General features: G+C 51.6%; 1 protein-coding gene across 1 annotated transcript; it reads left to right on the top strand.

Annotated features, from left to right (window-relative positions):
• Positions 1 to 67,590: 67,590 nt before the first annotated feature.
• Positions 67,591 to 127,930, top strand: VIPR2 (vasoactive intestinal peptide receptor 2). Its single transcript, XM_080818986.1, has 13 exons — positions 67,591 to 67,740; positions 70,117 to 70,216; positions 90,395 to 90,502; positions 94,831 to 94,928; positions 114,384 to 114,481; positions 116,276 to 116,417; positions 120,247 to 120,397; positions 121,107 to 121,167; positions 122,743 to 122,812; positions 123,321 to 123,412; positions 126,504 to 126,633; positions 126,706 to 126,747; positions 126,913 to 127,930. Exons 1-13 carry the CDS (start codon positions 67,678 to 67,680, stop codon positions 127,084 to 127,086), a joined length of 1,329 nt encoding a protein of 442 aa, XP_080675112.1. The 5' UTR covers positions 67,591 to 67,677; the 3' UTR covers positions 127,087 to 127,930.
• The last annotated feature ends 14,923 nt before the right edge of the window (positions 127,931 to 142,853 follow it).

Here is a 142,853-nt window from a genome sequence, read left to right as displayed (position 1 = left end):
CCAAGCTCAAGTTTCTGAAGAAGGAGATTTATTTCACTAAAATTAGCATCTTTCCAATTTAGATCACAGTCTGTAAAGCATTTACTGTCACAGCCTGGTAAAAAAAAACAGGGCCAGGCTGAATTGGGGCTTAGTGAGAAGTGGTCCAGCTCTTCTCAAAAACCGACCAAAGTTCTCTAGGGTCGTGTGATGTGGATAGACCTTCCTCACATAATATTCTCCTAAAAAAGAAGAATCAGGAAGATCTCAGGCACATCCTTAATGACCTCTGGAGTGTGGTCCCCACCTGATGATTTAATTTTGATTTTAAATCATCCTTTAATTAATGAATTCAAACGCTGGCTGAGTTTGATGTGCCGAGCTGGGAATGCGAAGGTGACTAAGGGCTTCTCTTCTGGGATGCTCACAGTCCAGTGGTCGGCAGAGGAATGCAACTCCGGGGGCAGACCGTGCTTACAGAGGAGGTGCCAGGCAATTTCCTGAGCGTGGTTCCCGTGGCTTTTAGCATAGCACGGAAGACTTAAATCCGTGTTAGGTGCAAACTGCGCAGGAATGAAGCATCTCATTCCTGTCATCTGAGACCCACGGAAATTCCCGGAGTAAACCAAGTTCACCTGACATCAGCACTTTGTTCCAGGTTAGCACAGCAGGAGGACAGTCACTGAGATGAGGCAGAGCTGAACCTCCTGGTGGGGAAGCCAAGGAGGTCCAAGGAGGTCTGACCCAGGTCAGACCCAGTCGCTTCCACAGAGGTGAAGGTTAGATTCCAGGAGCAAGACTGCTAGCATCAAGCAAGGTCCAAGCAGACTCGTTGTAAATATTCCTTGGCTTGATTCTGAGAAAAGTAAGACCCTTGAGTTCTTTAAATTCTCCAAGGCCAGAGGCAACCTTCATCCCAAATCCCACTGAGGGCAGAGGTCAAGTACTCCCTGCTGCGTAGAAAGCATAGCTTTGGCTCAGGAAATGGGGCTGGTCCTGACAGTTTCAGACACGGCTTTCTTTCTAGGAGAGTTCATAGTGTTTTTTGGTTGTTTGGTTTTTATCAGTGCCAACGTCAAAATAGAATTTTGATTACATCCATTCTCGAATGTTGCTCTTAATGAAGTCTTCTGTGATGACATCATAGCAGACAGTTCTGGATAAATTAGACTTGAAAAGAACATTTTAAAGGAGTTTAAAACTTAATTAAATGGTTAAACAGGGATGAGGGATGTTGCCCCCTGGCCATAATTTCCAGAGGAGTTCTCTGGCACTCAGGAACTAGCACATTTGAGTCAAGAGACAGAAGAAACAGAACAGTGCCCTCCATGCAGAAAACCATCAGGCAAAACAAGGGGCCAGGATGAACGCCGTGGCACAGGACACGTTAGATAATGATATTTGTGAGACACAGAAAACAGGATAAAGATGAAAGTAAGAGCAAAGAGGTGGCCACACGTGCGTTAATCACTTATTACCAAACTCTTGAAGAGTCGCTGCGCACCCAGACATCTCTCCTGCCTGTTACCTTGACCAGCTCCTGTGGGGATCACCACTACTCATCGCAGTGCCCAGACCTAATTCCTGACACCGGGATGAAGACTCCCCACTGGCCATCAGGGCCTCCTTCTCCGAGACCTTCATCCTTGAAGATATTTTTGCAGAAACGGTTACCACTCTGCAGTTCTCAAACTCGAGTGTGCCTCAGAATTACCTGGAGGGCGTGGTAAAATGAAATTGCCAGGAAAGCACTCTTTGAGCTTCTGATTCAGTAGGTCTGGGGTGGGGCCTGACGAGGTTAATATCTAGGAAGTTCCCAAGTGAAGCTGGTGCTGCTGCTGGCTCAGAAGCCACCATCTGAGAAAACCCGCACAGCGTGGAGAGAGGACGGAGACGAGCTGCTGCCGAGTGGCGGGGGCCAAGCTCCGTCCAGGCACCAGGGTGAGCAGCCCGGCTGTGCAAGCGTCTCTCTGGAAAACGTGTCTCAGCTCCACAGCCTCCATGGAGGGCTGGGAGGGAAGTGGGGACTTCATTTTCATTCCTCCTCTCATGCCTTCAAGTGGAAAGGGATCCGTTAGGGGAAATTAGGACATAAGGGCCGTTAACGCGTCAAAGATGTTACTTTAAAAGAAATCACGAGCCGAATACACATAGACTCTGAAAACCTGAGTGCGTTCACGAGTGATAGATACCACTAGAACGGTAGAGGGGAGCGGGGTGTTTAACCAACAACCTGGTCTTTACGACTAGTATCGGACTGTTTGTCTGTCTACAGTTTGTCTTACCGGGAAACCAGTGAAAACGAAACACTGAACTGGATGAACCATGGGCCGGACACAGTGCCATCATCGTGCTCTGAGGTCTTGGCAGAACGTGTGGAGAGCACTGGGGCACACGGCACGCGGGCCGCTCGGATGACAAGGGCCGTTTTACCTTTTTGTGTCTCCCATTAGAGCAGGAAATCTGCTCGTCTTGTTCCCTACTTTATCTCAATACCCGGCACATGGAAAGCATTGAACAGATACTTTTGAAAAAACATGGAACAATACCAATAAAAAATACATTCCCAACACCCTAGAGCCCATAATGATGCCAATGAAGTATTTGTAATATGTATTACATTTAAATATGTAATACGGGTTGCAAAGTTATGAAAACTAACCCAAAGCCCTTTACATGATGTTGACAGGACATAGAAATTGCCCTGGTGAAAAATGATCAAAAAATCAGAAGGCTTGTTAGAATCAAGGGAGAATGGCACATAGTAACAATTGCTTAATGGCTTCCCAAACTCACTGTGAAACATTAAAACATACAAAAGATGAAGTGTGGGGTGCCTGGGGGGCTCGGTCAGGTGAGCGGCTGCCTTTGGCTCAGGTCATGACTCCGGGGTCCTGGGATCGAGCCCCACGTCGGGCTCCCTGCTCAGCCTGCTTCTCTCTCTCCCTCTGCCTGCCGCTCTGCCTACTTGTGCCCTCTTTCTGTCAAATAAATAAATACATAGATAAATCTTCCAAAGATGAGGTGTGATACAATAAATGTGTACCCACAGCTTCACATAAAGAATTAAATATTACCAAAAGAGTGGAGGCCCTTAACATCAACATCTTTAATCATTTTCTCTTCTCTCCCCACTAAAGGTAACACTTCACCTTGAATTTTTTATTAATAATTTTTCCGTCTCTTTCTTTATACTTTACCAAGCATGTATACACTTTCACATGTGATAAGCTTATAACTAAATGGTAAACATATTCTCCACGAAGATGCTTGGAAATTCATCCACATTTCTTTGTCTGTAATTTTAACTCTGTCCTTTTTTAACTCCCAGGTGGGTATCATTACCGTTCTTCCAGGTGAGCATTTAGACTTGCTTGGGTGTGAGTCAGCTTCTCTGCTCACCAGTTATTACCGCTTTGTTACTGAACGCTGGTGAAGGGCTAGTTATTGTCGTAAGAGGCTTGCTATGCACTGACTCTAGTCTTCACAACAGCTCGGTCAGGGTGGCTGGGTCGTTACCCTCGATTTGCCAAGAAGGAAATCGCAGCGTGCAGTGGTACAGGACTGACCTCGGTCTGTCGCCTGACCGGGGCCACAGCCAGAATCTGAGCCCTGGCAGCTGGGCGCTGGGGTCTGTGCCCACATGGAGCCTTGCCTTTTGGATGTTTTCCTTCTAGGAGCTTTCTTCTTCCCCTTGAAGCATGTTTTGTTCTTAGTGGAAAACCCCTAAAAATATTTCCGGTCACCCTCATTTTGAATGAGGGTCGTGGATGATCGCAAGGGGACCCTGCTGGCAGGCATGTCCCCTGAGTTCATGGAGCTCCTTTATGCCCGGTCACCCTCCTCAGTCCCCGTGTTGTTGCTGAGGGCTGCCGCTGGCCATGTTTTCACGCCTCTGTGGTGCCCTTCTTTCCTTTAGCCGGTTTTAATGTGGCCGCTTCGTCTCTGGCATTCTTCTCTGACAGCCTTTCCTACAGCGTGTCTCCGTGTGGGCGTCCTCTTCGCTCATTCTGCTGGGGAGCTCCCGCAATCCCCCAAGACGAATCTGAGTCAGTGGTGTGGTTCGGGTACGTCACCAAGTCTGGTGAGTTTTTAGCAACATCTCCTCCTGCTTATTCCCATTAGCTGCATTTTCTTCTTTAGGATTCCTGCTAACTACATGTGGGATCTTCTCGTTCTACTCGCCGTGTCCCCTGAACCTCTTGCTTACACTGTCTTTCCATTTCCTATGCAGTTCTGAGTAATTTCTTCAGAGGCCTCATCGTTTACTGATTCCCTTAAGAGTTCTTCAAAAAACATTCTTCACTGGGTGTGGTACATAAACAATGAATTCTGGAACACTGAAAAGAAATTTTAAAAAATAAATAAAAATTTAAAAACAAACAAACAAAAAGAATGATTTCTTTGAATTGGCAAAAAAAAGAAAAAAAGAAAAATGTTTTGTAATCTTCTCATCACACAAATGGAATGAGGACTTTTCCATAAAAACCCTAAGGGATTCCTTTTTACACAGAGACTGAATACAGCAGTACCATGACTGCTCAACACGACTGGCAAGGTCCTGCTTCTCTCAGGTGTCAAACACACTAGCACGTGGATTTGGCTTGCGTGTCACAGACTGACTGCATAAAACATCCTCTTTTGGGGCTGACCTGGCGTTAGCCCGTCTGAGCTCGTCCCACTTCCTCATTTCCAGTCTGTTATACTGCAAGCGACTGTGACTGTCAGGAAGTCGTCCACACATTGGAAAACCTCTTCTCCAGTTGTACAATTTGTCAAAATTTTGTGGTTGCAAAATGTCCTCACAGTCTTTATTCAGTTCACAGCCAGCAAACACCAGAAGACGAGTTGAGTTCAGAAGTTCAGTGACTTTATCATTTTTCAGGGACTTGTGCTAACTTCGTCCTACTTGGGAAAGCTGCTGCTGGTCATGCTTGTAATTTTCCTGCAAATACGTTACCTGACAGAGGCTCCTTATCAACTGTGTTTTACCCGTCCTGGATCACTGGCCTCGCCGTGGCTCTACCAGTCCTGGATCACTGGCCTCGCCGTGGCTCTACCCGTCCTGGATCACTGGCCTCGCCGTGGCTCTACCCGTCCTGGATCACTGGCCTCGCCATGGCTCTACCCGTCCTGGGTCACTGGCCTCGCCATGGCCGTGGCAGCAGGCTTGCTCAAGGTCCCACGAACTGCCCAGCGGCTCCACCCTTCCCAGTGAAATTCAGCGTCAGGAAAGAGGCCTTCACGGCCCCCACACCTCCATCTCCCGTCCCTCTGCACGTCCATTTCAGGTAGTCATCCACCTTCTTCCATGCTGGAAAAAAGAAAAGTAAGTTCTACGGGGTATTCCTTACGTGTTTCCAAAACAGCTGTTAGGGATGAATGACTTTGTATCAGGACTGGAAGAAGCTTTGTCTTCTCTGCCACCCGCACTCCCGCAGGAATGACAGAGTGTTGGGTGACTGATTTCCACTCCCTCTCTATGCTTTCAACATCCCAAGATTTCAGAACAACCCAGGGAGAAACGACACAGAGAGAAACGACACAGAGAGAAACGACACAGAGCTCAGGCCCTTGATCCGCGTGTGCGTGCTGCTCTCCTTGCAAATCAGTCTCCTCCTCTGGGGCCCTGAGCGGCTGGAACGCTGAGACCAACATGTCCCGTGACTTCGGTCAAACAGAAGTCTGTCTCTCTGGTCCGAACCGTCCAGCCCGGGGGGCAGTTGGGCTCAATACAGTCCCTTGGGGGTCCCTCTCGTGCTCCTTTGGCTCTCGTTCCCGCCTGCCCAGGCCAATCCCAGCCACCCCCGGAGCAGCAGCTGCCCCCACCCCAGGAAGGACCGGAGGGCGGGCAGCACCCCTTGAAACCATGGTGCCCTTCCCAGGGCTCCCCCGCAGCTGTCCTCCCTCATGTCCCTTTCACCTTGCTCTGTCTTGCAGCCAGAGCGAAAATTTTAAATGAAGGTTCACGTCCTCTCTGTGCTTAAGACCCTACCGCACCCACGGTGTGTGTTAGATGAAACTCAAACTTCCTGACGTGAACAACAGAGTCCCGCAGGGTCCATCCACCTCTGCTGGGCTCTACCCTCTGTGCCCTTCTGCCTTTGCTCTCACCGTGTCTGCCCACGTCACCGGCTGAAACCCGCTCTCTCCCCGCTGCGGCCCTCGTCCTGCTCATGTAACACTCACCACGCGTGCGATCGTACGCTTGTTTTATGATATTGCCTTAGTATCTCGGACCTTTTTTGGTTGTCTAGACAACAACAAAAGAAGAAAATTGAGTTATGAAATGTTTTTAAATTTATCAGGACTGGTTCTATGACCCAATATATGTTCTATCTCTGTGAACTTTCCATGTACTTGAGAAGAATGTTTCCCACAGCTGCTAGGTGCCCTGGACTTAATTAGGTTAAAATGATTAAGAGTGTTTTTCAAACTTATTACACCCTTTGAAATCAATTACTAATAGAGTGTGATTATTAATAGAATATGGATTTACATATTTCTCCTTTGAATTCTGTAACATTTTTCTTTAAACAATTTTAAATCTCGATTATTAGGTGCGTGATTTTTATGTCTTATTGGTGAATTGACTCTTTTATCATTATGCAAAATGTCTTTATATTTTATAATATTCCTTATATTGAAGTCTACCCTGTCAGGCCAAGTTTCTTTCTGTTAGTTTTGCATGGTGTGTCTTTTTCTATTCTTCCATTTAAACCGATATTTCTCCTTGTATTTTAAAGTGTGTATCCTTTAAACAGTCAGAACTGGAATTCTTAGAATTTGTAGGTTTACGCAATAGAATGCAGAGATCCCAGGGTAGTCAGTGAGTTTCGATAGCTGTATACACCTACCTAAACACAACAACAATGAAAATGTGTACTGTTTCCAGGAAACTCACCCATGGGGTCTCCCCTCTCAGTAGCTCATTCCTGCTTCCTGCTCAGGAACGTTGTGTGCTGTGACTATACCCCGGGTTTTGTTATCCATTTTTCTGTTGATGGACATTTGAGCTGGTTACAGCTTGGGGCTCTTATGAATAAATGGTGTAAAAGTCTATACAAGTCTTTTTTTAGACGCAGGTTTTCATATCTCTGCTCAGTACCGGGGTGGACTGCCAAAGTCACGGGATAAGTGTGTTTGTAAGAAACTGCCACCCTTCCTCCAAAAGTGACGCGAAGTTCCAGATAGTCATTACTCTTCAACATTAGGTAGTGTTTGACTTTTACATCATTACTTTTTCTAGTGGGAGTGAAATCACATCTCCTGGCAGGTTCCATGTGACTTTCCCCTGATGACTGATGCTGACATGTAAGTTGTCAGGGGCTTAGTGGACATTTATACCTCTTTGGAAAACGTCTGCTCAAATTTTTGCCCATTTTTAATTGGATTGTCCGTCTTTTTCTTAATGATTCATGGAAGTTTCTTGTATATTGTCAGTTACATATACTGAAGATATTTTCTTCAGTCTGCAATTTATTTTTTCATTTTCCTAAAGGTGCATTTTTATAAGCAAAAATCATTGATTTTGATGAAGTTCAGTTTATCAAATTTCACTTTTGTGCTTGGTGGGGGTTTTTTAATCCTTATTTTGTTTTGTTTTTGTTTCATGTCCAGACAACTTGTGTTATTTAAAACTATGTGCCTTGGGAATGTGATGTCTTGATAATACAAATTTCAGTCATTTCTTATTTTATGTAATAATTTCTCTCTGTTATTAAAATATCTGCAGTAGAAGTCTGCAGGACAGGAAAGCAGGTTTTTAGTGGTGCCTGGGAATGAAGGTATATCTTGGAATCATCTTCTCTGAAGACTGCTCCTCATTCCTCTTTCTTAAATCTTTGGGCCCTAATTTGACCTCTTTCCAGGGCACAGATCGAGGAAGAAAGCCAAAAACCAAAATCTGGGTTACACAAGCGTAAGCTTCCAAGGGAGGCAGCACGTTTCCGTCTCACTTGCGTGGAGCAGTGTGACTCTGTGCCGTGAGCTCTCTTTGCACTGTCTCAGCCTCGCCTGACTTGACCAAAAGTCTTACGAGCATTTTCTCTAACGAGTGCACAGTTTCTCTTCTGAGGAGAGCGCTTCCGGCTTCAGACTCTCACCCTTAACTTCACTTATAAGCCGTCATGTGGATTCTAAGCCTTCGTTTTTGTCCTCTGAGCGTGGGGAGGGAGGGAGTAAAACAGACTAACACAGAATTTACCATCTTAGCCGTTTTTAAGTCCCAGTTGTGTTGTGTTACATACATCCACACTGTTGCACAACCATCACTACTGTCATCTCCCACACGATTTTCATTTTGGCCAGCCGGAACTCTGCCTAAAAAAACCCCCCATTTCCGTCCCCCAGCCCCTGTAAGCCACCATTTCTGCGTCTGTGAGCTCCAGGCCTCCAGGAACATGTAAGAGGAACCCTGCCGTGGTTACCCTTTTGTGATGGCTTATTTCATGTAGCCTCAAGTCTTCAAGGGTTATCAAGGTGTCAAACTGTCCTCCCTTCTTAAGGCTCAATAATACCCCACTTCCTGCACGTTTCACACGTCTGTTCTTTGACCCTTGGGTGAGCGCGCGAGTTGCTTTCACCTTCTGGAGATTGTGAATGTGCTTGCACGGACCCCTGCTCACGTCCACTTTCACTTCTGCCGGCCGTGCAGCCGGGAGTGGGATTGCTGAGTCCTGTGGTGGTTCTATGTTTAATTTTTTAGGAATTGCCGTACCACTTCTCACAGAGCCTACCTCATTTTACATTCCCACCGGAGTGTGACTCTCCACATCCCTGCCAACACTTGACTTTTCTAGCTTGTTTGATAGTAGCTATTCTTATAGTGTAAGGTAGTATCTCACTGTGGGGTTTTTTTTTAATATTTTATTTATTATTTGACAGACAGAGATCACAAGTAGGCAGAGAGGGAGGCAGAGAGAGAGGGAGGCAGGCTCCCTGCTGAGCAGAGAGCCCGATGCGGGGCTCGATCCCAGGATCCTGGGATCATGACCTGAGCCGAAGGCAGAGGCTTTAACCTGCTGAGCCACCCAGGCGCCCCTCACTGTGGTTTTGATTTTCATTTCTCTAGAGACTAGAGAGGTTGAGCATCTTTTCTTGTGTTTATTGGACATTTGTTTCTTTTCTCTGGAGAAATTTTTACTCAAATCCTTTGCCTATTTCTTAATCTTTTTGTTTGTTTTTGTTGCTGGGTTGTAAGGGTTCTTTACATACTCTGGACATCAATCTCTTTTTAGGAAATTGTTTTGGACCCATTTTCTCCTATTTTGTGGGTTTTCACTCTGTTGATCGTGTCCTTTGATGCACAAAAGTTTTAATTTTGATGAAGTCTAAATTTTCTGTTTTTTTCTTTTGTTTCTTACGCTTTTTGATACTCGAGAAATCATTAACCAACATCATGAACCCTTCCCCTATGTCTTCATCTAAGAGGTTTATAGTTTTAACTTTTGTGTTAAGTCTTTGATCCATCCTGAGTTAACTTTTTATGTTGTGCGAGGTAGAGACCCAACCTCTTTCTCTGCAGGTGACTATGAAGTCTCCCAGGGTCACTCAATGAGGAGACTGCCCTTTCCCAACCGAATGGTCTTAGCATCTTCGTCGAATAGCTTATATTTTAAAAAAAGTCATTTTCCCACCTTCTTGTGCTGACATGTCACACGAGTTTTAGATTTACTTTTGCTGTTCATTACCTTCCTCACTAGTTACAGATGGGGTACTGAGGGCGACCAGATTCACTGTGGAGAGTCTACAGGATAATGTTCTGTCTGTCTGTCTGTCCACATCTGTATTTATATCTTCATGCCCTGTGTTGTTGGGTCTGAATTTAGCTCCGTATGTTGTGTATTTTCATCAGCTTCAAGCAGACGTTCAAATTTCCCGCCTTCACTCATTGATCCACTTTGCCAAGTTCAACCGTAACAGGTAAACGGAGACTGATGGTAAAGATCCCACTCCCACATCTTTAGTGTTTTGTTATCAGGAAACTCTTTGCAGAGGGAAGTGAGATCAGGCCTAATCTTTTGTTTATAAACAAAGCATTTGGTGGAATACAGCTGTGGCAGAAAGTCGAACTGCTACATTTAGTGTGATGTCAACCCACTTAGTTCACTGAACATGTGTCTATCGAGTGTGTGTTACATGCTGGGAAATGTTCCGAGGATAGAGGAGTGAAACAGCACAGACGAAATCCTTGTTTGCAGGGAAATTATGCTCTAGTGAGGAGCCAATGTTTAATAAAAGGGGAAAATCCCACTCATCTGCAAGAAGACAAACTAAATACCTCAAAAAACCAGGCACTTGATTCTGGCCAGACTTGCCAAAGATTTCCATTCACACTCATTTATTTCAATAGACTAACCCTGCAACTAGCCCTCCTCACCCCAGAAGCAGGTTCCTAGCACAGCAACCACTGAATTGACTAAAAAATTTTATAATCACTACACACAAAATTTTCAATTCTCTAGGTCATACTAGATAAGGTGTGATTGAGCAATGTATAAAGGCAAGACTTTCTGTGAATCTGCATGCAATTTGTTTGACAAAACCTTTTAAAAGCTCAAAAATTGAAAACTTTTCCACCAAATCCTTGAGGAGGATGCACCTTCCTCATCATGGCCTGGGCCCCATGCGTCCTTTCCTTGCTCCTGGCCGTCTACGCGGCAGTCAGAGACATGTACACGTGAAGAGAAAACGATGTACCTCAGTGTCAGGCGAGCCGGCCAGCCAGGATCTGAACTCCAGACGCACTACTTACTCTCTGTCTGTAGAGTATGGACAATGAGGCCTACCTCTTGGGATCATTGTAGGAGTTAAATGAGATCAGGGATGCAGAAAACGGTCATAGCAGCTGGGGGGTATCTAGGGGGGATAGCAAGTGTTCAGTAAATATTACCCATCACTTTTGTGTTATTACTCACAGTAAACAATGGCATGAGTCATGGGAATGTTAATGTCTGTACGAAGTGGGGTTTTCTACGATCTCTTTGGGAGACTATGTAGTTAGACACAGTGGCAGAGAAGCTGAGAGAGAAAAACCTCCTCTTCTCTGACACTTGTTCCAGTTGGAGTTGGAAAATTTTCTTTCACTCTATTTTTACACTTTTATTATTTTTATTATGTTATGTTAGTCACCCTACAGTCCATCATTAGTTTTGTTTTTTTTTAATTTTTTATTTTTTTATAAACATATAATATATTATTAGCCCCAGGGGTACAGGTCTGTGAATCGCCAGGTTTACACACTTCACGGCACTTACCATAACACATACCTTCCCCTGCGTCCCATCATTAGTTTTCGATGTCGTGTTCCATGATTCATTGTTTGTGTGTAGCACCCAGTGCTCCATGCAATCTGTGTCCTCCTTAATACCCACCACCAGACTCACCCACCCCCCGACCCTCTCCCCTCTGACCCTCAGATTGTTTCCTGGAGGCCACAGTCTCTCATGGTTCATGTCCCCCTCTGATTCCCCCCAAGCTTCAGTCTTCCCTTCCTTCTTAATTCCATTATGTTTTCCAATCATCAGCTATTTCCATCCCCTTTTTTTGCCTACCTCTTCCTTTTCTCTCCCCTCAGCCAGCACAGTCACGTTTTATCTCCAGTGACACAGGACACCGTGTGGTGGGACTAACTCAGCTGTGAGAGCTGCGGTCAGCAGCAGCCCTGGGGGAGTCAGTTCCCACTCAGCGGAAACAGGACAGGGTCCCCCCCAGAGGCTAGATGACTCTGCTACTTAGCAGGAAGCCGGAGAGTCTTTTAAGATACCTTCTACTTCGGGGGCTCAGCATCTTCTCTGCCTCTCAGAAACAGGGACAATGGTTCCACTCCTAAACAACACCTCATAAGGGATCTTGGATGGTCTTGCACGTGTGCTGTCATCCTCCTGAGTCTCAGCTGCTCGATCTACTTAAACAATTTGGTTTATAAATTTTTTTCTGTATTCTTAAACATTATTTTGGGAAAAGAAAATCCGCTTTTTTAAGGTAACTTATTCTCGTGTTCCTAGACTTAAATTAATTGTTGGCTATAAACTCAAAGGGTAAATTCTTCTCTTTCGCATAGAATGTGTTTTGTTTATGCACTGTAGAAAATGTAAATTCTCACGTTCCTTCATTAACCTGAATAGTTTGTGAGAAACAAAGAACATAAGAAAAAAGTCAGTGTAGGAATCTATTATTTTAACAGTAAAAAGATATTTCGAGGAGGTGTTTCAGTATTGATCTCACAGTTTCAGTGGGAGACATTCGCCCAACCCCATAACATTCAACTTCAATTAGAACCCACGGGAGGCTGGACCCGGAATTTATAAACTTGGTTCCACTCCCAGGTAGGGCCCTGATGGTGGGTCTTGGGTCAGTTCAAGTCTTTTGTCCTGCCCTTCATCTGAAACGTGGAAAGGGTAATATATCTTCAGCTTACTTTGCAGGTTTGCTATGGGAGTTGTATAACGCAGAAACTTCCCAAATGAGTAAGAGAAAATGTTTTGGGGGAAATAGGGTGCTTTGTTCCCTGCTTTGATTTGTTTTTAGTTACCCAGTTCATTTGGAAAGTTAAAACATTAAGAGAGCTCATAAATTGTGGTGTTTGACAAAGTGGGACACAGTTGCAAATGTTGAGAAACACTGAGTGAAAGTATGTGCTTTGTACAAATGTTCTTACACTAAAAGCATTGTAAGCATTCTTTTCAGTGAATAAAACTACTTTTTGCTCAATAAGCAAACAGAAATTTAGATATATTATACTTTATTAACTAAGATAGAGAAGCAGTCACATAAACTTTTCAAGATTTGGGTTGGACTGAAAATTGTTCTAAGTTCCCTAAATTACACCAAGAGCTCTTTCCAGCCCCTGCTGACTTGGGTGGTGGGTATGACTGCACCAGTGGGCCAGTACTCTGGGTGGCTTGGGGGGTCTCAGAGGTGAAGGAGTGAGTTGGGGTCAGGAGATGTGGTAGGGACTTCTGGCTGTGATCTGAGGAGTCCATGGCCTAGGGAGAGAGAGCACAACACTCATTTCCTAAGGCTGTGGCCTCTGTACATTTGCTTACCATCAGCTCCTGCCCTCCTATACCTCCTAGCCCATCCCCTCAGACCAAAGTTATCCCCTTGACTATTTTATTTAATTTCTTAATTTTTTACTTAAATTGCAGTTAGTTAACATACACTGCAATATTAGTATCAGTGTACAATGTAGTGATTCAACACTCTGTACGACACCTGGCGCTGATCACGACACATGCCCTCCTTCATCCCCGTCACCTGTTTGACTGTCACCCACCCACCTTCCCCCCATCACCACCACTTTGTTCTCTATAGTTAGAGTCTGTTTCCTGGTTGCCTCTCTCTCTCTCTCTCTTTGCTTGTTTGTGTTGTTTCTTCAATTCCACATACGAGTGAAATCATATGACGTCTGTCTCTGACTGACTGACTTCACTCACCATAATCCTCTCCAGCTCCACCCATGTTGTTGCAAATGGCAAGATTTCATCCTTTCTGTGGCTGGGTAATATTCCGTCGTACTATGGACCACATCTTCTTCGTCCATTCATCAGTTGATGGACGTGTGGGTTGCTTCCTTAATTTGACTATTGTAAATAATGCTGTTACAAACACAGAAGGGCAGGTAGCCCTTGGAATGGGTGCTTTTGTATTTGGGAGGTAAATACCCAGAAGTGTGATTGATGGGTCATAGCATGTTCTATCTGTGACTTCCGAGGACCCTCCATACGGTTCTCCAGGTGACTGCGCTAGTTTGCATCCCCACCAACAGTGTACTGAAGTTACCCTTTCTTATTTGAATTGTATTTCCGTAACGTTGTTTGCTCCAGTCCTGCCCCTCTTTAGGAAAGACCCGATTGAAAGAGGACACGAGAAACAGTGTGAGACAATTTCCTGCTTCCTCTTGCCTGTCATAGCAAACTCTTCCATCTGGACGTTGTGGTTTCGGCAGCCCTCGTGTATGTCCAGCCACTCGTTTAAAACATGTTTGTTGAGAGTTATTATATCCCAGAACCTGGGCCAGGCTCTGAGAATACAACACTAACTACAACAAATGGAGTTCATAACTTAGTGGGCGGTACAATCCGTTAAAAAGATCTTTTTAGGGTGTGTTCTATTTACGTGGGGACCAATAAAAGGGAAGAGACTCCTTCTCCCTATTTACCTTGCTGTCTGAAGTGTTATGACCCATGTTTGTTTCTTCAGTCCACTCCCTTCCCCTCCACTTACCACCCCCTAAATCCTAACTTCTCACATACACACTTACTGGCAGCTAAGGAAAGGGCAACATTTTCTAGGGAATAAACAGCTGGTTAACTGGTAAGTGTTGTCCAAGATTACTTTAAAAGTCACATTTATAAGTGAGAATGTGAAACCAGATTCTCTGCCAAATTACCAGTTTTTCAGCTACAGCCTGGACTCTGTCAAATCTGCTTTATTTATTAATAACTCATTTAACATCAGGCAAGATTTGCTTGTTCCAATGAACTTGAGCAAAAGCACCACAAAACCATCTGCCTTCTATGCTCTTCCATTGTCAGTAGTTTTGAGATGGTGCCACCTTGTTGTGTGGGGTGATTCCTCATAAACGTCCCTGACACTTCAAATCACGCTGCTCCTTTTATGATCATCAGAGAATGATGATTCCACACAGATTAACATTTGGGCAAGACCTGAAGCCTGCAGCTTCTCAGCAGTGGGAACCTCCAGACAAATTTCCACCAGATTACTTTGCCCCTCTTTGCACTCATCCTCAATTAAGAATCTGCAATTATTCCTTAAGCCCCAAATTCACATTATTGGCCTACTGATTTCTACATAGAAAAGACAGCAGGTCTCCAAAGAAGCTTGGGCTTGTGTAAGAAAGATGAAACAGGACAAGTGCCCCAGCACCAGCCAGCAGAGTAGGAGCCCAGTCTCCCAAGGTAAATGTCCCTGCAGGGCTGTGGTCAGTGCCTCATATGCTAGTTTTTGTTGCTAAGGTGTTGGTGGCTCAGGGCTTAAAGATTTACCCAGAATATACCACTTTCTAACATGTGAATATCTAAAAACTTTCCAGATGGTTATTCTCCCTCCACCAACAGCAACTCACAAACATTTGTAGAGCATTACAGGGCTTAGGAAGTCATGGGTCTGGCAAAATTGGCCCTTTTTATGCAAATGACATTTTTAAAACATACCCATGTTCTGCTCAAGTCCATCAGTAAAACACTCCAATGATGACACCATAAGTGTTCGAATTAAGAGCAGGCATGATGTATTCTGTTTTTGGAATAAAAGAACGATGATAAATTGAACTATTGGTCCCAAACTGTCACCTCTTCCCACACACAAGCTCTGTGCCATGTAACCTTGCCGTCCCTTCCGTTGCAGGTGGGTTTATTTCCTCCTGCACTGAGGCTGGGCTTGGCCAACGTCTCGCACTGACCAACAGGATGACAGCAGATGTGTTGCTACCGAAGATTTGAAATGGGGCCTTGCCCTCCACGCTTCTGCCACTGCCCGGAGGGGTGTTGACCCGGCTAGGGCACCGGCAGGAGGAGAGACAAGGAAAGGAGGCGTGGACCCACCTGTAACTTGGAACCAACCGAACAGCCCAGACCAACTCTCAGCCAAACCACAAACAGAGGAGCAGGAATGAAGATGAGAACACTTGGGGGTCATTGGTGGTTCTCCATGGAGACTGCTGTTTCCTTCTCTGTATATTCTGTGTTTTCTAAAGTTGTTGCAGTTATCATGCTAATAAATAGGATGACGCTGTGTATCTCCACGAGCCTTAAGTGAACCGTAACTGAGAAGGTCCCTGAAAAATGTTAGACATTTCTCCTGTGCCGTTTGCCACAGGGCCTGCCATATTCCCGGAATACAACAAAGCATCACAATTCTACCTTCATACTCTTTCCTCAGGTTTGAATAACCACAGTCATAATTTAGAGTCACTGTTTTGAGTCTGAATCATGTTCCTACCACCAAAAGTTGGACTTTGATTCAGAGGGATATTTTTAGTGCTTACTTTATGGGGTTGAGAGATGGATTCAGATGGTCTTGTAGAGAAAGGCTAGTAACCTACTAACGATTTTCAAATGCACCCTAGGGTTAAGCTTTATACTTTATATAACTCATTACCTTTCTAAACATCAGAAGCAGTTTAAATGTAATGATAAGCAAGTGCATGGCAATAGGCATATGAGGTATCTAGGAAGAAATCTAACAAATTAGGAGCCAAATTCTTAGGGAAAAATGATATAATCTTATTAAACTTATTTTAAAATATATAAACAGAAAAGAAATCATGGTCATGGATAGGAGAATAATATCATTAAAATTTCCTTCAAAGTGAAATACAAATTGAATGCAATACCAATCAAAATTCCAAGAGGATTTCTTTGATGGACCTTAGCAAGTTGATTCTGAAATGGACCAAGTGCAGCCAAGACCAAAGCCTTTCTAGGTTGGAAATCTCTCCACATGCAATCAAACTATCAAATGCTGATTGCATTTATGTTCCTGGCACAGTCCCAGACGCTGAGGTTACTGTGACTAGTGAGATCAGCCCACAACAGTCAGGTAGTCCTGGGGAATGCTATCAGGGAGAATCACGTGACAGCAAGGGGGCTGCCCTAGCATTCTAGCAGGACTTAAGGTGCTCTGTGGAGCCAATTGTGAGCTGTAATGGAAGGTGCCATGCTTATGATTATGGTCCTACAAACTAGTTTTCCTGAAATCTTACAATCAGGGGTTATTCTTAATTAATACCAAAGCCTGTGGAATTTCTCTAGGCTGCTTCCGCAACAGTTTTTCCTTCTAGGAGTTCATGGATTTGAAACATGAATTTTTGAACACAAAATACCTTAAAGTTAAAAAAGAATGTGTTTATAATAATCTGTAATGGTATAATTTCAGAATGTACATCACCAGAGACCTATTTGGAGAAGGGCCTGGAGATGCTATTCTAAATATAATGCAGCCAGTGGCCTCACCAGGAACACGGTTGAAGCAAAAGTGCCAGCAACACATGTCCTGCTTGTCAGCAGAGCAGGTGGGTGCAACAGGGAGTCCATCACGAAGAAAGGAGGACTTCTCCCAAAGTCACCCTCGGCCGCTGGTTCACGTCCAAGTTCATACTCCAACATACCTCAGTACCTGGGCCCTGAAGGAGGCAGAAAGCATAACCAATGCAAGGAATGTCCACAGAGTGAAAAGTCTGTGAGCAGAAAAAATAATTTTCTTTGTTTCAGGAGATTTTGCCTTTATTTATATTGTCTGGCATATATATGAAATATACCATTCACCTCTTATGTGCATGCTTATAATTAAATAATTAACGAAAGAAAGATAAGCCTGTTGAGGGGGCCAATCTTCTATCTATACTTCTGCACATGCAAATATATAAAAATTGAGTAACAGTTCATGTTTAAAAATTACATATAGGTAATGTGTATGTCTTTTTCAATTCAGCATTTCCTAGATTAACAATGCATTCTCTAGTGACTATGAAAATGCTACCTTACTCTACTTGAATTTTTCTTACTAGTTATTTATAAATCATAATCCATTATGTATTTCAAAATTTAATTTCTAATTCTGCATTTACCTTAATGCTTACTTTAATACCTACAAGGTATTTCCAAAGTAGAAAAATCAACAAAATTAAAGGCCTTTTAGTGCTTTTCTTTATACTACTTTGAATATAGTGTTCAAGGCTGAAAAACATTTGCTACTTGACTGCATTCTCATTTATAGTCTCAGCAAAATATAAGTCAAACTGGGTCTTGCTTTGGATTGGAGGCTTTGGCCTGAGTACAGAGGGTCTTAGAGCTGAAAGATGTGCCCTTCAACCCAGTTACACAGAATCACACAGTTCAACATTATAAGACCACTGTTTAAAAACAAAACTTTGGGAAACTTCCCAGTTATAAATCAGAATATTAACTACATTTAAATTTTTTGAAGAACTACAAGGGTTTTGAAAGGAAGCAGAATATGCTGGATATAATTTAACAGGGTAGGCTCACAGCTAAGGACAATATGTTAATAGCAGAAATAAAAAGTGCCAAAAAACACATTCAGAATTTTCAAAATTTTACCTTGACAGTGTTTGGTCCTGTTCAGATTTGAAGGCCTAGTGAAATCAAAATCAGAGTTCCAAAAATTTTTGATTTTAGTCATTTTTGCCAATTTAGTCACGATTTTGTAGAGGGGTAAATTTTGGATTTCCTTACTTTACCATTTTTGCTTCTCCTTTTTTGAAGGACAGCTTGCTGCATGTAGAAATCAGCTGTCAGTGCTGTTAAGGATACGCTGGCCAGGAGAGGTCCCTCCTCTCTTATTGCTTTCAAGATTGTTTCTTGGTCTTTTGATACTTTGATTCTTCTAGGTGTGTCTCTCCTTGAGTTTTCTTGAAATTTGTTTGAGTTTCTTAGATGTGTAGATTCTAATTTTTTCATCAAATTTGGGAAAGAATATCCTTTCACCCCCTTTCTCTCCTTCCTCTCTGTTGGGACTCCCATAATGCGTATGTTGGTGCGCAAAATGGTGCCTCACAGACCTCGGAGCCCCTGCTGTTTGTCTTTACTTCTTTTTCTTTGTTTCTCAGACTGGATAATCTCAGTTGATTTATCTTCAAATTTTCTGTTTCTTCCTTCTGACAACTCAGTCTGCTCGTAGCTACTACACTGAATTTTTTTCACTTTAGTCATTCAATTTTTCAGTTTCTGAAGTTCTCTTTGGTACTATTTTATAATTTCTATCTGCTTATTCTTATTCTCTTTTTGGTAAAACATCACACTTGTACTTTCCTCTAGTTCTTTGGACCTCAAACCGAGTCTAACGTTGTTCCTAAGACATAGGTACAAGAGCTGACTTAATGTCTATGCCTACAAAGTCCAATGTCTCTGATTCCTCACGAAGAGCTTCTCTTGACTTTTTTTTTCTGTGACGAGCCAAGCTTTCCTGTTTGGGGATATTTCATAATTTTTGTTGAAACCTGGGCATTTTAAATAATAAGGTGTGGCAGCTCTAGGAATCAGACCATTTCCTTGCTCCAAAAGTGTTATGGTTCTTTCTCTTTGTTATTATTATTCTGTTGCTGTTTGTTCTGTGACTTTCCTGAATTAATTCTGTGAAGTCTGTGTTCTCTGCTGTATGTGGTCACTGAAGTCTCTGCTCAGGGAGCGTTGTGGCCAGATAATGACTGAACGGAGACTCCCCTCAAAGTCTGGAGCCACAAGTTCCCTAAGCTTGGCTGTGGGGCTTCGTGTGTGTGCTGGGGTCTCTTGGACGCTCTGGCAGGCACTTTACCACACTGGGTCACGCCTTCCACCCTGCTTGTGGAGACCCTCACAGCAGACACAAAATGAGAGACTGGGGCCCTCACAGGTCTTTCCTGGGCAGCATGGGCATGGCTTTTTATATTCTCGGGAATTTTATGTTCTTGGGAATATGCTGGAATTTCCCAAGGCCCTGTGAGCATGTCACCCGCATATTTTCCTTCTGTTACTTTGGTCAGCATCTTGTTTGTCGACAGTTACTGCTGCCTCAGGCAGCTATTATGTTAAGTGATTGCCACTGGTGTTTTTCAACAAATGCCCCAGGGAAAAGACTGTTTACGTGGAGGAAGCTCTGCACCAGGTCAAATAAAGACAGGTCCTTGAATGGAGGTTTCCCAAGAACTGCCAGACCTGTCCAGTAGCAGCAGTTATCTGGGCACGGACTCGGGTCGGCTTCAAGCCCGTCCTACCCCATCCAGGGGTGTCTGGTCTCTGCTCTGCTACTTCTCACATCCCCATGACTGTGGGGCTGCCTGTTTTCAATGTCACCACAGAATGGGTGCAGAAGGGCTGGAACAGGAAAAGTTAAAATGCCACAGAAGAGCTTACCAAGATTCACTCATTTTTCTTGAATAAAAACTCCTTGCGATGTTGCAAGCCTTTGGTTAAATTCTAGCACATTGAAGAAGTTTATTTTTTTAAAGATTTTACTTATTTATTTGACAGACAGAGATCACAAGTAGGCAGAGAGGCAGGTGGGGTGGGTGGGGGAGCAGGCCCCCCGCCGAGCGAGAACCCCAGGATCACAACCTGAGCGGAAGGCAGAGGCTTTAACCCACTGAGCCACCCAGGTGCCCCTGAAGAAGTTTATTTTGACAATTTTGACAATGTTCTCATTACTTTTACCGAAGAACAGATTTTTCAGGTCCCTACTCCACATTCTGGGAGTGCTGTTTAACCTGCACATGGAAATTTTAAAATAGTGCGTGTTCACCTAGGAAAAGGTGGCTGACATCTAAATTGCAGAGTACTTAGAGACCACTAAATAAGTCGTAAGCACAGAAGGCCTGAAGAATACGAAACAAAGAAATGCCAGTGGAGACGAGCACCCCCGCCCCAAGGGGACACTCGGGTCTACGAGGCGGGCGGTGGCTGACGCACAGGGCGCCAGTCTGAGCAGAGCCTCGGCGGGCAGGGGGGCTCCCTGAAGGGTCACTGTCACACCTGCCCGTGCTCATCCACCGGCGACGGCAGAAGCCACACACCTGCCACTTGCTACACAAACCCCAGCATTGCCGGCTGGCAAAAGGACCCCTAGAGTCCAGGTTTCCTATCCCAGAGCTGGGCCCGGGGAGGGGAAGTGGGGTCAGAGAGGCAGGAGGTCATACCGAGGCCAGAGTCCTCTGAGAGCGGAAAAGTCGCACTCCGTGCTGCACCCAGCTGGAGTCCCTCTGTCGTCCATGCAGAGGCCAAGAACGCCAACCCCGATTGGCGGCTTTTTATTCAAATGACGCCCCAGACGCATCAAAACACAAGGTCGCTTATCTAGGAAGCCTTCCTCTTATTAGCCGACTTCCCCATTTTTCCGTGCACTGCTCTGGTAGGTCCTTCTACTTACCGTAATGCGGCTCATCTCAGGTGTCGGCGGTCCCACCGGGTAGCCGAGAGCCTCCGGCTCAGGAGCACAGCTGGCTCGTGAAGGACTTTGTGAGGCAGTGTCACGAGCTGCCAGGCTGATCCCGACTCACCACACTGAGGTGGTGTGAGTAAGCTCCAAAATGTAAACCGAAAGGGAACAGACTAAAGGGTAGAGTCGGGAGCCACTCAGCAGCAGCGAACAAGACAGAAGCCACGCTCCGGCGGGGGCTTGTCTGCAGCTGGCTCTTAAGATTTCCTGGGGCAAAAACCTCCTGAGGGAGATTTTTAAATAACTCTGAGATGTCACAACAGCTTCCTAGCTGCGTGTCTATTTACAAACCAAAATTGGTTTTGGGGAAGCGTAAAAACTGAGCACAGTTAGCTACAGGACACAATAAAGAGCCACCACAGGAGGAAAGGTTACCTAGCGGGAGTTGAGCTATTTCAGAGAGCATAAAATGCACCAGAACCGATATTTTGTGAATCTCCTTGTCATCCTGAGTATTCCTTTTATTCTCCACCTAAGAATACGATGTGACTCACCCTAGTTCGTCAACATTGGAATTTAAGGGGGAAAATAATGTAAAATGCAATTTTCTGGAATATAAAATGCAGGCAACAGGGTGAAGAAGAAACGGGAATAAACTCCTTTTATTCACAAGTCATTTCAGGGCACCAGCATCCACTCTAGACCGGGAGAAACAAACCGAGAGTTGTGGGAAGGGAGGTAGGCGAGGGGATGGGATAAATGGGGGGTGGGCAATGAGGGAGGCACAGGATGTGATGAGCGCCGGGTGTCACACACAACTAGTGAGTCATTGAACACTACACCAAAAACTGAGGATGTGCTGTAAGGGCCTATTTAGCCAGAGCAATGCCATCCGGTTCAACAGTGATTTTGTTGTTTATACAGTAAAACTTAAATTGACTCTTCGCCCCTCCCAGGGGAACTTACTTTAAAGCAAGTCTGGGAAACCAGTCCCAGGTAACAAAGCCCAAATACAAGGACGGGTCAGGCCAGGTGGAGGCATCCAATCAGTGGGGGCGCATACTGTCTCCCTAGCTACCCGGGAGTATGGGCCCCGCCCTTTGGGCGCCAATTCTGACCAAGGTGATGGGCTTGTTCAAATATCTACCATAGGGTGAATTATAATTCAATTGGTCACTTATGTGTGACCTAGCATGACTGCAGCTTTCTCTGTGTGTTACAATCTCATTGGCCACCTGTGCGTGGCCAGGCCCAATCACATGGCCTTTGCCCTTAAAAGCTAGTCTATAAGGCAGAGAGGGGTCCCCGCCTCTCTCACCCCGACCGGTCTGCTTGATGGTCGGTTTGATTCTTGATGCTTGGCGTGAAATAAAGCTTTGCTTGACCTTCGCTTTGTATCAGTCTTGCTCCTTGGATCACAGACCCATTATTGGGGGACCTAACAGTACTATATGTCGGCTAATTGAATTTAAATTTTAAAAAAAAGAAAAGTAATGGTCAGTTCTGTTAAGATTATAGAGGTAGGACAAGAAGAGAAAGAAAAGATTCAAAATGACAGATCACAAAACTTCTGCTATTGCCAGATGATTTGGTGACCAGAATGTGAGTTATTATGGGGAAAGTACCTCTTCGAAGAATTCTGGGAGATGATCTTCACCCCTGACGTTGGATCAGAAATAGGTTTTATTTCCCAGTGTCAGTCACAGAAAACCGTAACCCCAAACCATGAGGAGCCATGTGCCGGCTTCAGAGGGAGTCCTACCTCCTGCTGCCTTCCCAGCTTCCCGGCAGCTGGTATCACACTCCTGAGAGCCAGTAAACAGCTACCTTAGGGCTCAGAGGACAGCGCACTCAAGGTCCCCCCAGAGCACCTGGCAGGTTTCCCAATGGGCTCAGCCGGCAGGAGTATCAGAGGCCTGGCAGCACGACTGCAAAAACGAGCACGGACCGTGAATTGTTGCAAGGCTTGAAACCACTGATCTCTGTTGCAGCTTTAAGGGTTAGAGTACAGGATATAAAGAGCTGTGGATTCTCGTGTCCTTGTCCGCTCGAAAGAGGACTGTGTGAGGGGTGGGCGAAGGGTCCAGAGGACTGTGTGAGGGGTGGGCGAAGGGTCCAGGCACAGTTGTGCAGGACTAATGCAGCTGGCTCTTCTCCCCAGAAGCTGGTGACCCAGCGCAGCTGTCCCAACAGCAACAGCCCAGCCCAGTTTGGAGCTCAAGGAACAAGACAGGCCTGATATCCCCATGAGCGCTCGCCTCATTTCACTGATGGCTGCATTTAAACAGTCCTCTCTTCGATACTTTTACAGCAGACGGGCCCGATGCCCACCCTTTGGAGCTCCCACCCTTCGGAGCTCCCTCCTAACTGTGGCTCCATCGGTACTGCTGTGCCCTTGGACGGGGAAGACCCGCAGAAAGGTCGGGCTCACAAGTCTCGAGAGGGCAGTCTGCATCTCACCCGCGCTTCCGTCGCACTCCTCACCTTCAAGGAGCAAATGACCAGGGCCGCATCTGGAGAGCCTACACTGGAGTCTTGGTCGACATGGACGTTAAACTTTCTATGCAAAGTATATTCTGCAAAAAACATACCTCCTCACTTTTTTTAAGAGTCACACTTTTAAAAAATATGGAAATATAATTAAGATACAGTGTTATATTAGTTTCAGGTGTACAATATGCCGATTCAACAATGCTATACAGTGCTCAGTGCTCAGCATGGTAAGGATAGTCACCATCTGTCACCATCACAATAGTACTGACTATATTCTCTATGCTGTACTTTTCATCTCTGTGACTTATTTGTTTTATAATTGAAAGTTTGTACCTCTTGATCCCCTTTATCTATTTTGCTCATCCCCTACCCACCTCCCCTCTAGCAACCACCAGTCTATTCTCTGTACTCAAGAGTCTATTTATTTGTTTGTTCATTTGTTTTGTGGGTTTTTTTATTCCATATATAACTGAAATCAAATACCATTTGTCTTTCTCTGTCTGATTTATTTTACTCAGCATAATACACTCTAGGTCCACCCATGTTGTTGCAAAGAGCAAAATCTCCCTCTTTTTTGTGGCTGAGTAACTTTCCTTTGTGTATATGTGTATCTTCTTTATCCATTCATCTATAATTTGACCTTTGGCTAATTCAGGGGTTGAAATTACCCCCTAAGAGGCTAGCTAATTGTTTTTTTGAATCTACACTAGCTTCAAATTGAGCCTATTCTCAGAGGGACATAGGCTTAGTAATAGAAAATGCTTCAAGCTCTTCTACAATCATTGCTCCTGAGCAAACTCAGTCTGTACTTAAGCTGAACTGGCATAGGACTATTGAGTTCACAAGGAAGCATATCTTTTTTAAAAAATTAAAATTAATTCCTTAATTATCAGTAATTACCCTTAGCTTCCTTTAAAGCAAAGACACTTAACACAGAAAGAAAAACTATACTGTAAATTCAAACCATCCTTATACTTGCATTCCTTTATCTGGCTCAAGAAAGTGTTTCAAGGTCTACCTAATTTTTAGATTAGAAAGAGACGTTTTGGGACAAAGTATCACTTCATAAGGTACATATTAGCTCCTGCTGGAGTCCCAAGTTGTAATACCTTAAGGTTATAATTACATCAGCGAGTGATACCCACTGGGATGCTTGCCTCCCACAAACGGATAAAAATTCCATGTTGGACAATTTCTAATCTGCAGCCTGTAAATCTACCTTCAATGTGTTCCCCCCATGACCGCTACCATGGTAGTAGCCCACTGGTTCCCACAGCCCTTCCCACGGCCAAGGTTTCCAGGCCGGGCACCGGCTCTACCATCGGGAACCACTGATTGTCCTGCCGAGGCCTCTTTTTCCTTAAATTTAGCAGGTCTTTCCCAGCACGAGGATTTTAGGATTCTTTCTCTGAGGCTCATGTAAGTTCCAGCTTCCTCAGGAGGCGTGGGGAAGGGACCCATATGGTTCCCCGGTTCTCCACGGCGTCGGTGGGGTCAGGGGCAGAGAGCGGGGCTGCTGTCCCCTCCTGCTCTGTCTGGCACCTGCAGGGCAGTCCTATAGTTAAAGACCGTTTTTGTTCATTATTTCTCAGGACTGACACCTGAGAAAAATGTTTTATTTCCCTCCAGTCCATCTTCTGTCTCCTCAAAGATAGGAGTTTTTGCAAATACACACCATAAACCTGACCTTCTCCCTGAACTTACTGAAAAAGTAAACTAAAAAGAAGTCAAGAACGAGTGTCTCGTCAACATCTGTCTCATGGTCCTTACCGCTGGGCCCGGGCGGAGAGGCTGTCATATGGCAAGTGTCTCCCCGGGAGCTGATGGGAAAGTGACCGGAGGCTGATGAGTAGCGAAATCAGGAAGCAGCGCGCGTGGAACGGCGGGGGGGCGGCCCCGGGACGTCCCGGGACACGGGTGGGCTGCGGGGGCGGCCCAGGAGTCCCCCGAGAGCCACGCCCAGAGCCCCCGGGTCCCGCGCGCGTCCGAGCCCCGCGGTTTTCGGAAGTGCGGGGAGGCCCCCGCCCCAGTCCCGCCCGCAGCCCGGCGCGGGGCGGCTTCCCGCGCTCCTCCGCCCGCGCGCACGAGCCTTCGCGGCGGGCCGGTCGCTGCCCGCAGAGCCAGCCCTTCCCGGGGGCGGGGGTCACTCCCCGGTGACCCGCGCGGCTGCCGCGCGCACGGCGGACCCTCGGGACCGGGAACCCGGAGTCCCGCCCGGGGCTGTGGGCGCGCACGGCTCCGCCCGACCGTCGGGGACCGGGGCCCACGCGGCTCCGAAAGCGGCGTCCCAGGCCCCGCGGTGCGCAGGCCGGCGGCGCCCCGGGCGGAAACGAGGAGAGACCGCAAAACGCGCGCGGAAACCGGGAAGGGCGGCGCTGGGGCTTCGCGGGAGGGGCGCGGCGGGCGGACGCCACGGAGCCCTGCCGCACCCGGGCGGGGAGAAGCGGGGGCCGCGGGGCGAGGAGGAGGCGGCCGTCCCCGTCGGTGCAGCGCCGCGGCGGGGGGAGCCGGGGCGCGACTCCCGCGGCTCAGACGCTGAGAGGGGACACCCGAGAGTCGGGCGCTGGGCACCCCCCCGTGGGCCTGCGGCTCCCCAGCCGCGCGGCACACACGGGAGCCAAGCCTGGCCCGCGCGGGGTTCCCAGGGCGGCCCGAAGGGGCTGCAGCCGGAGGGGCGAGGACGAGCTGCGGCCTTGGGGCGTAGCCAAGGGTGACGTCCGAGGAGCCGGCGGCCAGGGCGGCCGGTGGGACTGGTAAACGAGTGAGACACAAGGTCAGGCACGGAGGCAAGAGCCCAAACCAGGATGTGGAGGCAAGATCCTTTCTGTGACACGATACAGAGTAAACGAAAGCCAGTCTGCAAAATTGGGGTTTTTTCTCACGTAACTGTGAAGTCCCGCAGCCGTAGAGGTTTCACTCCGTATTTCCCTGCCAGTTCACCCCATATCAGAATCCCCGTAACCCTCAAAGAAAAACAATGAGAAAGGTCTTGGATCTGGACCCAAAGTCCTGGGCAACCTGGAGCCCTCTGAAGTGGCCGCTTGACCAGAGGACAGAGACTCTACACTACCTGGGGTTTATGGACAATAAAGGATGCGTTGACGTTGAAGACCTGCCACAGGCTTCCGAAGCGCTGACCCGCTGGGCCGTGCTGAGGAAGGGTCTGCCCGCCTTCCTGGCGCCGATGTGGTCCGTCCAGCCTAGCTTCTGTTCCTGCAGACCCTCGCGGCTTGTGGCTTGCGGCCCTGAAACCGGGAGCCCGATCTGCCTCCAGCACCAGCAGGGGTAAACACAAGGCCCACGAGGTCTGGAGATTCTCCCGTGGGCGAGTGAGGGGGAACAACACCCAAGTAGCCCCCAGTCTCCTTGGTGTCTAAGGGCGTCCGAAGGAGAAATTTGTTGCTAATGAAGACAGCCCCTTGGAGAAACGGCACTGACAAACTCACTGAGATGGATGTGGGGGAATGCTTTAAATAATCACACTTTCAAAGTGTTATTTGTCTAAACCGATATAGTTGAATAGAGAAAACACAGCCTGGATGCTGGTCTCTGCTCTGACAACCTGTGGGATGTTCTAGATGCTTCTCAGCCTCTTTGTGCTTCAAACTCTCAGTAAGGACTGGCTGGGTCACGCTAGAGCCCTTTCCAGCTCTAACAGACTTGAAAGTCTTTTCCATCTCCAGTAGGCTGGATTTCTCCAAACATTCTTTTAAAATCTTCTATTAAATGTGCTTCATTTATTTATTTATTTATTTAATTTATTTTTTTATTGTGTTATGGTAGTCACCATAAAATACACCATTAGTTTTTGATACAGTGTTCCAAGATTCATTGTTTATGCAGCACACCCAGTGCTCCACGCAACCCGTGCCCTCCTTAGTACCCACCGCCAGGCCCTCCCAACCCCCCCAACACCCCTCCCCTCTAAAACCCTCAACTTGTTTCTCAGAATCCACACTCTCATGGTTCGTCTCCCCCTCTGATTCCCCCAACTCACGTTTCCTTTCCTTCTCCTCAATGTGCTTCTTAACATAGTTACCTCAAAGCGCACAAAAAACAAATCTCAGTCCTGACATTACTGAAGTTCTAATTGCATATTCTTTTTTCCAGTTTTGTAGTTCACTGCCAAACAAGCATTTAAGAGGGATAAAATAAACTCTCAAATAAGCTCAACTCCCTCCATCTGTCCAGCACCGCTCCCGGGGTCCAGGGGCAGGAGGGGCCGGCAGCGTCCCAGAGATGACCTCACAGGAATCCCTACCTCTGTGCGGCTGCCTTCTTTTGCAGCAAAGCTGTTCCTTCGTGCCTCTCCTGGTGTACGGGCTTGTGCGTGGGACGAAATGACTGCCAATCCTCTCAGAGGTCAAATGTGTGAGTAAAATTATGTAACGCTTATAAAATGGACACAGTGGTGTAAACTGGAAAATTCTGTGGGATCGCGGTCGGGGCTAAGGGATTTCTTTTCCTTTCAAGTGTCTGTCTGTGTCCCTCCACGCTGCCCACCTCAGCCAGCTTCTCTGGTCCCATAGGCTGTCCCTCCAGTCACACTGCGTCTCCTTCTAGAACTCTTCCATCGTGTCCTTCTGCACCTCGAGGCTGCCCTGCTCCCTCTGATCGCTGGTGACCTCAGGCCCACACTCCTGACACCTCTTCCCAGGCAGGCAGGTGAGTACAGGGGCTCCTCCTCCCGTGTGGATGGGAGGCTGTGGCCCTAGACAGGGGTGTGATCCTGGGTGAGCTACCCAGCCTCTGGCCTCCGTTGTCTGCTGCTTTAATGAGCCTCACGTGGGATGGTCTGAGTCCGTGTGTCCCCCTCTGCTTCCACACAGCTGTCCGCTGACAGCCTCGGGGCTCTGTGGGCGAGTGGAGTCCCCACGGCTTGCACCCGGGGAGCCTCCAACGTGGGAGAGTTTGAGTTCCTTCCTCCCGGAGGAGCCTGTGCCTTCCTCTCGTCCCATTGCCCGGACTCAGCCCGCAGTCATCTCTGGTGGGGGTGGGACCTCCTCACTGGCCTTTCTCCCCACACTCTCACCACTCCGACCCCACCACCGCCCTGCTCCTGGAGCTGTTTTTACGAGTGCAATCTGACCCTGACACTGCCTGACTCAACACTTTTCCACCGTCCCCCCTCCCTGGGGGGCAAGGAGCACGCCCCTGGGCAGGGTGTCCTCTGCTTCGGGGTCACGAGACATGGGTGCCAGGCTGTCCGCTCGGGTGAGGCTCTGCCCAGGGCACTCACCGCCAGCCGGGAAAACACGTCCTCTTCCCGATAGGCATAGCTCAGAGTACCCCCTCCACCCCGTCCACAAACAGACTTGCTCACGTCCTCATTTTTGCCTCCACTAGAGCCTTTCTTATGACACATTTCCTAACAATAGAAGCTGTTGAAACCAAAACCCATAGAACCAAGTCACTGTATTAGCCACAAACTGACTGAAGCCCGGCGTGAGCAGCCAGAGGCCCCACTGACCCTGACCCCCCCCCACTCCAGCGAACTGTGCCTCGGGTCTTCCCAGCACGTGTGCAAGCCCCATACTCTGTAGTGACCCCACCAACTGATAGCACGGAAGCCTGAGGAATACAAGCAGAAACGTGAGAATGGGTTTTTGCTGTTTTATACTGATGTTTTGAATGCTTTTTAAAGAATTAATAAGAGAGGGACACCTGAGTGGCTCAGTCAGTGAAGAGTTTGCCTTTGGCTCAGGTTGTGATCTCAGGGTCCTGGGATCGAGCCCCACATCGGGCTCCCTGCTCAGCAGGGAGCCTGCGTCTCCTTCTGCCTCCCCTTCTGTTTCTCATGAATAAATAAATAAAATCTTAAAAAATTAATAAAAGCAAATTGCTAAAAAATGGCTTAAGTCAGTATGGCAAAATTCTGTAAAAGATTTTTTAAGTCATAAAAATAACAAACTATGTTGTTCTCAAATGGTTTTGCCTCAGTGTCTTTAAGTTCTTACCCCATGCAATCCATGCCCTCCTTGATACCCACCACCAGGCCCTCCCAACCGCCCACCCCCCTCCCCTCTAAAATCCTCAGTTTGTTTCTCAGAGTCCACAGTCTCTCGTGGTTCGTCTCCAACCTCCGATTTCCCCCAACTCACTTCTCTCCATCTCCTCATGTCCTCCGTGTTGTTCCTTATGCTTCACAAATACGTGAAACCATATGTAATTGACTTTCTCTGCTTGACTTATTTCACTCTGCATAATCTCCTCCAGTCCCGTCCATGTTGATACAAAAGTTGGGTATTCATCCTTTCTGATGGAGGCGCAATACTCCATAGTGTATATGGACCACATCTTCCTTATCCATTTGTCTGTTGAAGAACATCTTGGTTCTTTCCACAGTTTGGCGACCGTGGCCATTGCTGCTATGAACATTGGGGTACAGATGGCCCTTCTTTTCACTACATCTGTATCTTTGGGGTAAATACCCAGTAGTGCAATTGCAGGGTCATGGAGAAGCTCTAATTTTAATTTCTTAAGGAATCTCCAAAAATGAAGAGGCAACCCACAGAATGGGAGAAGATATTCCCAAATGACACTACAGACAAAGGGCTGATATCCAAGATCTATAAAGAACTCCTCAAACTCAATACCCAAAAAACAGATAATCATGTCAGAAAATGGGCAGAAGCCATGAACAGACACTTCTTCAAAGAAGACATACAAATGGTTAACAGACACGTGAAAAAGTGTTCATCATCACTAGCCATCAGGGAGATTCAAATCAAAACCACACTGAGATGCCACCTTACGCTAGTTCTAATGGCAAAGATTAACAAGACAGGAAACAATATATGTTGGAGAGGATGTGGAGAAAGGGGAACCCTCTTACACTGTTGGTGGGAAGGCAAGTTGGTGCAGCCACTTTGGCTCTTGATTTTGGCTCAGGTCACGATCTCAGAATCGTGAGATCAAGCACCCTCTCCCCTCCCACGCCCAGTATGAAGCCTGCTTTAGATTCTCTCTCTCCCTCTGCCCCTCCCTGCCACCTCTCTCCCGCTTAAAAAAAAAAGAAAAGCCAAATCGATATTTGCTCGATGTGTTCCTATTAGAACCCCTTTTCAGAGGAGCGCACCCTGAATGCCTCTAGCCACAGTATGTCAACAAAGAAGGAGAAACATTGGAAGATACAGGTATAAACGGTGCTGGAGAGAAAGCCAGCATCTGAATTATAGCCCAGATCCACCTCCTTCTGAATCTGGTTAGGTGAAAAGCCCTTATGGGCTCTCCTAACTCTCCTAACATAGATCTGCCAGGAGGTCTGTTCTCATTTCACTTCAGACCATGTGGTTTAAATACAGATAGAGTTCTGGTTCTCTTCATTTCCATCTGAATATAATTCTATTTTTATCCAAGTGAAAATTCACTGGTGATCAGAGTATGTCCGTTTTAAAGTTGGAGTTCATTGCCAGAGATCTCTCGGGTGGTCTCACCTTCACCCAAAATCTTTAGCTCCTATGAAAGTGTTCTCTGTGCTTTCCAGAGCTATGTTTGAGACTTTGTGGGTTATTTCTTTCGAACAATTGGATAACAAAAGCGCCTGGGTTAACAAAACGGAATATCCCATTAGGACCCATTGCGTCACTGAGTTTATGGTAATTATGTCTCTATTTTCTGTGTTAACCATAGTTTTCCTTCCAGCGAAAACACTTGTTTATTTGTTTGTTTGTTTGTTTTGCTATACAACATTGTACCTATAGTTGACAATATAGTGCGCACTTAAAAATGTGTTGAAGGTAGATCTCACGTTAAGTGTTCTCCCCACATTAAAAAAAAAAAAATTAAATAGTATTTTTTTCAACTCGACAGAAATTTCCCCCTTCTCTGTTTTTAAATTTTTTCAGAGTAAACACAAGAATAAGACATAAATTGGTTTTAGCTTTGTTTTCCTTTTATTCTCAAATCTAAATTTGAACTCTATCCTATGACAGTGAGATGTTGTAGAATAGCTTAAGATGGCAATTTCTTTAGTTAGGAAATGGGCCGCATTATTACCATTCCTGTTAAGTTTCATAGGATTGCTAGGTTTCCTTTACCTTAAGCAAATTCCCATTTGCTTGGGGAGTCAATGATGAGCGCCTTGGGAAGTTCTAGGATTAACAGACCTTAAAGAAAACCAACTGGAATTTTATGCCAAATGGGCAGGAAATAAGAGTTATTTAAAATATTAAATGTGCCTTTTTGGCCCATTATCCTGCACTATTTTCTACTTTACAAACTCATAAAATGCCTAGATGTGAAAGTGGCTAAAATTGGTTACAGCACGCTGAGCGCAAGGACAGTTTTCTCCACATAGTCTCATTCTCACTGTCCTTCAAACCCTGCTGCCCCATCCCCAAGGACACATAAACAGTGCCTCACAGTCACCTGTACACAGAGCAGGTAGTCCTTCCCCCAGTGGACCACATGACGTGTTTAGCTTCTGGGGAAAAATGTATTTGTCATCCCCCCAGATCCCAGAATTACTTTATTAAAATAAATTTTTTTTGGCTAATGACACAGCCTAACCACAACAACTTGCATTTATTCAGCTTACTGTATGCTAGACAGATTAAAATCCCCTTGTAGCTACCACCTGTATTATTCTAATGAGTGGCAAGTCCGAGGTACCGGAGTGCTCAAGTGTGTTGACTGCAGAGGGATAGATGTAGACATGGAGATAAGGAGGCAAGAGCTAAATTGTTCTGTATTAAAAATGAGAGCAATTTGGACCTGAGGGGTTAGGACTGGATCTCGGGGAGATCTGGACCCTAATGGATTGAGGGGCATGTGAAGGATGGAGAACCCCGCAATCTGGTGTCAACCCAAACAAAGCGAAACCAGGAGAAAGTCCACCTGTCATCTGTAAAAACCAGCCCTGTCTGTTTATGCCTGTGAGGTGATTCTGAGTGCGGGAGGCAGTGCTGCTCATGGCCGCAAGAGCGGGAAGGGACACTGTTGTCCAGAGAGGTCCGGGCTGCCAGACAGTTTGGCCTCTTTGACTGTTAATATGTTCTCAGCTCTATGTGCTTTTCTTAAAGATTGAGGTCAATGGGAATAGTGACATTTCAGAGTGAGTGAGAAGACTTTGCACTTTGCACATTTCTTTAATGAAAGTATGAGACTGGTAAGGAGAAACAGACAACAGCTTTTAAGTTCAGGTTGTGATTTGGGGGATCCAAAAGAAATATAATTTAAGGAAGCATTTCAAAATGTGTATTTCTGTTAAAATCTTCCTTTATCCATCGGGAAATATAGACCCATGGATGTGCATGATTTCGCTCTCTCTTCGTTCTCAGGCAAAGTTCGAATGAACCGTTTTGCTTAGATTGAACATTTCCCCAATTGGTCTGCGTAAGCATGAATTATCCTTGGGGAAATAGCACCACTGTAAAGAATAGAGTTGGGCATGCATACATGTAAGAAGCAGGGGTCCTGCCCAGAAGAGGTATGAATTGAGTCTGTGACAACCTGTAAGAAAATGCAATCATTAATAAGAATGTTGTCTGTAACTACATGCTCCTGGAACCAGGGCAACATCCAGTCATCATCAAATGGGGCCAAACCATCATCTCCAGGAAGATAAAACTAAACAAAGCAGACCCGAGGGATATAAACTGAGCTGGCGGAAGGCACTTGTCGGGTTGGGAGGGTGGTCAAGGCTAACTCTGCCCAGAGAATTCCAGTCTGAAAATCCGAACTCACCAGTCCTCGCCCGATCTTCTCAGGCGCATGTCCGTCCTCTTCCTATAGGTGCCCTCTTTGTAGACACACAGGAAAAAGTGACAGGAGGAGAAAGAGACAGTAGTGTTGACTACAGTAATGAAGAGAGTTGAAAATCTGATTGAATGGTGAAAATATTCCTAAGAAGTGAGGCTGTCTCACTCAGCCTTAGTCCAAGACTTATCTCATTGTGGGGCTCATTACTTCTGAGTCAAGGGTATGGGTCATGACATCCAGGGGACTGAGAACTTGAGGATGGCCAAGAGTCAACTCTCCAAAGTACCACAAGACAGCGGGTGATCAAGCCGCAGGGAGTGTATCAGACTCTGCGCAGGGAAGGGAAGCCCCAGCTGGACAGAAGCAGGAGACATTGCTGTGCTTCAGAGGTGGGAAGTCAGAGGAGGGTTCGTGGGTCCGTACTCTGTGGTTTAAGGTGCACCCTGCAATGCTGAGAACTGATTGAGACTGAGGAATTTTATTTTATGCTCCTTTAGGAGTCATGTCCACAGCAAAGCTGGGGCCTTGGAAGGAGTCCTGATATGTGTCTAAGTGAACAACCTATAAACTGGAAAGCTTCCTGCCCAGATGGACACACTGTTCACCAAAATAGAGTTTTAAGGAATTTTTTAAACACCAATCTGTTGTTTCATAGCCTTATATTGTCAGTCAAACACCTTGGAGCAAGCATGTAGGTAAGGCTGACCCAGGGGTCTCAGCATCCCCAGTCCTCCTCGTGTTTCTGCCTCTCCTCAAACTCCCACTCTCCAGAACCCCCCGCCCCCAGCTGTCCCTCACGCTCGATCTTCCTTCCCAACCCATCAGAGATACCAGCTGGAGCTTTTTTTTAGCCAGGCAAGTAAACCCCAAGAGGGGTCAATGACCAATAACTTCATAGTTCTTCTTAGGGTTAGTTATATTTAAACAAAGTATCATGATTAAATACCATTTAATTTTCCTTGTCCACTCGGCAGTCTCTGCCTCTTCACCTCCTGGAGGCCCTTGTTAAAAATCTCAATTCAGCTTTAATTAAACACGATGTTTATCATCTGTTTGTCAGTTTATAACATTTGGCCATACGACATCTCTTTCCTGATTATCTTGGACTATAGTTTAACAGCGCAGAGCAGTAGAACTACAGGACAAAAAATTCACTCCGTTACCTACACTGGAAACCTGCTTGTGCTGACACGCCCGTTACCTGGACTCGCAACACCTTGCACACACATCGCACTACCCTATCGCTACATCCACCATGACCCCAAACTCGGAGCTACCTGGGGACACTCACCTACAGGATGATTACAAATGCTTGCGAAATGAAATCGTATAGGCACATGATGTCTTTCAGCTGACTTTTCTAGCCCTTTGAGGAACTTGCCTGTGTTTCCCCACCTTCAGATTATCCATTTTACATAATCAGCACCCAATAATTACATGCATGTTGAATAATGAACATATCTATGAAAGGATGCGGAAAATATAGAGCTAAACATTACGAGATGATTCCTGAAAGATAGAAATTTAGGAAATTTTAATTTTCTTTGTGTCTACCAAGTTTTCTGCAGTGAATGTTAGTATTTCCATGATTAGGGGGAACAAACAGAATTTAAAGCAACATCAGGGACAACGTATCCGCCGGAAGCAGCGTCAGAGCACGAGGCGAGCCCGGGTGGGGCGGAAGCAGGAGTCGGGAACGCCCGGACGCTGGAGCGCGGGTCGCCGGGGCAACGGGGATCCCGGCGGGAGCTGCCTCTTGGAATGGCAGGGCAGTGACTAGTTGTGTTGGGGCTGATGACTGGTCTTCAGAAATGAGGTCCCTCCACCGAGTCAGATTTCCTGTGTCACAAGGGAAATTGAGATTTTACTGAGACAAAAGAGTTCGTGTAATTACTAACAAGGCCACGTCACCAAATACTAGTGGTACTTCGCTAAGAAGATTCTATCCCATAAAACTACTCAAGCTGCCAGCTGAGGTCTTGTCAGCGGGTCTCTGGCAGTAGTTTCAAATTATTCACAGTGCCTTTGCTCATAAGTTTATGGGATGGGTAGGCCTGGCTTTGTGTTTTACTGGAAGGCCAGTGGCATTTGTGGGTTTCGTTGTATATATGGAGTACAGAAGATGCATCAGTATGGGGCTTTCACGTTTATGTCAAATCAAAATAATAAAAAGGAAACATACAAGAGTGATCTGCTCAACATGTCACCCTCTGGAACCAGGGCCTGGGCTCAGGGACGCCCAAGACCCACAAACTCAAATTTCCAAGATCATCAGCATCTGATCAACATGGGTAGAGGTCGGTTTGTATTTTGGGGTTGGGAGAAGCTAGAGAATGTCTTGAAGGGGAAGGTGAGGACCAGGACCCATGTGGGTCCTGCTCTGCGCTCAAGGCACCTGCCTGAACCACTGAAAAGGACTTAGAAAATCTGGAAGAAGATAGTCAAAGCATGGTGGTCCCTGCAGTGTGACCCCACCGTGTCCCCTGGGGTCCCTTCTTACGCTGCACCAAAGGAACTGAGTCCCTTTCAATTTGACTGCTTAAAATGACAGCTTGAAAATAAATCATTAATGCCCCTTGGATCAGGGTTTTCCAGAGAAACAGAACCAATAGGACATGCATATCCAGAGAAAAAGACTTATTATAAGGAGTTGGGCCATGTGATCATGAGGCTGGCGAACCCAGCTGACTGGATGAGGTCCACCACATTTTGGAGGTCACCCTGTTTTGCTCAGAGTCCACTAATTTGAATGTTAATCTCACTCAAAACACCCTCACAGAAACACCCAAAATAACGTTTGACCAATTGTCTGGGAACCCGGGGGCCCAGGCACGCGGGCACATAAACTTAACCACCACGCCCCCTAACTGAGGCTTCTCTTCTTCCGAGGAACTGACCTGAGCTGTCTCGAGAGTCTGTCCTTGCGGCGAGGTCACCCCGAACGCTGGTCAGCGCGGGTTGGCCAGACACACTCCAACCAGCAACATGGTTTCCCTTCTCTTTGCCCCGGTTTGTTTCTCTTCACTGTCCATCCCCTTGTGGGTCACTCTCCGCTGCTGAATCTGAGGAAGAAAAGTCTGCGTATAAATCACGGGACCATGTAGAGTTTCCACCGTAAGCAGCACGGTTTTTTGGTTTTGTTTTGTTTTTAGTGTTACATTAGTCACCGTCCATCATTACTGTTTGCTGTCGTGTTCCAAGATGCACTGCTTGCGTGTAACTCCCAGAGCTCCACACAATCCGTGCCCTCCCCAATACCCATCACCCCTCTGAAACCCCCCGTTTGCTTCCCCAGAGTCCACAGTCTCTCATGGTTCATCTCCGCCTCTGATTCCCCTCCTCTTTCTTTTTAAATTTAAATTCAATTAGCCAACATAGAGCACATCATTAGCTTCTGGTGTAGTAGTCAGTGATCCCTCAGTCCTATGTGGCACCCAGCGCTCATCACATCACGGGCCCTCCTTCGTGCCCGTCCCCCACTGACCCCAGCCTCCACCCACCTCCCCTCCAGCCACCTTCAATTTGTTTCCCAGAGTCAGGAGTCTCTCATGGTTTGTGTCCCTCTCTGACCTCTTCCCATGCCCTCTCCCGTCCTTCCACCACCAGCTGCCGTCTGTGCCCGGTGTGAGGCTGCCGCGGGCTGCTCACCCCTGAGGGCCGTGGGTGCGTCCCCGCTCCTGCAGAGGGCACAGCAAGCACTACGGCCCCCCATGCGATGGTTCACGGGAACCTCTGGCACGGCAGACACTGGACGGAAGAGGGGATATTTTGAGATTTGTTTGGATTAAAAGAAAAAGTGAGGGGAGTCTGCGTGGCTCAGTGGGTGAAGCACCTGCCTTGGGCTCAGGTCATGGTCCCGGAGTCCTGGGATGGAGCCCGTGGTCGTCGGGGAGTCGGCTCCTCCCTCTCCCCCTCCTCCGCTTGTGTGCGCTCTCTCACCCTGTCTCTCTTCTCCTCCTCTCAAATAAAATCCTTTAAATAAATGCAAAATTCAGAAAAGGATTGTAAAAAAACAACCACGGATGAATCAACTACTTGATCAGTGCCCTTGCCCTGTGTCCAGTTCAGACCAGCATCTGCTTCCTTAACCCAAAGGAAAGTCACCACGTGTGCCTGAAAGACCGCTCTGATCTTCACGCCTCACCAGCGTGCTCTTGAGCCTGGAGCAACGGAAGGGAAGAGGAATCTGAAGCATTTAGGCTTTGACCTGGCGTCTCCAGGCTTCCTCTCCATGCCACCCACCCGAACTGTGGTTTGAAAACCAGTTCTACCTCTTTGGCCTGCTTTTGTCTTTTCTAAAATATCCACAACCAGGGTTGGAAACCCGAGGCCGCAGTGGGGACAAGTTAGTGTGAGACGACTGTTAACACACGTGCATGTAACCCGGAAGGGGCAGAAGGTACCAAGTCTTTCTCCTAGACTTCCCCCATTAGTATGTGGATAGCGTTAACACAGATAACGCCTTGAAATTTTTTTGTGATTTTGTTGTCTCTTTCAATATATCATATTTACCCTAATTACACTAAGGCATTCTTCACGCAATAGTGATTCTGTTAGAATGGTGGGGAGAGTAGTAGAGTTTTTACAAAGAAATATTCAGCTCCTCTAGTTCAAAAAATGAGAATTGCAGATGAATTGGGGGAGGAGATCCAGAGTACATTTACCACAAGGAACAGAGTAACATATAGAATTACTGAACCAATGCACTGTACACCCGAAACTAATATTGCATTGGATGTCACTTACACTGCAAGTAAAGTTTTTAAAAATTAAAAAATAAACAAAAATAAGTAAATCAGAAAAAATGAGAATTGAAGTAAGATAATAGATTTTCAAACTTAGCCACTGTATTAAGAATGTGTTTTCTAATTCTGCCCCCCTTTTAAGCTATGCAGGTTCCAAATGCACTGAAAAAAGATAACCTATTTGGGTCCTCACATGGCCTGAAGTTCTAGCCTCTTCCTCCTCCTGTAAGGGCGCTGATCTCATCTGGGAGGGTCCATCCTCAAAGTTTCATTTAAACCTAATCCCTACCCAAAGCCCTTCCTCCTAATACCATCCCACTGGGAGTTACAGTTTCAACATAGGAATTTGGGGAGGACACAGCATAAGAATTATGCACTCTGTAACAGTGACTAAAAACACCGAACATCATCTCATTCACGGGTTGGCCATTGTATCTTGTACACTTTCGGTGGAAAATGGTCTATTCAGATACGTGGCCTGTTACTACACTGTTTGCTTTTTTATTGCTGGGCTGTGAGAGTTCTTTCCGCGCTCGCAGTACACGGCCCTGAAGGCACGGAGGGGTTGTGCTTTCCCTCTTCTGCAGGCTTTTCGCTCTCTCGGTCGCATCGCGATGGTACCGTTTATAGCACACAAGACATTAGTAGTCTAATTTCTCTTCTTTTTTCTTTGTCACTTATGCTTTTAGTTTTTAAAGAAGCCAGGAGATTTACTGTTCTATTTCCTTCTAAGAGTTTCATAGTTTTAGCTTCCCTTTGGCTATAGGATCCCTTTTGCATTAATCTCTGTGTATACTGGGAAGTAGGATTCCAACTTCATTCTTTTGCATGTGGATATTGTCACAGAACTATTTGTTCAAAAGATTATTCTTCCCCTATTGAATTTTCTTGACATTCTTCTCAAAAGTAAATTGACTATAAATGTGAGGGTTTATTTTTAGACTCTCAATTCTATTTCACTGATACTGGTATGTATCTTTGTGCCAAATTCACAGTCTTGATTACTGTGGCTTTAGTAAGTTTTTGAATTCTCCATTTTGTTCTCCTTTTTAAAAATATTGTTTTGCCTATTCTTGATCTCTTGCATTCCATATGAACTTTAAAATCAGTTTTTCAATTTCTGTAAAAAAAAAAAAAAGCAACTGGAATTTTTATAAGGATTGCCTTAATCTGTAGATCACTTTGTGAAGTATGGTCATCTTAATAATATTAAGTGTTCCAATACATTAACATTACATATCTTCCCATTTATTTAGGTCTTTGAATTTTTTTAAATGTGTTTTACTTCTCAGTGTACAAGTAGTGCACTTTTTTCTTAATCTATTCCTAAGTATTTTATTCTTTTTGATGCAGTACCGATGATGAAGTGGAATTGTTTTCTTAAATTCATTTTTGGATTTTTATTGCCAGAGTATAAAATATTATTGACTTTTTTATATATCAATAGCATACTTGACTAGTATCCTCCAACGTGGCTGAACATGTTTATTAGTTATAATAGTTTTCATGGATTTCCTGGGATGTTATATATTCAAGATCACGTCATCTGCAAATAGGGATGGTTTTACATCTTCCTTTCCACTATGAAGGCGTCTTGTTCCACTTCCTGCCCACCTGCTCCGGTTAGAACCCAACACAATGTTGAATACAAGTGGTAAGACCTTGACTTTCTCCACATCTTTGTTCGTTCTTCGAGCATCTTTAAGAAACTTCTTTTACATTCTGGTTCTGTTGTGCCTGCCATCGGGTACAGGTACGGTGCATTCAGAGAGAGCTGCTGTGGGTTTACTCGTTTTCCTTTGGAGGCGCCGTACTTTTTTGTTTCTCGGTGTGCTTTGTGGTTTTGTTGTTGCTGTTGTCGAAAGCTGTAAATTTGAACCTAATAATCTGGTAATCAGACGTTCCCCCTTCCTGAAGGTTTGCTGCTTTAGTTATTGTTTTGCTTACTGTTTTTGTTTTTCCGATCGCTGTAAGCTGTGTCTGTGCCGAGCATAAGCCTGAGCTCTGGTCAGGTCTTTCTGGAGCCTGCACTGGGCCCTGGGCGCGCACGGCCACGCTCCGATTTTCCCTGTGCGCGCGGTTCTTGAACGTCCTGCTCTTCCATGCCAGGCCCCCAAAAGGGGGAAAAGAGAAAAATGTTCAAGGCTTCAGTAGGCTCCAGAGTTCCCAAATAGTTACACCAGACAAGAGCTGTCAGTGCGGGTGTCCGTGTGGAGAGACAGAGACCCGGGGCGGCCACGGCGGTCCTCCAGAGCCCTCGCTGTGGCAGCCGTGAGCGCTCCTGTCTCTCTGCGAGCTTGGCCTCCTCGGAAGGACCAGGTGCCCGGCCTGCGTTTGCTCACAGCACCTCCTCTGACTACCTTTATTTCTGAGAGGCCGGTGGCATGTCCCCCTTTGAGGAGCCTGAGGCTCTTCCTTTCGTCTCAGTCGGTCCCGCAGAAGGTTTGCCGTGTTGCTGGTCCCCTCAAAGACCTGACTCTCGGGTTTGCTATTTTCTTTGTCGCCGAGCTGCTGTCGATCCCCTGCAGGGCCGGTGCTGCCCTGGTCTCCGTCGCCCTCTCCTTGCTTTGCACTGATTCCCTCTTCTTCTCCCCGTGCCTTCCGGGGCAAGGCCAGGTTAGACCTGTGATCTCTCTTTGTTTTTCCTACCGGCATTTACAGCTATAATTTCCCTCTGAGATGTAGTTTAGCCGTCGTAAGTTTTGGTATCTTGTGTTTTATTTTCATTCATCTCAAAGCATTTCTAACGTCCCTTACGACTTCTTTCCTGACCCACTGGTTGGTTAGAGACGTTCTTTCACTTCTACACATCTCCGTATTTCCCAGATTTCCTTCTGTTATTAATTTCTACTTTAATGCCACTGTGGATGGAAAAGATGTTTTGTATAATTCAACCACTTTAAACTTATCAAGGCTTGTTTTATGGCCTAGTATATGGGCTCACCTGGAGAATGTTCTACGTTCACTTGAGAAGAATATAGATTTCGCTGCAGTTAGATAAAATGTCCCACGGATGACTATCGGAACTAGATGATTGGCAGTGCTGCTCCGATCTTCTATTTCCTTCCTGCTCTCCTGCCTGCATGCTCTGTCCAGTGTTAAGTGTGAAATACTGAAGCCTCTAACTATTATTCTTGAATTGTCTATTTCTTCCTTCAATCCTACCAGTTTTAATATAATGTATATTGAAGATCTGTTGTTAGGTGAATATGCGCTATAATTCCTATGTCTTCCTGGTTGATTGACACTTTAATCATGATACATCTCTCTTTATTTCCAGTAACCTTTTTGTTTGTTTTAAAGTCTGTTTAGGGGACGCCAGGGTGGCTCAGTTGCTAAGCGTCTGCCTTGGCTCAGGTCATGATCCCAGCGTCCTGGGATCGAGTCCCGAATCGGGCTCCCTGCTCAGCGGGGAACCTGCTTCTCCCTCTCCCAGTCCCCCGGCTTATGTTCCCTCTCTCGCTGTGTGTGTCTCTCTCAAATAAGCAAATAAATCTTGGAACACTGGAAAAATAAAGTTAAATTTAAAAAAATATTCTATGGGTAAATGGAATAAAAACACAAATCTAAAGAAAAAACCAAAATCTTTAAAAATAAAATAAAGTCTGTTTTGTCTAATATTGGTAGAGCTACTCTAGTTCTTTTACCTTTCGTGTATGGTTTATTTTCAACCATTCTTTTACTTGTAATCTATTTGTATTTTCCAATCTAATGTGTGTCTCCTATAGGTAACATATGATTGGATCTTGTTTTTTTTTAATCTAATTTGACCAATTCTACCTTTCAAATGGATTATTTAATTTTGATGCTATCAATACTGTTGGATTTACATCTGCCATTTTGTTTTTATGTTTCTCATTTTTTGTTCATATATTCCACCTTTATTTCCTTCTTTTGCATTAAGTGTGTACTCTGTGGTGTAACATTTCAATCCCTTTATTTTTTTATTTACTTTTTGGGGGGAGGGGCAGAGGCAGAGGGAGAAAGAGAATCTCAAGGAGACTCCACACCCAGTGTGGAGCCTGACACGGGGTTCGATCTCACAACCCTGAGATCATGACCTGAGCTGAAATCAAGAGTCAGACGGTTAACCACCTGAGCTACCCAGGCACGCCTCAACTCCTTTATTTTTTAAAACATGATTTTTGTGTTCTTTTCCTAGTGGTTCCTCTAGGGCTTACAGTATACATTGTAACTCATCAAAATCTACTTCCAATTTATCCTAATTTATACTGAATTTATTCTAGTGAAATACAAAAATTTTTTCCGATGCATATCTTCATTCTTTCCTTTTTTGTGATTTTTAGTGTTATATATATTATATACATATGTTACAAGTCAGCAATACATTTTAATAATTACTGCTTTATATAATCTTCTGTCTTTTTGTTGAAGCCAAGAAAAGAAAGAAAGACAAGCACTTTCCTGTAGAGCTGGTCATGTGAACCTTTTCATTTATTCTTTTTGGCTTTCTCAAGTTCTTCCTGCTAACTGGAGCTCTCGTTCAGTGTCATTTCCTTACTGTGATATAACATGGTCCTGCACACTCCTCCACAGTCCAACGTGCAGGTCCTGTCCAGTAGACCACATTTCACTGTGTTGTTGGCTCACAAATACCATAATATATCCATATTATTTTATGCAATTATTTTTAGTCAATAAAGAAGAATAGAGAAGGACTATGCAATGTTACCTTATTTTGTATTTACCTATATAATTATCTTTTTAGTGCTCCTTTTGTGTGTACAGATTTGAAATACTATCCAGCATCGCTCATTTTCAGCCTGAAGAACTTAGTTCTTGTAGGTGGGTCTTCTTGCAACCAGTTCTCTCAGTTTTTGTTGATCCGACAATGTCTTTATCCTGACTTCATTTTTGAAAGGCAGTTTTACTGGACGTTTTTTTAGTTTCCACACTTTGAATATACCACCATGTTTCCTTGCAGCCTCTATGTTTCTGAGAGAAGCCAACTATTAATCTTCCCGGGGTTCCCTTGTTCATGATGAGTCATCTTTCTCTTACTGCTTCAAGACTGTGTTGCCTTCGTGGTCAATATTCTGGCAGTGATGTGTCTAGGTGTGGATCACTTGGCTTTTATTATTCTTTTACTTCTTTTAATGTTTTGGATGGATAGATTAATATTTTCATCATATTTGGAAAGTTGTCAGTTATTATTTCTTTAAATACTTTCTCGTTTCCTTTCTCTTTCTCTTCTCACTGGTAATCTCATTGCACATATGTCGATTCACCTAATGGAGCCCCAATTTCTCGGCCGTGCTGTTTATTTTTCTTCATTCTTCTGCAGTTATATAATCTCTACTGACCTTTATTCTTTTTCCTTTTTTTAATTTAATTTTTTCGGTGTTCCAGAATTCATAGTTTATGCACCACACCCAGTGTTCCATGCAGTACGTGCCCTCCATAATACCCACCACCAGGCTCACCCATCCCCTCACACCTGTCCCCTCCAAAACCCTCAGTTTTTTTCTCAGAGTCCACAGTCTCTCATGGTTCGTCTCCCCCTCCAATTTTCCCCAATTCACTTTTCCTTTCCTGCTCCCCATGTCCTCCATGTTATTCCTTATGCTCCACAAGTAAGTGAAGCCATATGATAGTCAACCTTCTCTGCTTGACTTATTTCACTCAGCATAATCACCTCCAGTCCCATCCACGTTGATGCGAAAGTCGGGTGTTCATCCTTTCTGATGGCTGAGTAATACTCCATAGTGTATATGGACCACATCTTCCTTATCCATTCATCCGTTGAAGGGCATCTTGGTTCTTTCCACAGTTTGGCAACTGTAGCCATTGCTGCTATGAACATTGGGGTACAGATGGCCCTTCTTTTCACTACATCTGTATCTTTGGGGTAAATATCCACTACTGGCCTTTTTTCAAGTGTACTGATTGCTTGTTCTGCCGACTCAGATCCACTATTGAGATTCTCTAGTAAAGTTTTCATTCGGGTTATTGTAATTTCATCTCCAGAATTTTTATTTCATTCTTTCCAGTAATTTCTCTCTTTGTTCATATTCCCTATTTAATAAGACATTGTTGTAATGCTTTCCTTATATTCTTTAGGTATGGTTTCATTAGTTCTTTGAACATCTTTATAATAGCTACATTGAAGTCTTTGCTACCATCTGAGCCCCTTCAAAGGCAGTTTCTATTACCTGTTTTATTACTCTTGTATATGGGTCACACTTCCCTGTTTCTTTGTATATCTCACAATCTTTTTTGTTAAAAATTGAATTTTTGTTTAAAAAAAGTTTTAAATAATATATCATAGCAACACGCATTACTTATTTCCCCCTCCCTGGGGTTATTGGTTGCTAGGTAGTTTATTGTTTAGTGCCTTGGCTGAACTACTTCTCTGAAGTCTCTCAGCCAACCCACACCCAATGTGCAACTTCTGGTATCTCTATCCCACATTGTTTTAATCTTCTAGCCTTGTTACCTAAGTTTCACCTCCAAGTAGATATAAGTCACATTTTTTAAAGGCTGTTTTTAAACCCCCTTAGTGTGTTAGATTTTAGAATATTTGCTTTATAAGATGAGCCAGATCAAGGTTCCGGTAGATTCAGCAGCCCCCTTTGTGATTCAAAAACAAGTTTTCCTGCTGTGTCATCACAGGATGGTAGAGGCAAGGGAGCTCTTGGGGGTCTTTTTTGTAAGAAAAGTAACGCCTTCATGAAAGCTCCACCCTCGTGACCTAATCATCTCCCAAAGTCTCCACCACCTACCACCACCACACTGGGGTAAGGATTTCAACTTTTAAATCATGGGGGAGAACACATTCAGTCTATAGCACTTGCATCTTACACATTCTCAAAAAAAAAAATTGTACAATAAACGCCTAGAGTATTTTAAGATTAATCCTCCTTAAAAAAAAAAGAATATTTGTTTTATGATTCTTTTAAGTTTTTATTTCAGAACTGCTGCATCCCAGACTCTAGGAATCAATGTTTCCATGAGAAATGATGGATGGGATCCTTCCAGGAAATGTAAAATTTTCCCAAATGGTTAAGTTCAAGGATGACTTGTCTACCCATGATTCAAGTTTGGACTTACATTTCAGTTATCTTTTGCTGAGTAAGTATCCCAAGCTTGGTGATATAAAGCAGTTTACTTTGCTCAGCCATTCTGTGGCTCGACTGTGGACAGGGTGCAGCATGTATGACTAGTCTCGGCTCATCCTGTCTGGAGGAGCCTCAATGGGAAGACGCAAGCATTTGGGTTGACTGGAAAGTCTGTAGGCTGAAACCTTTAGAAGCTTTCTTAATTCACATACCTGGCACGGAAGCTGGGCTAACCTGGTGGATTTCCATGTGGTTGGAGCTTCTCACAGCACGGCAGCAGAACCCCAAGAGGACACCTGCTCACAAGGGAACACCTGAAACGGAAACACCATTTTGTTACCCAGCCCTAGAGGTCACCTACAGCACTCCCACGAGCTTCAGTTGGTCAGAGGAGTTACAAGCCTGCTCAGATCAAAGGGGAGGGAACACAGGTCGCACTTCTTCATGGGAAAAAGGTGGAGAATTTCTAGTCACATTTTAAAACAGCCACAGCTTGTTTAATACTAAATTTCCCTGAGAATTATATCTGTATCTATTACTTTTACATCAACACAGTAAGAAAAAAAAAAAAAAGAGGGCCCAGAAATTTTAAATCATCGCGGCCAATGCCTACTGAAGCTTCATCAGAAATTACAGTATTAAGCCGTTATCAGATGTCTTACCTCAGCAACGATTGCTTTTGCAGAGGGTTCACAAGCCGGTCACAATTTTCTGAAAAAATAAGATACAGGACAGATGAGTTTTGACAAGCCACCCAAAGGAGGGAGCGGGAAAGTGTGACGTGCAGTCTGGCTTCCCTCGGGGACAACATGCCTTGCACTGAGGGCCCTCAGGCAGTGAAGCGTGCACTTGGGGGTCCCAGATAGCTCAGAGAGGAGGAAGCAAGGAAAGAAACACAAGAAGTTTCAATTACCTGCTTCAAAATTGTGCCCATGACTGACCCTGGAATCAATGAATATTTTCCTGCATTCTTGAGTGGAAAATCTTCAAATCTTAAGAAACTAGACTTTCTTCTGTCTGGAAAAATAAAATCATAAATCCTGGTTGTGCGTGTCTGTCCACCCACAGGAGATTCAGAGCCATTTTCCTTGGCTTGGTGTACGAGAGTTTCTGGCATAGAGGAGGGATCCGGCGTGACGGTGCTTTCCAGGGACCCTTAGTCGTTCAGGAAGAGGGGACATACCCAGATTCAAGCCCCTCGTTTTATTAACAAGGCCCAGAGAGGCCACGTGACTTGCTGACACTCCCCCAGGCATGAGGGGCAGTTCCAACAAGGTCCTTCCGTCTGCAGAATGAAGGAGGTGGGGAGCGTTGCTTCCAGCCAGGAGCGACAGGGGCCTCTGGGTCTGAGAGCTGAGATGTTTGCTGTTCAGTAGCAGCTGTGTTGGACATAAGTGGGCTGGCTGGGAAGGAAGGTTTGCCAAGATCTAGGTGAACATTTAGAAAACACATTAGCAGCGTAAGGGGGTTAGCCTCCTCTGTCCCTAACTTGCTTTATTCATTCGTTTGTTTGCTTGTTTGACTCACTCCTTTGGGTTGAACAACTTCTTTGGGTTAAACTCACTCCTTGGAGGCTGCTATAAAAAGCCAGAAGTAGAAGGTCACCTGAGTGACCTGCCGCATGAAGCTGTGACCACCCACTGACAGCTTAATGCTTTGTGGGATTGAAGCCTGCCCAGGACAAGGATCTTGGGGGAAGAGGACAGGGACGGTTAAGTGCTCTGAGGGAGGCGGAGAACACCAGGCGGGCTCGCCCACACGAAGAACTGAACAAGCGGCGAGAAAGAGACCAAGAACCCTCAGGGGACACTGAGTCATGCCTGGAGCAGCGGCAGCAGCGAAGACCTACTGAGGCCCGCACCGGGCCCGGACCCTTCTAGGGTTTCCGTGCGAAGACCTACTGAGGCCCGCACCAGGCCCGGACCCTTCTAGAGTTTCCGTGCGAAGACCTACTGAGGCCCGCACCGGGCCCGGACCCTTCTAGGGTTTCCGTGTGCTTCATCTCATTTAATCTTCACGCTAACCTGTTTCGGGGACACTGCTGTTATCTTCATGGTGCTGCTAAGGGCCTCTTCCGCCTTCTAGAGGTTAAGAAACCTCAGCAAGTTGACACACAGGACCAGACAGCGTTGGGGTAACCCTAGGTTCACGCTCTGGGTCAAAGACCATGTTCTACTGCCGATGCAGTGCAAACTGGATGATGTTCCCTACTGCCAACTCTGTAGACTATACTCTCCCAGAGAACGATCTTCATAAGTGACTCTCAGTGACATCCCATGTGACAGCCAATGCCACAAGAAGGGCAAAGCAAAGGGACACATTCGGCATCGTGCAAACCCATCTCCACCGTCAGCAAACCAGGCCGGAGTACCAGGCCTAGCATCCGACTGGTTTCATTTAGCAGATGTTTCCCCAGAATGTGTTCCAGGATGTGACAGTGCCAGGAACGGATGACAGTAAATCTCCCAGGGCCGACAGCCACGTTCCCGCACAGTCCAGCTGCCCAGACATCTTGTGGGTATTGGCTGGACTGATGTAAGTCCGGAACAGTTGCTTCTCCTTCTTGATCTCTTCCCCTCGGCCCCTCTCCCTCGGACGTACCCCAAGGAGCGCCCTGCTCTGCCCACAGCATGGGTTTGGTGTCTGAACTGAGTTTTGGCCGCAAGCTCAAATAGAAAAGAGTAAAAATTTCTTTACAAAATGCCTCTCTCTACCGGAAATAAGTGAAACTTTAGCTTGGGGGAGGGTCTTCACTGAGTCCTAACAGTTGAACCTTGTTGTGTGACACTGAAGCGGCTCTGAAGGGAGGAGGACCCCAAAGAGGGGAGAAAAGGCAGATGCCCCCGTAGGTGAGACGCACAGGAGAGGGTTTCATCTGAACCAAAATCAGTTAAGATTTTACGTCAGGAGTCTGGAGGTCCTGTCCGAAGTGCCTGAGTGATTGTCCCCACTTCGTGTGAGCTCTAAACACCAGATTTGTGGTGAAAGGAGAGGTGCCGACAGGAAAGAAGAATGTATCTTGATTTTCGGGCGCCTGGGTGGCTCAGTGCGTTAAGCCGCTGCCTTCGGCTCAGGTCATGATCTCAGGGTCCTGGGATCGAGTCCCGCATCAGGCTCTCTGCTCAGCAGGGAGCCTGCTTCTCTCTCTCTCTCTCTCTGCCTGCCTCTCTGTCCACTGTGATGTCTCTCTGTCAAATAAATGAATAAAATCTTTAAAAAAAAAAAAAAGAATGTATCTTGATTTTCAAATATAAGGTGGAAACAATTCTGACGTTCTGGGCTCATGCTGGGTAAGAGACACCATCGCGCCCCCCACTCCCTCGGCACTGCCCTCTCCGGGGCATGCCTGCCTCGAGCGATTCCAAGTCTCCACTTGGGACTCTGGTGCGGAGTTCTGCCCCAGGAGCACCAGGGACCCGTGGGACCTGCACGGCGGATGCTTGGCCTTGGATGAGGCACTTCTGAGGCACGTTCTACATCACCTCCCAGGGATGCCAGCGGGACTGAGCCCCAGGTGCCGACAGCGGCAGACTGCTCGTAAATGACCCTTGTCTTCCCTTCTCTGGTCCCCGCGGCCCTACTAGCCCCTCACACGTCCCGATTAAACCCCTTGCCCAGAGTCCGCTGCATCACTATTCGTGATATGGAGAGAAAGCTGTCGCTCCCCACGGACGGAGCCAAGAGCGCTGCTATGAAATGGTGCCTGCTGTTTTCCTCAAAGAGTATTTTCATTGGCTTTCAGTTTTGTCGCGTTTTCACTGACTTCCTTGAAGTCATGAGAAATGTCTAAAATATAAAGGAAAATCCACCAACTGGTTGAAAAGAATCCAAAAAGTTAAATGTTAGCGATCTTAGCCTTTCCCCAGACGCACTTCAGTGCACACCATTATCCGCTTCTGTTCATAAAGAGCTGTCCGGAAACGAAAATATTGAAAGAAATATTTTTTCTTCAAAGGGAAGAGAATATGAAGCAGCAAAAGTACCCTAATAAAGGTCATACTGACCTGTTTTTTAATGGACTTCTTTAATCTCCTAAATCTATCCTTAACTTACTCTGATTCCCTTTCCTGAAATTAAGGGGCTTGCCACAGGCTGGTTCATCCATTTGGGTGCACAGAAAATCAATGGTTCTTTTTAAGAACAGTTATTTTCTTCAAGAAGAGAAAGAAAGAAAGAAAGAAAGAAAGAAAGAAAGAAAGAAGAGAGAGAGAGAGGGAGGGAGGGAGAAGGCAGGAAGGGGAGGGAGGAAGGGGGAGGGAGGAGGGGAAGGGGAGAGGGAAAAAGGAGGGAGACAGGAAAGATAGAAAACAGGTTTAGGGTGTTTGTAGCAGGCTGGGCTGGGCCTTGTCTCTAGATGAGCAAATGACCCGTTTTCTAAAGTCTAACAATGGTCTCTGGATAATTGAGGTTTTCTTCTCTGATGACCAGGCAAGGACTTGAACGTGGAGTCGTGGGATTCTCTCTCCCGAGAACAGGCGAGACCAGGGCCTGGCAGGGAGGCACCCGGGCTTGGCCCTTCCCGGGCAGCTCTCCCCACAGTTAATCCACATTTGTCTGAAAGTGGCTGGACGAGCCTGTGGGCCGCCAGGGTCACCCCGCTCTGGTCTGTCGGAGGGCAGAGGTTCAGCCGGGACCCGTTGGATTGTTCGTTCCTGCCGTTCTGAAACCCGGAAAAGAGACATCTTAAAAGCAGGAGGGAGTGTGAGGTAGACTTTAAGTCATAGCCCCTGACAGGAGGAGACTGGGGCTCTGTACCAGGCCTGACCACGTACTACATCTATGTCCCACTCTCTTCTGTTTCCTTGTCGCTCAAACAGGAATCCTCGTAACATTTACTCAATAGGGTGCGATGGGGTTGAATGAAATACTCGCGCACAGCACCTGGCTTCCTGGCTCTCGGGCGGAGCCTGCGGGAGGCGGCCTGCGAGAGCCAGCAGCTGGCTGGGGAGGACAGTCCCCTCTCGGAAGGGTGCCACCCTGCACTGCCCCTGCCCGGCGCTGAGAAGCTGGACTCAAAAGTCGCCGTGGAGACATCTGTGAGCCCGTATGCCGCCACTTCTTCTGGCCCGGAGCAGAAACTGGTACTTCAGCACGGTCCTGGGACGGGTCTCCGATGCGTTTGACACAGCCTTCCCAGAAGCTGCACCAGCCCGTCTCAGAGGGGACAGCAGAGGAGAGGAAATCTTGGAGAATCGCGACTGTGCTCCGGGCCCTCATGCCCCACGGTCAGGGGAGTGGGCAGCACGGGGTCAGGAAATCAGTCTGGAGCCCTGTGCTCCCCAGAAAGCGCCTCACCCTCCAGCCAGCAGGCGTCTGCCCTGCGTGGCGGGCCCTCGGCCCCTGTGGCTCTTTACCTGGTGGTGCGACTGCGGAGCTCCTGGGGGGACCTGGCACGGGCGACGGCATCGTGGGGTCCACCAAGCTCCTATAATCCAACGCCAGCACCCGCACACACGTCCTCTGGAGCAACGAGATGAGGCCGCTCCCCGGACCGCCTGCCTCCCATGGGCAGCGTGGGAAAAGCGACACAAGGCCCATTTAATCGTGCTCTCCGCATTCTGCTTTTTCAGGAACTCCTCCGGCTTCTCCACGTGCTATTTTTAATCCTGTCAAACACATTCGACGAGCTGGAAGCACAGCACAGTCCGTAAAGAAAATCAAAGCGGCTACGACCTGTTTGAAGGATGGAACATTCTCAGTAATCAGTGAAGTGCTCTCAGTTAAAAGAAGGAACAGTTTTCCGGGGAATTACGGGCCGGTTTGTGGACCAACAAACCTTCCGTTTCTGCAGCCCCGTGGCGCCCAAGTGGGCGCATCAAGGCCTTTGAGTCAAAGCTCAGTACTAACTTCATGTACCGTCTACCCGTCCTCACCGGGTCGCAAATTCCAGCTACTCACCCTGTGTGACAAACAGTCTAGCTGAGGCACGAGAGCGAAGTGTGGTCTTCCCGCAGCTATCGGACGTCTGTCCGCCCCAGCAGACGGTAAGCCCCGTGCGCCGGCAGCAAGTCCCTGGTTCTCGGGGCGTCTTTCACACCCGCTAAGTACTTGCTCACGCTCATATGTGAGAGTCAGGTGGACCGTTAGGTTTCCCATCTTTGTGGTCCTCTGAGGGTGGGCTGGTAGGCGGTGGAGTGGTGCAGATGAATTCACAGCAAATATGGCCAGGTGGAAAACAGGGGCGGCAGAAACGTGGGTCATGGCCTGAACTTGGTGAGTCTATAACCCAGCTGGGAGGTGAAGCCACATAACCAACAGCTCTAGACACATCATCACAGCACAAGGTTCAATGTCCAAACGAGGGACATGGGCTCCAGCCACGGTCTTGGTCCTGGACGGTCCATCAGACCAGGCCCAACCAGTGTTCTACTCATCACCACATTGTAGCTTTGACACGACTGTGCTGGGTGGTGAGATAGGACAGTGATGGGGGTGCCATGAAGCCCCCTGGTTTCTGGAACTGTTCTAGCTCTGGTCCCACCGGGGCACACATACATAAAACACACATTGCGCAACGTTTGACTCAGCTTTAGAGAGTAAGGGAAAATGTGCTTCAAAGAACAGACATGTGCACCATTTAGTTGAATCCAGAAATCTGTGTATTTCTGGCAATAAACCTTGCTGGCACCTGGCAGTACCATCACTAGCTGGAGAAGGCAAGGAGACAGCGGTGGTTCTGGAAAACACACCACCAGTTGCTTCCGGCCTGAAAAGCTTGAAGCTTGCATTTGTCGTCTCTTATCCACCTGGGCAGGGACTTTTTCATCTGGTATTTTTAAGCTCAAAATTTGTCACTAATGGAATAATTACCTGGAAGACAACAAGTCTTGCTTTCTGACACTTTTCTTTGATCCACATTCAGTGAAAACATGTAAATCCCTGTTTCCTACAATTTGGGGCTGAAGGGCATTGTGTCAGCTGGAAAGGGAACGTCCCAAAGTCTTTTGAAAATCTTGGCACTGAAACGAGAGATAAAATCGTCCATCTTCTCTGTGAGGCATGTGGTGTATGCACAAGTGTGTGTGCGCATGTTTTTCCCTAAAAGTCTGAGCTAGCACCACAGTGCCAGCCCTTTGGTGGGCAGAGACAAGCCTGTGGTTGGTCACACTTCCTGGCACCTGGCTCGGTTAATGGCACAGTAGATAGACTAACAAATGCATGAATATTATGAAACTTAATATAGGCAGAAACTACATAAAAAATTAAACCAAGGAAAATGTATTTCTACAGGTATATATTGTTCCATTAAAAACTTCAAAAATAACTTTCATTTTTGTTTATAAAGTAATTGTTTAGAAACTTTAGCAAAAATACACAGAAATAGGGGAAAAAATACGAGACCCAGATTAGAGCTCTGCATCTTAGTGTATAAAATTAGCACAAAACTAGCTCAATGGAGAGAAAATCACAGGAAAATTTTGAAGTCAAAGTTGACAAGTTTATCCTCAGATCGTCTGCCTCCTCGTCTCCCCCCACTCTCCCATGGCTCACTCCCTGTTTTTTTCTTTTTTTTTTTTTTTTAAAGATTTTATTTATTTATTTGACAGACAGAGATCACAAGTAGGCAGAGAAGCAGGCAGAGAGAGAGGAGGGGAAGCAGGCTCCCTGCTGAGCAGACAGCCCGACGCGGGGCTCAATCCCAGGACCCTGGGATCATGACCTGAGCTGAAGGCAGAGGCTTTAACCCACTGAGCCACCCAGGCGCCCCTCCCTGTTTTTTTCTGCACGACCCCCTCACTATCCAATATGTGGCTCCCACTTCCCACCCAGTGTCTCTGTTTCAATGCTGACCTTGGACTAGAAGTCCTGTCCATGGAGCTCCAGGTAGCGGGGTGGGGTCTGCGACAACTGAGCGATGGTGGGTGACTAGGGTCCTGGGGTCACTCCTTGCTGTGTCCCCTAGTAGTTTATTAAGAAGTGCCTCATGTGGCCATCTTTCTAATGATGGAAGAATCAACTAAGTCCAATTATGTTGTCCAAATAGCTCAGAAACTTGGATCTGTGGTTTGATAACTATCAATATGCAGCCGTCGGACACCCGCCTGATGCCCTTGGACCTTGGCAGCCTCACACAGCCCCCCTCAGGCAGGGCCGGTCCAGGCCTCGAGGCTCTACGATGCAGAGTGCACCTGGTAGCAAGACGAGGGGCCCCCACCAAACCAAAATGGCCAAGTTAAGGACCCCCCTAGACTGTGTGAGTCAGCTTTGTCCCCCTCTGGAAATCAAGACAATCAGTCCGACCTCCTTTAGCCAAGGACAAGTGTTGACCGGGCACGCCTGCCGTGAGGCAGCCCGGCCCATCGTGCCCTGATGGAGACCAGCCCTCCGGCTGCCCGGGGGCCCTGCGCGTGCCCGCTCAGAAGGTACTCCAGCCAGTTCATGACTTGTTTGGATAGTAACGCACGAATGTGGCAGCACATCTCCATATATGCACTTTGATGCCAACAGGAGAGTAAAACACACGTATGTCTTAAACAACTCTGACACAGATGTGAGAGGCCCTAGCTGTGCAACCTCTTGCCTTTCAACCCCTCCTGGGTCCTTGGAGTCCTTGCCTTCCCAAACAGGCTCCTTCTGCCCCGCCTGCCTGGCCTTGCCCGTTAGCAGGACGCCGCACAGGAGAAAATCCTTCCTGACCCGCCGAAGCCCACAGTTGGAAGACACCTTAAGCATCTCCTCCCATCTCAGCTTTCTGCACGTGTCACACGTGGATCATATTCTGGGTTCTTCAGCCTTGACTTTGTGGCGATCACGTAATGTCACCTACGTGCAGTGACACACCACCGGCATCATCTTTTAGTCCCTGTGTCATTTTCTTAGATTTAATATCCGCTCCTCTAATTTGTTTTGGTTGTAAGCATGTTTCCAAACTAAGTTTCTCAGCTGCCTTGAACTTAGCCCCCAAGAAACCGACAAGCAAGCTTCAGACGCCGTCACAGCGGAGCAGGCAGACCCGAGCGGGGCCAGCCCGGCTGCGGACAGACCTACGCAGCTCGCCTGCCCTTGGCATTTGCCAAGCAGAGATTCTCCTGGAAAGGTCGTCTCTGGTAACTGAATGGTCACGGTGATGTTTTCCTCTTTCAGATGAACTGACACTGCTTTGCAGGGTAGGACCCGCCAAATAGCAGAGTTTTCACCGGTTCCCGATGTAGACACAGTCCTGCGCTATTGTCTTCTACAGATGCCTAACATAGAAGAAAGGAAGGCATTTCTAGCTTTGACAGCAGAGCGGGTAAAAAGCCTCATTTTGTTCTTTTAAAGACTGCAATAAATATGAAATGCAGTTAACTCTCATTTTTAAATATCAATTTAGCTTGCTTTCAGAGTGTTGGAGGTAGTCAGAGTCGCCGACTAGCCTGCTCACTAACTCATTTTGCAAATGAGCAGACTTATGTCCCAAGATGTAATGATCATGGAGGGTTGAGCGGGAGACCTTCGGCAAAACCGAGGTTCCCCAGGCTCCTGCTCCTCAGTTACCACAGGATGAAAAAAATCCCGGGTGCTTGAGTCCGAGGGAGCAGTGTTCCTTGCCTGCTGTTAGGTGACGTCCAGCCGGCCCGGTGCAGCCCTCGGGAGCGCTCTGTGCTAGGAGCCAGATGCAGACTCTGGGCCCTGGCCCCTCCCCACCTTCCCAAGCAGGCAGGCAGGACCAACAGAATGGATGGAAAGCACTGAAGGACAGAGCTTCTGCAACACTACTGTAATGAAAGGACATCACTACCTCTGGTCTTGTGTTATAGAAGGTGAGCATAGAGGAGCCCTCCTGGGCGGTCCATCCACGGATCCTGGAGGACGTTATCAATTCTCCAAGGGCACTGGAGTAATTACTGATCCTTCCCCTTCATTTTAGAAGAAAACTTTTATTTATTTTTTTAAAGATTTTATTCATCTACTTGACAGACAGAGATCACAAGTAGGCAGAGAGGCAGGCAGAGAGAGAGGGGGAAGCAGGCTCCCCGCTGAGCAGAGAGCCTGACACGGGGCTCGATCCCAGGACCCTGAGATCATGACCTGAGCCGAAGGCAGAGGCTTAACCCACTGAGCCCCCCAGGCGCCCCTAGAAGAAAACTTTCAACCGAGTCTTGTTTACCAGTTTACTTCTTAATTCTCATTTCTGCCCGAATAGGTGGTTAAAAACAGATCTTTACTTCGTGTTCCCTCAAGCTGTTCATTTTCTTCTCTTCTTAAAAAACAGACACAAACCATTCTGAAAGGCAACACAGTCTTTCAGATCCTGACTTTCGCTGATGAGGCAGCCCTCCCTGGCGTTGTGACCTCTTCCCCCCTTTGGCCAGGGCTGCTTTTATAAAAACAGGTCAGACGGGCCTCCAGACCTCCAACTGTGAGCAGGTTGCCCCAAGCCATTTGGCTGACTGTTTTGTCAGGGGGCTTCTTTGTGGTGAGAAGCTGGGGGATGCTCTGGACCTGCTCTCACGGGCGCTTGGGGTCCAGGAGCCGACAGTCGGAAACCCTTCTCCGTCCCATCACCCACGCAGGGCAGCACCACCCGGAGAGGGCACCGGTCGGAGGCACATTCTGCACGCTCCGACAACCCACAGTCAGCTCACAGTCAGCTCGCCAGCCACCGTGGTGGGCGGTGGAACCAGAGCCCGGCCTCAGAGGGCGGAACCTGGAGGGGGGGGAGGGAGCGCCGGGGGAGGGGAAGCACCAGAGCCAGTCTTACCTGTAAGGGGTCCACACATCTGAAAGCCTGGCCCTGCCCCCTGGACCCACCATCCTGGCTATAAATAGCATTAAATCCTTTGTCCTTGGCTTGGGTCCCTTAGAACAGAAGTACATGGAGGTCAGGACACTAGTGCCCTTTGTGAGCCCGGGAAGACACGAAGCGCCGGGAGAGTCTAGCTTCGTGGGGAGGAGCAGAAAAGGACTAGACAAGGAGGGGCCGCGCCTGAGCTCTGGGCTCTGCCCTGCGGTACGCTCCAGGAGCCGTCAGTGCCAGCGGGCACAGGCACCCGGCAGGCAGCGCTTCAGAGCCCTGACCGCACCACTGAGGGATAATCTGTGTCAAGACACAAGAGAAACGCAGAACAGGGTTGCAGAGCGTGGGCTGCAGAAGCCAAATAGAGTTAGAAGGTGTGTTGAGACGTTGGCTCTGTTTTTGCCCTTCTCTCTTGCCGGAAATAATGCACAGCCTGAACTAGTTCCAAGGATTCTAGACCAAACGGAGCGAGTGCAGCAGAAGGAAAAGGCATCGTTCAGGGGCAGTCACTCTGGCCTGCAAGCTGTGAACCTTCAGCCTTTCGGGTGGAATTTATTAGCTCCGTAAAGTCAGCCTGCCATGGAAAATATTAAGGTTATAACTACAGAGGCTTTCCTGGTTTAAAAAAGTAGAGAAAATCTTGTCATTGATTTAACAGCTAACGTGCTGATCAGTAATCAGCTGATTTATTCTACCTGCACTTAACCACATGTTGAGTAAATAGTGGAGTCCACCCAATGTAGACTCTGAAAATACTTTGAAAAATAATCCAGTACATTTATTAAAATATGATACATTCTACCCTACCTCTGTCCACCCTAACCTCTGGTTTGTACTTTTTTTTTTTAAGAAAACAGCTTTCAATAGATTTCTAATTTCTAATTCAGCATGTGAGGAACTTGGAAGGCATCACTCCTGTCCTCTCAAGGAGAAAAAGCTGAAGAAACTGAAAATCAAAAATGTGTCTTAGATTCATCACAGAGTTGAGGTCAGAGAGCAAACCACTGCTCCCAGAACTGGAGGGACAGGCTGATGCAGAGAATTACAGCTTCCACAAGCAGGATCCCAGGAGCAGAAATCTTTGTGGGAACCGGTGCGGGGGCGGGAGACCCCAAGCTGTAACGGATTAACTGATGAATTCACTCTGGACAAATCTGTGAGTTAAAGCCTGCAGGAGAGCCCAGGCCTCGGGGGCCTCACAGTTATGACTTACCTCCAGGTATGGACCAGGTTCTCACAGTGAACATCAGAGAAAAATCCCTTCATGCTTCCAGCAGTGGGGGAAGGAAAGAACCTGTTTTTAAAAACATAAGTCCCCTGTTCTTAGTAAGACCTGCCTCAGGGGGAACCGGCTAACCCCAACTTGCTGGGTTTCTCCGAGCCTAACCTACGCAGAGGAAAGGGAGCTACTTGACTGCAGCCCACTCTACCCATTCTATTCTGTTATGCCCCAATAACGGGTCCGTGATTAAAGGAGCGAGACTGATACAAAGCGAAGGTCAAGCAAAGCTTTATTTCGTGCCAAGCATCAAGAATCTAACCAAACGTTCGGGGCCGCACCTCTTACAAGAGAGGGCGACCCTTGTCTGTTTCACAGTCTAGCTTTTAAGGGCAAAAACCTTGCGGTCGGGTCGGGCCTGGCCACGCACAGGTGGCCAATGAGATTGTAACACACACAGGAAACTCCACAGTGATGTTAGGTGACCAATTGAATTATAATTTACCCTAGTAGACATTTGAATCAGCCTATTACACCTTGATTAGGATTGGCGCCAAAAGGGTACCCAAAGGGTGGGGGCCCATGCTCCTTGGTAGCTAGGGAGACAGTATGCAACCCCCTACTGATCGGATGTCTCCACCTGGCCTGACCCACCTTTGTATCTGGGCATTGTTACCCGGAGCTGGTTTCCGGACCCGCCTTTAAGTGAATCCCCTGGGGGAAGGGGAGCGAGGACAGTTCAAGGGCTAAACAAGGTTTTGTTTAACCTCAATGAAAGCCTCTTGACAAAATATAAACATAAAATAAGTCCTTACAATTCCACTGAAGGGGAAGAAAAACCTGAGAAGTTCTAGTGAAGTTGATGGTCCAGAAGCACAGACTCCCCAAAAGACAGAGACCCAACACTAGGACTACAGCAGCCCTCCCTTCCCCCACCTCACCTCTGTACATCAGTAAGACTCCTGTATAACAACAGGGAAAGACACTGAAAGAACTACACAGCTCAGACCTTATTTAAAAAGTCTCTAAGAAATCCAGAGACAGCAGGGCAGAAAATAACAAGGTACCAGAGAAAACTGTAGCCTGCAATATCCAGTTACAGCAAACAGCAGATACAACCCAACGCCTAGCCAGATAAACATAAAAACTAATACCAAAGGCCCATTCACCTCAGTTCCTTTTACCCAGCACATCGTGTTCAACTTCTAACAAAAAAAATTACAAGGCATACTAAAAGACAAAAATCACAGTTTGAAGAGGCAAAGCAAGCATAAGAAACAGACTCAGATATGGCAGAAATGTTGCAATTATTAGACCTAGAAATTAAAACAACTATGATTAATATGTTAAGGACTTTAAGGGGGAAAGTGAACAACATAAAAGAACCTATAGATAATGTAAACAAAGAGTGGAAATTCCAACACGGAGTCAAAAGGAAATGCTAGAAAATTAAAACACTATTAACAAAAATGAATGCATTGATGAGTTCATCATTAGATTGGCCATTACTGAGGAAAGAATCAGTGAGCTTGAGGAAATGTCCATAGAAACTTCCAGAACTATAATGTAATGAGAAAAAAGAATGAAAAAGATGGAACAAAATGTCCAAGAACTTTCCAGAGCAATTTCCAGAACAAGAAATTTCCAAGAACATTTCTCTGTAACATACACACAGTGGAAGAAAGAAGAAAAGGAAAAAGAGAGGTCAAGAGAAGAAATACTTAAAACAACAACGACTGAGAATTTTCCAAAATTAATGGTGGGAAACAAAAATCCAGGAAGTTTAGAGAATACCAAGCAGAATAAGTATCAAAAAAATCTACACTTAGACACAGGGATGAAACGGGGGCAAGAGAAACATGCAGCCCACACCCCTATTAAACATTCAGTCTTCTTCACAGTAGGGGGTGTGAGGGAGAAAAGCCATGTGAACTACAAGTAACGGGACACATGGAAGGGGGGAGCACCTGGTGGCTCAGTCAGTTTAGCGTTCAACCCTTGATTTTGGCTCAGGTTGTGATCTCAGGGTCCTGAGATCAAAGCCCCGCATTGGTCTCTGCACTGGGTGTGGAGCCTGTTTGAGATGCTCTCTCTCCCTCTGTGCCCCTCTCTCCCTCCCTCCCCCCATGTGGATATATGGAAGGAGGAAGAGGAAGTGTACATCTGGGCAGGTATGGAAGGGTATGAGACGTTTTGACCTCACAAGGAAGGTCAGTGTGTCTTCTATGCTTTCATAGTACACTGAGGAAGCTGACGCTCAGAGACCTTAAATAGTTGATCATGGAACACTCAGCAAGCCAGCAGGAGAGATAAGAGTCTAGCACCTAACTCTGAAGCCCACACTCTCCCCATTGCACCAAACAAGAGGTATTGAAGGTCATGTCCTGAAGAGCCCTAATGTTGTCCTAAGGAGCTTGGGCTTAGTTCTCTAATGGGTGGAAGTACTCATATTCAAATTGCAGAAAATTAAGAACAGAGAAAATATTGAAATAAGCCAGAAAAGGAGATTGGGAGGAGGAACTTTACATATAGAGGAGTAATAAATAAATAATAGAATTGGATTCAACTTCTCTCCAGAAACCATGCAAGCAAAAAGAAAAGGAGTGAAGTGTTTTCGAGTGCTAATGGAAAAGAAACCTTCCAATATAGTATTCTGTATCCATCAAAAGTAACCTTCACAAGTGGAGGAGAAATAAAGACTTTCTTAAGCAAATATAACTGAGGGAATTTACTGCATGTAGCCCTGCCTTGCTGGAAATATTAAAATAAATTCTTCGGAGAAAATGAAGATGGTATATGTTAGAAACTTGAATCCCCATAAAGAAGATTGTTAGAGAAGGAATAACTGAAGGTAAAACTAAATCTTGGGTGTTTTTTTTTTTTTAATCCTAATTGATCTAACAGATATCAATTTGTTCAAAATACTAATAGAAGTGCTTTTTGTTATAGCTTATGGACACATAAATTGAATGACAAATTATAAAGGACAGAAGGATTTATTGGGGATACTCTGTTATAAGGTAGTTGTTCTACCTATAAAGTGGCATAATGTGGGGATTTTTTACACTTTAAGGAAAAACTTACTGAACAGGACATCTCCATGCATTAACAGATTCCTCAAGAGACATATTAAAGTCTCAAAGTGTTAGAACCAGAGGAGGGCTTGAAAGATTATCATAGCCAACTTCTTTATTTCATAAATGGGGACTTTAAGGCCTGAGAGAAAGCGATGACAGTCCCCAGCTAGGATGCAAGCTTGGAGCTGCTGACTTCAGTGTTTTTTCTTCTCCTGCTCTTTGTCACTACATCTATACAGGGATGTGTCCTTTTTCATGGTGTAGTGTTTTTTGAAAATGGATTTGAATCCAACTAATCAAAATCTGTGGGGTACAGGAAAAACAGGGCTTAGAAGGAAGTCTAAAGCATTGAAAGCACACATTAGACAAGATGAAAGATAAAATCAGTTATCTTAATGTTCACTTCAGGAAATTAGAGGGGCAGAAAGTAAATTAAGTCCAAAGTAAACATAAGAAAATAAAGAATTAGAACAAAAATCAATGAAATGGAAAACATTAGTGAAAATCAATGAAACCCAAAGCTAGTTCTTTTGCAAAGTTCGATAAAATTGATAAACTTCTAGGCAAGTTCATCACTACTGATCACTATTAAAAGGATAATAAAAGAATATTAGGAATGATTCTATGTTCATGAATTCAATACCTAGGTAAGATGAAATAATTCCTTAAAGAACAGAATTTACCAAAACTCACATAAAGAGAAATAGAAAATCTGAATAAGCCTATATCTACAAAGTGAATTAAATCAACACGTAATAACCTTCCCAAACAGAAAATAGTGGTCCCAGATGGGTTCACTGGTGAATTTCACCTAACATTTAGGGGAGAAATTGTACAAATTCTCTACAATCTCTCCTAGAAGATAGAAGTAGAGGGACTCTTCCTAATTCACTGTATAAGGCCAGCTTTACCATAATACCAAAACCGGACAAGAACATTGTGAGTAAAGAAAACTACAGACCAATATCTCTCATGATCATGGATACAAAAACACTCAACAAAATATTAGCAAACTAAATCCAACAATTTATAAAAATACTTAACTTGTGGGATTTTTTCCAGGTATATAAAACTGATTCAAAATTTAAAAAATCAATTCATATAATTTATCACATCAACAAGCTAAAGAAGAAAAATCATGTTATTACATAAAATAGATGTGGAAAAAGCATTTGACAAAAACTAACACCTATTCATGATAAAAACTCTCAATAAAGTAGGAATTGAGGGGACCTTCTTCAATTTAAAAAAGATTGGGGGGAAGGAACTCTACAGTTAATATCATACTTAATGGTGAGAAACTAGATACTTCCCTGCTAAAATCAGCCAGGCATGGATATCCCCTCTCACCATTCCTATTCAACATCATAATGGAAGTTCTAGCTAATGAAATAAGACAAGAAAAAGAAATAAAATGTACACAGACAGGAAATGAAGAAATAAAACTACCTTTGTTCACAAATGACATCATTGTCTATGTTGAAAATCCCAAAGAATCAACAACACAAAAAATCTCCTACAACCAATTAGTGATTATAGCAAAGTTGCAGGATACAAGGTTAATATACAAAGGTCAGTTGGGTGCCTGGGTGGCTCAGTGGGTTAAGCCTCTGCCTTCAACTCAGATCATGATCTCAGGGTCCTGGGATCGAGTCCCACATCGGGCTCTCTGCTCAGCGGGGAGCCTGCTTCCTCCTCTCTCTCTGTCTGCTTCTCTGCCTACTTGTGATCTCTCTCTGTCAAATTTAAAAAAAAAAAAAAAAAAAAGGTCAGTTGCTTTCTTATATACCAGTAATGAACAACTGGAGATAGACTTACGGTTTACATTAGCACCAAAAACCTCTGAAGACTTAGCTATAAATCAAACAAAACATGTACAAGATCTATGTGAGAAAAACTACAAAATTCGATGAATGACATCAAAGGAGAAATAAATAAATGGGGAGATAGTCCATGTTCATGGATAAAAATATTCTATGTTGTCAAGAGGTCAGTTCTTCCCCAATTAATCTATAGATTCAATGCAAATCCAATCAAAATGCCAATTTTGTGGATATGGACAACTGATTCTAACATTTATATGGAGGAAAAGATCCAGAAGAGCCACACAGTATTGAAGGAGAACTGAGTCAAAGGACTAATACAAATCTAGTAAGTCTTTAAGACTTAATTTAAAACTACAGTTATCAGGACAGTGTTGAAAGACTGTTAAAAGACAAGACAGTTAAAAGACTAGACAATAGACCAGTGGAATAGAATGAGAACCCAGAAATAGACCCAGACAAATACAATCAACTCATCTTTGACAAAGGAACAGAAGGAATTCATAAGGAAAGCGCAGTCTTTTCATCAAATACTACTGGAACAACAGTACATCCACATGCAGAAGAACTGAATCTAGACATATATCTTACACCTTTCACAAAAACTACCTCAAAATGAATCATAGACCTAAAGGTAAAATGCAGAACTATTAAACTCCTAGAAGATAACAAATGAGAAAATCTAGATGACCTTGGGTTTGGTGATGACTTTTTAGATACAACACCAAAAGCACAATCCAAGAAAGAAAAACTGTCAGTGGGACTTTATTAAAATTAAAGACTTTTGCTCTGTGAAAGACACATTAAGCAACTGAGAAGACAAACCATAGACCAGGAGAAAATGTTTGCAAACCACCTATCTGATAAAGCACGAGAATACAAAAATTTCCAAAAATATTTTAAAACAACAGTAAGAAAACAAACAATACATTTTTTTAACTGGCTAAAGATCTGAAACAGACACTTCACCCCAAAAAGATATACAGATGGCAAATAAGCATATAAAAAGATGCTCTCCCTTATATGTCTTCAGGGAAATAAAAGTAAAATAATAAGATACCATTACACGCCTCCTAGAATGGCCAGAATCTGGAACACTGACAAGGCCAAACACTGGCCAGCAAGTGAAGCGACTGGAACTCACACGGGTTGCTGGCGGGAATGCAACTGTGCAGCCATTTTGGAAGAGGTGAGCAGTTTCTTACAAAACTAAACATACTCTTACCATACGATCCGACAATCATACCCCTAGATATTTACCTGAGTGAGCTGAAAACTTATGTCCACACAAAACATCTATTCATGAATATGGACAGCAGCTTTACTCAGATTGCTAAAACTCGGAAGCAACCAAGACCTCCTTCAACAGGTGAGTGGATAAACTGTGGAACAGATGGACAGTGGAACGTGCTAGAAAGAACTGAGCTGACAAGCCTCAGGAAAACACGGAGGCACCTTAAATGCAGGCTGGCGTGTGAAGGAAGCCTACCTCAAAAGGCCACACACCGTAAGAGTGTGGAAGCGCTCCTCCTTGGATAATGCTGAATTTGTATGTTTCAGGTGACATGTGAAAGCTTTTTAAAGATTTTTCTCAAAAGATATTAGCCAGGATCATGGTTCTGTAAAAAACGTAGATGCGTGTGTAGAGCTAAGAAGCTGCTGTCCGTTTATGATTTAATACAAATAATTTTAAAGGGAAAAAAAGAACATTGGGTGGAAAGGTGACGGGGATATGGGAACCCTGTCCTTCCCACCCAATTGTGCTGTGCGCATGAACTGCTTGAAAGACGAAGCTGTTTACCAAATCACGCTCTCCAGATGCGGCTTACACACACTGCCACGCTTCCCTTACTCTGGGGGCCTCCCCAGGGACACGCCCTCTTCTGAAGGCCTCTGGGCCAGGCTCAGCAGAGAGCTGGAAGGACACTGAGGGTGGCTCAGCCAATTATGTCAGCATTTAAACCCAAAGGCCAGAAAGCTGTGAGGAGCACCCCACATTTCAAAGTCAGTCGCTAGACCATCGACAGGGGGTTGCCAAGGTCTGTTCCAAGCTGAATTGGAGAAGGAGGCCAGCAGGGCAGACTTAGGGGAGAGACCCCAATGTGCTCAACACGGCCCTTCTCCGCCAGGGAGCTAGGGGTGCTTCCTCTCCCCCGACCCAAGCGAAGCACCTCAAGACCCATTGGGGGAGATCGGCCTGCGTCCTCTGAAGGAAGCACCAGTGACTCTGACACCTGGGAAGTCTGAATGGGAGGCTGCCTCTGTCTCGAAAACAAAGGGCGCGTTTTTGTCTCCTTAGCCAGCTGTCGCCTCCCATGGACCATCTTCAGACGGACCTTCAGGATGGTCTGGAGAGGAAAGACGATCCCAGCGGAAGGGAACCCATCCTGGGAGGCACCCTTTGCACCCAGAGGGCAACAGCTGTAGGGTCTCGAGGACGGTGGGGGCACGGGAGGCCTGCAGACCTCCCTGTGCTGGGGAAGGAAGATGGACTCTTCCCATCCTCCCTCTGACCTGGAAGGATGCCCGGGCTGCAGGGGGGAAGGGCGTGCGGGTAAGGCCGGGGAGGGGAGGCTCCTACCCTATGGTGCTGTGCACAGCTCCTGGCCCCGGGTTCCGGCCGGTGCAGGACGGGGCTAGGGCGGGGGAGGGTAGTGAGAATTTTAAATTAAGCAGCTGAGGGTGTTGCTAACCCACAGCACTGGGCCTTTTCTGTCTGGAAAAGAGATCCTCACCAGAAAGGACCGAGGGCTGCCAGGGTCTCACAAAGCCACACGTGTAAGGGCAGTTTACTCAAAGGAATCCATCGCATTGAATAGGTTGGTTGTGGCTGAAAATAGGAAGGGCCAGAAACGGCCCGGGCAGACGAGCAGCCCAGATCCCACTGACCCATCCGGGGCCTGAGTCCGCACGGCATCTGCGCACCCAGGAAACCGGGGCCGGGCTGGGGCTGAGGGGGCACATCTGGAAGGCAGCACTTCCCATCCATATACTTTGAAAAAAGTCTGCGAATGTTCTCCGTGGCTCATGGGTGATTTCTATCTTCATAATCCCTTGACAAGTAGGCCACACGCACCTTGGGGACGGCACTGCACAGCCTGGGGAGCCGACGCGGCCCTCTGATACTAGGCGACGCGGCGGCTGTGCTTCAGGGTTCCCAGGGCGCCGTGTGCCTGGAGGGACTCGGGACACAACCACAGGACACGTGCTCTACCCGTGAGGTGCGGGGCCAGGGTTTGGGTCCGGAAGGGCACTCCTGCGAGCCCGGCTGCTCTCCCCAGCACACCGCTGTGACCGGGTGAATGACGTGAGTTCCCCAAAGCCCCAGGCTTTCCTAGGCGGGGAGAGAAAGTGCGCGTTCTATCGACCTCTAGCATCCAGGCTTCTAAAAAAAAAGCACAGCAAAAGGTGAGTTTCCTCACAGGTCCAAGTTAACGATGGCCTCGTGCAGTGTGGCCATGACCCTCCACCCTAGCAGGTGTGGTCCCCAGAGTTACTCATCTAGTCTTGGCAGAAGGACTGAAAGGACCTCGGAGTTATGTGTATTCAAAGCTTAGTCTTCTCTTTTGGAAAGTATTTCGTTTTGAGCTATTTCACTCTCTTCTGACCACAAAGCCCTAAGGCTTCCCTTCGCTAAATCAATGGGTTTCCGAGCTTCCGACCTGCTCGGCTTCCGCCTCGGCTCGGAGCTGCGCCAGGAACACCCAGGGAAGCCACTGGCAAAAACAGTGCCAGGCAGGGTGTGCCGTGTGGGGGAGGGGGCGCTGGCAGAAGGTGGGGAGGGCAGCTGAAAAGTGTCTCATTGTTACGGCCCCTCCCAGATGCCTCAGAACATAGTCAGGTGTGGGTGCTGAGGGCAGGTGTGGTCAGAAGAGGTCTCGGGGAGCGGGAGGCAATAGTGGGGCCCTTGTGACCAGAGCCCAGGGCAGGGACCAAGGCTTCAGCAAGGTGTGAGCACAGCCGATCTGGGGCTGCCACAGCTCAGCAAGGCCGGTGCCAGATGCCCCGAGACAAGGCCACTGTCTACCATATCAGCCACCTACAGAAGAACCCTCCTCCAGCCCAGAGAACACACAGGCCCCTGCAAGGAAAGTGGGAAAATTCCTGGGAGATTCACCCAAAACAGACAGTACCACCCATCCCGACATCAGTGGGAATTTAACAAGGTACGAACAGTCAGAATCAGACAACATTTTGTCTAATTTGTGCAATCCACCTGCGTGGCGTATAATTCCAACTCGCACACAACACTGATTCTGTCCTCCCTTGGGTCAAGACAGTCTTTCACGTTCTCCAGCCTTCGAAATGGGTCATACTTCTTGATGTCTGCGATGGTCTCAGCACATTCGTTGTTCTTGGTGCTTCTGAGATGTCGCCTCTCTCCATCCTTCATCTCTCACTCGTAACCGTTCTCGGAACCGATCACATGTTCTCCTCCAGGGCCTCCCAGAGGCAGCCAACTCCTCCTTCTCCCATTAGCCTGTGTCTCACTATGGTCACACTTGCTTCCCATCACATGAACTCCTACACATGGCCTCGAACCCAGGGTAGTACTGTTTCGAGTGCGGGCCCTCAACAACAAAACACAGACGCAGTAATGATCTTGATTCCTACAGCCACCCTCCGAGGGGGAAGGCGGGAGTCATTATTCTCATTTACAAATGGGCACATAGCTCAGGAAGTCTGTCGGCTTGTCGCCCGTTGAAGAGTGAGTCAAAGGGATCTTTACCAAGTCGGACCCAGGGTCAGCAAGCTTCTAGACCCCACGCTTTATCCGCCTCGAACGTCTGGTCTTGGCCTCTAAGACTGCTCCCCCACAGAGAGAATGACGGATGACAGACAGATGACTGATAGATACTAATTGATACATGGGGGCGGGGGGTTTGGGTGGTCAGAGAGGACACAAATGATAAAAAGCCAGCGCCCTAAGACTTCACAGCTGAATCCAGGTAGAGCGTGAGAGGGCTCCCTTCCTGTTCCAGGGTTCGTGTAAGCAGTTACCTTCGCACGGGAAGTCCAAACCACAACAAAATTCCCTGTTTCATTTTCCATTTCTAGGCGCTTTTCTATCTGCTGGATAGCAGCCAGCTCTAACGCTGAAATAATCCTTTGGGGTGTTCAGAGCTGAGGGGATGCTTCCGGATACGCCCATTTCCCTCTCGGGCCCCTTTCCTGGCTTGGCTTGGGCAGGACCCGCCGACATGGGGAGTCCGCCCACACCCAAACGCACCCCAATTTTCTTCTTACGTTTCAGTTGCCCCCCCCGACCCCACTGGCTTCCACGGCAACACAGCCACCCTAACTGGGTTTCTTGACATTTTGGGGGGCGCCTTCAGCTTATTATTTAACGAGGAGGACGCGGGTAGGTGCAAACCCGTGGCGGTTCACGACCGACCGGAGCCCTGTTTCCTTGTTCCCAAAGAGGGTCACTCCCAAGTCGCTTTCCCGCTGACCTCTCCACGTGCAGTCTGGAGGCCGCGGCAAGCCCCGCGCCTGCCTGCGCTCCTCTCTCCGCTCCTCCAGCCGCCGGGCGCGCGGGGCGAGGCTGGAGGACGTGGTGTGCGGTGGGAGCGGGCGCGGGGCGGGGACGCGGGGCGGAGGGGGGCAGCGCGCGGGGCCAAGCGGAGAGCGCGCGGGGCTGGGAGGGGAGGAGCTGGGGACGCCGGGAGCAAGGCCGAGGGAGAGTGGGGGGCCGCGGGGAGGTAGGGGCGCGGGGCGGGGCCGCGGGCGCCGGGGGCGGAGTCGCCGGGCGCGGGGTGCAGCCAGGCCGGCGGCCCGCGGGGAACCAGGCGGCCCGCCCACGCGCTCCGGCGGCCCCGCGGCAGCTGCAGGGCGCGCGGAGCCCCGACCGCCGGAGCCCGGGCCGGAGCGGGGCCGGAGCGCGGCCGGAGCGCGGCCGGAGCGGGGGTGCGCGCTCGGCCCATGCGGGCGTCCGCCGCGCCGGGATGAGGGCGCCCGCGCTGCTGCCGCCCGCGCTGCTGACCTGCTGCGGCTGGCTGCTCGCCCCCGTGAGTGCGTCCGCGGCCCCCGCCCTCCCGCACCCCACGCGCGTCCTCCCTCCGGGGCTGGGGCGCGGCTCCCGCCCGCGGCGCCCCCCTCCCGCGTCCGGGCGCGGGGCACGGGGTCGGCCCAGGACCCTCGCTCGCCGGGGTCCGGGTCGGGGGTCCGGGAAGGGAACGGGGTGGTCTTTGGAGCCCCGGGACCCTCCCCCTCGGGTCAGACGAGGGCTCGGGCGGGGACGGGGCGGCTGTTGGTCCCCGGTTTGCTGGAAGCGGGACCCGGTCAAGGAGGCGCTTTGGGCCGCGGCTTACCGGGGGGCGTGAGGCTGGGCGCGCGGGGCGGTCACGGCGTCGCCCCGAGCGAGGGACGGGGGACAGGGCCGTGTCCCCCCGAGGGAGACCGGAGCTGGCCGGATCACGGGCGCCGCTCCGTCCCCTCCCGGGTCTCGGCGCTGCTTTGTGTTTGTTTCGTGTTTCGGCCAAGTTCCCTTTGGACGCGCTCCGCTTCCTCCGTCGCGGATCCTTGCGGGGCGCGGGGCGCGGGGCGTGCGGGTCGCGGGGGCGCAGGGGGCGCGGGGGGCGCCCGAGCACCGGGTGGTTCGCGACCGCGCGACCCGCTTCTCCGGCTCCCGGGAGCGCTTCCTTGTGTCGGGGAGAAACGGTCAGCCCGGTTCTTGCTGTCCCCCGGCGCCGAGGCCGGGCTTGCGCGTCCGTCCGTGTGTCCGTCTTGCCTCCGGGTCGCGGGGCTGGGGCCGCAGCCGGGAAGCCGCGGACGCAGCTGTGCGGGGACGTTGTGTCGCGTCTCGTCGTTGAGGGCATGAGAACCGACGAAAGTCCCTCGTCTGGGCTGAAGGCCGCCGGGCCCGTCCTGCGGAGGAACGGGTTTGGGGAGACCCGGTCAGGGGCCAGTGGGTCGGGCGGCCGCCCCCGGCTCGGGTCAGGGTCTCAGGGTCCGGGGGTCCCGCCGCGCCCCGCGGGAGCCCGCTTCCTCCTCTCCCTCTGCCTGCCGCTCCGCCCGCTTGTCCTCCGTCTCTCTGTCAAGTAAATAAATAAAATCTTTCTTTAAAGAAGAGGAAGACGACCCTCGTTAGTCGTTAATGCTTTGAAAGAGCCGGTTTCTTACAAGCACCAGGATTATTCTGGCTAACGCAGGCTTGATCCCAAAGTCGGTCGTTGCTCTGCGTGTTCAAGAATGTCAGGGACCATCGTGTCTTTTTATACCTTGACAAACATTTCGTAAAGTGAACATAATTTTCCCAATTCTAAAATGTAAAGACCACGGACTTGTTCGTACAGGAGAAGTCCGGTCTGTCCGAAACTAGGAGGATCTACAGTGGGTGGTTGTCCAGTAGGAATGGGCGGGGGGAGGACACTTTGTGTCTTTTTAAAAGTGAAGGTAATTGTGGCAAAAGGGTCAGCATTTACTTCTTTTAATTCTGTTTAGAAACGTTATACCTGGTGAGGGTCCCAGCCGAGCGTTTGGATAGTAGGGTCAGTGCGTCCAGGCGGCCGTCACCTACCCAGAGTACGACTGCCTCCCAGGAAAAGTAAGATTTTCTTCAGACAGAGCAGGGCTGTGCAGCTCCAGCCTGCAGTACGAGTACTTGGGATGAGGAGAAATAAAAAAGAGAGAACGTTGGATTTTCATAAAAGCAGAGCTCAGAGACTATTTTCTTCCAAGACTGAAACGTGCGGCTCTGTCTGTTGCCCACGCTCGCGGGCGATATCCCTCTCCCCCGGGTCCGCAGCTTGAGTTCCCCCGACAGGTCGCTATGGGAAATCACCCACCTCTTGTTCGGGCGGCACAACACTCTTCCCTCTCTGCCTCTCCCTACTAACCCCTCTAACCTTTTTGAAAATCTTCTTCACACCAAACTCTAAAGTTTCAGATGTGACCTCAGGCTCTGCAAACAAAGTTATCCTATTAGAGGTCTGTCCAGCGAGCGCAGAGGCTGTCCTTAGATGAGGCGGGCTGGCGTCTGGGGCTAGCGTGTGGTCATTAAGAATAGTCTTAAGAGTACACATGTATGTACTTTAATTAAATCAAGGGCTATGAATGGAGGACTCAAATATTGAAAGATCATTGGATTAAAAAACTCTATTGCTGCCAAATGAGTACCAACAAAATACAATGTGTTATGTTAGTAAGTTGTTTTCCTGCTCAGAAAAAAATTCTATTAGGTTTATATTTGTGTTATAAGTCTTTTACAAAGTAATTTTTTTAATAATGATGTCAGAAATATGAAGGTGATTGCTTTTAAGTGAGTGTTATTTGGGGAGCAGTTTAGAACCGTGAGCAGTTTGTTTTGTTTTGTAGAAGTGTTGTTTGACTTTCCTCTTATGGTGAAATTTTTAGTTACTTCCGTTTTTTTAAACCTTGACCAGGTGAACAGTGTTCACCCAGAATGTCGATTTCATCTGGAAATACAGGAGGAAGAGACGAAATGCACAGAGCTTCTAAGGACTCAAACAGGAAAATACAAAGGTAAGACAGCCGCTGGGTGAGTACAGGGGCTCAGCTGGATAACCGGGCAGGCTGATAGCTCCCCCTCACTCTGAAAACTGATGTTTTAAAGTCACCTGCATCTTCAAAAAAAAAAAAAAAGGTCTGTTTCCACTGCCGGGGGCCAGGGAATCCTTCCCATAATAAACTTTTTTTAAGTTATTGTTATTAATATGTAATGTATTATTAGCCCCAGGGGTACAGGCGTGTGAATCGTCAGAGTTACACATTTCACAACACTCACTATAGCACACACTCCCCACTGTCCATCCCCAGCCACCCTCTCCCTACCCAACTCTTAATCCTTAACAGTAACAGTATCCATGGTTTGACATAAGAGCAAGTTACTAAAATAATTTCATGGGCATTGTTATGCTTTGCAAAAGCAACTCCATGATCCATGGAGTGAGTATTTTTATCTGTTTTCTCACATTTAAACATTTTAGTCACATCCCAGATGATTTTAGTCCAGCTAGGAATGTGGAAACACCAGAAATCAAACAGGGAAATGAGACTTTTGTTTTCCTGAAGACAGACCTATTGTGAATACAGCAGACGTGCTCACTTACCTTCTCCAGGCCAGACTGCCCGCGCTGGGGCCGTATGGACTCTGGCTGGGCACACCTACAGTCTGTAACTCAGAAGGCTCTGTGGTAACACCCACATTGTAACAGAAGCAAAACCTTTTGTCTTTCATCTTCATTCATTTTCAAGACAAACACTGAAATCAAAGACTACGTGTTAAAACAGGCTGGTGTCCTTCAGGGGGACTTGAGAGCAGAAGTTACGCACGTGGGCTTTGTTCTGGACCAGTGCCTCCCAGAAGAAATAGTAGGTGAACCACATAGGTAATTTTTAATATTCTAGTTACCCCATTAAAATGTGAAAAAAGGGAGATTAATTTTAATACACTTTATCCAAAAATATCCAAACCATCATCAACTTATAATCAATATAAAATATCGATAAGAAACTCTGAATTTGTTTGTACTAAGTCTTAGGAACTGAGTGTTGGATTCGCACAGACACTGTGGACCCACCTCATTTCGGGTCCTCACAGCAGCCAGGGGCCCCCACGAGGGACAGGACGGCTTCGGACCACTGCTAAAATGGGCATCCTGTGCCCTTTCTAGCCCCCTGGGGAGCCTCTACTTCCTCAGCTGAAAAATGAGGTCTCTGACCCCAGGATTCCTGCAGCCTTAAAGATCTGTGACTTTGGCAGTGTGTACACGGTCCCAAGGCCACATCTTCCAAATGATCTGGGGGAGTTCTGAGCAGGAAGAGGCAGATGATGCGGCTCTCCCCACGGCTAAGGTGGGCTGAACGTCCACCCTGCGCAAAGCCGTGAGCTGACCAATTAGCCAGCTCTGAGGATAGATGAGACCCAGGTCCTGTCAGCCAGCACCTCAAGACAAATCTATCATTGTGGCCACTGAGGTCCATTCCCTTCAGTGAACATTAAAAGACTTAGGAAAAATCAATGCAGATAGGAGCCAGAATTTAGAATCCTCTGGTGAGCGTCTGGTGAGCCCAGGTCCCAGCAGCGCCATCCATGAGACCTCTGGCTCAGAGACAGGTGGGCCCGCCCGCTGTCTGCTGCATTCTCAGTAGGTGACGCTCGGCCACCCGAAGATGCCTGGGGAGTGAGAACCCTACCCCTCACGCCATCTCTGTGCTGTCCGGTCACTGATGTGCTCTGAGGCTGCCTACAATGGCATTCACTCACTGGTACTAACTGTCCTCCTGGAGCAGCGGTGAACAGAACCACGTCTTCGCGGGAGTTCATCTTCCAGCGTTCACGGGGCGTCATAGGCTCTGTGGGGCCGAATGCTGCCATTTCCTGCTGCCTTCCTAAGGCCATACTTCCCAGGCCCTCTGCCACAAGCCATGGACACACACAGACTGTCCCAAATGGGGAAGGGAGGAAGATTGCTGTCGACACTGCTGGCATGGGGCCATCATGAAATTGCAGACCAAGCTGTACTCAGTTTTATTACTGTTGACAGATCCTTGCAGACGGCACACCTGTCCCCAGCCTGCATCTGGGCGACAGCTCGCCTTCCCTCGCTGCTCTCACAGCTGATGTTTTAGGGAAAAGCTCTGAGAATACTTCATGCTTCTTTCTTGTCGCTCTTTATTTCCCACATTCATCAAGAACATTTTGTTAACAAGTAGAACACTGGCACTATTTCAGTGGGCAACAAGGAACATTTAACATTTAAAAAATAGCGTACGGCTCATGACTTTCCCTCCGCGGAATCTCCTCACGGTTGGCCTGGGGTTGGCCAGCTAGTGGACAGAGCCGCGTGGAGGCATCTGTAAGTCTGTGCCTGTGGCCCACCCAACAGGTGCCGTGTGATAAGAAATGGGACTGGTTCAGGAAGCTAAGTTTTCTGCCATTATGAAATAGGCCACAATCAGGGGCTTTTATATGTATAGGAAAGATTCTTCATTACTGGTTATCTCACATAGATGGAGTGTGGCATCCGTTCACTCAAAGCAATGTCCTTTTGGTTTTACTCTGTTCCAAAGACACAGGCCTCACCCCTAGTCCCTGACCAACCCTTCATGAGGATAAGGTGTTGGCCCAGGGCGAGCTGATGGCCTTGTGACTGGGCAGAGCCGACGCGTGGGGCCGTGGGGATACTGGGGGCGACTGGCAGCTGCTCCTTGCAACCGTCGGTTGTCACTGTGAGGAAATGCAGGTGCCAAATTGCCCAGCTTCCTATTTTCAGAAAATATCAGAAATGTAGACTTTACCTAAAATATTCCAGTTTATTAAAAGTTTACAACTAGTTCTTTAAAAAAAAAAAAGTTTTGCAGGAGACAGGCAGACCTCCTGTGGGGCAGGCAGACACCGCCCGGGAGCTGTCGGGTTGCTCTCTCCGGGGCGTCTGGGCCCCTCAGGCCTCTCTCCACCATCGGACGCACCTCTGGGGGGTCAGGACACCCTAAATGCTCAGCAAGGTCTCCTTCGCAGGCACCTGCTGCCTGGGTTCAGAGTGGCTCAGGGGTGATCTGTACGTGACCCACATCAGACAGTGGGACGGCAACATCTAAGGGCAGAGTCTCTGAAAATCTCTTGTTCGCCGTGACATCAGCTGGAGCAGAAAGAACGTGGTCGTTTGGGATGAAGGTTGTAAACGGTCTTCCTTGTTCGGAGCGGTCCAGAAAGACGTCACTCAGTTTTCTTGCAGTGACAAGCATCAGTCTTGGACGTTTTCTCTTATGGAAGTCTCTTATTATTAATATTAGCTCTACAGCAAAAACACCTGCGTGTGACTCATTTCCCCTTCGGACTTACAGGGAGAGCCTGCCAGCCGGCCACCTGCCCTGCGGGAGGCGAGCAGTCGTGTGACTGTCTTGGGCCTGGCCTCCCTTCGGCTCTCTGTGAAGGAGGACAACTTGTGTGCTAACGGCCTTTTTCTCTTTTTGCTCGTTGAGATATGCGTGGCTCAAATGCCAGAGGTATAAATAGTACTAAGTTACCAGAATAAAGATACTGCGCATGAGGGAAACCAGAGGCGGAAAGCGAAGGCATTCTGACCGGTGAGAAGAGAGTGTACGTTTGCCTCATGGAGTTAAAAGTGAGAAGGTCTGTGGTGTCTGCTTTTAAACCCCATAGGATTAAGAAGTTGGTGTGAAAACAGAAACAAGGAAAAACTAGGTCTCATTTTAGTGCGGTCACGCGGGTAAACCTGACAGGAGGTCTTTTTCCTGCGCGCCGGGTCTAAAGCAAACGCAAACACGCGAATCCAGACAGAAGACAATTTCAGTTCTAAACCCTTTTAAAGGGTCCACTGTATAAGAAAAGCTTAGGAGCTATTTAGAGCTTTGTCGTTTAATATTGACTCATCGATAAGACTAACTTAATCCTCCTAATAGATGTATGAGGTGCTCTGAGGCCACCAGTGCCGAAAACTATAGGGAAAATCCAGCCCTGTTCCCGGCGGTGGCCTGTGCTGGCCTGCGGCGGGCAGGGATGAGTCGGCCGCTCAGGCTTTGCCCAGTTTCCCTGCCTGTGCACAGGGTGGAGAGGAACTGTAGTGCGACTTTGTGTTTTTACACCTAGATCTGGAGGGCCTGTGGCCTGGGCCTGGGGGCCTGGTCCCCCACGTAGGTGGGACCCGTGTTTTCTCGACAGCCCCACACCTGGAGCTGTCCCATTCGGGCGCACGGCTGAAGCGGGTAGGTGGCGAATGTTAGCTTAGGACCAGGGCCATGGGAGGTGCTGGACTAAAGAACTTCCTTTTCTTTGACTTTGATCTACTTGTCAAGAGCAGTGAGGGGTTGAGGGGTTTGGAGTTCCCTACGTGCAAGCTGGCGGGTTAGCAAAGGGGCCTGCCAAAGGCTCGGGACTCTGGGCCCCAGACAGACGCGGTGGCCCCTGGCACTCGGGCAGCTTGGGAGCCACGTTCGCATGGTTCCCTTCTCCCGAGTCCCCCGGGAGCGACGCAGGACAGCCATGCGACACAGTGCCCACAGCAGCCTGTGTCACGGCTGAGGAGCCCCCAGTGGCACTCCTGCCCAGCCTTTGCTCCAGAAAAAGATGCTGTCTCATCACCGTGCTCCGTCCAGAGGGAAGCGCGCTCTGTCCAGCAGCCTCTGTGACAGGCGTCCCCAGATAGTCTGCAACAAAGCCGGTGCGCCAGGGAGAAGCGTCTCCGGCTCCGGGACAGTGGCTCCTCGGCGGGGCTGAGTTCCTGCAGATTCCCCGCAGCACGGCTGTGTGACCGCGGCTCGCTGTCCTGTGCTGTGCTGGCCCTGCGCCACGCTGTCCTCAAGGGGGAGACGACATTTTGTTCCCATCACAGCCCGAGTCTTACGCAGTGCTTGGCATTTAAAAAGATATTGAAGAAGGGTTTGCTGAACACATTAATGAGAATCTTCACATTAAAAACTAAGTGAGGAAAAAAAAAATGAAACTAAGTGAGGTACCCCGGGGCAAATAATACATTATATGTTAATTAAAAAACTAAGTGAACAAGCACCTGGAAAAAACCTGTTCAGAAACACATCAATGGCGGCTTCTCCCGCTGCGGACGTGCAGTTCCGCTCCCTGGAGGCAGCCCCTCCCCCGGTGAGGCACAGGGGAGGGGGACACGGCCCCTCGCTCTCTCCTGCTGACGGAAGTGTCGTACCCTGTGCCCTTATGCCCATCTGGACTTTGTCTTCCTTTTTTGTTTTTGACTTCAGCAGTGTACTTGCTGACGATTCTTTGCTGGTGTAATTACTCTGCTAAGAGCTGTGTAGTATCTCGTTAGTCTGTCCCAGGCTCCTGGCCTCCTAGGGTAGCTTACGAGCCACGCTCTAGCGACCTCGTTTGTTCCTGTGAGTAAAACCTTCCACCAGCATTTGATGGTGGGCTTCAAGCCACGGATCATGAAATCGTATGACCAAGTAACATCGTTTTCACAGCTTTATTTCTGTGATGTTTGTGTCCCATAGCACAGAAGCGATTACGTCCCATTTTACACCCAGTCTTTCCCCGCACCTGTTCATCACAAAGGAAATGAGACCGTTTCATGAATGGGTTCCCTCCCAGAAAATCAAGGAGGAGGATGTCACCTCCTCTTGGATGCCCGCTCGTTGGGGTGCCTGTTTCTGCCGAGGGGCCCAGGTAGAGCCCTGCCGTCGCGCGCACCGTCGGCTCGGAGATGGTCCTCCTCCCTGCAGAGTGTGCGTCCTTGAAGAGCCCACCCCGTGCTGATGACTTGCTAGTCCCGGTCCTCGGCAGACACACAGGCCGGGGCGCACACAGAGCACCCACCGTCGTCTGTCCACGTGGGTCTGATGGGAACCGCTCGGGACATCGGCGGGCAGCCCAGCCAAGGAGAAGGCAGCAGCCTTTCTGGGGTCAGGATGGTGCCAAAGCCCGTTTCTTCGCTTTCTCTCTCCCTCTGATGTAATCTGGCCCTTGTTCTGGCCCAGGCTTCTCTGTGGGCCGGTAAGTTAAAGAGCCTGATCTGGTTTTCCCCTTAGCACTGGGTCTTTTCTTTTCTTTTCTCTTTTTCAACTAGATTTCTCCTAATTCTAAACTCCTTAAAATCAGCTAGTAGCCTTAGAGAGTTAAATAACAAATAACTATTTATCGAGTTTTCTGAAAATAATGACCTGAAATTTACTTTTTATAGGAAATGAATCTCACTGAAATAAATTCTAACCTGAATTAAATTTTGTGTTCAGACTCCTGTCAGGAATCATAAACCAGAAACCCATTTCTAGCAGATAGGGCTTCTGCACACCTAGCAGCACGGTGATCACTGATCTTGCTTGGAAGGAGAGAGCTATAACCTGATGCCCATTAAGTCACAGGAAGGAACTCCAAGTGGATTCACGCTGCCCTGGTTGGACCACGTTAGCTTCTGCGTCCTTCCTTCTAAGACCGGCCGAGTCTTGGCCCAGCGGCCGGCCGGCTGTCTCCGCTGTTTCTGCCTCTTTGCTTTGTGGGCCCCCCTGAGCTCAGATTGCCTCCTCCTCCCGATTCTCACGGCAGCAGGGGCGAGTTCTGCTGCTTTTCTGGTCAGTGGAAGTTGGGTTTCTCCCCTGATGAGCCCTGGCAGCCTGGGTTCTAAGTCCACCGATGTTTGGGATCTCCTGTGTTTTGTTCACAGCCCGAGTTTGTCCAGCTTTTCATCTCCGGAGCCCACCCCACCCCGCCACCCCCGCCAGCATGGGAGCACTTGCGAGGCAGACACAGCCCCGGTCTCTTCCTGGCAGACACAGCCCCGGTCTCCTCCTGGGCCCCTCGGCCACCAGGACCCACAACCACGAGCACAGGGCTGCTGCTCCTGCGTGGAGGACGGGTTCCGCTCCCACACGACCCCCTCGCCTTCATGCTGGCTTTCGGTCTCGCCTGTTTTTGATTATTCCCGCAGATTGCCGTCCTTCCTGACCAGGACTTGGAGATAGGAGCTGTTCTGTTGCAAGGCTTTCTAGAGTTTTCTGGGTCAAGCACCCGCGCAGGGACCGCCTCGGAATGCTCCACAACCAGGGCCTCTGGTTCTGAGTGTTTGCTTGTGGCACAGACCGAGCGAGAACGAGGCTGTCCTTTCCCGACGCACCTGCAAATTCGTCCGTCATCAGCTGCCGCAGCGTGTTCTTATTCAGTGTCTCCCAGGACAGAAGGCGTGAAGAGGGTTGGTCAGGGCGTGGTCCTCCCCAGGGAGCCCCGAATCACGTCCCCAGTGGCAGCACTGTGGGTGAGCAGGGCTTGGAGTCGAGAGACAGTAGGATTTCTGAGGGGGAACCAGAGTGTGAACACGCGGTAACATCAGTTTACTTGCAACAAAAAACCGTGATAGCAAGACGCCTGAGGACTTGGGTTATCTTTCCTCGGAGTGAAGGCAGAAACAGAATGGACTGGAAAGTGACCCAGGATAATGGGTGCTTTTTGCTCATGAGCTAACCGGTGATCAGCACCGCGGTCACTCGCCGTAAACTTCGTATGCGCAGCGGTCCTGCCCCGTCACCTTGGTCCTGGTTTCCCTTGGGCCTCCTGTGTCCTGTGCGCAGCCCTGGGATGGATTCGGTCCCACCCAGCCCAGCCCCGCGGTCTCCCTTCCAACTCCCGTTGCCTTGGTATCGCTCCGGTCATGACGGCGAACGCAGGCCCCGTTCACGTGAGGCGTGGGGTCCCGTCTCAGGGTTCCTCAGCTTCTTGGCACACAGGCACCTGCCGGGGGGGCCTTTCCTGTCGGGCACAGACTGCAAACCTCACTCAGTGCTGAGGGCCGAGGGAGGGCGCCCAGCATGCTGTGCCCCTGAGACGTGGTGCAGGGCCCTGTCTTGGGACAAGGCAGGGAGATGTGCACAGAGCCCTTGGCAGGGGAGCCGAGTCTTAATCGGGAAAGCAATCGTCAGCCACCGTGTCGAGACGCATCCAAGTACAGAAATCCGAGAGCCTTCCGAGCACGGCATCCAGGCTCGCGGCAGGCAGAGCCCCGGTCCCTGGTCCCACTCCGATGCTCTTTTTACAAAGCGACGTGTGGCCTCTTAGAGAGAAGGTGCTTTAGGAAAGATCTTCTCTCCTCTTTAAAGTCTGCTGCAAAGGGAAGGGAAGTTCCTTGACACCATCTGTTAGCCGAGACGGAGCCTAACCTCTCCCGCATGCTCGTCGTTAACCGTCAGCACTTCCGGCCTAAGCCACCTCTTTGGATGAGGGTTTCCGTTGGCCCACTACAGCCCTCGTGGAACCAGTGTTTCCTTTCTTCCGGCCGACAGCAGTGGTTTTGAAGTCTCAGGGCAGGACCATCTTTCACTCCTGGTGCCTCTGGCCTGAGTTTCGTCATCCTGGCCCTGCTGGGGCCGAGTCCGTTCTCTGCTTCTCTGTGTGTGAGTGCGGACCCGCCGCACGAGCCGTGGTTTGTCCACAGGTGCAGACCTCGTGGCGGGGCTGATGGGTGGCTGGCACAGTGGCCGACATCTGCACCCTGGCCCCTGGGGCATCAGGCTGACTGTGGCCGCAGTCCAGCCCCTGGACGGCTACTGGAAGAGGCGCCTTTCCCGTTCCGCAGCTTGCAGATCTGTGACTTCGGGCAGCTCTGCCCTTCCCTGCGACCAGAGGAGAGGCTGTTTGCGAGGACAGTGGGGGTGAGGCCTGGCAGCGTAGCTACTAGGCACAAGGGCAGTATGTTTGTCCTACTGTCCCCCCAGCGCTTCCGCTCTGTCCTGTGAGACCCTGGGCTCCGTGCTCTGGGGCACGAAAAGATCCTCGCAAGACTGTCTCCTGGCTCCTAAACACACACGGGGATTCGGAGGAGGGAGTCTTTTTCCGGGGGCCAGAACTTGGAGAGGCAGGATTTGGACATGCGGCAAAGGGGGAGACGCACGTGTCAGGGGCGCCGAGCCTTAGCCTGGGGTGGGGGGCCGGGAACAGGGAAGGGAGAGCAGAGCCGACCCACAGCCCGGACTGCTGAGAGTGAGGGGCCAATGGAGGAACTCTGAGCAGTGGGGTGTGGGGTTCGAGCCATGCTTAGGACAGCTCAAGAGGCAGATGCTTCTGAGAGGAACAAGGAGGATGGCCCCGGGAGTGGAGAAGCCGCTGGTAACATCCGGGTGGGAGATGCTGATGTGGGCTGCGGAGGGCGATGGGAAGAGCCGTTTGCACGGACTGGGGCAGCCAGCTGCCCACTGCGGAGCGATGGTGACCGAGCAGGTCCCCACGGCTGGGCAGAGGCAGCAAACTGCCCTGGAGAGACACGGGAAAAGCAGGAGGCCCAGGAGAGGGCAGAGGAAGAGGCGCCTTAGGGTGGGAGCCCTGAAGGCGTGTGGAAGCAGAAGGGAGGAGTGGGGAGAAGGAGAGGCCCTAGGGCAGGAGGAGGCAAACCCAAGGGCAGACCTAAAGGTGGAGGTGGGCGGGGAGGGCAGAATAAGGGTGGCTAGGCTCTGTGCTCGGGACCCACAGGAGGCTGCCCTCCTGGCTGGCTGGGGGCTGGAGGGCTCACTAGAACCGGGGCCCAGGGCGCTGGCTGGTGGACACCCCGGGCCCTGGGTGACTTGCACACCCGTCCTCTCGTCCTGCAGACCTCGCTCAGAGCCGTGCCTCCCACCAAGCCCAGGAGGGCCTCCCACAGGGGCCGGCCATAGAGCGGCTTGAGACCCTGTTGGCGTGGGGCCACGGGGCCCAGCGTTTCTGTGCCTGGGCGGGTCCTCGCACACGTGGTCACACCCAGCCGGGCGTCTGCCAGGCTGCGTACGAGTGTGATTTGTCTCACTCATCATAACACCGTAGATCTACGTCCTGGAGTGACCCCAAGTCACCCAAGAATCCATGGAAGATTATCCGGGGGCGGCGCGGCAGGATTCCCTGAGCCCCAAGTCTCCGCGTATCTGCCTGTGCCCCTCTGGCCCACGCAGATGTTCCCGCGGCCCCACATTGTCACAGACGTTGGGAGGAAGGCTTTTGAAAGTCTGAACATTTAAGGAAAGAGAGGAAAGACGGACACCTAGGCGGCTCCGTCCGCGGACCGTCCAACTTGGTTTCCACTTGGGTCGTGATCTCAGGGTCCTGAGATCCAGCCGCACATCTGGCTCTGTGCTCAGCAGGGAGTCTGCTTGGGGTTCTCTCTCTCTTTCCCCCTCTGACCCTCCCCCGGCCCATGTGCCCCCCCCAAAAATACAGAAATAAAATCTTTAGAAAAAAGAGGAAATAGAGGCTGTTTACGAAAGGTCACGGCAGCAAACATCGTAGTGGGGGAAGGGCGTCAGCATGCTGCACACGATGTAGCACGCTCAGCGGCGTTCCTAACAAACGCCGTTTTAGGGCCTACGTGAGCTGCCCGAGGTCGGCCGTGCCCGGCTGCCTGAGGAGGGGTATGGGTGCTGCTCCCGCCACGGAGGGACTGGCAGCCCGTCCCCGAGCAGCAGAGCCGGCACAGAGTCCCACTCGCAGGCGCCAGATCGGCTCAGCCTCAACTTGGAAGACAGTTCCGTGTTTGGGATTTATTGGATTTGGTGTTTTTTTGAATGTACAGGTTCGAACTGGGCCTCTTCTTTGAAAAATGCTTTTGTTCATTTCACAGCCTTGGTTAATTCTGGACTTGGAGTGTTGGTTTGGGGTGAGCTCAGGTCCCAGAACAGGACTCCCTCCGACGGAATCCACCTGTGCTGCCAACCCCAAACACAGCTCTCTTGCTCCAGACATAGACTTTCGAAGTGATCCGTCTTCACAGGGCAACCCCGCGGCAAGGTCCCAGCAGATGGCATTTGCAGACCTGAGCTGTGGTTCTCGTCCCGGCTCCCGAGGCAGGGAACAACACCCTAATTGGGCAGAATATGGGCGTTCCCTGGCATCGTCTGTGAGATACTCCTTGTACACCCTAAGCGTCTTCCGCAGACCCACCTTGCCCCTACCCGGGGGCCCCGCAGAAGCCCTGAGGGAGCGGCATGGCCCCGGCCGCGGTCCAGGCCTCCCTAGTGGTTTCCCTCAGGGACCACGGCTTGACCTGCCCCGTGGCCCGTGTGCGAGTCAGGAACGCGGTAGAGCCAGCCCCAGCTGATGTCTCTGCGGGCACACTTAGTCCCCTGCGGTGCTTGCTAGTGGAGGGAGCCCTCGGTCACGGCCCTCCTGGTGCGGGGAACCACTCGGGGCCTAGCAGGTGCGCAGTCTACACTTGCTGAGGAAATGAGTACTTGCCCCTGTGGTCGCTGGGAGGGCCTGGCTCCTCTCAGCTACAAGCCGTGCTGCATCAGGAAGGAAGTTTACGTGGGACCCGGCCCTGTCCGGTGTCTGCCCCGCGGACGCCCCACGCGGTGCCGGCTGCTTGTTTCGCAGACCCCTCCAGCAGCTCCCTCTGGCATGGGCTTGTCTCTCACCCACACCGATGTCTCTGAGACGAGCACATGCGTTAGTTCTGACGTATCATCGTTTTGGGGGGTCTCCCCTCGAAAGGCTCCTTCCCGCTCTGCTTCTGCCTTCAGCCGTCAGGGTCGTCCTTCCCGATGGCAGCACCATGCCTGGCTCAGCAAAGGCACGGAGGCAGCGCGCCGTGTCCCACCGGTGGGCGTTTTACGGGCACACGATGTGAATGATCATCCTTAAAACAACAGGAAGAAGGAATCCCTCGTCTGGTGGGACTCGGCCGTCGCTGCTCGTGCTCAGATTAACTGGGTTCCGTGGGGCTTAGAGTAACAGGCCACCTGCACAGGTAGCGTGCAGAGATATCCCAAGAGGAAACCCGAAACCGAGGAAACCGAGGGAGGGGCTGGCGGGAAAGTTTAGGAGCGTGAGTGTGTTTTGGAGGCTTCAGGTCCAGCGGAGGGTTTCCCGGGATCGTGGTCGCAGGGTGGGGACGCGGGACCCTGCTCGTCGTCAGCAGGCAGCGTCTTGGACAGCCTTGTTGGCTTCTGTGGGGCGGCCTGGTGATGGTAAATGCCGGGGCCACCGGGAAACCGCACCCTGAGTGCCCACGAGTGGTAGTACTGGGGGCTGGTCTCTGAGAGAAAGTCACAGCAAGGGAGGGATGAGACGGTTGTTAAGTCGCCCCCAGTTGTAACTGCAGCTGCTCCCCAAAAGCTCCAAAGGCAGCCTTCGGCCAAGAGCCGAAATCACAAGTAGCCCCGCCGACCACAGTGACCTGAGGCCTCGACGTCAGAGGTCACTTCGGGTGGCTGACCAGCACTGGGGGATCAGAGGGTCCGCATCTGGCCTCTCGAATCCTGGATGCTCCCTGTGTCTGGCCTCTTAAGTGAGGGGAGAGCTCCGGTCACAGAGTCTCTGGGATCTGGGGCCCTCGAAGCCGGCCCCTGTGCCCCCCTCCCTGTGTGCTCCCCTGCTTGTGAGCACCTGGTGAACGAGGACAAGCCGCTGTCCTCTCAGGAGGCCATCTGCAGCACAACCCTGCAGCCGGCTCCGTGGGGCCAGCGGGCCGGGGCGGGCAGGGGTCAGCTTGCCTGGGGCTTTGGGTCCAAACAAACAGCTGGGTTCACAGACAAAGCTCTTGTAAAAAGGGTCTTTTCCAGCTCGGTTGGTGAGTCATGCCGTTGAGCTTCTAGTTCTTTCATTTGGTAACAGGCACGGAGGGGGCTGGAAATGGGAAACAGATCAATGGCTTTGATGACCAAAAAGAAGATAATTCATTTTTTAAAAGACCATTAAATTAGAACTTTGGAGCTCCGAGGATCCATGGCCAAGCCCTAGTGGTTGTAGAGCTGTGCCTGTCGGGGTCCCTCCGGTTCTCAGTTCAGTGGGAGGGACTGAGAATGCAGTCCACACCGCCCAGGCCTCCCTGGTGGCCCACAGCGTGGTGAGAACACCTGCTCCGTGCCGTTCCTGTCTCGGTCCTCTTCGGTTCATCCTTCTCCTGCAGGAACACGGGGCACCAAGCGGAGTCCTTGTCTTCAAGGAATAAAAATGACTGAGCCATAAGCAGTTCCTGTCAGGGCACCGGCCGAGGCCTCATCCCGCTTTCTGACTTGGTGCCTGCCCTCTGCCCAGGAGCCGCCGCAGAGCAGGGGTGCACGGGATGGGGGCTGTGACTGGAGGCAGAGACCCCATCCGACTGCCCAGAGAAGTGGGTGGAGGTCGCGGCCAGGAGCGCCTACAGGAAAACCAGCCGTGCCTTCGAGGAGGTCGGCTCTGAGCCTCCCGAGCCCCAGAGGCGGTGCGGGCAGGCCCCCACCCGAGCCGCTGAGGCAGGCCCCTGCCCACCCTGCCCTCCCATCCTCCATGGGCGCAGGCCGCCAGCTTGGTGTGAGCCCACCTGGAGTGAGAAAAGTGGGACAGCGGATCTGGGAGGCTTGGGACGTGTTTCCGAGGGTCTCGCGACCTGGGACAACCTGGCAGCTTCGAGGCAGGAGCTCCCATCCGGAGAGCAGAGGTTTTCACAGATGAGCTGTGACTTTCTTCCCGGCTCCGGCACCCCACTGTCTTTTGGACTGATCGCCCCCGACCCTGTGGGTCCTTGGACTTCCCACTTCCCCTTCTCCCTGGCCGAGCCCTGGCACGTATCTAAAGGGACTGAAAAGGCAAAGGGACTGACGGGGCGGGGCACTTCGTGTTGCTCCTCCCCATTCAGAGACGGCCGCTGACCCCGGACCAAAGCACGGGCCACGGGACAGCTGCGCCGCCGGGGCCCCACCCTCACCTGGCGTGGGCTTGAGCCCGGAGCGCAGCCCCACAGCGGGCTGCCCCTGTGGAGCCCCAGTGTGATCGGAGGCCGAGCCCGCCTGCCGGCCCTTCAGGGGACCCCAGCCACCGCAGGTAAGTCGCCTCGGAGGCTGTGTGGGCCAGGGCTTGGGGCGACACACAGGCCATGGAATCGGGCTCTCGGGCCGCCTCGTCCTCTGTGGGATGCGCACCGGTGGCCTTCAGCGTTCTGGGACGTGAACGAGTTCTTGTGCCCGCAGAGCCGAGGGCGTGCGCAGCCCGGAGGACGCAGTGTTTCCGTCCACTCGACCACGATCAGCGTCCACGCTGTGACGCCACCTGCTTCTCTTTTAATGGTCACATCTGTCGGCCCGGCTGGGCTCAGCTCCTAGGGTCCTGGGGGGTAGAGGAGAGCGTCAAGGGAGGGTCCCGGAGCTCCAGTCTGTGCTGAGCGGCCCGGCGCCATGGCAGCCTTGGGAGAACGTGAAGCGCCTGTCACAGGGTCACTGTGTCCGGGTTCTCAGCGTTTCCTGGTCTGCCGCTGACAGGACCACCCACATTGAGAACCGGGAGAAGATGCGTGTTAGGGAGGGCAGGCGCAGGCTCGTGGGCAGAGCCAGATGTGAGGTTTTCTGGTCTTTCTTGAGCAAGGTTTAAAAGAAATGAGAAGTAAATTAGGTCTCTTGTCTATAATGAAGATCCTTGGACGTGACGGCTCGTTCTCACCGGGGACTGAGGGAGGCCCGCTGAGCCGAGCGGATCCAAGTTGGAGGCCTCGATGTGTTCTCCTCCTGCCGCTAAACAGCAGTTACTTCCCAGCGCCTCCCGCCCACCCACTCCCGTCCCCTTGTTCAGGCCGCCTGCACGACAGAAACAGGGAGCCAGAGGGAGGACAGGCATGCGCATAGGCTCTCCTCTCCCGGCTGGTCTCTGTCTCGCTGCAGCCAGCCGTGTCTCGGCGTCCTCACTCGCACAGACGTGGCGGATCTGTGTGGGCTCGTGGAAGCCAGTATGGGGGTATCTGGCAGACACCCCTCCACACCCAAGCAATGGAAATTCCTCTTGCGCGGCTGTCCGCCTGGCTTTCTTCGGGATCCTGGCCGCCATCGTCCTGCGGGAGCTGCCCTTGGACAGGCACTGACCTCCCACAAAGCCTGGGGCTCGTGGAAGCCAGTACGGGGGTATCTGGCAGACACCCCTCCACACCCAAGCAATGGAAATTCCTCTTGCGCGGCTGTCCGCCTGGCTTTCTTCGGGATCCTGGCCGCCATCGTCCTGCGGGAGCTGCCCTTGGACAGGCACTGACCTCCCACAAAGCCTGGCAGAGAGGGCCTCACTTGCGGGCTGGGAGGAAGAAAGGTGCCCTTGTGGGCAGCCATCCTGCACACTCAGGCCGCTCTGGGCAGGACCTCTGAGCACTGTCTCGGCCTCCCTGCCATGTCTGATTCTGGAAGAAGCTTTGCCACTTGGGACTGTAAACTCAGATGAAGCTTTTGAATGTTCGGTAGTGTTTGCTCATCGATGGCGGGGGGACACCCCGCCAAATACTGCCCAGCCCGACACCTCCATGCCAGAAACATTGTTCCAGCGATCCTCTTCCCACTCCACACACTCCACACACTCGGCGGGAGCCAGGAGATCTGGTGTGAGGCCCCCGACACAGCCCTCCCTGCCCCTCCTCCGCAGGCGGGGCTGCTCCTGCCGCGTCCCCTCCCTCCTTGTCACTGCTCTCTGCTTCGTGGTGCACGCTAGGGAGACGCAGCTCTGTCGCTTGACGCATGTGGGAACCACGAAGCCGGTCCCTCAGGGCCAGGCCACCAGCGCTCCCTGAGCTGTCTCTCCGACCCGGTGTTTGTAGGGCCTGGATTTCTCTCAGGGCAGGAAGGTGCCCGCAGCACCCCAGGACCCTCACACAGAGAGGGCAGCATCCGTGTGTCTGACCGTGGTCACAGCCTCATCTGGAACCTAAGGCGGGACGTTTGCTACACAAACCCTGAGAGTCCACACGCAGGAGGGGAGACTGTCTCTGTCCCACTTGAGGCTTCAGGAGGAACCTGGCCTCGGGCCGTGCCTTGGGCTCCGTGCAGCGCTCTCAACACAGTATCTCGAACATGGAAGGCCGAAGCGTGGGGAGCACATGCCCTCAGGTCTTGGGAGGGCTGGTGGGGACATCGGCCTTCGAGGGTGAGAGCAGTGACAAGCAGAGATGAGAATGTGTGGCTCTGGTGAACGTTTGTGAGCGCTCGCGAATCCCTTCCCTACAGAAAGTGTAACGTGAAAGGAATAAGGTTCATGTTGTGCTTTGCGTGAGAATTAGTGGATGTTCATGTCATTGAGATAATGAGAACAAAGTCCCAAATTCGAAACAATGCACGCAGCCTCCTCGGTGAGAGTTCCGACTTGGAGACAGAACTGGGTTTGAGGGGATTCGTTTCCTTTCAATTACGGCAGATTCCTCCCCGCTTGGTGAGGCTTCCCCCTCGGACAAGATGGTCTCAAGTCGGTCGAGTTCCAGCGGCCTCCCTCAGAGTTTGTCCTCTGTGCCCGTGTTTATGGGACCTTCCTGGAGCACGTTCCAAAAGCAGCCTGTCCTGAACCGTATCCATCGGCATCATGTATGGGCTCGCCGACAATGCTGCGAGGTTTAAGAAAGCTCCGCGGGTTTTCTGAGCCGCTTAGGCTAGAGTATTGTTCACACTGGGAGACCGTACCTGCTTTTCCCTTGAAATGGGCAGATCCCCTCCAGGTGGCATGGCCAGGCTCCCGGGGAGGGCTCTCCCTGCCCGCCTGTCACCTCCTCCGACGCCCCCTCAGTCCTTTGCTCGGACAGCTGCTCGGACAGCACGCGAGGCGCGGACTCCCCGCAAGGCACTCGGTCTGAGAAGACTGGTGTGTGTGCTTTGGGAAAACTAGGAAAGGCACGTTCCTGCCAAGCCGCTGTCGGGCTGAGGTGAGAATGACGGCCGGGGTCAGCTCGGGAACTCGAGCCGGGCAGGACTCTGCAAGCCCAGACGCTCGGAGTGGTAAGGCCGGACGAGGCTTCGGGTGTGTCCGCACAGGAGGGACACCGAGAGGCCCAGCAGACAAGTCCGTACTCAAGGGAAAGCCTCTGGCTGGATGCTCCCAGTTTAAGTAACAAACACACACTTTTGTGTTTTAAATTAATAGATGTTTAAGGCATTTTTTCTGGCTTTTCAATTCACGAAGCTACTAACCGTCATTCGACGAAGAGGGTTTTTCCTCCATCCTCTTGGCGGGTTTGAAAGGCAGAAAATATTTGTGTGATAAGTGAAAAACACATTTTTTACCAGAAAGTTCTCACTTATATTTATTCATAAAGTTTCTTAGGTAGTTCATACAGACTCGTTTAGCTGATAAACCACCGCATGGAGAGAGTCTCCGGACCCCTTTACCCTCCACGTCGCTATCGGTGCAGCAACGACGGGTGCCAGGGTGTTCTCTTTGCTCTCAGTTTCTTCACGATTTGCAAGAATGGCTCGTTAGTCGGTTGTCTGTGGGCCTCAGCTGCAGCGCGGGGTCGGTGCTGTCCGTGAGAGCCTCCCGTGACGACTGGGGTTGTGTGTGGAGGGGGCTGTGCTGTCGTCGCCACTGACCACGCGTGGCCGCTGCAGCCGGGGAGCTGGTCTGTTACTGTGTTTAATCTGAACTAATTTAGATTTCAATTGAAAGGGTCACACGCAGCTAGTGGTTGCCATGCCGGAAAGTGCGGTTGTAGGATTTTTCTCAGCTTCATACCGACGTACGTGGTCCACTGGGTTCTTCTTCCATTACCTGCTGCGTCAGCCAGAGTCCCGGTTGGCGCTGAAGGACAGCAGTGATAGCGAGGGTCCCGTCCGGTCCCTGACTTTGGGTGCACGCAGCGTTTAACCACCTCTAATCATACCGCTCTGTAAACAAGTGGTCTTCGTCATGCTAAAGCAGTCTCATCACATTACCTTCTTCTTAGAGTTTTGGAGAATTAGGAGAGGCTGCAGACGTTTGCCAGGGCAGGACACAAGCAGAGTCCTCGTGCGGCCTGATGGCCTCCGCGGGGCCTCACCATTTCCACACCAGCCTTTTCTCCCGACTGTAACGTCTCTGCTCTCTCACCAGGCACGCCCGGGCGGCCACACTTCTGTCCCCCTCCAACCTGCCCTCAGCACAGTCACGTCACAGTCGTTGCCTTATATTATCAGGGTCGCAGCTGACCACGTAACCGTCGTTTCTTGTACAACTTTGGGCTTTTCTGGGAACACTAAGTGGCTAATTCTTCTGCTCCTTCATTGTCTATTCATCAGTAATTAAGCATCACAGTTTGCACCAGAACAACCAGTGACTCTCAAGACAACTGGACACGTAAGGTCCTCACAATGTGCTATTTCCTTCTTAGAGCACCTCCTCCTGGGTGCTCCGGCCTCCGGCCTCAGCCGGCCCGGCTGGTCCGGGGCCTCCCACGGGCTCTGCTGCGGTTGGGTGACATCAGCTCAGGCCTCAGAAGAACCCGGCACGGGCAGGAAGAATGCAGGTCTCACTGCTCAGAGTGCAGACTTGACGTGACACTCCCGAGTTCTGCCCCCACGCCAAGCTCGGAGTCCTGTGTCCAGAGCCGTCCGGTGGCCGCGCCGCCTGCCTCTTGCTCCTCACCCGCCGCAGGCCTGGCGGCCTCTCCCTCGTTACTCAGCACAGGAGTGTGCTTTCTGTGCTCCAAGCTTACCGACATCTCTGAGCGCTGCCCTTTCAAACTTGACGTCATTTTGTGGGATTTGGGAAGTGGAAGAGAGGAGTCCTGGACTCCACTGACTGCCTCCTGCCTTCCGACTCCTCACCTGTGTGAACGCCTCAATACCAGCCTCCTGCCCTAGCCGCACGCACCCCTGGGCTGGGCCTACCGCTCTCCCTGCTGGGCCGCCAGCCGGAAGGCTGGTTACTCCCAGGGAACCTCCCGGGTAACGTCCTGCACAGCCGCAGCGTGGGGCCCGGTAAACCCACAAAGGGAAGGCTTGCCGGCGCCTGAAAGGATGACCCGTCGGACTCCCGCACTTGAATCAAATCCTGCTGTGACGTGAACGTTGACTGAGATGAACCCGTGGGTCTAATGTGTGTCCCTCGAGGTTCTGTTATTAAAGCAGAAATTGTGGTCTTCGTGGTGAGGATGGTCAGACCTTCGCGATAACCAGGGGCCAGTGGTCAGATGCGCTGCTTTCCCGTCGGTGGGGGCTCGGCCTCTGCTTGTGTTTCATGGGACAGCTGGACACCTTCACCGGCCCCCCGGGGGCTCTCTGCTGGGAGCCCTGGCCCTGGCCGGGCTCCTCGGAGCCTCAGCCGCCATGTGTCTCCTGCGCTGACGTCGAACAGTGTCACGGGGGTGTCATTGCAGGGCCTGTCCCCGGCCTGGTCTCTGCCGCGAGGCGCACACCTGAACTCGCTCGCCCTTCCTGGTCCTTCACTCGTGACTTCTGCGTATTTCTTCCAAAGCAGTATTTCTTTAAATATGTGAGAATGTTTAACACGCTATGAATTTTGCACTCATTTAATCATTGGCATATAATTAAATTTTTAGAATAAATATATTTTCACTCTTGTTTTAAAATCTTTAGAAAGTACTTTCAAGTCAAGTCAAAGCTTGGCTTGCAGCCACTCTATGGGAGGTATCTGCGTCCTTAAAGTGAACACTCGCGGGCTGCGGCGAGGACCGTGGAGACCCGCCGGTGCCGGCCGCACAGGACCCGGTGGCTTGTGCAGCCGCTGGTTGTCGTCTCCTCCTAGGCTAGAACGTTGCTCCTGCAACACTGATGTTTACGTGAAATACAGCACTTTAAGTGTCGTAAGATATCGTAGAAACACCTGGGGCTTGGGGTAAAAAGCCCTGGGTTCAGGTGTGGATTCTGTCCCAGTTTGCGAGACGTTTCCTCTGGGACGACGGGTGCGTGTTTGCAGGCCTCGCACAGGGTGGGTGTTTGCCGAGACCCAGTAAGAGATCTGCAAAATGATGTAAGTGTCACGTTACACAAATTAGGTTATCTGATACCTGCAGGAGAGTGACTTAGGACTTCACCACTCAGATGCCGTCTTAACTGTTAAAATCAAGTGAGCTTATCAAATATTTACATTTGCATATTACCCTTGAAGTCAGACACCCTAGAAGCACACGTGTACATTCATCCCGGGACCCTAAGCCTTCAGGACTCACACAAACCCCTACGGGGGTAGGACCCGTGTGGTCATACTGGGGGACGCGCCTCAGCCGGAGAAAAGTAACTGACCATCCTCGGAACAGTCAGCCGCGTGCAGGACGCCTGGGGATGCTCAGTTACCTTCTGCCACACGTCCGGCGACCCTCCAGCCTGGACACAATGAATGCAGAAGCTAAGAATTTCCTCCATCATATTGCTGGGGCAAGCTTCTTTCACAAACAAGCAATTTGCCAGATAATTACCTGAGTAACGGGCTATCTCCTTGCCAAGCTTTAAAACCCACGACTTGCTGCGAGCGGCCTGGGCGTCCCCAGGAGCAGTGGCGCCTCTGCTTCCCTAGCGCTACCTTACTCCTTCTCCCTCTGTCTCTCCCTCCAGCCTGCACTGGCGTCTGGGACAACATTACCTGCTGGCGCCCCGCGGACATCGGCGAGACCGTCACTGTGCCCTGTCCCAAAGTGTTCAGCAACTTTTACAGCAAACCAGGTACGGTCTGCCCACACTGTGGACACCCAGGCAGAGGCTGTGGCTGGCTTCCCCGTCGAGGCCCCAGGAAGCAGCTCGCCGGTCTCCTCTACGAAGGGAGTCAGGACAGCTGTGCCTCATGGGCTGAGCTGGTTTTAGGACCAGGGGAACCGAAAAGGTCCTTGCTGGGTCAGCCACCTGAAAGCAAACCCGGGGGAGAGCAGGTCTCAGGCAAGCGTGGACCCATGAGCCCCATACAGGACAGACGGGGCCTGGGCACCAAAATGGGGGGAGGCGGCAGTGCCCACGAGGGCCAGTGGGCTTTGGGCACTGAGAACACGCATGTGGTTCCGTGCTTTCCTCTGTGTGTGGCTGCCCCCAAGCCCACAGGGAGCCTCCCCCAGAGGTTCTGAGGAGCCCTGACGCTCAGGGACGGTGGCCGGCCTCTCCTGGAGCCCAGATGGCTCCTTGCCCACAGGGAACGTCTTGCTCATCGCACTGACTCCTCAAGTCTCACGGTCTCTGTTCCCGGGTCCGAGGGGGCCGGCCACGTGGGGTTGCCACCTGTCCTAGGCCAGCTTTCTGCACAACGGTGCAGCCTCTCTTGGCTTGCTCCCAAGAAGGGGGTTCTGTTGCGTTGTGCTCTGTTTTGTTGTACACGATCCAGATTTCCATAATATGAGAAAATCTGTCTGGAAAAATAGGAAAGAGAAGATACATCTGGAAATTGGAAAGGCCTGATACTTGGCTTTCTCTAGAGAACTGTTTTCACCTCGAGCAAACATTACAGGGTAAAGACACTGAGAACTAGAATTGTTGAAGCGCTTTAAGTAGAATGTCGTGGCACGGGTTGGGATGGAGAAAAAGGAGGTTGGAAAGAAAAAGGGTTTGTTTCATCTCTGTGACTTGCAAGGTGAGACCTTTCCTTGGTGAGTCCGTCAGTGGTGCGGGAAGAGCAGACAGAAGTCATGCTCCGTCACTGGTCGTCTTCAGCTCAGAATCACTACAACACCTTGGAGAAGCTGAAGTTTAGAAAATATCCTGTGCATCAATAACGTTTCTACCAAATGGTTTGGGCTATAATATTCTCCCAGAAACCCTAAGCGAACTAGCCTAGACCCAAGCCTCCCCTCATCAGATGGCTTGGCTCTGGCTGCTTCTGCGGGCAGCCAGGGGTTTCACGCTGACAAACACAGGAGCTCTGGCTCCTGGGCCGTCAGGTGTGAGCACCCAGCCTCTGCGAGACAGGAGCCGTCGAGGCGTCCGGTGCCCGGGTCCACTCAGAGCCTGTCTCTGTGCGGAACCCCTGGGCATCCTCTCCTTTGGGGAATGAGAATTCCCAGGCTGTCTTGGGTTAAATGCTTGAGGCTCTTTTCTTGTCCAAGCGAGAGCAGGACACGGCCTCACTATCGTGAGGGACATCTCTCCCACCAGAGATTTGCAGGCGTTTCCCTAAGTCACAGCTGAACAGTCTGAGACGTGTACGCCTACTCGTTCAGCTGATCACAGAGATGTGATGCAGGAGGTGCTCACACAGGCTGTTGACAAGTTGCTGCCCGCGTGGAAGGCTTGGAGTGTTCGTGCGATCACTTGGAGGAACATGGGCGTGATGCAGAGCCGGGGGCTGAGCAGGGCCGGGGCCGGGGCCGACAGGCATCAGGTGACAGTAGGCTGAGGCCCCAGAGATGAAATTCGGCAGAGATAAAAGTCTTGAAATCCAGCGAGGACCCAGTGGGTGTGACTCTGTGCAGTACTTCCCAGTCCACAGAAGGTGTTCCCAGAAACTCGGTCACTCCTCGGAGACCCATGGGGAGCGCCGGGTCGCAGGGCGACTTGCAACGGCTTCAGGCCACAGACCCAGATGTTCAAGAAATAGATCTGTGTTTGTATGAGAAGTGGTTTTCTTTTCTGAGTTCTCACACCTCCAGGGGATGGGCAGTGGAGGGCTCTCCCGACAGCCGTGCGAGGGCTCACGGCCTCTGCTGTCTTCGTCTGGCGAGGCCCCGTGGAGCTGTGCCAGCGCTGGGCTGCCAGTCCACTCCCACAGCAGGAAGGACTCTGCCTCCAGGGCGATGGCAGCGCTGGAGGGACCTGGTGCAGCACCAGAAGGAGTCTCTAAAGGGGACGGCGGCAAGCCGTGGAGTGAAGGGGCGGGGGGCAGGCTCGGAGAGGAGCGGGGCTTGTTCTGAAGGGCCGAGACCTCGAGGTGCCGCGGGGGCAGAGAGGGTGGGTGTGCCCCGCGTCGGGGACAGAAGGGGCCGGAGCACGCGCCCACCTGTCCTGAAAGGACGCATGCAAGTCCCGAGATGAGCCGGGCGTTGGAGTCCGACCCCCACGCAGGCGGTAGGGCTTGCCTAATGCAATGCCTGCGGCTCGGAGCTCACGCGGGGAGCTGCTCTCACGCGGGCGGGCTGTCTGGAGAGCGGGGACCTCCACACCCCGTAGACACGGTGCTCCGGGCAGTGCGGACGCACCCACCCCTCCCGCCTTGGTAGAAGACCAAGGACCCTCCCAATAGCGCCCGCAGACGTACGCTCCGTGAGCGAAGCACCGGGCGCGGGGGATCAGCCTTGGGGAGCAGGGACGGAGGCATCCGTCACGACTCTGCTGGGGCCCCTAGGCAGTGCAGCTGAGCTGAGAGGTCCCCCAGTGCGGTGAGGCTCCCGTAGGGCAGATGGTCGCACAGATAGAGGAGGGCCCCCGAGGTCAGGGTGAAGAGGTCCACCCGCAGAGGACAGAGAAGAGGGTCCTGGAGGTGCGTCCTCCGCACCTCTCCTTCCCTGCTTTCACCTCCCAGGTCCCCCCTCCACTCACCTCCCAGTCTCCCCCTCACCTCCCGAGAACCCACTTACCTCCCCAGGTGCCCCCCACCTCCCAGCACCCCCCCGGGCCCCCCTCACGTTACAGGACTCTGTCTTGCCTCCACTATCCACTGTGGTCCCTGCCCTCCAGCTGCCCCCAGACGCCCCTGGGACGAGAGCAGGCGGAGGTTTGGGGCCTGGACTCAGAGAAACACAGTGTTGGAGAGTGAGCGAGCAAACCCACGTGACCCTGTGAGGGGCTTCGCCGAGGTCCCCTCGCCCACTTTCTTGCCAGAGGTCAGGGTCTGGGCTCTCCTGCTTGCCTGCACGCAGTGGGCCAGGACTCGCTTATGCATATTATCACCTCAACGTGAGTGTGCTTGGCTCTGGGTTTTGTCTGGTTAATCAATCACACAGGCCACCCTGGTGTTGAAAGCAAAGGGTTTTTGAGTGAGTAAACCTATTTCCACCATTTAGTCACCACAGAACGTTGGGTGTGTTACTGAACCACAGTCTCATCTAGAAAATGGGGACAGTAACGCCTGCCAAGTCTGCGTCACGGTGCCGGCCCAAGACAGACAGGGATGACGTGAGTTAGGGTATCTGCTCTTCTGAGAGCCCCGGGGGCCGTGAGTCAGGGAGGAAGTTGGTGGCTGGTCGGCCGCGGAGCCTCCTAGCGCCAAGGGCAGGAAGCACCTTCCCAGGCCTGAGCGTCCCACTGCCCGCCCTGCGAGCCCCCTCCGTCACCAGGGGTCCGTGCCCGGCCCTCAGGTCACTCAGCGCCACTTGGTGCCCACGTGGTCGTCCACCTCTTCTTTTTTAAATTTTATTCATTTATTTATCAGAGAGCGTCTGCAGCTGAGCGCGGAGCCCAACACCCGGCTCTGCCCCAGGACCCTGAGGTCATGGCCTGAGCAGAAGCCGACAGTCCGAGGCTCAACCTACTAAGCCACCCGGGATCTGACACTTTCTTTTAGACAGAGGGAACATTACATTCCTGAGTTTAACGTACATGTTTCTGTTAATTAAGACCAAAAGAAGGTGGTGCCACCAGACGAACACTGCCTTCATTCCCGCGGTCTGCATCTCATCCCCACAGTCTGCGGGTCCACATCAGGGATGGCGCCGCCTGTCACGCCCCGGGCAGCTGAGCGAGGGAGCCGGCAGGGGCAGGTGCAAGGGAATGGCCGGCTCCGGAACAGCTGGGGGTTGGCGATCACGCTCTTTCTGGACAGAATATGAGTCTGTTAACTTTCCTCGTGCTCCTAAATAATCAGAAACCAGCCGCTACAGCCACCTCACTGAGCCCCATGACCAAAAGCTCACCCACGAGCCACTGAGGCCCCGCCAAACCCCACTTCCGTGGGTGGGGAGCCGGGGGGGCAGGGCTGAAGGTGCACACCGTGAAGTGGCGGAACAGGGTGAGGCTGAGCTCCTCGCTGGCCGGAGAGAGGAAGCATATGGGGCCGTGCCCCGGCAAGCCCGCCGTCACCCCTCAGGCCAGCTGTCGGGGACCTGCAGGCCTGATGTCCGCACTCTGTCTTCCAGGAAACATAAGCAAAAACTGCACGAGTCACGGCTGGTCAGAGATGTTTCCCGACTTCGTGGATGCGTGCGGCTACAGTGACGCCGAGGACGATAGCAAGGTAGGGGCCCGTGCGGTTCCCATGCTTCCCAGTCCCTTTTCTGGAAGCGACCACGGAACAGTGTCTGTGAGCTGCCCCACACGAATTCCTCCAAAGGGCACTGCTGCTGCTTCGTGGCCAGTGTGGGCCGCGTCCCTGTTTCAGTCCTGGGCCTGGCATCTGGCCTCGGTCTGTGGTTCTGTCGTTTCGGAGGCTGGAGAGCCTGACTCTCTTCGCTGGCCTCCAGTGAGGCTAAATGGCTCCGAGGGCCTGCCATGAGCTTTAATGAGCACCCGTCCTGCCGACGGGTTTCTTTGGTCTGTTTAGGACTCTGCCCCAAAGCGGGCTCTGCAGAAGCCGTGCAGTAGGGTTTCTAGCCGCGGGCCAGCAGCAGGAGGGGCGCCCGGCTCTGGAGGGTGCTTGCGGCCGTTCCCGGCCAGCGGTGCCCAGGGCGTGCTGATGGTCAGCGTGCCGTAGGCGGCCCCAGAGGTGTGCGCAGGGGGAGCCTTTTCTCTGGGAACGCGACCGTTCAAATGGTGCATCGACCGGAGCCCGCTCAGCTCTGCTCAGCCCCAGGGCCGGTCTGGGGCAGCTTTCTTTCCCGCACGTTCAGCCAGCAACACTGTGTGATTGTGGTTTTACTGGGTCTGCCGCCAGGAAACCAGGTCACCGTCCTCCCCTCGGGCCACCTCCCTTCATCCCCAACGCCGCATTAACGACAGGCGAACGTGAAGGCCTGGTGTCTCGTTCCCCGTCCCCTGCAGCCCCCACTGTGCTGGAGGCCCTTGTAAGAGCCTCAGGGAACAGCGGCTACTCCCGCGCCTCGCTCTCCCTTCCCTCCAGCCCTGCACCCGCCTCCCCACCTTGGAGACTGCTACTAAGGTCACGGTCAGATCCGTTTCTTGGGGGATTAACACATCCCTCCTGTTCCTCTTCTACAGCAGGACTGTCTTTGCTCGCCTCACTAAGATTCATGGTTTAAAGCCAATTCTTTTACAAACAAATTATTAAACCTAGAGAAGGAGGTACCTCACGCTTCAGCCAGTGTCTCACTAAGCGAAGGTTAAGTTTCCTGACACGGGGCCCGCGGTCAGTGGGGACGATGCTGGCGTCGTTGGCGTGGCCGAGCACATGCTGTGGGCCTCGTCACTTACCCGTGTCATCACGGGTGCTCTTTCCCCGTTGAGGCGGGACCGACGCACGGACGCGGACGCACTTGCAGAACGGGCGTCCCTCAATGCTGTGTTTCCGCAGACTGAACGGCGGGGCAACGCCGCCCTGGCTGTGGGGGCATTTTTCCAAAGATATTTGCTCACTTCGTCTCTCTGTGTCACGTGGTGCTAGTTCTGACAGTATTTCTGACACTTTCCTGGGGTTATCCTTGTTACCGTGATCTGTGACCACTGATTAGCACTCACTGCAAGCTCGGAGGATAATTAGCATTTTTTAACAATAAAGTAGTTCTTTTTATAATTTCTTTTCCGCGTAACAGAATTCATTGTTTTTGCACCACACCCAGTGCTCCACGCAATCCGTGCCCTCCATAATACCCACCACCTGGCTCCCCCAACCTCCCACCCCCCGCCCCTTCAAAACCCTCGGGTTGTTTTTCAGAGTCCACAGTCTCTCATGGTTCGTCTCCCCCTCTGATATCTCCCAACTCCCTTCTCCTCTCCATCTCCCCATGTCCTCCGTGTTATTCCTTATGCTCCATAAATAAGTGAAACCATATGATACTTGACTCTCTCTGCTTGACCTAGTTCACTCAGCATAATCTCTTCCAGTCCTGTCCATGTTGCTACAAAAGTTGGGTATTCGTCCTTTCTGATGGAGGCATAATACTCCATAGTGTATATGGACCACATCTTCCTTATCCATTCGTCCGTTGAAGGGCATCTTGGTTCTTTCCACGGTTTGGCTACCGTGGCCATTGCTGCTATGAACATTGGGGTACAGATGGCCCTTCTTTTCACTACCTCTGTATCTTTGGGGTAAATACCCAGCAGTGCAATTGCAGGGTCATAGGGAAGCTCTATCTTCAATTTCTTTTTTTTTTAGAGATTTTATTTATTTATTTGACAGATAGAGATCACAAGTAGGCAGAGAGGCAGGCAGAGAGAGGGGGAGAAGCAGTCTCTCCGTGGAGCAGAGAGCCCGATGCGGCTCCATGCCCAGACCCTGGGATCATGACCCGAGCTGAAGGCAGAGGCTTAACCCACTGAGCCACCCAGGTGCCCCATCTATTTTTAATTTCTTGAGGAATCTCCACACTGTTCTCCAAAGTGGCTGCACCAACTCGCATTCCCACCAACAGTGTAAGAGGGTTCCCCTTTCTCCACATCCTCTCCAACACACGTTGTTTCCTGTCTTGCTAATTTTGGCCATTCTAACTGGTGTAAGGTGGTATCTCAATGTGGTTTTGATTTGAATCTCCTTGATGGCTAGTGATGATGAACATTTTTTCATGTGTCTGTTAGCCATATGTATGTCTTCATTGGAGAAGTGTCTGTTCATGTCTTCTGCCCATTTTTTGACATGATTATCTGTTTTGTGTGTGTTGAGTTTGGGAAGTTCTTTATAGATCCTGGATATCAACTTTTTTTTTTTAATTTTATTTTTTTTACTTTTTTTTTTAATTAAATTTTTTATTTATTTTCAGCGTAACAGTATTCATTGTTTTTTCACCACACCCAGTGCTCCATGCAATCTGTGCCCTCCCCAATACCCACCACCTGTTTCCCCCACCCTCCCACCCCCCGCCCCTTCAAAGCCCTCAGGTTGTTTTTCAGAGTCCATAGTCTCTCATGGTTCACCTCCCCTTCCAATTTCCCTCAACTCCCTTCTCCTCTCCATCTACCCTTGTCCTCTGTATTATTTGTTATGCTCCACAAATAAGTGAAACCATATGATACTTGACTCTCTCTGTTTGACTTATTTCACTCAGCATAATCTCTTCCAGTCCCGTCCATGTTGCTACAAAAGTTGGGTATTCGTCCTTTCTGATGGAGGCATAATACTCCATAGTGTATATGGACCACATCTTCCTTATCCATTCGTCCGTTGAAGGGCATCTTGGTTCTTTCCACAGTTTGGCGACCGTGGCCATTGCTGCTATAAACATTGGGGTACAGATGGCCCTTCTTTTCACTACCTCTGTATCTTTGGGGTAAATACCCAGCAGTGCAATTGCAGGGTCATAGGGAAGCTCTATTTTTAATTTCCTGAGGAATCTCCACACTGTTCTCCAAAGTGGCTGCACCAGTTTGCATTCCCACCAACAGTGTAAGAGGGTTCCCCTTTCTCCACATCCTCTCCAACACACGTTGTTTCCTGTCTTGCTAATTTTGGCCATTCTAACTGGTGTAAGGTGGTATCTCAATGTGATTTTGATTTGAATCTCCCTGATGGCTAATGATGATGAACATTTTTTCATGTTTCTGGTAGCCATTTGTATGTCTTCATTGGAGAAGTGTCTGTTCATATCTTCTGCCCATTTTTTAATATGATCGTCTGTTTTGTGTGTATTGAGTTTGAGGAGTTCTTTATAGATCCTGGATATCAACTTTTTGTCTGTATTGTCATTTGCAAATATCTTCTCCCATTCCGTGGGTTGCCTCTTTGTTTTGTTGACTGTTTGCTTTGCTGTGCAGAAGCTTTTGATCTTGATGAAGTCCCAAAAAAAGTTCATTTTCGCTAATAAAGTAGTTTTTAACTAAGTACATATGTTGTTTTCTTAGACACGATGCTGTCGCACGTTCAGAAGCGATGGTCTCTGTAAGACTTACAGGCGTCAGGACACCAACCAGTTTGCTTGACTCCCTCCATCGCAGCTCCTGCGCTCGGCTCTGGCCCAGAGCAGACCTGCCCCCACAGCACATGTGACAGCCCAGTGCTTCAGTGCGTGTATATGAGCGCACTGTGAAATGATCTCTCAGTCAAACAATCACCCGTCACCTCACATATTTATTTATTTATTTATTTTTTATTTTTTATTTATGGTGAGACACGGACCTTATTCCCTTAGAGCTGAGAGTCTACAGTTTGACTAACATCCCTCACAACCCCCACCCTGGTCTTCCGTCTTGGTGACCACCCGCCTTACAGATGGAAACACTGAGCTTCGGTTGTGACACGACGTGGTCAGGGCCCAGCTCAGTTTCTGTCATGCGATCACAGACGTTTCTGGGTCAGATCTACCCACCTGAGCCTCCGGTGAAGCCTTTGTTGGTGCTTTTGCTCTCCGGCCGGCAGGCAGCCACCATGGGTCCCGCGTGCCCCTGCTGTCCGGGGGACGTGTGCCGGACATGAGGATACGAGGGTTGGCTCACACCCTTGGCCGGGCTTGTGACCAGGGAGGCCTAGACGCAGAGCAGCTCCCGGGTGTCACTCAAAGGACACGTACTCAGCATCTAAGGCCACAACGCACCCTCTCAGCTCCTCTGCCTTCTCACTGGCTCTGGACTCCCGTCTCCAGCTCCGAGCCTCAGCCTGCTGGTCGGGGAGTCTCCCCACGTCGGGCGTGGCACACCAGTCACGGGCGTCCTACACGGCAGAGTGAGAGTTCACGTCCTTCTTCTCATAGTGACTGGACTCTGCAAGAAGCCCCAGTGGGATGTCAGCTCGTGGGTCACCCGTGGGGTAGGCAGCACGAGGTGGCAGACAGCGCTGGGGCCGGGCAGACGCTGAGCTGGAAGACGGAGGGTGGCGCCTCGATCGTGCCTGCAGAGCCTCCAGGGTGTAGCCCAAAGCCAGTGACCTGTTCACATCGAATCGGGATTCCCAGCACGTTTTCATAGGAAGACGCCTGTGGATTTCAGGTCCTAGACTAGTCCCAAACTGCTTTCAGCTGTTCCATGGGACCAAACCAGGAGACCATCCTGTTGGCTTTCTGAGAATAAGTCTTGAACGGGTACAGAGTCGACCCCCAGCCTCAGGACTCTTCTGGAGCAGGACGAGTTCACAGGCCCTGTCCTGCGGTTCCTGCATTATGACCAGGAATGGAGATTGCCCTTCCTCACAATGACCAGGGCTCCAGGAGTGGCTTCAGGGCAGCTGCCACATGACACCCGCTCCCAGGTGACCCTAATGGATGCCGTCAGACCGTTTCAGGGGCAAGAGGACAGGCCCCGGTGACGAGGACGGCCTTGGACCTCTGGCCAGGAGTCGGGGGTTACTCCGACACAACTCTCGTTCCTCTCTCTGCCGGTGTCCCAGACCCCTGGCTGGTGGACGCAGAACACCCCAGTCTCTGCCGGTGTCCCGGACCCCTGGCTGGTGGACGCAGAACACCCCAGTCCGCCCAGCAGCACTTCTTCAGGCCGGTGGGTCCCGGTACGAGGCTGGGCACATCCTCATTCAGTCGTTTCTTGGGAATCCCGGTGCTGTGAGTCTGTCCCATTATCACGAGCCCAGGATGATTGTGGGCAGGGGCTGAGAGCTGGTGTCCGAGGCCACATGGGCACAGGTGACCCACCAGGCTCCGCTGTAGGAGACCTTTCCAGGAAAACCGACAGAAGACGCTTCCCTCCCCCAGAAGCATGCGGCCGGGCCCCGCCTGCGTGAAGCACGGCGTCGCTGCTTCTCCTGCTTTTCCGTCCAGTCTGAAGAGCCATTTTTCTTCTTGATTAAACATTTCAGAGATTCTACAAATATCATGAATGCATGTTCCCTACTAATGGGTGAGAAAGTCAAAATATTTTAACATGGGGACGCGAAGACAATGATGGCACAAAACCAAAGCGAGTAACTGTAACTTTCCTTCCTGATGGCGGTTTCCACCGTTCGCACGCTTTGAATACTTGCTTGTTTAAGGGATCCTGCGGACGACGAGAACCACGCGGTGTGCCGAGGGCCCGGCGGGGCGGGGCCCCCAGCTGGGTCTCCTCGGGCGGCCGAGGGGAGGGGCGGCCCTGGCCATGAGCCCGGCAAACTCTGCTTCCAATGTCGTTCCTCATCTCATCAGCGGCTCACTAGCCTCCCGGTTTTATGATTTTAATTGGATTTCCTGCTGTCACACAGCCAGACTGTGCTCTGGGTGTTGTGTGTGCAAACTTTGCTGGTTTCTGAATTAATTAAATTCAAGAAAAAAATTAGCCTCCACAAAAGCCACAGGCTTGGCTCCATGTGGTGCGGGAATCGAAAGATAAAATAAAGTCAGGAACGGGGAGGCCCGTGAAGGGAGACAGGATCCGAAGCCCCCAGAGGGCCGCTCAGACGGTTGCGGGACCTCCTGCAGAAGCTGCTTCTCACCCCGCAGCAAGGCAGCCCTCGAGTCCCAGGGGGCTTGGCTGGCCTGGGCCTCACAAGCCTTGGTGAGACCGTGAAGCCCGCCAGGCTTGGCTCAGCCTCTCTCTGTCACCAGCTCCTGGTTTCCGTGTCCAGGCTTCCTTGTCTCTCACCCTTTCCCCCCAAAACCACCTTCAGGAGCAGTTTCCTCTCAGGCCTTTGATTTTCGAATCTTTGCACGAAGTGCTTCCTCCCAGTAAGGGGATTTGAGGAGCACTCCCGGGGGCCCGCGGGGGTCACACCAGGAGCTGCCCTCTGTCCTTTCCCAAGCCTCCCCCTTCCTGGGGGCCTGCAGGATCCCTGCTCGTGGGAGCTGGGGGTCTCCTGGGCTGAAGAAGCTGTCCTGGGGTCCTGCCCTGCGCCTCAGGGGGACTGCCAGCGAGGGTTCTCCACCTGGAGTTACCAGCCTGGTCGTCCATCCCTGCAGGCCCGGCCCTCTGCCCTGGGGCTCCCCAACCATGGCAGTGTCTTGGCGTTTTTCCTGCAGCAAAGGCTGTCCTGAGGCTCCAGCCCCGGGACACTCCCTCAGGCCAGGCTCCCTGCCTCAGTTTCCCATCCCATCTCCAGGCATGCTGAGAGCTGGCGAAACATGGAAACACCTAGAAATTCAGCAACCACAAGTGTCTGTGGGGTCGGAGGTGCCTCCTTTCTCCTGAGTAGCAGGAATCTTCCAGACGAACACAGAAGGACCCAGAGCAGCCCCTGCCCCCTCGGCTCTGTGCTGGTTGGCATGCATGACTCTCCCCTCCAGCGCACGCCCTGCCCTTTCGAGGGACAGCCCCCCTGATGACATCCTGGCGTCCTGTGTGCCAAAGACACGCAAGGCAGAACCCTCCATGTGCCTCCTATATTGTATATTTGCTAACACGGCTCTTAAAGAAAGAGCACTTCAGCTAAATTTAGCCGACAGAGCTGTCTGGCATGTCAGCCTCCCCATGCATCAAGCGGATACATTTCTTCCATATTATGCCATATTCCTAAAAATATTTTTGCTCCCTCCTCTCAGCTTCCAGACACACCAGTAACTCTTGCTGCCTAACCGCTGGTGCGGCCTCCCAGGGCTCCCCACTCTGACAACAGAGACCCCAGGGCTGGGTGTCTGCGGTGCACCGTTTCGCTCAGCCCTCGCGAGGGAGTGTGCTGCTCTCCCACTGCTTGGCGGTGGGTGGGGAGGAGGGCGGCACGGGGGGCTTGTCGCTCAGGGATGTGCTGAGCAGCTGCCTGGGAGACGCGGGGCCAGGAGGAGCCCTGGAAATGGCAACAGGTGTGCCCGCAGCTACGCCAACTGACCCGAGATCTGGGCCCCTCCGGCCCGCGCTGGCTCTGGTTCCAGGTGCCCGTTTAATCTGGCTTCTGACCCAGCTCCGGCGGCTGCGTCTGCTCCGCCTCCCGTCGCTCGGCAGGAGCGAGCTTCCCACTGTGGCTTTGGGGGGCACGTGAGTCCCGCACAGGTGGACTGCTCCGGGGACCCCGGGAGCCAGGCCACCAGGCAGGCGCTGGTGACACTGGGCTCGGAGATCCAGCGAGGACCCAGAGCGGCGACATCCTCGGGAAGCCTGGGTCAGAACGCTAGAAGCAGCGGCGGGACCCCGAGCCGCAGCCCACAGTGACAGGGCCTGAGCTCACGAGAGCCGGCTGACTCCGGTCTGGGCAGAAATCCCACCGTGAGCAGGGCCGGGTTCGGAAGAGTCACGAGACAGGCACCATTATGGGCTATTTTCACGCTACTTTTAACTGAACCTGAGACAATGATGTGTAATACTTGCTGAATAAAGGAATGAGTCTTTCCAAGGCCAAAGAAGAATGTGGATGAGAAGATAAGAAGGAAATATAAAGAAAAACTGTCACAGGGAGGGAGACCCGTGCAGTCTCCCAGGAGAGGGAAGGCTCCGCCACAAGCCCAGGGCCCTGCCCTGGGGAACACAAGGCCTCCGTTTGTCGTCAAACAATGGCGAGGACTGGCTGTATCCACGGACCTGGGTGTATCGGGCCAGACTCGGGGCGGCAGGCTGGGGCCCTGGCAGCGGGTCGAATGGCACCAGACTGGTCTCGACCCAGAACGGTGCTCTCGAAAAGGGTCTGACCTCCTGGCCCCTGCTTCCCTGGGTTTGTCCGTGAGCAGCCTTGCCCGGACAGACAGGCGAGGCAGCCGGCAGTCTGCAGGGCCGGGGATGCCAGCTGCCTTGGCCGGGCCGCAGGTGGGAGCAGGAGGGAGGGTCCCCTGGCAGTCGGGGAACAACCGGCTCTTCACCAAGTAGTCCGACTGGTCTCTCCATTCAATGTTCGTGTTTTAGGACTAACTGAAATAATGGGAGAAAGGATGGGGTCCAGTGGGATTTCTTTACTGGGTACAAGCGAGCTCTGCAGAGGCCTAGTGAGAGGAAGATGAGGTTTTGATGGAGCTCCCTGTTGACGTACTGTCACCTGGGTGTGCTCTGCGGGGTCTGCAGCTGGGCATGGTCTGAGAGCCACGAGAGCCACTGACGAAGGACAGAAGCTCCTCGGGTCCAGGAGGTCCTTGTAAGAGCTCTGTTCTCCCTTTAAAAGTCTCTTTGTTATATTTATGACTTTCTCAGAAGTAAGAATATATTACTTTTGTACTCAAATAAAATCTAATTTTAGTCCAAAAAAAAAAAAACCTCTTAAAAGTATGCCAGGTCTGTCAGATCATTCCTCAGTTACATTTGCCTTTTAACTTGGGGTTTTGTCGGGAGGCGAGGAAACCCAACTGTCCCACTGCATCCTTGTGGTGCCGTTCGTGCACGGAGGGTGCGGGGGCCCCACACGTGTCCCCGATTCTCCAGGCAGAGCCTCGCCACCACTGCGGTGCTGCCCACGAACAAGCGAGCTGTGTGGGCGACGGCCACTGGCCGCCGGCTGGGCGGGCTCCCTTTCACCCCCTAAAACGTGATAAAAGTGAGGATACTCTCTAACCTCAGCACTGTTACCCCGTTTGGAAAATGTGCGTTTTTTGCTGCCACCCATCTGCCGTCTGGGCCCCAGTGCTGGCAGGGTCCCGGCACAAGCCCGTCGTGACGTGTGAGCGGTTTCCAGTCTGGAGCATTCCTCACTCTTTCTCTCGTATGGCGTTGCGCTTCTGAAGAATACAGTGAACGGCCTGGTTTGGAAGCGGCCACCGGCTGGGCTTAGTCTGACGTTTCTGACGATGACACGGGTGTCAGGGGGATAAAATGCTCGGTGTCTGTGGCTCTTTACCTCAGAAATGTCGTATTTGGATTTTGAAAGAAAGTCATTTCTCTCCTCTGAGCCCTCCACACCAACGAAGGAACGCTCCGCGCAGCGACTCAAACTAAGGGGCGGCCCGGCGAGCTGAGTGACCTGAGCCTCTCCAGATGTCACCTGCAGCCGCGCAGGGAGAAGCTGCAAAGTCACGTCGCCGTTGTCCCCGCGGGCTCTGAGTGAAATAACAAAGCCGAGTTTCTCTGGGAAAGCAGCGTTTATTCAGAGCAGGAGTCTGGGGCAGTCTTGGACGTCACCGTCCCCTCCACGGGGCATCTGAGCTCTCAAGGGACATCTTCCAGGTGTCTGCTCCTTCCTCAGGGGAGCTGGTGCCCTCCCAGAGGAGAGGAGGGCGTGGGGTCTTGGCCGCAGGCTTGCGCGCACACACATGCGCACACGTGCACACACGCACACACCCATGCACACATATGCACGTGTGCACACGTGTGCACACGCACACTCACACATATGCACACATGCCCACGTGCACACGTACACCCATGCACACATATACACATGCGTGCACACATGTGCGTGTGTGTGCATGCACACATATGCACACATGCACACGTGTGCCCATGCACACATGTGCCCACCTGCACACTTACACACGTACACCCATGCATACATACGCACACACGCATATGCACACATGCACACATGCACACATATGCCCACATGCACACATACACCCATGCATGTGTGCATGTGTGCATATGTGCCCATACACACTTATGCACACATGCACACATATGCGCATGTGCACAGATTCACACACGCGCCCATGCACACATATGCGCACATGCATATGCATGCATGCACACGCACACCCGTGCACACATAAGCGCACACGCACACACACACCTCAGCTCCTAGATCATTAGCACTGAGCTCTCCGTAGTGCCTTCCTGTGCACGCTGACCGGTGGAACCCAGGTCCCACGTGGAGGCAACACATGTCCCAAATGCCCAGATATCTCTGATGGCTACAGGCGGGACCCGTGCCTGTTTCCTCGTGACTCTGCAAGTGCATCCACGACTAGAAAAGGCCCTGATTTACGGCTCAGAAGCAGCCACTGGGAGGCTGTGGCTGCGGGCCCCTGCCTTTCCCCTGCAGGGCCAGTCTGGACTGGACGGGAAAGAGAAGACCCTTCTCCAGCCTGTTCTGACCTTTTCTGTGAATGCAGCCCATGGACAGAGGAGGCTTGAGAAGTATTTCCTCACCTCAATAAGGAGGACTTGGATCATTGGATTAATAATCTTTAAAACCTCTTTCGTTATAACGATGGTTTGCATTATAAAATCAGACCAAGTAACAAATCACTTACTAAGGGCATTTACGAAGCCCTGTGTGGACGGTCTCATTTAATCCCCAACAAGCCGTGGGATGAAGCACGGTTGTTACCATTTCTGGCTGGGAGAAGCAGACGTGGAAGGGAGTAAACCCCCGTCTTGTGTGTTCATGGAATGTAGGTCTGAGCTGGGAGGCGCCCGCCGTCCTGTGTGCCGTGTTGATCCCAGGAGCACAAGCCCAGGTCGACGGGCACCACACTCTGTGCTTTGTGGGGAGCGTGTCTCCGTGACTTACTTACCATCTGTACATGTTCTCTGGTGGGGGCTCTAGTTTTTCCAAAATGTTGTTTTGTTTTGTTTTTTTAATGGGGTTGTTTCTCTTCTTCCGGTTGGGTTTTGAGAGTTCTTTGTGTGTTTTCTGCGCCCGTCCTTCATCGGGGCGTCCCCAGCTTGTGCGCGTCTTCCCACTCTCCAGCACGGCTGATCGTGGAGTGGGAGTCTGGCTTTAATGTGTCCGCATATTAGCTACTCCCTTCTCGGACTGTGTCTCTGCTGCCACAGCCAGGGTGGTCTCGTTCTCCCCTCGGACGTCCAACAGCAGTTCCTAGGTTCATGTTTCACGTTAGGATCTCTGACCCGTTCTGCATTAATTCCGGTGCCGCTGTGAGGTCTGAACCTCCAGTTCTGGTGGGCACACGATGGCCACAGGTCCCGGCAGCATGTGACGAGGACACTGGATCGCTTCTGCTCCTTTGTCACATGCCAGGGTGGTTCTTACATGGGTCTCTTTCTGGGCTCCGTTCTGTCCCCCTAACCCACTCGCCCACGCCCGCCAGTGCCAGGCTGTCTCGATTGCCACAGTGGAAGCAGTTGTCAGTCTCGTGACTCTGCCCCGGCGAGCAGGGACTCCCGTGACAGCCCATCGGTTCCCCAGTTGTGGGGCAGCCACTGGTCCTGCGTCCTCCCCTCTCTTGCTGATCCAAGAAAAGTGGTTGGTTTTTCAATTTGATTCGTTCGTTATCAGCATGAAGTAGCAACTTCCATGCCGCTTACAGGCAACACTAATTCCTCTTAAGGAAAAAACACAAAACAAAAGAGTAACTGTGGCCCTCATGGGGGGCTGACATTGTGGGGTTCTGGCCGGCAGCTTGAGGGCCCCGTGTCCTTAAACGAGCTTCTCCCCTCCTGGAGTTCATGTCCCTCATCTGTTAATGGGAACTTGCTTCCGTCCCAAGGTTCTTGGGAGAACTGAATGAATTTCGTGTCACATTTTATTGAGTGGGGAGCCCTCCACCAAGGTTTTGAGTATTGCCACAGTCCCCTGAGCAGAACGGCTTTAGTGGACAAGGTGGGGCTCAAAAGACACTTTTCCCGGAAATATCAAGAAGAAAACCTCAGCTTGCTACGTTTCACAACAGGTGGTTGTGAGCTTTGCCCGGAACCTCGAGATGGGGCGCGTGTCTTGGGAGTGGGGCTTTGATGTCTTGCCGTGCACTAGGGGTTAAATGGATCCTTGGACCACGTTCCCCATAAATCGGGAGTGGTTTCTAGTGATCTCTAACACACTTGTTTCAAAGAAAGCCTTGGGGCACCGAGGTTAGGCCCCTGACCCTTAGTTTTGGCTCAGGTTGTGATCTTGGGGTCGTGACTTCAAGTCGGCGGGAGTCTGCTCGGGATTCTCTCCTCTCTCCCTCTGCCCCTCCCCCCCAAACAAATAAATAAGTCAAAAATAAATAAATAAATAAAACAAAGCCTCAGGTTTCCACTTTTTATGGCAAGATCAGGCACGTCCTTGTCATCTGACAGAGGGCTGCTGGTCCCCAGGCTCCTGAAATCCTGCCGCAGCCCCAGAAGCCACGCCCCCAGGTGACGTGCCCTGGACTGGCCATCACATTCCAGCATGTCCTGCAGCGTGAAGCAAGCACAACCCTTAAGCCTCGCTGGCCGCCCCACGGGGGGTCGGACTGCGTGAGCCCTGGAGTCAGGAAGGGGCAGAGCCAGTGTCACCAGTGGTGGTCTTGTCTCTCAGGGGGCCCGATGCCCCTGCTCCACCTGGCCGGCCGCCCCCACTCCCTCCCCTCCATCCTGGAGCCTCAGGCTTCTCCTCCCTGCCGAGCGCTCCCCCCCGCAGCTCCCACCGCCCATGTCCTCCTGCCCCTTCAGTCTGAATTCGGAGCGAGACACGCAGGCTAGCCCTCGCTCGCTCGTTTCCCAGCTGTGTTTGGGTGTCGTTCACCCAACAGGACTTGAGGCACCCTGAGGACGGGAACTTCCAGTCCAAGTGGGACCCGTCCTAAGAAGAAGGGTCTGCGTGTCCGTGGCGTTTTCTCTGCCCCTGATGCAAAGGTACTTGCTGATGAGCAGGTAAATCATTCTGCGAGGGTTCTGGGGGAAACCATTGTTTTCCCAACAGGGTTGTGTGTGATGAAGGCATCCGTAGGTTCCGGAGAGAACACCGCTGAGCACCTGTGTCTTGAGTTTGCTGAGGGCAGAGGTGACAGGCGGCGCAGCTTTTACCAGAAAGCTTCCGAGACTGTTTCGGGGTGAGTCAGAGGTCTCTGGTCTGGCCAGCAGTCTCAGCGCCTTCGGGCAAAGCGCTCAGCTGGGAGGCGGCTCGCCCTGCAGGCCGGCACAAACATTTCACAGAACCGCATTCTCCAGGCTACTCTTCTTCAAATGTGGGTCGCTGCCCACTAAATTGATTGCACACCCTATGAACGGGTTGTAATAGGGTGACTGTATTGTATGTCCGCCAACCCTGGCCTCTTGAGGGAGAAAGGAGGCGCTAGTAATGAGGGCTCTGGACGCCAGATGCAAGCCAGGCCTGGGCCAACCGTAGTCTGTGGTCACCCTAGTTATGACTCACTGTTTGGGCAACACTGGCTGGGCCCTCCGCGTTCCCTGAGAGGAGCTCTGTCTGCTGGCAACACCCGCACAGACCTACACTCGTGGACAGTGAGAAGAGGACATCACTTTGTCCACACACTTGCTGGGCGGCTCAGGAAGCAGGTCCCCGGAATGGGCTGGCAGGGAAGGACCAGCCTGGCCGCCTTCTGGGACATCGCCCCCTCCCAGGCAGGACTGCCAAGCAAAAGCTGGGCGGGAGTTTGCTGGCCCAGCCCGAAGTGACTCAGGGCAGAGGGTCCCCACCACCTGCCCGTCCACCCTTGCTGGCTTCTCGGAAGTACTGACGTGTTGAAAAGGGGAAGTTTCCTGGACTTGTGTTCCTTCCTGATTTGCGATGATGGTGGTGAGAGACTTTTCCAAGGAAATCAGCCTCAATGTGTGATCACAACACGTGGCTGTGCATCTGCAGGGGACCCAGGGTGGTCCTCCTGCTCAAGGATGTGGAACTCGGCCACCGGGTCACATGTGCTGTGGCTCTCAGGACCCGAGCGGTACTGACAGCCGTTTCTGTGTAAGGAAGCATCACGACAGCATTGCCTGGGAGCGAATGCCTCCAGCGGCCAGGCCGCCCCTCCCAGACTTCCCCTCCGGCCCTGCCGAGGATGTGCATCGCAGGGACTGTCCAAGGCGGAAGGAAGACCACATTAAAGATATCGAATGACACACAAAGCGAATGTTGGCTGGTGATGGAAAACGAAATCCCAGGTTCCTGACACATCCAACATCCAGGCCCCCTTCCCCTGAGATCTCTTTAAATGGAGCTGCCTCCTTGCCCCAACCACCTGGCCCTCCCGGGGTGGCAGCCCAGGCCCTGCGCCCTCAGCTCCCCCAGCTTCCTGGCACAGCCACCTCGGACGCGGTCGCGGCCCTCACGAGGTCCCCTGAGCCCCGGCTCGCGCTCCGCACCAGGCTGGGCTCCTCTGTCCCGCACCGAGCTTGCGGCTGAGAGAGGAAAACCATTACATCTGTCAGCGGAGAACACAGCCAAGGCCGTTAACCCTCTCGATCGGCCCGCGGTGGCTAGATCCACGCGCCGACTGGGCTTTCAGGTCTCACCCTTGGCTGGGGATGGCGGGGACTTAATAGTCTAGAGGCTGTTTCCCTGGAGCAGCACCGTGTCGTCCCCACACAGAAGCAGAAGCCCCCCTCCCGTTCCTGCCGGTGCCCTGCGAACCGAGGCCTGCAGAGGGCACAGCCGCAGCTGAGCGGGCCGGAGCCCTCTGTGGTCTCAGGAGAACTGGGAAGAGGAGCCAGAGGCAGGTCACAGCCCCCGAGGGACGGAGCCTTGTTCCGGAGGAAGCCGTGTCCGCCAGGCAAGGAGAAGCCGGCCCCGTCCTCCGCCCTGGGGTCCCCACGCTGAGTCCTTCCCACCCAGCTGCCTGCGGTGTTTCATGACTTCCCCGTCCGCCCTGACATTGCCCCAGACGCTCCTGTGAGAAGCCTCGGGCAAGCCCCGGAGGGCAGGGCCGTCTGCGTCAGCTTCTGGACGAGCGTGAAGTGAGAGTCCTTACCAAAAAGGGAGTGGGGTCGCTGCTGTCTTTCCCGCCTTATGGGCCAAGGACAGAGCCGTGACGCGGCCCAGGGGTCCAAACCCAGATCCGTCCGGCACGTGGATGTGACCACAACCCGCTCAGTACCCACGTGCCCCCGAACCCACTGCCCGTGAGCTGTGGCTCTCCTTCCTGCTGGGCAGAGGTCGTCACCCTAGCCTCCAGGTTCACCTCCGTCTGAACATCCGACGACATGGTGAGGGGAGATCTGAAACCGTAAACTTTTGCGATCTCTGGTTCCCAGCGACCCTCGGGGGGTGGGTGAAGGGGGCAGGATGGGTGCTTGCGCTCACAGAGCTCCATCCACCGCCGTGTGACCTGGCGAGGGCAGGACAGAGGCTGGGAGAGCGGCTCCCCGAGGAGGGGCCCCTGATTAGAATGCGGGGTGCCGGGTGGGAGAAGAAGCATGGGACCGCGGAGACGCAACGCGCCGGCGGCAGTGAGGGAGCAGGTAGAGGCCGCCGTCTGGTTAGAGGGGCCTCAAGCATGAGGAGGGGTCTCCAGCCGCCTCGGTGTGGCCCACGGCTCTGCCCACAGAGGGGCTTTGCAGAGGGTTTTAAGCGGGCCCCAGAAGGGTCACGTGTACATTTTAACCCTGCCTGTGGTGTAGACCCAAGGTTCGGAAAGGAGCCACATCGGAATCACCGCAGGGTCTGGTTCTGGGGCAGGCAGGGGTTGACGGGATCTGGGCGTTTGCTTTTGGACACGTTCCTGAGGGATGATGTCACTGCTGCTCTGGGGGTCACACCGGGAGAACCACTGGTACGCAGCACCGCATCGTGACCCCACGTGGACCAGAGCGCCCGTGTCTGCAGGTGGGGGGACCAAGGCAGGAAGCCAGACTGGGGATCCGAGGCTGGGAAGACCCTGGAGCCTAGACCCAGACGCCCCGTGTAGACCCTCCATGCAGTTCCGGAAGCCACTTCTAATGAAAATGAATTTATTTTTTAAAGATTTTATTTATTTATTTGAGAGAGAATGAGTGAGAGAGAGCGTGAGAGAGGAGAAGGTCGGCAGGAGAAGCAGCCTCCCCGAGGAGCCGGGAGCCCGATGCGGGACTCAATCCTGGAAGTCTGGGATCATGACCTGAGCCGAAGGCAGTCGCTCAACCAACTGAGCCACCCAGGGGCCCATGAATTTATTTTTTAAAGATTTTATTTATTTATTAGAGAGATGGAGAGAGAGCACAAGTAGGCAGAGATGCAGGCAGAGACAGAGGGAGAAGCAGACTCTCCCCTGATCGGGGAGCCCGATGCAGCGCTCGATCCCAGGACCCCGGGATCATGACCTAAGCCGAAGGCAGAGGCTTCACCCACTGAGCCACCCAGGCGCCCCTAATGAAAATCAATTTAAACTTGCATCAAAGATGGAAAGTTCCACACAGTTCTAGGGTCCATGTTCTAAACATGAATTCTTACTCTTCAGTTCTATCCCCACCAGCAGCGACACAGGTCGGCTGTACACAGAAACCCCAGAAGTTGTTCATCCATGTCCTCGAGCACAGCCCCAGACTGTGTCCTTGTGACTCGCCTCGTTCTCTTAGAAGTTGGCTGGGAGAAGTGTCCTGCCTGTTCCGCACAGCACGTCACCCTGTGGCCGTTAGCCTTGGTTCTGGGTTGCTCAGCCCTGGGGCTGTCCTGCGTTCTGTTCTGGTGAGACTCCCCCAGAGCTGCGCGCCTCTGAGGCCTCGAGCTTATCCCAGAGTGTGCTCAGGCGAGAAGCCCTTAACAGAGGCAATTGGCAAATAACCAGACCAAACCTTCTAAATGATGAGCACATGAGAAATGTGAAATCTAAACCACTTTAAGCAAAGTAATGCAAATTAAAATGTGGATATTCTGTTTTTTTAAGTGGACACAGAAAAAATGTCTTAATTCATACCTCTCTCAATTTCCAGTTCACGCGTTGTGTCCTGGGGTAGTCAGTCCAGGGGTGAAAATGTACCTGTGAGCTCCTCGTGGGTGGGACCTTTCTCTCACTCACTGTGTTCCCAAGGCACCTCGCTCCGTGTCTGGTTCCCAGTAAATGCCCGGTACATGTGCCGAGCAGGGTGAATTAAATTAATGGTAATGCCAACTGTGTTCAGCAAGAAATAAAAATCTTCTGTAAGAAATTGGAGGTAAAACAATTTCCAGCACAAATCACTCGAAAATGCTAAATCAAGTGTAACTGTGTTGCTTGAAAATGCACAGCTGAGATTTCAAGAAAGTAAAGAATGGCAGGCACATTGCCGAGCCCCCGGTGCAGCCTGCAGGGGCGGCTGGTTCCCGGGGCAGCAGCTGGAGCATCTGGAAGAGCTGGGGTGAGCCGCGCGCGGGAGTTGGGGGCGGCTGGAGCGGAGAGATGGACCGAACATCTGACCGTGGAAGTGACAGGGAACGTCTTCGTACCCGCCTTTGCTTTCCAGGAGGACAATCTGAAGATCAGTCTCAGGAGCGCGCCCTCCTGCAGGCCGGGTTCCCCATCTGGGTCTTTGAGAGGCTGTACCAATTTCATTTTCTCGTTAAATATTAACGAGAAACTCATTTTTTCCAAACTTTGCAGGTTACTTCTGAAATACGTCATTACCCACATTGAGTCTTCAATAATAAGGGTAACAAGGAGGCAGAAACTCTCCTCCAAGCGCATCACCTTGGTGTAAAGAACAACACTGGGGCTGGACAGGGTGTGCGGACTGTTAGGGTCCATGATCAAAGGAGCGAGACTGATACAAAGCGAAGGTCAAGCAAAGCTTTATTTCACGCCAAGCATCGAGAATCAAACTGACTGGTAGGGGCCGTCTCTTACGAAGAGACGATGACGGCCCGACAGGGCCACTCCCAAGAAGGCTGCTCTGGACAAGGCCGCTCTGGACGAGGTCGCTCTGGACGAGGCCGTTGCCGACGAGGCCGCTCTGGACGAGGCCGCTGCCGACGAGGCCGCTCCCCGGACAGGGCCACTCCCCGGAAGGAGGCTGCTCCGGTGAGGCCGCTCTGGACGAGGTCGCTGGCTGGCGCCGGGGCCCGGCTCGGGGCGGCGAGGCCGCTCGCGGCAGTGAGGCTGCTGGCGGTGAGGCCGTCGTCACGGCGCCGCTGCCGACGACTGTGACGACCAGGACGACGACCATGACGCTCCCGCCGACCATGACGACGCTCCGAGGACTACCCCAGGACGGCTACCCTAACGGCTCTCCCTGACTAACTCCCCCTACTCCTCGCAAACTAACCTTTATAGAGGCACGTTAGCCGGGCTCTCCACAGGTGGCCCACGAGATTGCAATACACAGAGGAAACTGCACAGTCATGCTAGGTCTGCCACACACACAAAAACTGCTCGGTGACACACGGGCGGCCAATTGAATTTCAACTTACCCCAGTAGATGTACGCGCGCCCCACTGATTGGACGTCTCCACCTGGCCGGACCCGCCCTTGTATCTGGGCTTTGCGAGGACGTTCCTCTGGGAGGGGCGGGGTCAATCTAAGTTCAGGGCAACGAAATGGCTCCCTCTGATTAAGTAGCCCTTACACGGCCCAGCCTGCAGGGTACTGGCCTGCGGGTGCCCCACGAAGCTCCAGGAGCAGGCCTGTCCCTCCTACCTCAGCCTGGACCTGGGTTTGCTTGCTGACCCCAGGGCAGGGGATCAGCTCGGTGCCTCCCTAGTGGGCACTCTCCCCTCTGTAGGGTTTATACTAAGCTGGTGTGAACAGGGCTATGGGGAAATCAGGGCCAGTGTGGTACGTCGACTGGGTCCACACTCCTCTCGGGGCCGGTGCAGCATAAACCAGGACATACTTCCAAAACCAGCCCCCTGTGGTTTCTGGGACTCTCTCATGGGAAGCACCCCCCCAACCCCTGTCTGGTATCAGCTTATTTTTAGAAAATATTTTTTAGAACAATTTCAGCTTATTTTTAAAGAGCCCCCCATAATGAACAACCCATAATCTTGACATCGGCAGTTTCTCTCAGATTTGTGATGTGTGATCAGACGGCAAAGTCGGGGACCCTCAGAGCATCCCTCTCCCTGCTCCACAAAGAGTCACTCAGAATGAATTTTAAGGAAATAAGTGGGCATTTAAAGAGGTGAATAAAGTGTTTGGGTTCCGAGTGGAGGTGGGCTGGTTCTGTCTGGCGTGCCCCGGGCCGGGCAGCGAGGGCCCCGTGGGGAGGCAGCATCACTCCGGCCGAGGCTGACCGCCAACATCTCTTCCGTGCCTCTTCGCAGATCACGTTCTACGTTCTGGTGAAAGCCATTTACACGCTGGGCTACAGTGTCTCTCTGATTTCCCTCACCACCGGAAGCCTCATTCTTTGCCTCTTCCGGTAAGTATCAGAAGTGAGCAGTTCTGCTGTTGAGACCAGCAATTGCAGGTTTAAGCCAGGTGGGCCCATCAGAGGAGGAAAGAGAGTCACTGTCTCCAAGCCGGCTCTCTCTCTGTTGCACCAGGAAATCTCCCGTGGAGAATCCCGTGCGAAACACCAAAACACGATGCTAATATTGACATTTCTGTTTACATAGTCCGCATTTCTTATATAAAGAGGCAATGCCGACTTGGACAGAATTCAGTTCAACTGCTGCTAACTGAATACCTGGCCGATCTGCAAATCCTTTGAAAACACAGAAGCGCGGGAGCCTGCCCTTGCCATCCAGCGGGTGGGGAAATGCTCCTGCGTCTTGGCATCATTTCCTGATGGCTCTGAAGGAAAAGCCAAAGTCAAAACAAATACCAGTTAGGTTTTCTGCAGAGCAGAATTTAAGTGGAACAAGGGAATTAGAAACAAAATGTTCTGAGCACTTTTTAGAGAAGCAAGATATCACATGAAGTGAAGTTCAAAGGCAGGTCATTTGCATGGGTCTGCCGGGAAATTTGCTGCAAAGATGTTCAGTCTTCACATCTGTGGAGTGGGCACAGGCCGTCGCAGCCCCGTTTGCTTACACTCTTGTTCTGAAATCCTGCTCCGGGACTCCAGCCTCAGGAGGTGGAAATAAAGGAACGAGCTTTACCTACAGAAATAGTTACCATGATACAAAACTGAAAACATCCCAAACATTCAGTAAGGAATAGTAACTGCCATAAAAACGGAAGAAGCCTTAAGATTAAATCTGGTTATTAAAGTGTTCATTGCTCCCTCCACCCCACCCCCCTCACCCCCTCCCTTCCCTCACTCCTCACCCCTGCCTCCCACACCCCCACCCCCCTCACCCCATCCCTTCCCTCACCCCGCACCCCTGCCTCCCCCACCCCCACCCCCCTCACCCCATCCCTTCCCTCACCCCTCACCCCTGCTTCCCCCACCCCCACTCCCTCACCCCATCCCTTCCCTCACCCCGCACCCCTGCCTCCCCCACCCCCACCCCCTCACCCCATCCCTTCCCTCACCCCGCACCCCTGCCTCCCCCACCCCCACCCCTTCCCTCACCCCTCACCCCTGCCTCCCCCACCCCCACCCCCTCACCCCATCCCTTCCCTCACCCCTCACCCCTGCCTCCCCCACCCCCACCCCCCTCACCCCATCCCTTCCCTCACCCCGCACCCCTGCCTCCCCCACCCCCACCCCCTCACCCCATCCCTTCCCTCACCCCTCACCCCTGCCTCCCCCACCCCCACCCCCTCACCCCATCCCTTCCCTCACCCCGCACCCCTGCCTCCCCCACCCCCACCCCCCTCACCCCATCCCTTCCCTCACCCCTCACCCCTGCCTCCCCCACCCCCACCCCCTCACCCCATCCCTTCCCTCACCCCGCACCCCTGCCTCCCCCACCCCCACCCCCTCACCCCATCCCTTCCCTCACCCCTCACCCCTGCCTCCCCCGCCCCCACCCCCTCACCCCATCCCTTCCCTCACCCCTCACCCCTGCCTCCCCCGCCCCCACCCCCTCACCCCATCCCTTCCCTCACCCCTCACCCCTGCCTCCCCCACCCCCACCCCCTCACCCCATCCCTTCCCTCACCCCTCACCCCTGCCTCCCCCACCCCCACCCCCCACCCCATCCCTTCCCTCACCCCTCACCCCTGCCTCCCCCACCCCTACCACCCCTCACCCCTGCCTCCCCCACCCCCACCCCCCCACCCCATCCCTTCCCTCACCCCGCACCCCTGCCCGTCTCCACCACAGGAAGCTGCACTGCACCCGGAACTACATCCACCTGAACCTGTTTGTCTCCTTCATCCTCCGAGCCGTCTCCGTGCTGGTCAAGGACGGTGTGCTGTACTCCAGCTCGGGCACAGGGCACTGCCCCGACCAGCCGTCCTCCTGGGTAAGGCTGCCCCTGGGAGCAGGGTCCTCGCACCGAGGGGACGGTGGCCGGTGTGAACTGCAGCCCCACAGACCTCCGTCCTCGCCACCCCAGCCCTTTGTCTCTCCCCACCTGACACTGGGATGAAGTCCCACAGCTCGTGCTCAGGGCTAACGGCAAGGGTCAGGCTGAGCAGCATAGGGGCTGCCCGAGGGGCTGGGCCTCAGAGCAGGCCCAGGTTGGCAGGGGAGACTGGGATGTGTCCCAGGCACCTTCCTGGGCTGGGAGGTCACGGGCCACGAACGCTCACCCCTAAGCAGAGCCGGAACAACACGAGGGTGCTACCCCCAAAGGATCCGCGGCAGCAGCTCTGAGCTGGGAAACCTGACGTGGGTGGAGAGGCACAGTGTCATTGTCTCCACCCCGCATCTCCCAGATGACGAGAAAGAGAAGCACCCGTGGACTGCTGGGGGGAAAGTTCCCATGGGGGGCATGAGCCCCCGCAGCCCCCACCGGGAGCCCCGTGGCCTGTCTGTGACCACACTGGGCCCAGCTGTCTGCCATGAGGAGAAACAAGCTAGTTACTTCTACGGCTGTGCACTCCTGTGCCAGGCTCCCGCCCAGGCTGAGCTGGTGCTGTGCATGGGCCTGTGGTGCTGGGCTGCGCTGCACGCTGACCGCGCCCCTCTGATACGGGGGTCCATCCGAGTCCTTCCTAGGGCTGCCTCGGGACCTCTGGCAGGCACCCGGGCTCCGGGCCATCCGGCAGTCGGTGTGACTGCAGCTTCCCGGGCACCCCTCTCTGCACAAGGAGCCAGGACGCTGGCCACTGTCCTCTCGGGCTCTGGGCGGCTGGATCTGTCTGCTGGCGCTGTTGCCCGGGACGGAACAGACTTGAGTTAATTCAGTTTTCAGATAGGAAAGCCTTCTAGAACACTGCAGAACACCAGCGTTCCGTAGGCCTGCCAGTAAATAGATTTCTGGGGACAATCTGCTCATGACATACTTGGACTGAGTCCATCAGCAGAGTTTGTCGTAATGAAATAACACAAGACCCTTCACCCGGCAGACCCCCAGCCCCACGTGGGAGTCAGAGCCCCTGGGGTTCTTGCCCCACAACGGAGTCTCCGACGTGGGCGACAGGGGGTGAGCCCCAGTGCCACTCTGGGTTCTTCTTTTGTTGAGAAGCCTCCTTTCCCTTCTCCGGGGATCTCAAGTCTCCGCTCAAAGGAGCCCCCTTCCTGGGCTTCTTATTAAGGGGCTGGTGAGCCTAGTGGGCCACAGACCCCCGCCATCCAACCCAGGCCTGTGCTCCCAGCCACGCAGACGAGACTCGGCAGGCTCCTCCCTGAGGGGCAGGGAAGCGACAGCGGCCCAAGGGAACCAGAACCCCGCCACGGCCACCCCGCCCCACCAGCCCCTATACTGAAGATCACTGACCCCCCTGCCTACCTGGGGTTGGGGCTTCACCTCCCCACTTCTTGACGCTACTGGGGAGGCCTGTGACCTTCAGAGCAGCCGCGGCCCATTTGTCCGTGAGGACGCAGGGCTCCTGGGCCGGACGGGGCTGCGGTCAGCGTGCAGACAGCACATGTACCGCACACCCTGGCACTGAAGTCGTCCAAGGACTCAGGGCTAAGGACTGAGGTCTGAGAAGCAGGGAGCAGGTGCAGAGTCCCCCTGCCCAGTTCCCAGAGGGGTGCCCAGAGGGCTGCACCCCTCCGTCAGGATGTCACCAAGATGTGTACCAACAGAGGAAGGAAGGGTGGGGGACAGAAGGCAGGAGAAAAGGAAGGAGGAAAAGAGGAAGACTGGGTTTTCCCTCTTCTTGTCCCCAGAGAAGGCAAGGTTTGGAGTGAGTTAGTCAGAGATACAGGCAGACCTCAGCATGAGGACCAGAGAAAACCTCTTTTCTTGCAGTTGCATTTTTTGGACATTTTGGTTCTCAGCTGGGTACCAAACCAACATTACTCTCACAAGCAGAACCCTGGGGGCATCTCCCCCAAGTAGGCCGAAGGGTCTGTTTCTCAAGACATTTGGAGGAGCCGAGAACTCGGCAGAGTCTGTTTCCTTCCAAGAGAAGGCTTCTCCCCCCACTGGCTCACTCTCCCCACACACCCTGAACACAGCGCCGAGCCCTGGGCTCAGTGTGTCTCCTCCTGGCTGCCCCGGGGGGCTGCAACCCCGGCAGCTGATTCTCACGGAGACCAGAACGGACGACATGTGGGGTCGATGGGGACTCTCAGAAACCTAGCTTCGGGCTTTCCGAGGTGCTCCCCGTGAGCCTGAGCCCCCGAGAGGGGTCAGGTGGGGTGTCCATGGTGGCGGCCGTGGCCCAGCACGTGGCTCTGATGTCACGTGTGGAACCATCGGGCACCACGACATCCCTGCACACGTGTCTCGGTGCATGTGGTTCTTGCTTCTGTCCGAGGGACTCCGCAGCGCAGGCTGCCTCGAAAGGCTCTGTGCTCTACAGTTGCGATGCAGGTGGCTGCGTGGCTCTCCTGAAAGTCGGAACAGCTGTGGGCTGTGTGCCTGCCGTGGCTCCCCTGGCGCCCCAGGGTCGGTGGGCTCCGAGCACCTCCCCCCGCACCCCGAGCACACGCCCACGTCCCAGGGAGTGGCCGTGAGTCCCGGGCTCTCCGCAGCTGGTTTTCCTGTTCCCACGGTGCGTCGTTAGTGTGTCTCTCCACTTAGGGTGCCGGGGCACGACGTTCGGGGGGACCTCCGTGCCAGGCCCGCTCCCGGCCCCTCGGGCCTCAGGAAGCAGGACCTGGTAGCTGCAGCCCCTGAGGACAGGGAGTGCTGGGATGAGGTCGGGGGGGGAGCGCGGTGAGCACGGGAGGGGCGGGGCAGGTGCCACGGGTCGCCAGGCAGAAGCTCCTAGCGGCCCCGGGCGCCAGCTTGGAAGGGCTGCCGTGACGTTCCCGTCAGCACCAGCACCCCCAGACACGCATGTCGGTATAGCCACACACGCGTGCATAAAAGCCCACGTGCATACACACATGTGTGCAGCGTGCCTACACGTGTGTCCGTGTGGTCTGTGTATCAGGACAGACACCACATACAAGGTACCCGCCTGTGCAGACAGGACTCCTCCACGTGTGGAAGTGTGTCCGCGGACACGCTCACGTGTCCATATGAAGAGACCCACGTACGTGAAGGTGCCTCTCTCCGCGAGGGAGTGTGTGTGGACGTCTGCCTGTACACATATGTAGTTTATATGTACACGTATGCAGTGTCGGGGGGCAGCCAAGCTACAGGAGAGAAATGAAGTTCTGTTCTTCAGCACACGTACGCAAACTTGCTGACTAAAAGCCTCAATTTCATGTTTTTTCAAGAGGCTACAACAGCCGTGGGGCTCTGAAGGTCTGAGGGGTCTGTCCCACAGACCGCCTGGTTTCTCCCAGTGAAAACTCTCAAGGTGCCTGGGGAACACAACGTGCTTGAGGGATCCTCTCATTTTGCCCTTTGTTGTTCTGCCTCTTGCTGAGTGGGTGACAAGGACAAACACAGAAGGGCAAGGGGGTGGGCAGAGGACGAGGACACGGACGTGCAGCGGCAGGGGGAGGGCAGGCGGGCCGGCGAACCGCCGCCACCCCACAGCCCACTGCTGTCCGAGCGGCCGTGTGCGTCTCCTTCCGCTCGTGTTTCTCTTCCAGTGAATTCTGCCCCAAGGCTGTGACGGCCAAGGGCCTCGCGTGAGCACAGTGCCCGACAGCCCTGTGTCGGTGCCCTCGGGTCCTTCCACAGACACACGCGTGCCTTCCATCCTGGAGCTCCTCCGCCCGCCGTGAACTGTTCTGTCCGACGGGACCCAAGTTCTCTGTCTCCGTCTCTGACATTCCAGGTCGGCTGCAAGCTGAGCCTGGTCTTCTTCCAGTACAGCATCATGGCGAACTTCTACTGGCTCCTGGTGGAGGGACTGTACCTCCACACCCTCCTGGTGGCCATATTCTCCCCCAGCCGGCGTTTCGTGGCCTACCTCCTGATTGGATGGGGTAAGGACTGTTTCCCCCGTGCATGCCGGATGCCCCATCAGCCACCTGCCAATGCTCCAGGTGCCTGGTTTCCACTGCTCTCACCTAGAAACGCAGACCTTTTAGCTCAGAAAAACCCTTTGCTACCCCTGTAGGATGCCCTTCTGGTTAGACTAGGAAGAGCCTTCCTAGCACGACTAGTTTCCTGGAGGCAGCACCCTCATAGTTCTAGGAACCAGGAACCTAGTTTAAAACTGCTATAAACTTCCCGGGGCATAGCCTGTGCTGGAAAGTCAGAAAGAGGTGCCGTGGAGAAGGGCAGGGAGCCCTTCTCACAGGAGGTCCTGGTAACCCACCAGTTAGCAGGACCTTCATTGGCCAGAATTGGACGGGGCGTAAGCAGTGGTCCCCCCAGGCGCACGGTGAGGGGCACCCTTGCTGTCACTGCCACGCTCCCACACTCCAGCAGCAACACTTAGGGTGCGCGGCGAAGCCTTGCCGGCCTGTGGAGCTCCAGCTTGCAAACCCACATGTATGTATCATCACTGCTTTGTAAGGCACGAGCATAAACTTCTGTGCATTTATGAAGCATTTCCACTTGACCCTTCCATCAGAAAGCCCTCGTTCTCGCTGTCCCTGGTGGATGAGGGTGCACACTTCTGTCCCTGTGGACGGTCCCTGTTAACTCTCGTGGGCTTGTGGATAACCAGGTGACTTTGGTTTATGGCAGGCATCCCCACCATCTGCATAGCTGCGTGGACGGCAGCCAGGCTCTCCTTAGAAGACACAGGGTGAGTGCTCTGTCCAACCTCTGCCCGTAAAATGAGATGGGCCAGTCCTGGCCAAGTTGCCGGCATCGTTAAGTCTTCGGAAACTAGAAAGAAGCTCACTATCTGGGTGGAAGGAAGATTTGCATTTGTGGCTGCAGCCGAGCAAAGAGCTACACAGGCAGCATTTAAGCACCCCGTGTACGAGAAGACCTCGGACCTCGTGACGGTTCGCTGGGGCGACCGTACTTGGAGAAGATCCACGTGAGGGATGGGCCTTGAACCAGGTCCTGCAGTGGAGCTGGGATTGGGATGAGCCAGGCAGAGTCGGGAGCAGCACCTTAGATGGAGGAAGCAGTGTTCACAAAAGGGAACCGAGCAGAACGCACGCATTGTCTGCCTGGGGCCAAGTGTGGAGAGGTGACCGCTGAAGACAAGGTTAAAATGGCCAGCAGGAGTGCAGCTCCCTGAGATAGTTCTCTAAAATGCAACAGAGCAGGGTCTGAAGTTCTTCTGTTTCGTGTGTACAGCTGGGTCAGGGCCCCAGACACAGGCACCACGATCAGGGCCCCAGAATCAGGCACCAGGCTCCTACCATGAATGTTGTGCCTCGTGAAGGGCTCTCGGGTTTACCAGTTCTCTATTAGTGGTAACAAACCACCCTGAAACTCAGCGGCTTACATAACTGCAGTTTCTAGGGTGTGTTCCTGCGCACTAGCAGCTTGGGCAGACTCACGTGGCCGCCTTCTGGCCGCTGCCCGGCTTGCTCACACACTGGGCACCTGCTGGGTTGGCCGGGGGCGGGCGGGGCTGGGACAGCACCCGCTGGCAGGCTCCCTTCTGTCCTGCAGGTTCCAAGCGCTCCACATCCTATTGCCAAGACCTGCTAGGATTCTGAGGCGAGGGCTGGTCTCTGCCCTTGCTGGGAGGGGCTGCAGAGCCCCACTGGGGGTGGGGGTAACGGAGGGAACGATGGAGACGTTGCAAGCACCCTCTCCCTGCTTGCTACTGGAGACAGCCCTTACGCTGGAAACCGGAGTGAAAACATTGCTGGACAGACCTTCCTAGCTGTGCCTGCCTCAGTTACTCCAAAGACATTTTAAACCTTCATTCAAGATACAAACACAAACCATTCAGGAGGGGAGAAGAAGTTAATTTTCAGGAGAAAAACTCCCCTTTGTCGGATGCTGGCCAGAGTGAGCATGAGATCCCCCAGCTCCCTAGTTAGAGACCCTCCGTGGGGCTTGGTCTCCCCGTTGTCCTGCCTCCGGGAGTTCTGCTCTGGCTTCACGTCTCCGTCAGCAGACTTCCGCGTCAGGAGGAGTGAAGTCACTGGCCAGGGACGGATTGCAGCCAGGTCTGTAAGTGCGGAGCAGCTCTGCTCTCACAGCGGCCACGTGCCCATCCCAGTCCCACATGCGCCATCCCGCAGAGGGGCCTCGGAACACACCAGGCCCAGAGGCTCGCGTGGCTGGAGGGCCAGCCCAGTTTGGCCAGCACTGCATAAGGGGCGCGTCCACAGGCAGTGCATGGACCCTCCTACCCTTGCTTTGTGCACGAATCGGAGGTGACATGATTTCCCTTCTCTCTTTTCACTAGTTGCTGGGATACCAATGACCACAGTGTTCCCTGGTGGGTTATACGAACACCAATTTTGATATCTATTATAGTAAGTAATTTCTGTATGGAAACGTGAGCTATCCATCGGGTTGCGTGCTTGGGCAGAGAGGGAGCCCACGTCGCTGTTTTACATACAAATAGCCTCGGTCCACTCGGCCTCCTGAGAAACACAGCGGCCCAGCTCCTTCCGTCTGCCCTGGACGCAGTCCCCCTCCAGGAGGAAGGCTCAGTGAAGGGGGAGGGAGTGGGGGGAGAGAGGCAAGGCCTCCAGAGGGGGGGTGGGAAGGAACCCTGCAGGGAAGTCGGGGCCAGCCCCGCACCGATCTGCAGCCGAGTCACGTTGTCATTGTCCACCTCCCCTCTCAGGACTGACGCCCCTACAGCCGGGGTCCTGAGATACGGGACGCTGTCGGGAGACCCCGTCCGCTCCAGTGCTGAGGGCGGCTGCCGCCACCAGCTGCGCAGCGCAGAGGGGAGGAGAGCGGGTTCTGCGGGGCTAAGCCACACCCACCTCCCCACAGGGAGCTCACACACACACGTGGTCTCTCTTTGTGCAGGTCAACTTTGTCCTTTTTGTTAGTATCATACGAATTTTACTACAGAAGCTGACGTCCCCAGATGTCGGCGGCAGTGACCAGTCACAGTACAAGTGAGTATGTGTGTGGGTCCCAGAGCCCAGCTGCCCTCACCGCCTCCCGTGGCCTGGAAACCCAGAGTCAGGGAGGACGTGCCTCTGTGCACTCGGCGAAGGCCCGAGCTCGCCCCTGTGGGTGCGGGACTGTGCTCACGGCTAGGGTGGCGGTGTCTTCTCCAAGGCAGGTGACGGTGGTTCTGGTCAAGCCCTTTCCCCTTGTTTCAGCACGGACACCCTCTAGGGAGCCTGCTTACGGAAGCCCTCGGCCCACTTTCCTGTTGTGTAATCTGAATTTTTCTCCTTGACATTCTCTGTGTTTCATGCTTCGTTCTTTGTTCCCCATCAGTCCACATGGTTCATGCTGGTGTCTAAGGCCAGGCCTCCTACTGAGTAATAATTCGTGGTTTATTGGCCAAATGATTACATGAAGATGGTTTTCATCATATCCATTCAGTGGGAAAGAGATCAGAGATCAAGTACACACCGCAATCATCCGGCTAATTGATGAGGACCTGGAGACGCGATAAAAGGACATAAAGATTCTACAAATTTCTGTCCAGATCTTACAAAGAAAATGCCCGCAACGTACTATCAAGTAGAACTAGCTCAGCACGGGGTGGTTGGTCCAGCCAGTGGGGGCCTCAGATTCAGACAGGCAGGCCTGGAATCACAGCCGCCTGGAGCTGTGGGACCCTGGGCCGGTGACCTGACCACAGCCGGGGTGGGCCTGGCAGCGGGACAGGCAGCATCGTTGGTGGCCAGGGGCCCTGTGCTGGGCTGACACACCAGCTGCAGGCAGGGGGAATGTGATCTCACTGCTCTGGGCCTCAGTGTCCTCATCTATAAAATGGAAATAATGATCATCATCTCTAAGTTAGGAGGGTAAATACAGTTAGTACTGGAAAGACATTTAGTGCCGGCCCCAGTAAGTATTGTGGGGAAATCTGTGCACAGATCCTTCTGACCGTGCCCTAGGCTACATACAACCCAAGGCATCCCTTTCTCTGCCCAGTCGACTCAAGGAAGCTACACAAAAGGCCAGACCTAGAGATGGGATTCCACATCAGACCACAAAGGACAAAGCCATGTCGTCCCATGCAAGCAGCACCTGTCCTGGCCCCTGAGCCCGCCCGCACCCGCGGCAGGGACAGGACGGCACCTGTCCTGGCCCCTGAGCCCGCCCGCACCCGCGGCAGGGACAGGACGGCTCTCAGTTGCTCTTCAAACTCAGTTTTGATTTCAGCTGGTCTTGTTTAGCTTCTGTGCTGACCTTTTCTTTGGGGTCTCTGGGAGTGTCCGTTCAGTACGTCTTAGAGATATATGTTTTTATTTTAGAAACAAAATTAAGTAGGAAAATATAATCTGTTCTTTTCCCAGGATGACAAAAGAAACAGAGCATGTCTGCGATGTTGCCCTCTGGTTGTATCTTGATGTCTTTTCTCTGAAACTATCTTTATAACAGTAACAAACGCCCCCGAACAGGGTCCCAGAGGTCCAGCCTTGCTAGAAATGTCTCCAGAAATGAGCATGATAGTGATTCCAGATGTACCTAAGGGAATTCAGGCAGACTCTGTGTCTCACACTGAACTAAAGGGCACAGCTCCCTACACAACCACCTCCTGCTCACCAGGCCAGTGCTGAAACAGGATGAAATGCAGCGACCTTGTGAGGTTAGAGGTTTGGATCTGCGAGGAGACCGCGGTGTGACGCCCACCGATGGGCCTCCCTTGCCGACGGGGCTGGACCACGTCCTGCTGCACAGCGACCCGGGTTTCTGGGGTTTGCATGGACGGCCTGAAGCAGGGACATCCCACTTGTGAACACCCCAGGACATGGTTGGTTTGTGAGGGAAATCAGGAGAAATGAGCACATTTCTAGAACTTACATCCCAGGCTCTGAGTTGCTAGGTTCGAGGTCAGTGCCTCAAAAATATGTTAAGGAGTTCGTGACTTTTTCTAAGCATTGGGTTAGGACCACGGAAGAGGAGAAGGTGGGGGAGGGGCAGAGTGGCGCCTTCTCGCTGGGTTCCTTTGGGATCAGGCCGCCCGGGTCCCTGCAGAGGCTACCGGGTGTTCACCTAGGGGCCTTGATGCACACACACAGCACCGGGTGGCCTGACTTGGCTTGGGGCCAAGATCCTCCCTGATGTGCTCCCAGGGGACCCCAGTGCCCCTGGCGAGCCCCCGGGGACCCCAGTGCCCCTGGCGAGCCCCCGGGGACCCCAGTGCTCCTGTCCATGCTGGATCTGCAAGGATAAAATCTGGCCACAGGCCAGAACGATCCGGGAGGCTGTTAGAGCGACCAGCACCGGTCCTGCCGCGAGGACCTGGTTCAGTTGCAGTGAGGAGGCAGGCTGGACTGAGGACTCTAGAAAGTTCCACGGATGACTCTCACACACAGCAAGGAGAGGCCCCAGCTCAGAGCAGTGACTCTCCAGGTGGGATCCAGACAGCAGAGGCAGCATCTCTAGGAACCTGAGAGCCAACAGTGCGAAGGTGGGGCCAGCGACCGGCCTTCGAACGTGACCCCCAGGCAGTCCTGGTGCCACTCTGGCGTAGAGAACGGAGACCGGGTTTGCCGGGACATGGGGAGAGCAGCTCCAGGAAAGGGGGACGCGAGCTCGGCGGTCTTTCTTCCAGGCATAGAACCCAGCGAGCGGGAAGCCGCGTTTCAATCAGGGAGGGCAGTGACTCCCCGATGGACAGAACAGTTACATCTGGTCCAGGCCAACCAACCCCACGGAGCTCGGGGCACCCAGACCCCGGGGCGCCTGTCCCGCGGCCACACTGTGCTCGGGGTGCTGCCCCCCTGCTGAGTCTGCTCCTGTGAACACAGAGTCAGACTCGACTGCCAGTGCTGGGAGGCCGCGCTCAGAAGGACGTCCTCGCTGGGGGCCCGGCAGGAGGTCTCGGAGGAGCCTTGCGGGGTTAGGAGGTCCTGTTTGTCACCAGGCTGGCACGTTCTGCCCTCGGCTGGGCGGGGGAGGCTAGTTGTACTTGGTCTGTGAGCAGCAGGGCTCCATGGGTGAGGCCCTGGCCCTGGGCCAGCAAGCAGGACCCCTCGAGCCCAGGGGCTGGCCCCCGCTCAGCGTCTGTCTGTCCCACAGGAGGCTCGCCAAGTCCACACTGCTGCTCATCCCCCTGTTCGGAGCCCACTACATGGTGTTTGCCGTGTTTCCTATCGGCATCTCCTCCAAGTATCAGATTCTGTTCGAACTGTGCATGGGATCATTTCAGGTGCGTGTGGGAAGGGAGGGTTCCTCCTCCCCGAGTCGGTGAGTGGCTCTGACGGTCCTTTCTCACTTGCAGGGCCTGGTGGTGGCTGTTCTGTACTGCTTTCTCAACAGCGAAGTAAGTGCTCGTCACACCTCAGGGGACGCGGTGTGGGTACGCATCTTCCGTACCGCGGCTCCCCTGGAGCAGGGCCGTGGCGGCGCTGGCTGCCCCCGGGCGTGTGTTGGTTCCCACCTGACGTCCACCTGACCCCCACTTCCTCGTTGCCTCATCCTCACCCAGGTGCAGAGTGAGCTGAAAAGGAAGTGGCGCGGCCTGTGCCCTGGAAGGCCCTGCGGCCTGGACCACAGGCTCCGCCGTGTGTCTGTCTCGAGGAACGACTCAGAGAGCGCCCTGCAGTCCCACCGTGGCTCCCGTGCCCCATCCTTCCTGCAGACGGAGACCTCGGTCATCTAGAGGGGCGCCCCATTGCAGACGGGTGGACGCGGGCAGCCGCAGGCCGGCCTCCCCCGGCGGGAGAGCCCTGGCGGGTGACGCGGGTGACTCAGCAGTGACTCCGCAGAGCTGGTCTCTGCCTGTCCCCTCCGTGGAGCTGGGATTCCGTGGGCACCAGCTGGGACTTCGGTCTGATCCCCGTTAAACGTCAGTATGTAGGCAGTTTTGCTCGTAATGCTGTTTGGCCAAGTCGAGGGACCTGTTTTCAGAGCGAGCAGGGAGCCAGGAGCCGTCTCTGAAGTGGGGCCCAGCGGCCCAGAACTCGGCTCCGTCCACTCTGCCCTGGAAGGAAAACGAGGCGGTTTCTAGCGGAGCTGGTTCTGGGCGGGGGGCAAAGGGCTGAGCTGGGGGCTGGAGCTTCCCCTGCACGGCCCCCAGCTCTGGCCTCCCTGCCCGGCCCTCAGTAGGGCAGCGTTCTCATCTGCCAGACACAGGCGCAGCGCAGCAGAACCTGCCCCTGCTGGGGGCCCCTGCTTGTCCCCGCCTGCCCCAGGGCCGCCCTGACCCGCTGGACCACCAGGAAAAGTGCAGAGAAGGGTGTCAGTTGACAACGGCAGCGAGTGGCGTGTCACCCCGCAAGGGCACCAGAGCCTAATGAGACTCCCCGTGAGACCACGTCAGGCCTCCTCCCCCCGCGGGCGTGAGAAGGTTGGGTAACCACGGCCCAGCTTGTAGGTTCTGGTCACCAGGGCGACTACGACACCAGGCATTTTATCTGGAGCAGAAAGCTATTCTCCTTTTAATGAAATAATCTTTTGATGAAAATAATCTTAAATTCCATTTCTGCTTAAATGGAGGTTATTCTAACAAAATATAAAAATGTGCTGAGCGCTTCTGTCCAACCGCGGCAAGCAGCAGCCCCGGTTTCCAGTTCCCCCGATGTCTGCAGACTCGGGGGCCGGTCCGAGTGCTGAGCCGCTGCAGGGGAGCCGGCAGCCCGCGAGGAGAGGGAGTCCGCCCCCGTGCCGGGCCGGCCTCGCAGCACCGGACAGACGGACGATCTGCCCAAACCCCGTCCGGCCGCCTCAGCTGCCGCACTCGGCACTTCGACCCCGTTTATGTCCCCGGCGCCCCCAAACCTGAGGCCGTGAAGTCTTCTCCCTGAGGCCTGGACAAGCAGGGGCGGCAGAGTGGCTGCGCGCAGAGGTCACCTGAGCCGGGGCCCCCACCTCAGATGAGTCACTGTCACCAGATCCCCATGACCAGCCGAGAGCCGGACCCGGGTTTACGGGGGGCCATGGGCTGTGCTCAGCCCCGGACGTGCCTCTTCCTTGCTGGCCTGCGCCAAGGCCCCGCAGGCATGGGCCGGTCTGTCTTGCCCGGGAAAGGGGGGGAGGCCGGGAGAGCGAATGTTTCCTAAGAGCGGAGCGGGGGTCCAAGAGTCGGCGTCCTGGTCCTAACCTGCCGTACCGTGTGTGGGACGTCCACGATCCCTGTGTGCGGCACTTCAGTAAAACCTAAGTTCCTGTCCAGAGGCTCGAGACTGACCGGTCTGCAGGTCCCTGGTCCCCGGCTCTCGCGCAGGGGGCAGACTCACCGTGCTCAGCGGAGGGCCGTCCCCGTCCCCGGAGCTCTCCCTGCAGGCCCAGCGAGCTGCGTGGAGGAGGGAGAGCGGGAGGCACGTGGCGCCTTCAAGGCCCAGGAAGCAGCCACCTCTCCCAGGGCGCAGAGGCCGCCCGCCAGGTTGCCCTCCTCAGGGCACCGAGGGCAGCGGGAAGTGGCCGCCCGGCGTCCGGCGGCTCTGGCGGCCACCCTAGCCGCAGAGCCCAAGAAGCAAGGGCAGGGCTGACACACGTGTGCACGCCCGTGTGTGTCTGCGAGCGCCCCGACCCCGTGCGCCTCAGGCCCGTAAGATCTGCGTCAGCACCGGCCGTGCTCAGCCCGTGCTCCCCTCCGGAGGAGCAGGGCGCGCCGCGGAAAGCAGACTCGCAGAGCCGGGATGGAGGTCCGCCGGGGAGGAGGGCAGCCTCGGCGCAGCCCCGGGTTGCGGGGGGGAAGGTGCCCCCGGGCAGGGCGGGTGGAGACACCAGGGAGGACCACGGTCCCGACGCTCAAGGAGGGCAGTGGTGTCCCTGCCACGCTGAAGGGGACCCTCTCCACGGCGGGCCTGCTCCTTTCTTAGCAAAAAAGGCAGCTTTTAAGGGGCTTTTTTTCAGGTTTTCAGGTAACAGATTATACAGAGGCGTTACAGAAGTTCGAGTATCATAGGGAAATATCACCGACAGTACCTGTCGAAAAGTCTCTGAACCCCGTCTTCCGTCCGCTCCTCTCCCTCCTGCGGTAACTGGCCTTCGCGGTGTTCTCCTCTACGCGCGTGTGAACCTCTCCCTCCGCTTTTGCCTACCTTCGTCTCCACGGAAACGAGGCCGAACTGTGCAGAAGCCTCTGCAACTTGCTTCTTAGGTGAAGACCGGTCACGTGACTCTGGCCTGTCCACCCACGGACGCGCTCCTCACAGCAGGACAGTCCCTGGCACGGGCTCCCCTGTCCCTCCCTCCCGATACACGTCGAGGTGTCGCACGAGCGCTTGTGCACACGCCCAGGGATTCCCCCAGAACAGGGTCTCCCACGTGCTGGGCACAGCCAGGCGCAGTGGGCCAGCGGCGGCAGGTGCGGCTCCCTCCGTGGCCGCTGGGACGGTCCCCGCCCACCAAGCCCAGCATCACTGACATTTCCTCTCTTCCCGGCCCCAATCTGCCTGCCTCCAGGCATGAGCTACAGGAGCACCTTCCCCTTGGTTCTGCATTAATGCGGAGCCTGACCTCCCATGAGACGGCCGCCCCCAACCCCCGGCCCTCCCGGCAGGCGCCCCCCAATGCAGGTTCACTGCTCTTTTACAAACCGACTTCTTTGTTCCTGGGAAACGGGGGACGAGACTCAGCAGAGGCCGTGGGTGGTTTGTGTCACAACTGACAAGCACTTAAAGAGGCACCCCTTGGCTTGTGGACCTTACAAAGGATTTAGGGCATCTTTTATACAGAAAAGTGTCCTTTGACAGATGGAAAGAAAGACGCTCGCTTCCTTCATCGTCTCTAAAGGTTTCCTAGGGAAGTAAAGCAGGCAGAGGAGGTCTGCAGATTATCTCCTCAAAACGAAAACCAGTCCCACCTCCTCCTGTCTCCAGATGCCCTAGACCGAGGCCTGAGTGGAAGGTCAGCAGGTCGTAGCCTGAACACTGACCCCTGAGCTAGCGCAGGACCTTTGCTAAAGCTGCTTATGTTCAACGCCCAGAACTGAAGAAACAATAGGGGGAAGTAAACAAAACAATGGGATCACGTAGGACCAGCTCTCTGTGTAAGATTCCGGGTTATGCGTACCCTCTCCTGTGCTGAAGGTTGTAGGTGATCAAGTCAAAGACAGTAGTCTGTGAACTCGACACCTTCGAAACACGAGATTTTATAGTTTAAATAATTATAATTATGAATCTAGAATATGCACATTTTGTTATTTTTCAAATCACAACATAAATAACTACAATTCCTTTCTGATTTGAAAACACACTCCACTAAAGCCTCATTTCAAGGTCACTCATAATTCTGCAGAGTTTCACGCAGCATGAGTAGATTATGGTCTCCCAAGTCTGTCAACCTGCAGTGAGAAAACCCTTATCTATTATTAGCTCTATGGAAGCTGGAGGTACATAGGACATGATCTCTGTACACTCAATTCCAGTTTTCGTGTATGAAGCGCGTGCACACACACACACACACACACGCTTGGATAGGACGCATTCCCATGGGCGCACTCCTGCCTGCCGCCCTGCTGCTGTCTGGGTAGGATTTTGTCTGGCTTCACACACGCTTCTCTTCTCTCCCTCCTAAGATAGTCCCTCCTTGTCAGACAGCCTCTGGGGCTTTGAGATGGGGGACCTACGCTGCAGGCCTTCCCCTGGGCGGCGTTGATGACACAGCCCAGGCACAGCTCCATGCTGAGAGCGAAAACTGAAGGGAGAAAGGACACCGGGAGCTGCCACCACGCACGAGGGGCCTCTGTGGTGTAAGAAAATGGGTGAACTGCTCAAATTCCTTGGGATGCACGGATCGTGCTTTTGATCACATGTCGCACTTCCCTGGGAATGAGACCACGGACCGTGGATCGATACGTGTGTCTGGTCTGCACCGTGTCCTAACCCCCATGTCCACTGTCCGCCTGTCCGTCTGGCCACGTGACTGCTCATGGCTCCGCAAGACAAGAGTTCAAGGCAAAGAGGGTTTTGAGGAAAAGACGGGCATTAAATGAGGTTACGGGGGACATGTGGAATTTATAAAAGGGAACAACTTAAAAATAGGGTGATGTGGCTAATGCGGCTTGCCAAGGGGCTCCGCTCTGCTGTGTCCAGGAAGGCAGCAGGAGGTCCAGTCAGACGGACAGGCTCCAGACGCCCCTAGTAGATGAAATGGGCTTTCTTCCAAAGACTGGGAGCTTCCCAAGGCTTTTGAGCTGGGGAATGACGCGGCTGAGGCTGTGTTTCAGAGGCAAACGGAGGCTGGGAAGGAGGTAGTGTCGTGGAGCATCTGCGAGCTTGGTCTGCACAGGACGGGAAGGCAGGCACTGGCTATCGAGGCCGGGAGCGGGGGAGCCACACCCGTGGTGGGACAGTTTGCTAAGAGGCGACACCGGGACCACAGGAGAGTCCCCAGACGCCCACATGACAGTGAAGCACGCTGTGGGCCAGAGGTCGCCACGTTCACGCCGTTTACTCTGACGCTTTCAGAATAAAATCAATGCGAGGCTTTCTCAAATAGTGTCTGGCTGACAGAACTGGCGGTTCCTCCTGTCCTGCTGGAGTTTTTCTTAGAAAGGAGGGTGTCCGAGGGCCGGGAGGGAGGGAGGCTCTCCCTCTGTTCTCTGCTGTTGACACAACAGCATCTCGAAGCCACTCCCATCATAAAAGACATGGAGGACAGACACTGGGGATCGCGTGGGTTTGTACAACCCCAGCCAAGCTGATTCTGATGTGCTTTTGGTGATGTAAGAAACCACAAAGAAAGAGCTCTACGCATCGAAATCTGCTCAACTAGATTCAGGCCGAAACAAAGAAAGAGCATCCAGAACGAATCTGAGTCAAACCCAGCGAGCAATTCTGGGCACCACGGGCTCTCCAGCTCAACAGACCATAGCTCGAACCCGGGACCCCGACGCGACCACCCTCCCTGACCTACGCTCGCTGTCAAGCTAGATACACAATAGGATCCCGTAAGCAACGTCAAAATGTGTGTTTATGGAAGTTAAACCCCAGAACCATATTTGGGGCATTAGGGGTATGTGGGGCTGTGAGGGAAGGGGTCTGTCAGTGAGAATTACCCTCCAGATTCAGTAGATAAAGTTAAGGTCAGATTGCCAGGCCGATGTCAGGAATCCGAAGTCAAGACAGAGGCAGCCAGGGGTAGAGGGGGGGTGGGTCACGGCCCACAGGAAGGGGGACGTTTGTTAAAGGTCTGACCTGTAAAAGGTCAGTTAGCAGGACAGTTATGCCCCAGACACAGGCAGGCTGGGTGGGTTCCGACCCGTCTCAGACGGCACCATGCAGGTGGGGCAGCACTTTGCTCCCCTGTGCCGAGCAGGATGCTGTTGAGGAAAAGCACGAGGCTGGGTCCAGGGGTGCCTCGAGGACTGTGTGATCAGGGATTCCCAGTCGATCCCACAAGGTGTGTCCATATTCCAGCCCATTTCCCAGCTGGGCCAAAGCGGATTACTGAGGATGGCAGGGAAAGCCACTCCACACCCCTGTGGCACCCCCTTAACCTTGGCTCGCCAGCCTCACTGGTCAGCATCTCACCCAGATGATGTCCCTGCAACAGAGAGACAGCGTCCACCCAGGTCGACACAGCCCACAGACATTGCTCGGGCCCCAAGGTGAACACGTCCCCGGAGCCGGCCCCGCAGTGCCCTGCTCTCGGCCACCCACTGTCTGCTTGCTACTATGAGCTGCCTTGAATTTGGGGATGGAGGCCAACAAAGCAATACATAAAAACGCCAGCCGTCCTGCGGCCACCCAGCCTGTCCTGCACTGGCCAGTCATGCTAAGGTCTTCCTCCCCAGGCCAGGATGACTTCCTTCCATGAAAGACAGTTCTCCAGACGTGAGTGCCCAGCAGAGGAAATCAGGAAAGGGCACTGGCTTCAGCCTCTTCAGAGTCTATGCTGGGGACCTTTGAGCAAAGCGAGATCCAGATGACACTTCTGCTCCCAAAATGTCAGGGCTGCTCTAGAGGAACACCAGGGCTCGTGGTGGTTTGGGGTGAACTTCTTGAATAGTCTGCCTCAGCCACCTTCCCTGCAAGACTGTGGCCTCCTCACTGCCCTCCTGCCCATTTCAAGGGCCCTCAGCTGCCCACAAGCGTAGTCCACAGCCCCTCCAGCACCCCCTTGCCCCGTGTAGATAGAACTCCCTGTGAATACATGTGAATGGGCTGGTTTGCCAGAGGTAACCAAGGACACGTCACTGCACGTTACTGTGGAGCTCCTGCCCGCCTGAGGGTGGTCTAGGTCTGGGTCAGCTGGGATGCCCAGGAACCCTCTGTGAGCAGGGCAGCAGGCTCCTGCTCCCAAAAGCACACCTGTCTGGAGTGGCTGGCAGACCTGAGAGAGAGCTCCCTGGGGGCAGCCACAGAAGGGAGCCCATCACTCCAGGAAGGTGCTGAGCCCTGGGGGAGAGCTCGGAAGGAAGCCCCAGCATGCTTTCCTGGTGGAGAGATGACTTGCACCAGACGGCCCGTTGGGAGGGCTTTGGATCATGCAAAAGGAACTGAGAGAGAAAATAACCTCCAGATGCCCCGGGGCCTGGAGCACACAGGGAAGCATCTCGTGACAAACTTTTTAAAAATATATGTAAGAGAGAGCAGATACTGCTGGGAAGATGGCAGAATAGGAGGACTCTGGGCTTACCTCTTGCCATGTGGCCACCTAGAGAGTTCCTACATCGACATAAAAAACCCAGAAAGCGACCCAAAGCCTGGCAGCATGGACTCTCCATAGCCAAGTGTAGGCAAGAGGCCACCATGATGCAAATCTAGCCCCTCCGATCACTTTTGGCAAGGTCCCATCAAAGCAGTGCCACCAGCGGGCGGTGTGCAAGCAGCCCAGATGAGGGCCAGCATCACTCCAAATTGACTCCTGCCCCCAGGAAAGGGGAGGACGACAACAAACACTAGTCTGACTGCGGCCTCAGTGGTGGGCTGGGGGCAGGCAGCTGGTATGACTGCAGGCCCCATCCAGCAGCAAACTCTTCTCAGGGACCACACAGGGGAAGTGCCACAGTTCAGTGCTACTGCATCTCTGCAAAACATATACTCTGACTCAACTCAAGCCCAAAGCAGCCCCTGACCAGCCCACTAACACCACGGGCACCAGACTCTGCCCACAACAGGCAGAGAGCCATCACAGCCTAGAGTGAAGGCAAGCAGAGCTACACCACAATGGCAGGACACCCCTATAGTAACACACATAGGAGACACCCCTGAAGTACCATTTTCTGGTTAAAAGGAGACATTGCCCTGTGGGGCACTGCAGGGCCCCTTCCTCACAAAACCACTACTTCCACGTGTGGGAGATGTCGCTGACTCTCCTAAAACAGAGAAACAGACACAGAAATAGACAAAATGAGGAGACAGAGGACTATGTCCCAAACGAATAAGCAAAACAAAATCATAGCAAGGAATTTAAATGAAATGGAGGGAAGTGATACATCTGGTAGCGAATTTAAAGTAATGCTGATAAAGGTACTCACTAGAATTGAGAAAGGAGTGTAGGACTTCCCTGACACCCTTCACAAAGGGATAGAAGACCGAAAAAAAAACCAATTAGAGAAAATGAACACTTAATGAAAATTAAAATAGACCACCTGGAATAAGTAACAAACAAGAGGAAGGAGAAGGATGGATGAGCAACCTGGAGGACAGTGTCATGGAAAGTAATCAAGGTGAGCAGATAAGGGGGCAGGGGATACACAAAATGAGAAGAGATCCAGGGAACACAGCAACACTGTCAAGCATAACAGTTGCATTATAGGGATCCCAGAACGCGAAGAGCAAGGAACGGTGGCAAAGGTTTATTTGAAGAAATAATAGCTAAAAACTTCCTGAATCTGGGGAAGGAAAGAGAAATCCAGATCCAGGAGGCACAGAGAGCCCCCAACAAAACCAATCCAAAGAGGTCTGCACCAAGATACAAAGTAAATAAGATGGCCGAAAGCAGTGGTAAAGAGAATTTTAAAAGCAGCAAGAGAAAGGAAAGCAGGTACATACATGGGAAACCCCATAAGGCTATCAGTAGATTTTTCAGCAGAAACTTTGCAGTCCAGAAGGGAGCAGCATGAGATACTCAAAGTGCTAAAAGGAAAATATCTGCAACCAAGAATCCTCTATGCAGCAAGGTTTTCATTTAGAATAGAAGGAGAGATAGAGTTTCCCAGAAAAACAAAAGTTAAAGGAATTCATGACCAGGAGCAAAGCCAGCCACGTCCCCATCACAATGATGCCATCAGCCTGTGAGTCTGAAATCCACAGTCTGGCCTCCCTCCTCCCCAAGTCACCATGCACAGCCTGCTCAATGCCAACTCAACACGCCTTCACCACAGATTGAGGACTGAAACTGACACCCTTCCCCTCAAATTCCAGCCCCTGTGCTCAAGTTTGTGCACAAAAGTGGACATAATTATAACAGCAGAATGAAGCAACCCAAATAGTGACACCAATTCTGTGGACTATATCATGGATAAAAGGAGTGTGCTGGGCTAAGAACATCTCCAACACACACATCAAAGATACACATAGCACAATTCGGTCACTAAAAGAAACAAACCCGGGAAGAATAAAAGAAGATGAAATCACAGAGGGAGACAAACCATACGAGACTCTTAGGCATAGGAAACAAACTGAGGGTTGTTGAGGGAAAGGGGTTAACTGGTGAAGACACTAAGGAGGGCACATGATGGGATGAGCACCGGGTGTTCTATAAGACTGATGAATCCCTGAACTCTAACTCCGGAGCTAATAATACACTATATGTTAATTAACTAAATTTAAATTTTAAAAAAGAAACCCCAAAATACATGTACGAACAAGCTGAAAGATTGCTTGATTTATAAAATGAACTGGAGAAGCAAAGCATTTGACTCTTAGTTCACCTAAATAAAGTTTCTGAGAATTCATCCAAGCCCCATTCCCCTCTCCTTCCCTCTGGAAGGGTCCAGGTCCAGGAAGGGTCCAGTTGACATTCACTGCCCCCATTCCAGCATGGGGCCTCAGCATCAGGAGCTGTTGGTGCTGCCTTCTGGAGATAAAGTGGAGGCACATTCTCTTGTGGGGTTGGGCAAACCTATCCTGCAGCTCCCTCTGTCCTTCCGACCCTTCCAGAAAGGCCCTCAAGCAGTCTGTGCCAGCCAAATGAACCTTGCAGGATGTGCACTCCAGAGAACAGGAGTCATTCTGAAGCAGAAAGGAAACGGTTTGACTGGGAGCTCTGGGATTTTCTCAGGTGGGCTCCACGCACAGCTTATCCCTCAAATGAATGGGAATCTAACAGGTTCCCAAAGCCTAGTCACTCCCCCAATATCAGAGAAGCTCCCACAGCCTCCCTGACTCTCAGCCCTCCCCAACGCCCACCCCCCTCCAGGGGCAGCTGATCAGAGAGGGGCTTAATGACTTTCCAGCAGACACTATTGCTAGATGTCCCAGCAGTCCTCACAAGGGATGAACAGGCCCTACCAGTGTGCCCTGTGAGCAGACAGCCTGGGTCCAGAGCATCCAGATGTAAACCCCAAACCCCCTCCCAACTGCCAGACCTGTGAGCAGCTCGTGACTTCCGAGAAGACGGGCTTGTTAACCCCAGGGAGCTCTAGCATCAGGCCCAACCCTTAGTAAGGGCTAACTGAGGGTTAGCGGTTTCTCATTTCTTAATCGAAGGAATGTCAATCTCCCCATGAGAAAAAGTCCAACACTTAGAAAACTGACTAAAAGAAACAACACAGATAATCAAAGAACAAAAAATTATAAAAACAAGAATAAGGAAAAAGTTATACACCCCCATAAGTAGAATGAAAAACTGGATACCTTAATTTCCCAAAAGAATGGCACTATTCAGTGATGATGATGTGAGGTTAGAGTTTTACTATGTAGTATAATATTATAAATTTCATATTTGGTGGCTTTATTATATATCATAGTTTTACCATAAGGCAATATACCTATTATACCATATAAGCATATTACTATCCTGTATTTATTTCCTCTATAAACATTAAACCTGTTAGAACTTTTTTTTTAAGACTTTATTTATTTATTTATTTATTTGACAGAGGCAGAGCAAGAGAGGAAACGTAAGCAAGGAGAGCGGGAGAGGGAGAAGCAGGCTTTCTGCTGAGTAGGGAGCCCGACGCGGGGCTCAATCCCAGGACCGTGAGATCTCGACCTGAGCCGAAGGCAGATGCTTAGCTACTGAGCCACCCAGGTGCCCTATAAACCTGTTATAACTTTAAAATGTTCATTCCAGTTAGTAGGTTTATCTCTAAGGGTTTTCCCTAATTAAATATTCAGAGTTGTGCACAATGATTCATGTACAAAAATGGTCATTATGATGTTATTTATAATATCGATGTCAGAGAACTGAAAACAATAAAAATGGTGGGTCACTTAAGGGTGGTTAAATAAGCTGTGATTTAGACTAGCGGATGAAGACTCTAACATGGAAGGTCCACACTGGGCCAGGGTGCCACGAGGAATGTGGGTGCCATGTGCCAATGCATCTTTCGCAAAGTACACTGAGTCAGCCACATACAGGCTGAACATTCCTGAATAAGATCAAAATTAGGGGAAAGAGTCACCATAAGTAAGCAGGAGGAACAAGTCGCTGCCCTGTGTAATCTGAAAGGCATTTACTGCCTGAGACAGCCCTCTTGGGTGGTTCAACCGCAAACATTCACCATTGTGCCTCCCTGTAATGATTAACTCTAACAAGCAAACCATTAAGAGTGCAACGCAAATTATCTGATCCAAATACTCACCTGCCAAGGCTATTCAAGGATGAAATGTAGACAACCACCTTTGATCAGATGGACTGGAGAAGGAAAAGCTCACCTAACCCAGGGTCTCGATTACGACGAGGATGGAACCCATCTTCACACACAGCTTGGTGTCTCTTCCTGACGTCCTGACCCATATCTCCACTTGTACATCAGATATCCTCCCTGATAGCCCGTCCCACACTCAGCGTCTTCTTCCCGTTTCACAATGATGAAGAGTTGATTTGTCAAGAAGATATAAACAACCCTAAATGTGCAGGCAGCTAATGACCATCACGGTGCACAAAGCAGAATGGACAAAATTTTAAAAAAATAAAAAATAAGCAGAACAGACAAATCCACACACATAACTGGAGATTTTAACCCACTTCTCTAAAAATCAATAAGGATATAGAAAATTTGAACAGTATCAACCAACTTGGCCTAGTGAACACAGGCAGAGGACTTCACCCAACAACTGCAGAACGTGTGTCTTTCCAAGAGCACACGGATACTCGACCATGTGTTAAGCCATGGAGCAAATCTCGATAGATTTCAAATGAACAAAACCATACACAGTAGATCCTCTGACCACAGTGGAATTAAACTAGAAATCAGTAACAAAAACAAGTAGAAAACACTGAACATTAAGTTAAGCAACACATCTGTCTAAATAAATAAAGGAGAAATCACAAGGAAAGTTATAAAATATTTTGAACTAAATGAAAACAAAAACGCAGTGTATCAAAATTTGTGGAATGCAACTAAAGAAATCCTTGGTGGAAATTTTAAAACTTAAAATATGGATATAGTGAGTGCTGTGAAGTGTAAACCTGGCGATTCACAGACCTGTACCCCCGGGGCTAATAATACATTATATGTTAATTTAAAAATTTTAAAAATAAAAAAATATATTAGCAAAAGTATATATATATATATTAGCAAAGAAAATGAGAAAAATCAATGATCTTTCTTCCACTTCATGAGAAGAACAAATCAAGGGGTACCTGGGTGGCTCAGTGGGTTAAAGCCTCTGCCTTCGGCTGGGGTCATGATCCCAGGGTCCTGGGATCGAACCCCACATCGGGCTCTCTGCTCAGCGGGGAGCCTGCTTCCTCCCTTCTCTCTCTGCTTGCCTCTCTGCCTACTTGTGATCTCTGCCTGTCAAATAAATAAATAAAACCTTTAAAAAGAAGAAGAAGAAGAAGAAGAAGAAGAAGAAGAAGAAGAAATAATCAACAGCTTCTTCCCTAGTCTGTTGTCTCTCTTGTTCTGTGGAGCCGGAAGCCTTGGAGGCACCCTAAATTCTTCCTCATCCAGCCGGTACACCCAAAGGTCTTGTCATCACTACCGCACCGCCATCTCCCTGTTGGCTCTTTAACGTGGTTCCGCATTCCCCTCTTTGTAGCCTCGCTACTTTGCAAGTGGCTAAACCAGCAGTCTCCTAACTGGCCTCAGCCAAACTTGACCACCCCAGCCCTTCCCCAGATCAGCCACAGAAGCTGCTGTCCAGCATGCCATTGACATCATGCTGTCCCTCCAGTGACACGTACCTTGGAGTTCTTGTCGCCTTCCGCAGCCCTCCACCACCATAAACGTGGGAGTCTTGCAAATGACTCACACAGGTCCTTGGCTCCCACCACCCCAACCAGCTGATGCTGCCCGAGTCGTCACAGCTGGTGCGCACCCCCCCCCAGCACGCCCTCCTCTGCCGGCTCCACAAGGAGATACCAGGTATTCCGTCCTGGGAAGCCTTTCTTCACATCTCCCGGTTGTTGTTATCCCCATTCTGTGCCTCTCTTGCTCCTAATGTCCCCGTGTACCTCCTTCATACCCGACAACAAGTTTCCCTGTGGATGTTCTAGTCTCCCTATACTCTTGAGTTCTTAAGACAGGAACGACATCTCCGTCACCTCCGCCTCCCCAGCCCGAGAAGCCGCTGCAGGCAGCTGGTCCCCGCTACCTTCCCCGTAATACGTTGCAGGGGAGTGTTGAGGTCGGCGAGCTGGTTCCAGAAGGACGCAGGGGTCTGGCCCAAGCTGGGAGGCAGCATCTGGGCTGCGCTCCCCCGGGACACTTAAACTCCGGCGGCGGATATTTCAGAATACACCAAAACCGACCGCCCCGGGCCTCCTGCTCTCTTCTTTCGAGGCAGTGCGGTGTGGATGGACACTTCCCTCTACTCAGAGAAAACCTTTACCTGGTAACAGGGTTCCTAAAGACTAAGCCATGAGAGCTTTCCAGAGAATGTTTCCCAGTGAATTTTGAGCCAGTTCTTCAAGAATGTTTCGAGGGGCGGCGCCCGCGGGTCCTGCTCGTCCTGCAGCCGGTGGTGGGCGGATGCGCCTGTCCCCGAAGGCGAGTCCGCCAAGGTGCCCCCAGGGCTGCGGGGGGAGGCTCAGCACCTGCGACTCTGCCGGCTGCGCCGCTGCGCCTGGCAGAAGGACAGACGTCCTCCTCGGGAGCTCGGACTGTCGGAGAGGCCAGCAGGCCCTGTCCAAGCCCCAGGGGGACCCGAGTCGCTGGCCATCCTTCCTCAAGGCAGCCAGGCGAACGAGCTGCAGGGCCGGGGCGTGGCGACCTCCGGCCCGCGCTGCTCGGGAACGGTGGCCGCAGCCAGGAGCCTCCGCGTCCGCCCTTGGATCCCGAGGGGGCCACGGTCCTCAGGGAAGTGTCCCCTCAGGGCGGCTCTCGGTGGGCAGCTCGCACTTGATTAGGTCACGACTACGGGAGCCTGGGGCCTATTTTCTTGGAAATACGTTTGAAAATATTTAATTCTGTGAGCGGAGAAAAGGCCCCATTTAAAGTAAAGTGCCTCGTTCTCTTCAAGCGGGTCACTTTGGCTCCTTCCCTCTGCCTCAGCGCAAGATGCCCGTTGCCATAGCAACCCGCACGGAATGGAAAATGGTCCGGAAATTTCAGAGAAAGGGTTTCTGGGTTTGTTCTGATGGGACCGTCCGGATCGTTCCGTTCTCGAAGCGCAGACGGTGTGGTTCGCGCGGGGCAGGCAGGGCGCGCGATGGGCCGCGCTGTCCGGCCGAAAGGTGCCCCCGCGGGGCTCACCGGGAAATCAAAATCAAAGTTCACTTCTAAAACCAAAAAAGGAAAACTAAACATGGGCTAGGGCTTCACATTGTGGATAAATAGGAATCCCAGGTGGAGGAAGGGGTTAATGTGCTAAAAATCAAAACCAAAAAGTGCTAAAAGAATATGTAGGTGAATTTCTCCACCATTGGTTGAGAAAGTTCTTCCTAATGTCAAAGAAAATTCCTGCATTTTACCGCACAAAAGTTCTTATGTTGTACCACATTTTAAAGTTCTGCTTACCAAATAAAAAACACCAATGCACTGAATTAAAAGGCAAGTAATAATATAGAAAAATATTTGCAAAAGTTATGAAAAGGAATCAATATTCCTAAGGCTCAGTCAGTAAGCAAGCTGCCAAGACTCCATGAATAAGTGGGCAGATCACTTAAAAAGCTAAGCCACAGAGTATAAATAAAAATACCTCATAAATACATGAAAATTGTTCAATGTCACAAGAAAGTAAAGTGATGCATTTTTATTTCCCACTACTTAAAATAATTTGTAAAGTTAAATAATTATTTAATGTTCCACATAGACTGTTCCTAATAGAACTAAACTGGTCCAAAATTTCACCAAAAAAGCATTTCAGCAAATACAGCATTAACTTAAAAATCTTTGTGAACTTCAACCAAATAGTTTCACTTCTTAACCTAGGGAAATAAATCCGATTCTAGGCAAATATTTATGTACAAAGATGCACACATAGCGAGAACTGGGAGAACGGGCTGGAACTGGGCGGAAAGGCTAGATCCCAGTGTGCCCGTTTACTGGGGCATCCTGTGACCAGGCACATACATGAAATTTTAATGATAAAAAATAATGTTTAGGAAGCTAAGTGGAAAAGAAAACCAGCCCTTAAATTGTATATAGAATCTTTCATTCATATAAAAACACACTAAAGATACTAAAATACACAAGATATTAAGGTGGCTACTCTTGGAGGCACTATTCATTCATTTTCAGAAATTCACGCTTCCTTACTTTCAGCTAACATGTGCAAAGTACCTTCTATTTACCGGGCAGAGTTCTTAGGGCGCTAGGAGCTCAGATGTGGACAGAACAAAGCACCCGCATTCCAGTTGGGGAAGATGGCAGCCAAGAGGCAGGTCAGAACAGACCACAGCAGGTACAGTCCACATCTGCTCTACAAATCAGGGGCACAAGAAGGTGAGGTCCTTTAGCACCGATACTGTGATGACAAGGCAAAAATACAAAGAGCACAATGGAAATAAAGTTTCTAAAAGTCTGGCTTACAGGCAATTCCTTCTTGTGTAACACACACACTGTCCAGAAGTGATTGTCCTTGCCATTTGCAATGGAATAATGTTGCCACGAATCACCACCTACCTTGTCTGACGTATGGCTTTGATGATTAGAGACAATGAATGTAAAATACTGAGGACAGTTTATTAACCAAAATGTACGCTTGGTAAGTTACAGTCATCATCATACTTTTTTATTTTATTGTGTTATGTCAGTCACCACACAGTACGCACTAGTTTGGGATGCAGTGTTCCACGATTCATTGTTTGCGAGTAAGACCCAGGACTCCGAGCAATCTGTGCCATCATCATACTTTTAAGTGGAAATGAAATCTTTTCATTTCGTTCAAAATAATTTGTTTCTTATGAAGTTACTCCCAA

Source organism: Martes martes (genome assembly GCF_963455335.1).
Source record: "Martes martes genome assembly, chromosome: 11".
NCBI lineage: Eukaryota > Metazoa > Chordata > Mammalia > Carnivora > Mustelidae > Martes > Martes martes.
Note: the sequence above shows the minus strand (reverse complement) of the source record. Positions and strands in the feature narration are given on the sequence as shown.

Coding starts and splice junctions, on each gene's coding strand:
- VIPR2 (XM_080818986.1), top strand. CDS start 67,678: ATGAGGGCGCCCGCGCTGCTGCCGCCCGCGCTGCTGACCTGCTGCGGC. Junction 120,398..121,106: donor CTACCTCCTGATTGGATGGG/GTAAGGACTGTT, acceptor GGTTTATGGCAG/GCATCCCCACCATCTGCATA. Junction 121,168..122,742: donor CTCTCCTTAGAAGACACAGG/GTGAGTGCTCTG, acceptor TCTTTTCACTAG/TTGCTGGGATACCAATGACC.